The sequence below is a fragment of the Engystomops pustulosus genome, chromosome 5 (assembly GCF_040894005.1).
Source record: "Engystomops pustulosus chromosome 5, aEngPut4.maternal, whole genome shotgun sequence".
In the NCBI taxonomy this organism is placed as follows: Eukaryota; Metazoa; Chordata; class Amphibia; order Anura; family Leptodactylidae; genus Engystomops; species Engystomops pustulosus.
In genome coordinates, this window is record NC_092415.1 from 212,446,021 (window position 1) to 212,590,199 (window position 144,179).

General features: G+C 47.3%; 1 protein-coding gene across 1 annotated transcript; it reads right to left on the reverse strand.

The window, feature by feature from the left end:
* Positions 1 to 9,039: 9,039 nt before the first annotated feature.
* WNT3A (Wnt family member 3A) lies at positions 9,040 to 116,965 on the reverse strand. Its single transcript, XM_072154571.1, has 4 exons — positions 116,174 to 116,965; positions 15,488 to 15,729; positions 11,680 to 11,945; positions 9,040 to 11,356 (listed from the first exon to the last, which is right to left on the reverse strand). Exons 1-4 carry the CDS (start codon positions 116,242 to 116,244, stop codon positions 10,877 to 10,879), a joined length of 1,059 nt encoding a protein of 352 aa, XP_072010672.1. The 5' UTR covers positions 116,245 to 116,965; the 3' UTR covers positions 9,040 to 10,876.
* Between the last annotated feature and the right edge of the window lie 27,214 nt (positions 116,966 to 144,179).

The following is a 144,179-nucleotide window of genomic DNA, read 5'->3' on the forward strand; positions in this document are numbered from 1 at the left end:
AGATCCTTAGCGAGTAATTCAGTGATATTGAATATATTGGTTAGTTCCCATGTCCCTGCCCCTCACATGTATCTCCGGTGCAAAGATAGAAAAATAAAATCTGGCCGTGGCCGATTGGTTGGGCCCTGGCTCCTCCGCATGTTACTTATACATTCTATAGGGGCTGCGTATAGACCTGTGGTGTCAGGACCTCCCAGCTCCTCCGCATGTTACTCATACTTTCTATAGGGGCTGCGTATAGACCTGTGGTGTCAGGACCTCCCTGCTCCTCCGCATGTTACTTATACTTTCTATAGGGGCTGCGTATAGACCTGTGGTGCCACCACGTCCCGGCTCGTCCACATGTTACTTATTCTTTCTATAGGGGCTGCGTATAGATCTGTGGTGTCACCACCTCCTGGCTCCTCCACAAGATACTTATTCTTTCTATAGGAGCTGCGTATAGACCTGTGGTGCCACCACCTCCCGGCTCCTCCACATGTTACTTATTCTTTCTATAGGAGCTGCGTATAGACCTGTGGTGTCACCACCTCCCGGCTCCTCCGCATGTTACTTATTCTTTCTATAGGGGCTGCGTATAGACCTATGGTGTCACCACCTCCTGGCTCCTCCACATGTTACTTATACTTTCTATAGGGGCTGCGTATAGACCTATGGTGTCACCACCTCCTGGCTCCTCTGCATGTTACTTATACTTTCTATAGGGGCTGTGTATAGACCTGCGGTGTCACCACCTTCTGGCTCCTCTGCATGTTATTTATACTTTCTATAGGGGCTGTGTATAGACCTGTGGTGTCAGGACATCCTGGCTCCTCCGCATGTGACTTATACTTTCTATAGGGGCTGCGTATAGACCTGTGGTGTCAGGACCTCCCGGCTACTCCGCATGTTACTTATACTTTCTATAGGGGCTGCGTATAGACCTGTGGTGTCACCACCTCCTGGCTCCTCTGCATGTTATTTATACTTTCTATAGGGGCTGCGTATAGACCTGTGGTGTCAGGACCTCCCGACTCTTCCACATGTTACTTATACTTTCTATAGGGGCTGAGTATAGACCTGTGGTGTCAGGACCTCCCGGCTCCTCTGCATGTTATTTATACTTTCTATAGGGGCTGTGTATAGACCTGTGGTGTCAGGACCTCCTGGCTCCTCTGCATGTTACTTATACTTTCTATAGGGGCTGTGTATAGACCTGTGGTGTCACCACGTCCCGGCTCGTCCACATGTTACTTATTCTTTCTATAGGGGCTGCGTATAGATCTGTGGTGTCACCACCTCCTGGCTCCTCCACAAGATACTTATTCTTTCTATAGGAGCTGCGTATAGACCTGTGGTGCCACCACCTCCCGGCTCCTCCACATGTTACTTATTCTTTCTATAGGAGCTGCGTATAGACCTGTGGTGTCACCACCTCCCGGCTCCTCCGCATGTTACTTATTCTTTCTATAGGGGCTGCGTATAGACCTATGGTGTCACCACCTCCTGGCTCCTCCACATGTTACTTATACTTTCTATAGGGGCTGCGTATAGACCTATGGTGTCACCACCTCCTGGCTCCTCCGCATGTTACTTATTCTTTATATAGGGGCTGCGTATAAACCTATGGTGTCACCACCTCCTGGCTCCTCCGCATGTTACTTATTCTTTCTATAGGGGCTGCGTATAGACCTGTGGTGTCACCAACTCCCGGCTCCTCCGCATGTTACTTATACTTTCTACAAGGGCTGCGTATAGACCTGTGGTGTCACCACCATCTGGCTCCTCCGCATGTTGCTTATTCTTTCTATAGGGGCTGCATATAGACCTGTGGTGTCAGGACCTCCTGGCTCCTCTGCATGTTACTTATACTTTCTATAGGGGCTGCGTATAGACCTATGGTGTCACCACCTCCCGGCTCCTCCGCATGTTACTTATTCTTTCTATAGGGGCTGCGTTTAGACCTATGGTGTCACCACCTCCCGGCTCCTCTGCATGCTATTTATACTTTCTATAGGGGCTGCGTATAGACCTATGGTGTCACCACCTCCCGGCTCCTTTGCATGTTACTTATTCTTTCTATAGGGGCTGTGTATAGACCTGTGGTGTCAGGACCTCCTGGCTCCTCCGCATGTTACTTATACTTTCTATAGGGGCTGCTTATAGACCTATGGTGTCAGGACCTTCCGGCTCCTCCACATGTTACTTATACTTTCTATAGGGGCTGCGTATAGACCTGTGGTGTCAGGACCTCCCGGCTCCTCTGCATGTTACTTATACTTTCTATAGGGGCTCAGTCCATTCAAGATTAACATTCTTTTTTTATGGCCAAAAATTCTGTTGGACAAACACTGTGCCGAGTCTGTTTGGGGGGAGGGGATGAAAGTGGGGGACACTGATGACACCTCTAGATATTTCTGAGGGAACATTATGAAGTCTTTTCTCTACTCGTCTTTCTTGCAACTCCAGGTACGTATAGACTTTCAAGGTTTCCCGTTCATTACAGGGAGGAATTAAAAGAAGGAAGAAGTCATGTACACATTTATTATAGTGTCTGCGCCAGTTTTCTGGTACTATATACTGATAGAAGGTCTTTGTATTTTGTACATGATATAAAGTGTCTGCACCAGTTTTGTGGGGCGGCTGTGCCCGACATGTGCACCTAAAGGGGCTGTTACTGTTAGTGAGAGTTTGCGCCACAATCCTGCAGCAGGAACAAAGCCAGATTCACACTAGTTCTGATAAGTGTGGCCCAAGGTGTTTGCCATGTCCTGTCATAACCCATAAGATGGTTCTAAATCTTTCCATAATTTATGTTGTAGACGGTCGGTTCCATCAGAGACGACGACTTTCAGGATGTGATCCCGCTCGTGGCCTCTGCGCGATTATTACAGAGGAAACATTGTGATAAATATTGGCTCGTTAGATGAATGGTCATCCACGTGATAACGAGAGGTTTGAGTACACAGAACAGAGAGAGCTTCCAAGCAATGGCCACGTCTCATGGTGGCTTCACAACAAGCTGCTGGTGTAGTCTGGAGATCTCCGGTAACATCAGCAATGCCTGGAGCTCCCCTATTATCGCAGCCGAGCCGGCCTGTCATGTGGAGAGAGCTTCCAAGCAATGGCCACGTCTCATGGTGGCTTCACAACAAGCTGCTGGTGTAGTCTGGAGATCTCCGGTAACATCAGCAATGCCTGGAGCTCCTTTATTATCGCAGCCGAGCCGGCCTGTCATGTGGAGGGAGCTTCCAAGCAATGGCCACGTCTCATGGAGGCTTCACAACAAGCTGCTGAGTCTGGAGATCTCCGGTAACATCAGCAATGCCTGGAGCTCCCCTATTATCGCAGCCGAGCCGGCCTGTCATGTGGAGGGAGCTTCCAAGCAATGGCCACGTCTCATGGTGGCTTCACAACAAGCTGGTGGTGTAGTCTGGAGATCTCCGGTAACATCAGCAATGCCTGGAGCTCCCCTATTATCGCAGCCGAGCCGGCCTGTCATGTGGAGGGAGCTTCCAAGCAATGGCCACGTCTCATGGTGGCTTCACAACAAGCTGGTGGTGTAGTCTGGAGATCTCCGGTAACATCAGCAATGCCTGGAGCTCCCCTATTATCGCAGCCGAGCCGGCCTGTCATGTGGAGGGAGCTTCCAAGCAATGGCCACGTCTCATGGTGGCTTCACAACAAGCTGGTGGTGTAGTCTGGAGATCTCCGGTAACATCAGCAATGCCTGGAGCTCCCCTATTATCGCAGCCGAGCCGGCCTGTCATGTGGAGGGAGCTTCCAAGCAATGACCACATCTCATGGAGGCTTCACAACAAGCTGCTGGTGTAGTTTTGAGATCTCGGTAACATCAGCAATGCCTGGAGCTCCCCTATTATCGCAGCTGAGCCGGCCTGTCATGTGGAGGGAGCTTCCAAGCGATGGCCACGTCTCATGGTGGCTTCACAACAAGCTGCTGGTGTAGTCTGGAGATCTCCTGTAACATCAGCAATGTCTGGAGCTCCCCTATTATAGCAGCCGAGCCGGCCTGTCATGTGGAGGGAGCTTCCAAGCAATGACCACGTCTCATGGTGGCTTCACAACAAGCTGCTGGTGTAGTCTGGAGATCTCGGTAACATCAGCAATGTCTTGAGCTCCCCTATTATCGCAGCCGAGCCGGCCTGTCATGTGGAGGGAGCCAGGTGCCGGCCCACATGTTCCACACAGGATAATCTTCCTCTCATCTGAGCCATAAGGAGTTTCCTTGAAGCCGCTCTCCTTCTTCATCTCCAGTGTCTACAGGTAGATCTAACAAATGAAAAGTGAGTGAAGATCTAGGATGTGCACACCTGGACGATGGGCGGGCAGGTGTTTATTCCTGAGGCTTCTCTCATGTGTCTGTGATGTTCTTCAGTTTCCTATCGTTGGGTGGCGTGAGGTCAGCACCACATGTAGTTGTTGTCTCTCGTTCTGTTGTAGACTCCTGGGCCGACCACTCGCTCGAGATTTGGTAGGGGCTAATTGTTTATTGGGGGATTATTTCTTTAACACTTTTATGAGGATTGTATCGGACTGGAGCCATCACATTGAATATCTTATATACATACACTCACCGGCCACTTTATTAGGTACACCTGTCCAACTGCTCGTTAACACTTAATTTCTATTCAGCCAATCACATGGCGGCAGCTCAGTGCATTTAGGAATGTAGACATGGTCAAGACAATCTCCTGCAGTTCTCCCGAGCATCAGTATGGGGAAGAAAGGTGATTTGTGGCCTTTGAACGTGGTATGGTTGTTGGTGCCAGAAGGGCTGGTCTGAGTATTTCAGAAACTGCTGATCTACTGGGATTTTCACGCACAACCATCTCTAGGGTTTACAGAGAATGGTCCGAAAAAGAAAAAACATCCAGTGAGCAGCAGTTCTGTGGGCGGAAATGCCTTGTTGATGTCAGAGGTCAGAGGAGAATGGGCAGACTGGTTCGAGCTGATAGAAAGGCAACAGTGACTCAAATCGCCACCCGTTACAACCAAGGTAGGCAGAAGAGCATCTCTGAACGCACAGTACGTCGAACATTGAGGCAGATGGGCTACAGCAGCAGAAGACCACACCGGGTGCCACTCCTTTCAGCTAAGAACAGGAAACTGAGGCTACAATTTGCACAAGCTCATCGAAATTGGACAGTAGAAGATTGGAAAAACGTTGCCTGGTCTGATGAGTCTCGATTTCTGCTGCGACATTCGGATGGTAGGGTCAGAATTTGGCGTCAACAACATGAAAGCATGGATCCATCCTGCCTTGTATCAACGGTTCAGGCTGGTGGTGGTGGTGTCATGGTGTGGGGAATATTTTCTTGGCACTCTTTGGGCCCCTTGGTACCAACGCCACAGCCTACCTGAGTATTGTTGCTGCCCATGTCCATCCCTTTATGAGCACAATGTCCCCTGTAACATCTGATGGCTACTTTCAGCAGGATAATGCGCCATGTCATAAAGCTGGAATCATCTCAGACTGGTTTCTTGAACATGACAATGAGGTCACTGGACACAAATGGCTCCACAGTCACCAGATCTCAATCCAATACAGCATCTTTGGGATGTGGTGGAACGGGAGATTCGCATCATGGATGTGCAGCCGACAAATCTGCGGCAACTGTGTGATGCCATCATGTCAATATGGAGCAAAATCTCTGAGGAGCTTCCAGCACCTTGTTGTATCTATGCCACGAAGAATTGAGGCAGTTCTGAAGGCAAAAGGGGGTCCAACCCGTTACTAGCATGGTGGACCTAATACAGTGGCCGGTGAGTGTATATTGTTCTGAAGGGATTTTTTGCAGACAGATGTTTTCAACTAATATACAGTCCTGGCCATAAGATATGAGAATGATACAAATGTTAATTGTTACAAAGTCTCCGGCATCAGGTGTTATAATGGTAATTTGCATATTCTCCAGAATGTTATAAAGAGGGATCAGCTTATCAGCAATTCATTGCAAAGTCAATATTTGCCTAGAAAATTAACTTTTTCCCCCAAAACACATTTCCCCTTCATTGCAGGCGCCTTAGGCGGAGCAGCGGCCATGGTGTCAGTGATGTCTCCAGTAACACAGGTGCGGGGGCTGATGAGGACAGGGCTGGGGACAATGTGTCATGTGTAAGTAACAATCACCACTGGGCAGTATAATAGGAGCAGGTAACATGGTGTCAGTGATGTCTCCAGTAACACAGGTGCAGGGGCTGATGGGGACAGGGCTGGGGACAATGTGTCATGTGTAAGTAACAATCACCACTGGGCAGTATAATAGGAGCAGGTAACATGGTGTCAGTGATGTCCCCAGTAACACAGGTGCGGGGGCTGATGGGGACAGGGCTGGGGACAATGTTTCATGTGTAAGTAACAATCACCACTGGGCAGTATAATAGGAGCAGGTAACATGGTGTCAGTGATGTCCCCAGTAACACAGGTGCGGGGGCTGATGGGGACAGGGCTGGGGACAATGTGTCATGTGTAAGTAACAATCACCACTGGGCAGTATAATAGGAGCAGGTAACATGGTGTCAGTGATGTCTCCAGTAACACAGGTGCGGGGGCTGATGGGGACAGGGCTGGGGACAATGTGTCATGTGTAAGTAACAATCACCACTGGGCAGTATAATAGGAGCAGGTAACATGGTGTCAGTGATGTCCCCAGTAACACAGGTGCGGGGGCTGATGGGGACAGGGCTGGGGACAATGTGTCATGTGTAAGTAACAATCACCACTGGGCAGTATAATAGGAGCAGGTAACATGGTGTCAGTGATGTCTCCAGTAACACAGGTGCGGGGGCTGATGGGGACAGGGCTGGGGGCAATGTGTCATGTGTAAGTAACAATCACCACTGGGCAGTATAATAGGAGCAGGTAACATGGTGTCAGTGATGTCTCCAGTAACACAGGTGCGGGGGCTGATGGGGACAGGGCTGGGGACAATGTGTCATGTGTAAGTAACAATCACCACTGGGCAGTATAATAGGAGCAGGTAACATGGTGTCAGTGATGTCCCCAGTAACACAGGTGCGGGGGCTGATGGGGACAGGGCTGGGGACAATGTGTCATGTGTAAGTAACAATCACCACTGGGCAGTATAATAGGAGCAGGTAACATGGTGTCAGTGATGTCTCCAGTAACACAGGTGCGGGGGCTGATGGGGACAGGGCTGGGGGACTATCTGTCAGGATTAAGTAACAATCACACCCCTGGACACTTTACAAGGAGGCTGGTGCTTGGCATCATTGTTTCTCTTCTGTTACCCATGGTTATCTCTAAAGAAACACGTGCAGTCATCATTGCACTGCAGAAAACTGGCCGAACAGGGAAGAGTATCGCAGCCAGAAAGATGTCACCTCAGTCACCAATCTAACGCATCATCAAGGAATCCAAGGAGAGAGGCTCCGTTGTTACCAAAAAGGCTCCAGGAGCCCAAGAAGGACCAGCAAGCGCCAGGAGCGTCTCTTACAAGTGTCTCAGCTTGGGGATGGGGCTCCCAGCATCGCAGAGCTTGCTCAGGAATGGCAGCAGCAGGTGTGAGGCATCTGCACGCACTGTGACACTGCGGAGACTCCTGGAGCAAGGCCTGGTGTCCAGGAGGGCAGCACAGAAGCCGCTTCTCTCCAGAAACCATCAGGGACAGACGGATATTCTGCAGGAGGTGCAGGGAGTGGACGCTGAGGACTGGGGGACAGACGGATATTCTGCAGGAGGTGCAGGGAGTGGACGCTGAGGACTGGGGGACAGACGGATATTCTGCAGGAGGTGCAGGGAGTGGACGCTGAGGACTGGGGGACAGACGGATATCCTGCAGGAGGTGCAGGGAGTGGACGCTGAGGACTGGGGGACAGACGGATATTCTGCAGGAGGTGCAGGGAGTGGACGCTGAGGACTGGGGGACAGACGGATATTCTGCAGGAGGTGCAGGGAGTAGACGCTGAGGACTGGAGGAAAGGCATTGTCTCTGATGAATCCCCTTTCCGATTGTTGGGAGGAGACAAGGTGAGCGATGCCCCCAGTCCTGTCTCCTGCACCTGTAAAGCTCCTGCAGCCATTCATGTGTGGGGGGCGGCTTTCAGAAGGTAATTGAGGTCCTGAAGAAGAAGGGAAAACACTGCAGATACTGACTCGCTGCAGTAACTCCTCCTACCTGACAATAAAAGCTTCAGCTCCCCATAGTATGATTGCACTTGTATCTCTGTATGTGATAAACATCTGACAGACCAGAGGGACACATCATGTGACAATAGAAGATTTGTGTCATTCTCAAAACTTATGGCCAGGACTGTACAGACAATGTCAACCTTATTTCCAAGACTTGACACTAGGTGTGCACTTGGACCATAATCAACTTTGAGACACTGGGAATTATTTATCACTGGTTTTTCCGCGCTTTTTTAGCGTAATAAGTCTTAAGTGGTCAAATTTCTACATTTAAGTGAAGTGAAATCCAACAGAAATGTGTTGCACACCCTGGGGCTTATTTACTAAGGGTCCGCGGATCAGACTTTCGTCTGAATTTGGAAATTTTTGGGTTTTGGGGAAAATTTTGGGATTGTGTCACATGTGATTGGATTTTGGTGCAATCACACCCAATAGTGTCGCAAGACATGCACTTACATGCACCGGGAAGAAGAAGGTGAACCCCGGGGACCTGAGCGGGGAAGCGACACATGCAGAATATCGGGCGCACAAACGCGCCAGGGACTGGTAGGTAAATGTGCCCCCTGTACACTACACTGGACACTGCACATAGTATTCTTAGTAAATTGCCCTTTTTTTGCGAGTTTTCACTGCTAAAATGTCTTAAAAAAAACAAAGAACTACTGCTAGTGCAACACTTTTCTAGGGGTCGTCTGTGAGTCAGGTGTCCTTAAGTAGGGGACCGCCTATTTGGGTATCACAGAGAGCACCCTGAGGACGCGTCCATGATAGTCTCAGACACCCTACGACAGTGCCATGTCATTGCCTCAGTTATCATCCCTCCCAATCTTTTGTATTAAAGGAGACACGTGGCCGACAGCGCGGGAGGTTTGTTATTTTTTCAAATGAATACACATTTAATTATTAATATAGTTAACAGATCTAACAATGTACAGGTAACACAATGGTAATAAAGGTAACGCCACGACTATTGTGCAGGAATAAGACTTTGAGGTCACAACAACAGTAGCAACAGGCGGCAACAACACTGTCCCGACAAAGTCATCTCTGAAAATATATACTCTCACTAATATATACATTTATTCATCAAATAAATAGTCATAAAAAATACAAAAAAAAAGTCATGACCTAATTTGTACACAGCTTTGGATCATACATGACACATGCATCGTGGAGGGCCACAGCTTTACATCGAAAGGTTGGAAGAAGAAGAAGATGATAACAACGAGACTCAAGTTCCGTTCTTAAAGTTCTTGGACCCGAGTGTCGGAATTATAACTATCTCATTGTTTCTCAATCTAATATCAAGAACAACTTTCTGTTGCTGGTCAGGATCTCAGGTGGCCTCATCTCCAAGTCCCTGTCATCCAGACCTCGAAGAGCCAACTACACGCCTCCTGCCCAAGTCTCCTCCCAATGAGTATAACTGCAACAACAAATTACCAGAAGATGAATCGGTACAAAAACTTCACATCTTATTTTTTTTTTCTTAAAAAAATGATCATCTAACAATTTCTTTCATAGAAAGAAAACCCTTATATTTGTATAGTTATAATAAGGTGGATAGCAGCATTGTAAGGGAAGAAGAAACCATCTCGATGAGTGTGGTCCGCATTTTGACCAGAAGTTCCCCTCTCAATCTCTCAGGTTCTGGTAGTATCACCCAGTATTTTATTCCTTGTCCGGATGTTGAAGTGGAAAACCACGGGCCAAAAGCTCAAAAAAAAAATTGAAATCATGAGGCTATGAATTTATGAGCTGAACCAGAGTGACGGCAGAAGAAGCTCCATCCTGGGTGCTGGATGTGGAGCACACGTGTTCAAAAGGAGTAGACAGTCTTCTATAGCCGAGGTTTATAAGTGCAGAGTTTACTATAGTGTGAAAATCCTGGTTATTGGTGGGAATTGATGTCTAGAACTGGCAGTAAGAGGACTCTCCGCGGGTCACTTAGTAATGACTAATGGGTCGCTGGTGCTCGTTGCTACAGTTTGGATGAGATATCACAGAGACTCTTTTCAAGGCTGTTCCTCTGCAATAACCATCCAAGTATTTCAACACCTCATTATGCATTTTGATCATTTCCATTGTGAGTAAATACTGCACGGACGCCCTCCAGGAATGGCTACACTCACGGCACGTGGTGTTACAGGATTAGGTCTTGCTCGATGTACTCAACAATTTGGAAATTCTCTCTGCACTTACCCGACTGTCTGCAACCCATGTCTCCACTCTACAGATCTGTCTGCCCTTGGGAAACTCACCGGTGACTTGTACGTAGCTTAGACAAGACTTGGGGGAATCATCTAACTATACTCTATCTACATCTAGAGGTTGTGACATGAAGTTACATTACAGAGGATGGGCAGTGATTTTTTTGCTACAATTGCATTAGGAATGTTAAATACACGGACTCCATTCTAATCCATCAGAGCTGAACCTTCACTAACTACCGGTCTTCAGTAGATACTGACACAATACAAAATCGAGGTTCTGCTTCATGGTAACGGGTTAGAATCTTTGTTTTGATTGATACTATAAGTTTCAAGGTAATTTCCACATAAGTGAGAAGCTACTCTCCTGGGCATCTTGATACGTCCAAGAAGATGTAGGACACTAGTTAAACACTTAATGGTCCCTGCCATATTGGATGGTCTCACTGAGCCATGCCTGGACACCACAGTCTGTAGTTTATGGTTTGGAAGAGTCTGATCAAGGAATTCTTGCTTATTTGCATGTGTGGACATCATAGACCCTTATACATTCCTGACAGCTGACGTAACAACACCAGTGGAAGATGCAATGACACTTCTCTTTCCTTTTCTCAGTCCTTGTGTTGTGTCCTCGTCCACAGCATAAGAGATCGCACCCATCGATCCCATGAGAGGTGACATTACATATCCGGTCTCTAGTTCCAAATGATCCAGTTTCAGGGTTGGGCTCACAAAAATTTGGAGAGCTCTCATAATAAATGAGATCCCTCTCTGTCGGTGGCTTGAAGAAAGTATATTTTGGTCGGAGGGTCTCAACCCAACCACGGGATTCACGATGCTTCTCCACCACCATCTCCGAAGCGCTGTCGTACTTGTCCTTGAGATAATCTCCAATCATTCTGAAGTCTGGCTGTGACCACCAACAAGTCTTCACCTCACAGCTCCCGGACAGTCCATGACACTTACATTTAAGGTGTCTGTGGTCCATGATGGACTGTAGGAAAAAGAAAGATCATTATTCAGTGACTCTAGGACTGGTAAATGATTGTTAGCTCATATCATTTTGGATAGAATGGATTGGGATATCATTGGTGGTTTGTAGCAAACCGTGTACATAATACCTGCTATTTCTCAATGCGCCTGTAGGCCATCAGGAACTAGGCGAGGATTAAGTGCATGTAACTTCAGGGATACATATATTGTATTTAGGTATCAAGGAAACTACAAGCATGGATGATACTACATAATTATCTGAATGGATGTGGAGCCACCGTGTATCTGTGAGACTGTTAATGAAACATTTTGGAGTTTTCTTACCGTTCTTCCTGCCTCATTGTTATGTCTGTTCATCGCTGAACGCGCATCTAGCCGGCCCTCTCGACCATCTGCAAATTCTCGGGATACCATGTTTCCGAAGTCCATGTCCTCACTGCAGCCGCCCCATTTCCAGCCTTCACCCGGAGGACCCTTGTGATGGTTGTCACATCCGCAGATTGTTGCCGTTCCCTCGGCACAGGCTCTGGTTACAGCGAACGCTACACCAGCTGAGGCGATGGCATGGACAAAGGCAGACTCTCTGGTCGCTAGAAAAGAAACAGGGGAATTAAGATTCTCAATCTGTTCATAAAGAAATCATCGTATACATGACAAAAGTACATGATAGGCAGAAGCTCAGGGGGATCCAGGGGAAATGTACAAGGCAATAAATACAGTTTGTGAAACAGAAAGCAAGTTTGTCATTGAGTGTCTAAATATCAGAATATCTGCGTGTCCGAGTATTTGCGAGCCCGAGTATCTGCGAGCCCGAGTATCTGCGAACATATATGTTCTGAGTATCTATAGGTCTGTGAGTATCTCTAGGTCTGTGAGTATCTATGTTCTGAGTATCTATAGGTCTGTAAGTGCCTCTCTTCTCGCCTTGGCACAGGATCCTTCCTCCCCAGAGCTTGGAGCCTACATATACTCAGTACATGTTATAGTTACACTATGTCCGTAGTTACTATGACACTTATAGTCCTATTTACTAACAATAGAGCGAGTGCTGGAAATACCGTTACCCTGAGCTCAACCCCGGAAGTTCCCGAATCATTTCTGTGAGTAGTGAATGTGCCAGGTTTTTCTCTATAGTAAAGTTATCAGGCCAAGTGTTATCTGCTGCCAGGTCTTCACTAGAGCAGAAATGTCTCCTGAGAACAGGCCTCAGCGCGCTGGGGACAGGGGGGCCGCACATCTCTCTGCTCCCCGTTATTACAGAGTGTGAGGAACTTTATGGCTGACACCCATGATAACGTGTCCCTGCCGAGAGGTACACAGAGGCCGCTCCTTTCTACACATTGCTGGGGGGGGGGGCCTTAGACACATCTGGTGGCCACTGTCCAGCTGAAGCCTGGCCTTGGTGTAACGTAGCGAGTGTAACCAACCCAAGTGTCCTCAGGCCTTATATATGTATAAAAAGTGCATTCATCCATTACAAGACAAGTCTCCTGGTGAGCCATGAGGTCCAACTATCCTTCCCCAAGTGTCCAAGGACCCTCCACCCAGTTATTTCTCCCAAACACACAGGAAAGCCCTGCAAGACCCTTCCATGCAAGGGTCCACTGCAGAACCTAGGTCCTGACAGGTGAACAAGTTCTGAAGAACTGTAGGTCAATCCTCATGAAGAAGAGACCCCACATCAAAGACTCCATGATATCAAGAGTCCTCCCATAAGTCTGGTGAGACAAAGGCAAAATAAGTGATTGTTCATGAGAAGGAGCTCCATTCAGAAGCTTTCTATGGAGTCTGGGATTATTTACTTGACACCAAGTCTCAAGCAGGGAACACCGTATCATGGGCTGCATCACATACAGATCTTCCATAGTTGCTGAGCTATAACATCCCGCTGATGGATCAACTATGGAACAAGAAGTAGATTCACAGGAACAGAAGGATCTCACTCATGGACATTCACCCTGTATGGACCGACACATTAGATCTCCTCGAGATTTCTACAAATCCCAAAATGTACAATGGAAGAAAAGAGTGGCGGAGGCAGAAGACGAGGGTGAAAAGGTCTCACATTCCACTCAGTGATCAATAGGAGATCTGCCCGTGACAAGTATTGGAAGAGAAGTGTCAGGACAATGGGATTGCACCAGGCCCACCTGAGGGCTGAATGGGAGGTTGTGTTTGAGAGGTCTGATCACATGTGACAATTCTCCTTAACCCTGGCCGGCCGGTATGGCACATGGTCCTTATTACCTGCTGGGAGCATGAATCCCCCTTTGTGTTGGCACTTGTCACGCTGCATTAAGTGGACAATGGCCCCAGATATTTTATATGAAATTCACCCTCAGCAGTGATTAGCAAGGACCAACTAAGTCATAGCAACCTACAACTATGCATTGGAAGGGCCTTGCTGTCGGCCAAAAGGGAAATCCCTATTGAAATGCTTTAATAAAACAATCTAAAGGGCGTGTGAATTGTGGGCAAGCGTTCTCAGTTTCTTCTCTTTGGCTTAATCTCATGGTCTCGGAGATATTGTGCTCGCAGCATATCCCAGCGGGGAGTGGACCAGGGTCTCCCGTCAATGTCTTCTACTCAATCTTTTTTCATAAAATGCTGGTGCCATCACCTCCCGCAAGAGAAAAGAAACAAGTATTTATCAAAGGAAGAGCCCCCCGAACACATCCTAAACCGGAGCCATTCCTCTGTGGCAGGTCATAACCTGGATCCTGGGGTCATCTTCTCAGATCCTGGTGAACCTCACAATCGGTCACCTTCAGGCAATGAACTCCGGAAAGAAAAGCCAAAGCTTGGAGCTTCTCAATGACTGGTTAAGTAACAGCACAAGGTCCTTGTCACCGCGGTGGATTCATTGGCCGTGTCATGTACTCATCACTTCCATTATTTCCTTATACACAGATAACTATATTGGATTATGTAGTTTTACCACACACTATGGAATAATTAAATAATTTCATTAAAGGACAACTCCATCTGCAAGCCATCAGTACTGTGTCACCTCATGGCAATCAGGCTCTTTAACAAGGGGGCAACACTACTAACATCATTGCTCAGCAACATTTAACACAGCTGAAAGGTAGCGGTAGTCACAGCCCCACCCCCTGCCTGTATATCCTGTGTGAGAGGTAGTCACAGCCCCGCATCCCTGCCTGTATATCCTGTGTGAGAGGTAGTCACAGCCCCGCCCCCTGCCTGTATATCCCGTGTGAGAGGTAGTCACAGCCCCGCCCCCTGCCTGTATATCCCGTGTGAGAGGGAGTCACAGCCCCGCCCCCTGCCTGTATATCCCGTGTGAGAGGGAGTCACAGCCCCGCCCCCTGCCTGTATATCCTGTGTGAGAGGTAGTCACAGCCTGTGTATCATATGAGAGATAGTAACATTGTTCATGTATAAGTATTTCTGGAACCTAAGTGGAGAATCTGGATAATTTTTCTCTAAATCGGTTCAGTGAGGGTCACACAGCAATGGACATAATTCTTCTACTTCTTCATGAATCATAGATGTAAAGACCTTGAGAAAACTTTTATAGTGAGAACATTTAAATATCTCTAAAAGTGCAGGAGGTTTTATTAATGTAGGAGGTTGAAGGCTGGGATGTGACCTTGTAGGTGACCCCGCCGGTAGGACATGTCCAGTGCCTGCAGGTTCTCCAGGATCCTTCCTATTGTCCGCACACGGATTATTTCCACCCATGATGAATGAATCCAACAACTGTACATCTAATAAATATAGATACTAAGCCAAAACCCCCAGACAATGCCTCATGGTGGCAATCCTGGAGAGCACCTCCACCCACCGAGATACCTCAGTGACTACTCACAAGATCAGTGAGATGATATCCATTCTCCCCGGGACAACTAATCATACAAGCACCAAAACGACTCAAAATTGAGGTAAATATGGAGGTAGCAGGTGGCTCACCCACCACCCGCGCCCGACCCTCGATCTGCCGGCACTAACAGTGAGCGGAGGCAGCTGTGCTCTGCCACCTCCCTTACCATCACACCGACATTGACTACGCGAACAAAGACGACACTAGAGTAATGGGTATGAGGCAGCACCTGCATCAGGTGGGTCGCCCATGGCATCACACATGGAGACACTTTCACTTTACCTTTACCTTTATCTAAAACCGGCCCAAATATCGCCAAGTTGCCGTTGACCGTTGTACAATTCCATCTCCTGCCCCGGAACTGGTGCTGACACTCCTGGATGCCAATCTTAACTCCTTCCGCCACGTTGGGCATTATCTCTATATAATTCCGGCAGAAGCGCATCTGTTTGGGCAGCAGGCCAGGAATGGAGCCACACGGGATGGGCTGCGTCCCAAGAGAAGAGTATTGCTGACTGATCGCCAAGGACCTGAAACATAGAAACACATGCGTTAGTGATGGGCCGTGTCCCGTGACTTATTTCTGTTACTTCACCTTCACCTGCTGTTTGCCTTTGACTTTGTATAATTGTTGCCTGACCTATGACCTGATTATTGACTTTCCTTGGTTTACACCTGACCCCCTCTGCACCTGAGTCCATCACATACATAAGGACTAATTCAAGAAGTAGCGACCTGGTGGTCACCCTGAAGTAAACCCACCTTCCTGTACAGGGCTGAAGGGTTAAAACCAGAAGATGATGCCCTACTAGGTGGAAACAACATCTACCATGCCTCGTAACACATAAATAATGGAATGTAACCATCATATATAACAAGCCTCATGTACATTCTGCCTATTGTACTCTCGGAACATTGCTGCCACATCTATGACTGGTGAACCATGACGCGGTCATGTCTGAAGACCACTAATAACTTGCACCATCTCAGGATATTATAGTAGACAGTGTGAAGAACCCCAAAGTTACATGGGCACAAGTAATATGGAGGGGCCATTGTTCTTAGGATAGATGTGGTGACAATAGGGAATCACTATGTCCAGAGACCCCAGAAGGTTAGCAGGCTTGCGACATGGTAGTGGTCCCCAATTTTAACTCTTCATCACCTTGATTCCAGATTACCCAAAGTGTGTTGGGGTTTTAGTCTCCGACAGACCCCCTTGTGAGCCTCTTCAGTAGTAGAGGGCTTTGTATGTCTGTGGGAAGCTGAGGAGCCTTGACCTCTGTCTGCATTGTTACGTAAGTAGGCCATGATGGCAGGAGGCTGGTGATGTAGTGTGGGTGGTGGAGTACACACACCCCGATGACACAACGTGCAGTCTCCACATACTGTACATTATTTATGTGATAGGACGTGACCCAGAGCTTCTAAGGCCACCACTAATGACCACCCCTACAATATCCTCTACACCCCTATAATATCCTACAAAGATCAAGAACCCCCCACAATTGCATGAGAGCCTGGCAGAAAGGGGGAATCACACATTACATGCCCTCCATAATAGTGTCCATGAGATGCTCCTCAGAGAAATGTGCCCTCCATAAGAGTGTCCTTAAGATGCTTCTCAGAGAAGCATGCCCTCCATAATAGTGTCCATGAGATGCTCCTCAGAGAAGCATGCCCTCCATAATAGTGTACATGAGATGCTCCTCGGAGAAGCATGCCCTCCATAATAGTGTCCATGAGATGCTCCTCAGAGAAGCATGCCCTCCATAATAGTGTCCATGAGATGCTCCTCAGAGAAGCATGCCCTCCATAAAAGTGTCCATGAGATGCTCCTTAGAGAAGCATGCCCTCCATAATAGTGTCCATGAGATGCTCCTCAGAGAAGCATGCCCTCCATAATAGTGTCCATGAGATGCTCCACAGAGAAGCATGCCCTCCATAATAGTGTCAATGAGATGCTCCTCAGAGAAGCATGCCCTCCATAATAGTGTCCATGAGATGCTCCTCAGAGAAGCATGCCCTCCACAATAGTGTCCATGAGATGCTCCTCAGAGAAGCATGCCCTCCATAATAGTGTCCATGAGATGCTCCTCAGAGAAGCATGCCCTCCATAATAGTGTCCATGAGATGCTCCTCAGAGAAGCGTGCCCTCCATAAGAGTGTCCATAAGATGCTCCTCGGAGAAGCATGCCCTCCAAAATAGTGTCCATGAGATGCTCCTCAGAGAAGCATGCCCTCCATAATAATGTCCATGAGATGCTCCTCGGAGAAGCATGCCCCCCATAATAGTGTCCATGAAATGCTCCTCGGAGAAGCATGCCCTCCATAATAGTGTCCATGAGATGCTCCTCAGAGAAGCATGCCCTCCATAATAGTGTACATGAGATGCTCCTCGGAGAAGCATGCCCTCCATAATAGTGTCCATGAGATGCTCCTCAGAGAAGCATGCCCTCCATAATAGTGTCCATGAGATGCTCCTCAGAGAAGCATGCCCTCCATAATAGTGTCCATGAGATGATCCACAGAGAAGCATGCCCTCCATAATAGTGTCCATGAGATGCTCCTCAGAGAAGCGTGCCCTCCATAAGAGTGTCCATAAGATGCTCCTCGGAGAAGCATGCCCTCCAAAATAGTGTCCATGAGATGCTCCTCAGAGAAGGATGCCCTCCATAATAGTGTCCATGAGATGCTCCTCAGAGAAGCATACCCTCCATAATAGTGTCCATGAGATGCTCCTCAGAGAAGCATGCCCTCCATAATAGTGTCCATGAGATACTCCTCAGAGAAGCATGCCCTCCATAATAGTGTCCATGAGATGCTCCTCAGAGAAGCATGCCCTCCATAAGAGTGTCCATGAGATGCTCCTCAGAGAAGCATGCTCTCCATAATAGTGTCCATGAGATGCTCCTCAGAGAAGCGTGCCCTCCATAATAGTGTCCATGAGATGCTCCTCAAAGAAGCATGCCCCCCATAATAGTGTCCATGAGATGCTCCTCGGAGAAGCATGCCCTCCATAATAGTGTCCATGAGATGCTCCTCAGAGATGCATGCCCTCCATAATAGTGTCCATGAGATGCTCCTCAGAGAAGCGTGCCCCTCATAATAGTGTCCATGAGATGCTCCTCAGAGAAGCATGCCCTCCATAATAGTGTCCATGAGATGCTCCTCAGAGAAGCATGCCCTCCATAAGAGTGTCCATGAGATGCTCCTCAGAGAAGCATGCCCTCCATAATAGTGTCCATGAGATGCTCCTCAGAGAAGCATGCCCTCCATAATAGTGTCCATGAGATGCTCCTCAGAGAAGCATGCCCTCCATAATAGTGTCCATGAGATGCTCCTCAGAGAAGCATGTCCTCTATAATAGTGTCCATGAGATGCTCCTCAGAGAAGCATGCCCTCCATAAGAGTGTCCATGAGATGCTCCTCAGAGAAGCATGCCCTCCATAATAGTGTCCATGAGATGCTCCTCAGAGAAGCATGTCCTCCATAAGAGTGTCCATGAGATGCTCCTCAGAGAAGCATGCCCTCCATAATAGTGTCCATGAGATGCTCCTCAGAGAAGCATGTCCTCCATAATAGTGTCCATGAGATGCTCCTCAGAGAAGCATGTCCTCCATAATAGTGTCCATGAGATGCTTCTCAGAGAAGCATGCCCTCCATAAGAGTGTCCATGAGATGCTCCTCAGAGAAGCATGCCCTGCTCCGGCTATTATGGAAGGTCTCAAATGTAAATTCCCTCTAAATACCCTTAAAAGGCTCTGAAAAATCCAGCATCCCCCTCGTATCCTCATTATTACGTTACATCCGTCCAGGAAGATAGACACATCTACACGTTGAGAAGATGACAGTCACTAGTAGCAATGCTGTATATGTGGCCGGGGCCTACAGGGGGATCTGGTGGTTTGTCATCTCTACATGGAGGAGATACGTGAAGTATCTTGTGAATTCATTTTGCATGATCACTCGCCTCATCCTCGGAGCTGACTCACCCTCATTATACAACACGGTGATCTCACACCGCAGAGTCTCAGGAAGAGAACAAATTGATTTAATTTTACAGGCCGCGGCTTGCTGCAATAATTGGAGAAATTTCCACTTCTCCAGACCGGTCTGACACGACCTGAGCTCTTGCTTCCAGCTGTTTGCAGCCTGGTCCCTCCCTCTACAGTATCTCTCCAGACTTATTACACAGTGAGAAGATCCAAGGCTTACAGAAACTTTGCAGGACCCTCAGGTCTGGTGACCCCCTAGATGGGAGGATATCCATCATACTGAGCTGGGCCATCACATACTGGGATGTCATTGCACAGTTCTGCATTGTCTGAGCCTGAGGAGCTGACAAATGTCCCGCCCACAAAGCACGCTTGGGCTAATTTGCATATGTATGAAAATATAATTAACTTGTCAATGTCTGCTCCCATTACTGCCCCCACAGATCACAAAGTTTTATCACTTATTGTTACAGTTGCCATAATGAGCTAAATTGTTCTGAAATGATGATGTCTGGACCCTGGAAGAGGATCCCACAGATGTTACAGATGACGTATGTGGATTATTAGTCCCCCGATGCAGAACCTGATGGAAGCTGCTGGAGCGACACTTCTCCAAATGATTCTCCGAGTCCTGGATTGTGTTTTATTTGTTTTAATAAAGTCAGGACAGAACATTTGCCGTCTGAATTGAAAAAGATTACAGGACATGTCCGAAACGCATCGTCTGTGGGGTTTTTGATGGATTTTATTTGTATATCACAAGCATTTTGTAACTTCACACGGCAGAACGTTGAGAATCATGCGGAGAAGCGCCTGTCCAGCTGTTCCATTGTTTGCCGTAGAGTCCATACATTTTGTAGGTGCAGAAATGACCAGAAACCTAGAGGTTGACACAGTAGATGGTTTCCAGCCTACAACCCTGGGTCCGCTCTGTAGGGGAGACCTTGTATGTATATGGTGCAAGTGCTGATCCAGTCCTAATCACTACTGGTACAATGTTTGGACACCCACACATGATCCATTACCTCCTGGCTGCTCACAATTCTGCCTCCTCCGACATCTCCAAGATCCTAATTGGAGTCTTAGACCTTACAGCTCTGTAATGTCTTCACCAAGTTCTCACCTTAAAGAATGGAGCTAGCAACTCATCACTTCTACCCTGGAGACCCTCATAGACCCCAGGGATAGCACTGCTGCTGCTGCTGATGATTACTATAGACCATGGAGCCCTGAGCTGGCTTCTCCTCTCCTGTAGACTGACTGTCTTCTAACGCAACGACAACAAGAGATCCACCAGATCATGGATGGAGCAGATGATCTACACGATGGTCACATACTGGCCCTCAGCACCTTGTTTCCACTTGTTAGATGTTTTATGCTTGACAGAAAAGTGGTTAGACAAGTTCTGCCCTTCCTCCGTCTACTGTATAGTCAGGGTCATCTGCTGCCCGGTACATCCCACACACATAAACACCCAACACAATGTGACCTTCCTGGAGGTCGTATCTTCCCACACGTAGGCCGGAGTGGTTGATAATCAGTGTCCATCACCCAGCACATATCCCAGGTATCACCCTCAGAAGTCTGAACAATACCCCGACCTCTCCATTGTAACATTTACCCTCTCCGTAGCTTCCCTTACAGGGGTCACCCAGGACTCCTGCCTCGCTCTGTGTTGTGTAACTTTGACCTGATCAGTTTACCTTTCTTTAAGTGCCCACAACCACTAATGAGCCCCGACACGAGCAGAGGACAATGCTGCTCAGTAAGGAGAACCGCATCCCCCCTGCTCATTGCCGAGTCAGATTTCTCAGTGAGAATTCATTCATCAGATGGATGGGATCAGATAGACGGCGGTGGGTCACACCTGTAATCACAGGTCACTGGTCTCATCATCTTCACCATTCTGACCCCTATGAGTAGTGACCTACGAGAATAGTTGTATGATTTCATAAAAATCTACAGTACCAGAGGCGTAAATAGAAATATCGAGGCCACACAGCAAACTCTTACCTGCACCCATTGTTAATTTATATAAATATATGAATGGTCCATACAAAAAAAATATGGTGGAAAGTTGTTTCAGATTAAATCAAATGATAAGACGAGGGGGCACTGTCTCAGTCTGGAGAAAACAAGGTTTAATCACCAGAGGCGACACAGGCTTTTTTACTATGAGAACTGTCAATCTGTGGAATAGCCGAGCTCACGCGCAGGTCACAGCAGGGACAGCAGAGAGCTCAGGCGCTGATCACAGCAGGGACAGCAGAGAGCTCAGGCGCTGGTCACAGTAGAGACAGGAGAGAGCTCAGGTGCGGGTCACAGCAGGGAGAGAAGAGAGCTCACGCGCAGGTCACAGCAGTGACAGCAGAGAGCTTCAAGAAGGGTCTTTTTACACCTAAATAACATTGATGGTTGTTATGTAGAATTGTTTCCCATAAATCCCTTCCTCATCCAATCCCTGCCCTTCCTTGGTTGAACTTGATGGTTTTTTCAACCGCATAAACTATGATACTATGCGTCAGGCGTCTTCTAGCCTCTTCTCAGTTGTTCTGCGTCTCACCAATGTTCTGTGTGATCCAAATGCCTCAAACTTATAATTGTCCGCCCATAACACTTTTTTCCAATCGTCTTCTGTCCAATGTCAGTTCTTTTGCCCATATTAATCTTTTCCTTTTATTAGCCAGTCTCAGTGATGCCCTCTCCCTGAAGGCCGCATCCTGGAGTCACCTACTCACTGTAGAGGGTGCCACTAGTGGTTGGTGGGCGCTATGTGATGAAGGACCTGTGAGGTGTCGGATTCTCCCCCTAGAGACTAATGTACTTGTCTTGTTGCTTAGTTGTACAGCGGGGCCTCCCACTTCTCTTTCTACTCTGGTTAGAGGCTGTTTGTGCTCTCCTCTGAAGGGAGTAGTACACACTGTTGTAGGAAATCTTTAGTTTCTTGGCGATTTGTTGCATGGAATGGCCTTCATTTCTAAGAACAAGAATAGACTGTCGAGTTTCACATGAAAGTTTTTTCTTCTGGCCATTGTTAGAGTTTCATAGAATATACAAATGTGATGATCAAGATTCTCAACCTTCTCAGGAAGGTGAGTTTTATAGCTTCTCTAATCAGCCAAACTGTTTTCAGCTGTGCTAGAAAACTGGAACAAGGGTTTTCTAAACATCCATTTGTCTTCTTACACAGTTGGCAAACACAATGTACCATTAAACCCCTGGGGTGGTGGTTGTTGGGGCATATAGACACATATATGTAGATAGTTCATTAAAAAACAGACGTTTGCAGCTAGAATAGTCATTTACTACATTAACAATGTATAGAGGGGATTTATCATTCATTTAATATTAACTTCACTGAAAGAAAATTAGCTTTTTTTTCAAAAATAAGGAGAGGCGTCAACATTACTGGGGGGAGGCAGAGGGCACATTACTGGGGGGAGCAGAGGGCACATTACTGGGGGGGGCAGATGGCACATTACTGGGGGGGCAGAGGGCACATTACTGGGGGGAGCATAGTGCACATTACTGGGGGGCAGAGTGCACACTACTGGGGGGCAGAGTGCACACTACTGGGGGGCAGAGTGCACATTACTGGGGGGAGGCAGAGGGCACATTACTGGGGGGAGCAGAGGGCACATTACTGGGGGGGGGGCAGATGGCACATTACTGGGGGGGCAGAGGGCACATTAATGGTGGGGGGGTAGAGGGCATATTACTTGGGGGGGCAGAGTGCACATTACTGGGGGAGCAGAGGGCACATTACTGGGGGGAGCATAGTGCACATTACTGGGGGGCAGAGTGCACACTACTGGGGGGCAGAGTGCACATTACTGGGGGAGCAGAGGGCACATTATTGGGGGGCAGAGGGCAAATTAATGAGTAAAAGAGAACTTTTTTGGCTTACCTCTTGGCTGAAATGAGTTAAAGAGTGAAAAAGATATCTGTATATTCAGTTACTTTATATTTTTCTACATTGAAACTGCAATTATTCATCAAAACTGACTTTTTCTTCCTCTATATCTAGAATTTTTTGGTAGTTCCACCACTGGATACCAGAGTCATTTAAGATTTTTAAAATGAAAATATTTTAATGCTTTAATATTAAGTTAATTCATATTGGAGTTTATGAGATGAACAGAGCAGATAAACCTCACTGTGGCCCCAGCACGGTGCACCCTGTGCCACACCTGCGTCGCCCCCAACGTCACCCCCTATGCCACCCCCTACGTCACCCACTACGGCACCCCTATGTCACCCACTACGGCACCCCCTACGCCACCCCCTACGCCACCCCCTATGTCACGCGAAACTCATTCCAAATTGGTCTGGGGCTAAATGATGTAGTGGCTCCTGTCATGGGCAGTTACATCCTCCATGACCCTATAGAACGTGGACGCTTCTGTATATGGAGGTTATGTCATGTATTATGTGTTCTGTTCAGGAAACTGAGATCTTTTTTGTACATTTTTTAATAACAACTTTACAGTTTCCATAAATCAAGTTAATGAGGAATTCTGTACATTTTTCATATATTTATCAGTGAGAGGACACATTGGGAGGGGACGGTGCAATGGCTGACGACCAGGACGACTGTAAATTATGAGAAATGTCTGAAGAGAGAAGATTCATTAGATGCAGTAATCAGACGCATTCCTACTGCTCACTATATCCCTGTGTCCCCGGGCGACGCTCCTACATTGTACCTACGGGGAGTCGGATCCTCCACCACACTGAGACTTCATTTACCTTCCATTCCCCCGAAAGGGCTACAGCAGAAATACAAGATGCAAGGGGAGACACTGTATGAAAAATGCTTAATCTAGAGGAGGCTGGAACCAAAAACACCGGCCACAAGAAGATGAGGGAATCAAAAACACCGGCCACAAAAAGATGAGGGAACCAAAAACCCCGGCCACAAGAAGATGAGGGAACCAAAAACACCGGCCACAAGAAGATGAGGGAACCAAAAACACCGGCCACAAGAAGATGAGGGAACCAAAAACACCGGCCACAAGAAGATGGGGGAATCAAAAACACCGGCAACAAGAAGATGAAAGAACCAAAAACACCGTCCTCAAGAAGATGAGGGAACCAAAAAACACGACTACAAGAAGATGAGGGAACCAAAAAACACCGACTACAAGAAGATGAGGGAACCAAAAACACTGGCCACAAGAAGATGAGGGAACCTAAAACACAGGCCACAAGAAGATGAGGGAACCAAAAAACACCGGCCACAAGAAGATGAGGGAACCAAAAAACACCGGCCACAAGAAGATGAGGGAACCAAAAACACCGGCCACAAGAAGATGAGGGAATCAAAAACACCGGCCACAAGAAGATGAGGGAACCAAAAAACACCGGCCACAAGAAGATGAGGGAACCAAAAAACACCGGCCACAAGAAGATGAGGGAACCAAAAAACACCGGCCACAAGAAGATGAGGGAACCAAAAACACAGGCCACAAGAAGATGAGGGAACCTAAAACACAGGCCACAAGAAGATGAGGGAACCAAAAAACACCGGCCACAAGAAGATGAGGGAACCTAAAACACAGGCCACAAGAAGATGAGGGAACCAAAAAACACCGGCCACAAGAAGATGAGGGAACCAAAAAACACCGGCCACAAGAAGATGAGGGAACCAAAAACACCGGCCACAAGAAGATGAGGGAACCAAAAAACACCGGCCACAAGAAGATGAGGGAACCAAAAAACACCGGCCACAAGAAGATGAGGGAACCAAAAAACACCGGCCACAAGAAGATGAGGGAACCAAAAACACCGGCCACAAGAAGATGAGGGAACCAAAAACACCGGCCACAAGAAGATGAGGGAACCAAAAAACACTGGCCACAAGAAGATGAGGGAACCAAAAAACACCGGCCACAAGAAGATGAGGGAACCAAAAACACTGGCCACAAGAAGATGAGGGAACCAAAAACACCGGCCACAAGAAGATGAGGGAATCAAAAACACCGGCCACAAGAAGATGAGGGAACCAAAAAACACTGACTACAAGAAGATGAGGGAACCAAAAAACACTGGCCACAAGAAGATAAGGGAACCAAAAAACACCGGCCACAAGAAGATGAGGGAACCAAAAAACACCGGCCACAAGAAGATGAGGGAACCAAAAAACACCAGCCACAAGAAGATGAGGGAACCAAAAAACACCGGCCACAAGAAGATGAGGGAACCAAAAACACCGACTGCAAGAAGATGAGGGAATCAAAAACACCGACTACAAGAAGATAAGGGAACCTAAAACACCAGCCACAAGAAGAAGACGAGGGAACCAAAAACACCGGCCACAAGAAGATGAGGGAACCAAAAAACACCGGCCACAAGAAGATGAGGGAACCAAAAAACACCGGCCACAAGAAGATGAGGGAACCAAAAACACCGGCCACAAGAAGATGAGGGAATCAAAAACACCGGCCACAAGAAGATGAGGGAACCAAAAACACCGGCCACAAGAAGATGAGGGAACCAAAAAACACCGGCCACAAGAAGATGAGGGAACCAAAAAACACCGGCCACAAGAAGATGAGGGAACCAAAAAACACCAGCCACAAGAAGATGAGGGAACCAAAAACACAGGCCACAAGAAGATGAGGGAACCTAAAACACAGGCCACAAGAAGATGAGGGAACCAAAAAACACCGGCCACAAGAAGATGAGGGAACCAAAAACACCGGCCACAAGAAGATGAGGGAACCAAAAACACCGGCCACAAGAAGATGAGGGAACCAAAAAACACCGGCCACAAGAAGATGAGGGAACCAAAAACACCGGCCACAAGAAGATGAGGGAACCAAAAAACACCGGCCACAAGAAGATGAGGGAACCAAAAAACACCGGCCACAAGAAGATGAGGGAACCAAAAAACACCGGCCACAAGAAGATGAGGGAACCAAAAAACACCGGCCACAAGAAGATGAAGGAACCAAAAACACCGGCCACAAGAAGATGAGGGAACCAAAAAACACTGGCCACAAGAAGATGAGGGAACCAAAAAACACCGGCCACAAGAAGATGAGGGAACCAAAAACACTGGCCACAAGAAGATGAGGGAACCAAAAACACCGGCCACAAGAAGATGAGGGAACCAAAAAACACTGACTACAAGAAGATGAGGGAACCAAAAAACACTGGCCACAAGAAGATGAGGGAACCAAAAAACACCGGCCACAAGAAGATGAGGGAACCAAAAAACACCGGCCACAAGAAGATGAGGGAACCAAAAAACACCAGCCACAAGAAGATGAGGGAACCAAAAAACACCGGCCACAAGAAGATGAGGGAACCAAAAACACCGACTACAAGAAGATGAGGGAATCAAAAACACCGACTACAAGAAGATAAGGGAACCTAAAACACCAGCCACAAGAAGAAGACGAGGGAACCAAAAACACCGGCCACAAGAAGATGAGGGAACCAAAAAACACCGGCCACAAGAAGATGAGGGAATCAAAAACACCAACTACAAGAAGATGAGGGAATCAAAAACTCTGACTACAAGAAGATGAGGGAACCAAAAAACACCGACCACAAGAAGATGAGGGAACCAAAAACACCGACCACAAGAAGATGAGGGAACCAAAAACATCGTTCATGAGAGGAGGAGGGAATTAAAATACAGTAGTTCCGCATTACGTAATATAGTCACCATGACATTAATTTGATATTCCGATTCAACCAATGAATTTTTTTTAATAAACAGTTTTTATGGCAATATTTCAAAAAAAAAATGCACTTCAGAACCCCCTACCCCTGGCCTTTACCTCAGCATTATCAGTGCTGGCATTAAAGAGGGTCCGAGAAGAGGAGCACCAGGGCCGCGCACCTCCAGAAGCTTGTCCTGGCAGACCCTATGTTTGTACATTTCTATAGGGAAGAGTCAGTAACTTTTTCCATCGGGATATCGGGGGAGGGCGATCAACCGTCCATCCAATAGAGAGCCTTACTGCCAGCTAAAAAACGCCCCAAGAAAACGTCCTATATACCTTTGCTTCTATCCCCTGGTTCCCTGGTGTAACAATCCATTGTTGTATGACTGGTCTATTCTCAGAGTTCCACTTTTTTAAATCGTTAAGTCTCGTCTTAAAGGGGTTTTCCCTTAAAGACAAGTTTCTTATATGTCCTCAGGATAACAAAATAACACATTATTATATCCAGCAGTCCACCTGTCTATCAGTCCTGCTGTATACACTTCGGTTGTCCATGGTTTCCGACCCTGGTTCCTTTGACTTTAGGGTCGGCAGCCACGTTACCTGACGCTGTGTATTGGAGCTCTTTCTGTTCTCTGCTCCCTGCTGCGGACTCTCCCCCCTGGGAGCTCACACTGATACCCAGACACTTCCTGCCAGCAAACAGCAGCAGCGAGAGCAGATCTACAAGCTACAGGGAGATGAGGGTGGGAGGCAGAGCAGAAATGTAGCAGAGCTGGAGAGTGTCATTGTGTGTTATATCCAGTTCATGGATCTCATCATCTCTGCTCTGTCTCATCTCTTCCTATGTGTCAGATACTAGTGAATTTTCATAAGAATATATAACCCTGTACCCTGATAATCTAAGCACATTGTCAGCACCCAGCAGCTCACAGAACAAAGGAATCATGAAGTGTCTGCTCAGAAACTGCCCACTCACACTCTGGAATCTTAATCCGACCATCACTGAGTGATAGGAGCTAAAACAGCAATAACACTGAGTAACATTGTAACTAAGGGGTTAAATGATCTTTATTGTGTAACATTCCTCGGGGACTCAGAGACCCACTCTAAGCAATGGGGACAACTGGTCGATGTTTCCATCCTAAGCAAAACAAGGAGATGAAAACAAGACAATGCAAACAGAAAAAATAGTCACCAGAACTGTGTCAGAACCAAAAGAAAAATGTTGCACAAGATCATAAGGCATAAGGATAGTCTGAACTGGAGCAAAGGCGCTAAATAGCAGAATAACAGGATAACCAGGGCCGAATTAGAACTAAGTCTATAGCAGGAAAAGAACCTGGGGCAGGCAGACCTCTTATTTATTGTCAGTCCCAAGAAATGAATGGACCAGAACTGTAAAATCCAGACAAGCGAGAATGGGCTGGGAACAATGTGAGTGGAGGGAGAATCTGCCAATAAGAGCAGGATTACGATTGATGGATGGACTGACGGGTGTGGTGCAAAAATCAAGTCATGTCAGAGAAAGGAATACACCAGCGTTCACACAAACAAAACTGTATGAACAGTCATATCAGCACATCCTCCACCAGGACAGAGGAGGAGATAGGCCTAGATGTTACAGTACTACCCCTTTTATGAGGGTCCACTGGACCTTCAGTAGTTCCACCAGGTTTGGAAGGAGGCGTGAAGCATGAAGGTCCTTGCCAGAGACCCATGTCCGCTCCACTGGGCCAAACGACTTCTATCGAGCCAGTGACTGGATCCAGAATCTTTTCCACCTCAAACTCAATTCACCCTTTACCATAAGTGGAGGGGCAGAAAAAGAATTTCAAAAAAAGTTGTGAATACAGAGTGTACGGGGCAACTGTAATCTTGATAGACAACCCCACCTGCTGCCCAAAACATACCCAGGAGCAGGAGAAGGGTTTCATTTGCCTTACGCCATTGTCTGTCTTGGGCTTCAGCCGGATTTGAAAGAGCCCGGGCCCAGACTGTGCACAGTCATTGATAAGTCGTTTCGGCAGAGGGAGTAAGAGACTCGAGGTCCCTGCTGGATGAGAATTATGATGAAGAATGTTGAGACCTTCGTTGAGGAGTTTACTCCTCCTTACTCTTATTCAAAGCAAATTTGGGAGTGGGAGAAAAAGTTTCCATTTCTCTTGACAAAACACCTTAGAATCATTTTGTGGATGCCATGAAAGTAAAGGATGTGATTGGCAGTTTAGCACTAGGGGCTCTTAGAAAATCTATTAGGCATCACCCACACAAACACTGGACCCTGAGACAAAACCATTCCCAGCCGTAACTCCGAAGGGTCAACCTCCACTAAATACGGACGATTCTGAGCAGAATACATCAGTACTGGAGCAGGGCTTTAAGACTGTTATGGTGTTCCCGGTTCACAATAGCCCTGACTTTGAGTAGATCCATACAAAAATATTCAGGGTGATAATGTAAACTAGGACATAATTTTTGGAAAATCAAACACTTGAAAAGTTTAGCAGACACTACATTTTGGCCTAATCTTAAAAGTACATTTCTGACATGTTCTATATGAACCGAATCTAGAGAAAATATAAGGATATCATCCACGTAAACTGCGACGTACAGACCCAGAAGATCACAAAAATGACATTGACCAACTGCTGGAAGACTACAGGTTCAATACACAATGTACAGGGTACCACCAGGTATTGAAGTCTCCGTCTGAAGTATTAAATGCAGATCGTAGGCCCAGTTGATATCAAGCTTAGAGAACCAATGGTCACTCACTACCAGTGTTCAGTGGATTAACTCTAAATTATTGAATGAGGGAACACAAGGCATTATGGGATTTATGGGCAGATTATATTAGACTCAGCTTTAGGGAAAGTACAGGAAGAGCTTAGTCTCCACCCGCTTCACCTTTGGTGAGAAAGATTTTTGTCAAACACATCCAGAACTGAAAATGCCAGAACTTGCCAGGCAAGCAGCACATTGTGGGCATCAATCTGTTTGTTTTTAAAGGTCTAACCACATATGAGAATTTGGTAAAATCATAACTTTACGGTAACAACACCATGAACAAAAAAATAATTTGTAAGAGGAAAAATCCAATGTAAAAAAATATGCAAAGTAATATTAAAAGAAACACAGTCAACTTTATTTATTACAAATTTAAAAATACAATAATTTGTATTTCCAAAAATGAATTCCTGATAGGAAGAAAATAACTAACCAGACGGAGTGCCTTTTAAGCAGTCACAAGTAAGACACCAGTTATCTCGATACACAAATGCCCCTTAGGTTACACAATCGCCCAGTTTGGAGAAACTTCCTCTTAAATAGGAACACATAAAAGTAAAATGGCTACTTACACAATAGTTAGGCCCCCTGCCTGGCGTCCACCCCGACACACGTTTCAATGCACGGATCTTTTTCAAGAGGTCAAGAGACTGACCGGTGTGGTGCAAATTCAATCAAGACTGTCAGAGAAAGGAATACACTAGTGTTCACACAAACCAATAAACAGCATGAACAGACTGACGGCAGCGCATCCCCTGCTCCAGCTTACGGGTAGCGGATGACATGGGCAACGATGTAACAGTAAGTAAAGATAGACTGGAATCAAAAATACTGGCCACAAGATAAGGTGGGACAAGTATTGTGACTATTGGCTACTCTGAGAGCAGGTGCTGTGACTACTGGCTACAGGGGACGAGGGATGTGACTAGTGCAAACTTGGGGTAGACACTGTGACTGTTGGTCATTTGGGGCAGGCATTGTAACTGTTGGCTACTATGGGCTGGTACTGTGACTGTTGACTATTTTGGGGCAGGTGCTGTGTCTGATGGCTACTGTGGGGGCAACCACTATGGCGATTGGCTACCGGTGATATGACTATTGGATGCTTTGTGGCAGGCTCTGCGACTATTTGCTATTGCGGGGCTGGCTCTGTGACTATTTGCTATTGTGGGGCTACTTGGCTACTGTGTGGGGGCACTATGACTATATGACTACTTTGGGTGCAAAATTACTATATTGACTACTGTGGGGACATTGCTAAAATACTGGCTACAGAATGTGTACACTGTAATTATATTGGCTACTGTTTATACTATATTGGCTACTGTTAGGTCATAATAGTGATCTCTAGGGGAACAATATAACCATAGTTTGTGATAAGAAGGTGGAGGACTGATGTTGAAGTAAGAAACCTAAGATTTTTGTGTTGCTAAATTTTTAGAGAAGACATGTGGTTGAAAAGAAGCTGACATGGTGGTCGGGTAGAAGAAGAAAATAAAAGAGAACTCCTTTGATCAAAAATATCACCTGTGAGTTGCAGGATTTACAGTATATTCTGGTATTAACCATGATCTTTCAATTATAAATTCAATACTCAATATAAACACCCTGAGCTTGGTTCTGTTTTAATGTACTTTGCTGGGTTCTGGTGCTGTATTCATGTACTGAGCTGGGATTCTGGTGTTGTATTTTTTACAGTAATGTCAGTTCTATTGCTTTATGTACTGAGCTTGGTTCTGGTGCTGTAGATAACTAACTTGTTGTTGCTGCTATTTTACTGTATGTACAGGGCTTGGTTCTGGTACTATATTTATGTATAGAACTTTCTTCTGTGGCTGTATTTATGTTTTGATTCAGGCTCTGGTGCTGTATTTATGTACTGAGCTTGGATCAGGTGCTATAAATATGTACAAACTTGGTTTTGGTGCTTTACTGTTTGTACGGGGCTTGGTTCTAGTGCCAATGGTTCTAGTCTCCATGACAGCCTCAGGTCTTTGTAAGATATACTGCAGTAGGATCAATCAAACAACCTAAGCACCCTAAGGGGTCTGACAACGAGTAAAAACTAACTAAATAAAAATGTTTAAAAAATTAAAATATTCAAATAACCCCCATTCCCTAGAACTGATCTAAAAATAAATTATAAACCCTGTCAGTCACTTTTCTGCCTTCTGCAATGTATAAAAAATGCAATAAAAAGCCCGGACCGTCCTCAAAATGGTAGCAGTGAAAACGTCATCCCATCTTACAAAAATGGCACCACCCACAGCTCCGTGCACCCAAGTATGAAAAAGTTATTAGTGCCAGAAAACTGCAAAATGGATTTTGTTTTGTACAGGAGGCTTTAATTTTAGTAAATGTATGAAAACATTTTAAAACCTGCATAAATTCTGTGTCCCCATGATCGCACCGACCCATAGAATAAAAGAGACCTGTCATTTGTGGTGCACAGTGAAAGCCATAAACACCAAGCCCACAAGAATACGGCGCAAATGTGTTGCAATGAAGTGCAGTGTGTTCTGCAGAAAACAAGCCCCCGCACAGCTCTTTAAGGTGGGGAGTCAAAAATGGAAATGCAAACTAGAAGTTTGTACATCTCCATGGCTTAAACTCCAAGACAATTACTACTGGCAGGATCTCCCCGAGGCCATCTGACGCGGATTTGGGACAGGCTCGATTAAAAAAAACGGAACCCACTCCCCCCAAACCCCTGGTTTGAAATTCTTAGTTTACCACTGGTTTCTGTTGCTCCAACTAAGTTGATCCCAAAACGCCTTGAGGTGTACAGAACACACCACAACAGTGACAGACAGAACTTGTTATCTGTTTCCCCGAGCTCCAGAGGACTAGACAAGGATTCAGTAGATTTGTAGTGGAACCAGAATCGGGAATGTTCTGACCCACAATAGACCTGTCCTCAAAAGACACCAATGCAAAATCCGTGTTCACCTACATAGCCCTTCCCGGAGCAGCAGTGACAGCCCTTCTCTCAGTACTTCACACTGCAGTCTGGTAGTAGTAGTCACAGCATTACAGTATAGATGTGATCCGGAGAGCCGATACTACAACCCACCACTGGTTATACCTGCTTGCCTCTCATATTTTAGACAGTACGGGACAACTAGAAGGCAGTTACTCCCTAAGTGCCCAAAGTGCAAAACATGGACACAAGTATGAAACCATACAAACAGATAAGAGGACAGATCCACAAAAGAGCAGCGCAGTACAAAATCACTAGACAGGAGAGAGGTAAGAAAAACAAGCTGAAGTCAAGAATACATGGAGCTAATAAGAAACTTCTTTAACAGCAGTAAATGTAGGTGAGGCAGGACATTTATGTGATCTCAAATCTCTCTGGTCCCAATAGTGATTGGACTCAGAGATTCAGCAGCACAGAGAGCAATGTGAGAAGTGTGAAGATGTGACCACCCCCGATGATCGGGCTAGGCTTCAGGAGAGAAACCCATGTTCACACTACAGAATATATGCAAGACACAGAGATAAAATCAGCGCCTCCTCAGTCACACACCGCAGACCACCGATGCCACTGATGACAATGACACTGACAGAGATGTACCCCACCCTCTGGACTCTCATTAGATCCACCAATAGGAGGAGACCCACTTTAGCTCCATTTTCTTGAACGTTGCAAGAATTTTCTCCACTCAAAATTCCAAGTCACCCTGAATACGCGCTGGCGGTTTAGAAATAGGCGACACGGGAAGAACTTATTTCTTTAACATTGCGAATAAGACTTTAGGCTTATTATTATGGGCTTTACCATATACAAGATTCGGGGCCAAGGCTGTGCACAGTCATTGATAAGTCACTTAGACAGAAAGATTTGTACATTCAAGTTCCCTACGGGATGAAAATTTTAGATTACAACCATAATTACAGAAGAGACATAACACCTTAAAAACTGCCTGTCCATTGGTCCATAAAGCGATACTCATACCATGAAACAAATCAGCCCCCACCCTGACCCCTGAGGTGTCAACCTCCATAATTAAGAGGTTGAGTCAATTCAGGTTGATTCATAAAGCTTTTCTTTATGTATACGTAGGTTAGTTCAGCTTCTGGGGTCCACTCGGTGAAATCAGCACCTTCCTAGTCAGATCTGTCAACGACTTGGCCAGAACAGATATTTAATACACATGACATACAAACCCAAGGTGGTATGGGACAACTGGAAGGCTGTCCCTCAGTACAAAACACAAACAGAAGGAGCAAACAATACAAACAAATAAGAGCAGCACAGTACAAAATCACTAGACAGGAGAGAGGTAAGAAAAGCAAGCCCAAGTCAAGAAGTCAGATACAGATGACAAGGAAGTGTAGACTTCTTTACCTAACAATGAATGAATGTTAGGCGGGACACGTGTGATCTCAAAGCCTCGGGCTAAGTAGAGATTGGGTCACAGCTCAGAGATTCAGACAACACAGAGAGCAGGTGAGGAGGATGGAGCTGTCAATCATCACGGTAAAATAATCCTGGACCAAGGCTCCGCAGCAGAAAATCAATCCAAAGAGAAAGCAAAGTCCCTGTTCACACTACAGAATACAAGCAAGTACAGTCAGTGCCCGGACCAAGATGACTGGGACACACATGTTAAAGGGGAATTGCACTTTTTGTAGTGCAAAGATACAATGATAGATCTGGGCCATTATTAGTTGTTTTCTTATTTTGGAGAATTGGCTAAATGGGACGTCATTCAGACATTTTCGGGAATGTGCATCATTATACTGTAGATATTCATTGCTATCTACTGATATTATGATATCCCCTGCTTTCCATGTGTTATTCCGAGATCTAGGAAGACCATCTGATCTTAGCCGCGAGCTGTCGGCAGCAAGTGTTTACATTGAGTGAATAGACGACGAAGTGGCTCCATCAACAAATTGGTGTAACTTGGGGTCATTAGAGACCCCATGGCGGTGCCAGGTATCTGGTGATATATATTATATCTGGAAATATCCTGTAGTGATAGACCCCCCCATAGTATTATACATCATCCTGTAGTGATAGACCCCCCCCATAGTATTATACATCATCCTGTAGTGATAGACCCCCCCATAGTATTATACATCATCCTGTAGTGATAGACCCCCCCCATAGTATTATACATCATCCTGTAGTGATAGACCCCCCCCAATAATATTATACATCATCCTGTAGTGATAGACCCCCCCCCATAGTATTATACATCATCCTGTAGTGATAGACCCCCATAGTATTATACATCATCCTGTAGTGATAGCCCCCCCCCATAGTATTATACATCATCCTGTAGTGATAGACCCCCCCCATAGTATTATACATCATCTTGTAGTGATAGACCCTCCCATTGTATTACACATCATCCTGTAGTGATAGACCCCCCCATAGTATTATACATCATCCTGTAGTGATAGAACCCCCCCATTGTATTATACATCATCCTGTAGTGATAGACCCCCCCATAGTATTATACATCATCCTGTAGTGATAGACCCCCCCATAGTATTATACATCATCCTATAGTGATAGACCCCCCATAGTATTATACATCATCCTGTAGTGATAGACCCCCCCCCATAGTATTATAAATCATCCTGTAGTGATAGACCCCCCCCCCCATAGTATTATACATCATCCTGTAGTGATAGACCCCCCCATAGTATTATACATCATCCTGTAGTGATAGACCCCCCATAGTATTATACATCATCCTGTAGTAGTAGACCCCCCACCATAGTATTATACAACATCCTGTAGTGATAGACCCCCCCCCCCCAGTAATATTCCTCTTTCTTGTCCTAATTTTGCCTCTTTTCAGCTGCTCTTATCTCTCTTGTACATTGCAGACGTGTCTGAGCAGAGACGCTGAGAAATTTCACTTGCCGCCTGGGGCAACGTATTCGCTTCTACGAACCATCAGGAGGTCTCTATGCAAGAATCCAGAGTCTCCGACCTCCAGATATTTATATGAGGGAGAACACGATGTGCAAAATATTTACTATTATTGGTGTGTACTAATACTATACCGATATACTGCAGAGCTGCACTCACTATTCTGCTGGTGGTGCCGTCACTGTACATACATGACATTACTTATCCTGTACTGATCCTGAGTTACATCCTCTAGATCTTTTATTTTATATAAAAATGAAAAACATGCAGCAGTCCCGGCCACCCAGGCCTCTGAATGCTCCATAGGCCCACTCCGCATAGGAGAGACCGGCCAACCCGAGCCAATGGATGGAAGCGCCCACCCGGTTGTACACCTCTGTGTTATAGGGGCACTGAAGCAGGAAGTGGTCCATGCTCTCCAACAGACCACCGCACTCCTCCCGGGGACAACCCCTTTCCTCAGAGCTCCTACACTTCAGATTGTCCCTCACACACAGCTTTCCATGGAAGCAGCGCCAAGCCAAGTCCCAAAACTTCAAGGGGATCCTGATAGAATTCAAAAGACCTAAACCCACCCCAAGATCCCGATTTGGGAAATCCCCGAGGGCGAGAGGCTTCTGGAAACGGGTAAACAGAACCCTCTTGTCAAGGATTTGCCTCGACATGGTCCCGATCTCCTACATTCCCAGACCCCACCGGCGAATCACCTTCAGAACCGGGGTAGCGTAAGCTGGAAGATGCCCATGCGGTGTGCGAAGATCCTTCACTTGCCCTCCTGTCTCCCATTCCTGGAAGAAAGGCCGAAACCATCCCCTACAGGAGTATACCCACGGAGGAGCCCATCCCCTGCAGGAGTATACCCACAGAGGAGCCCTCTCTTTCCAGAGGTTTGCTACATTGATCTTGAGAAAGGTATTCACTAGGAACACCACAGGGTTGACCATACACAACCCTCCTTGTCTCCTCGTGCGGTAAGTAACCTCCCTCTTGATAAGGTTCAGCCTATTCCCCCATAACAGCTGGAAGAACAGACTGTAGACCCGAATCCAGAGGGGTTCTGGTAACATGCACACACTGCCCATATATATCAGCAGTGGGAGCAGGTAAGTTTTAAATCAGGTTCACCCTTTCCCTGAGGGTCAAAGACCAACCCTTCCACTGGTCTTCCACTGGCGATCTTAAGCCTGCCGTCCCAGTTTTGCATGGGGTAATCCCCCTGGCCAAATTCGATGCTGGGAGTCTTGGGGCCCTTGAAGAGTGTCCGGGAGATCAAAGCCTGGATCCCCCTCTCCCAACAGAGACTCTCACACTTATCCCGATTGATCTTGGACCCAGAAGCCTCTGAGTAGCGGTCCACCTCTGACATCACCCATTGTGCCTCCCCTCACGAGGACACAAAAACAGTGACATTATCAGCGTATGCTACCACCCTTAGAGTGGCTTCTGGTGCTGCCCGATCCATCCCGACTCCCACCAACTGCCCACGATCAACCCTCCTAAGGAATGGGTCAATCGCGAACACGTATAAAAGTGAGCTCAGAGGACAACCCGGGCGCACACCAGACCCGACCTCAAAAGAGCGGCCAATCCAACCGTTCACAAGCGGGAAACTCTCTGCCCCTGCATACAAAACTTTTAGCGAATTGACAAACCCACCCGGCAGGCCATACTGCAGAAGGACAGACCAGAGGTACTCGTGGTTAACCCGATGAAACGCTTTTGCCTGATCCAAGGACAGCAAGTACCCCTTCCAGTTACCAGCCCTGCCCTGCTCCACTGCCTCCCGGACACAAAGCACAGCACTAAATGTACTGTGGCCTGGAACAGAGCAGTGCTGGGTCCCCGAAAGGAGCCGGGGTGCAAACTGCACCAGCCGATTAAACAGCACCTTTGCCAAAACCTTTCTGTCCGCATTGAGAAGTGCTATGGGATGCCAGTTCTCAATACGAGATCGGTCCTTACCCTTTGACAGAATGATCAGGGCAGACCTCCTCATTGACTTCGGCAGAGCACCCGAGGAAAGACACTCATTGAATATCTCAGTCAAGAGGGGAACCAAGGCGTCCTTAAAGGTCTTATAAAACTTAGATGTTAAGCCATCCGGACCTGGCAATTTCTTGAGGGCGAGCCCTTAAATCGCCAGGCTGACTTCCTCTTCCCTGATCACTTCGGTCAAACCATCAAGAGAGGGGTCTACTCCTGGCTTAGGGACAGTTTCAGCCAGGAAAGCCGACATCACATCCCGATCTAGATCCTTCCTGCCCAAGAGGTGTGAGTAGAGGGATCTGACGACCTCTAAAATCCCTGATCTGGACCTTTTCTGGGATCCCGTACGATCAACCAGTCCTGTGACAACTTTACCACTCACTGACATCTTGCAGCTTCTGTAAGGGTCGGGCGAGCGGTATTTCCCGTAATCCCTCTCAAAAATCAAAGATGCGTGTCTATCGTACTGGCACCTCTTCAGCAAGGATTTCACTCTGGAGATGTCCTCACGACTACCTCCAGTCGAGACAAGATGCTCGAGTTTCCTCCTCAGGCCCTGATACAGGCGGTACCTGTCCAGGCTCCTGAGGCCCGAGAGCTGGCGGAAGAATCTCGACACCCTTTTCTTGAGCATCTCCCACCACTCTGACTTACTGCTACAAAGGCCCAGCAATGGTACCTGGCTCTGAAGAAAGTCCTCAAAGGGTTGTCTTATCTCTGCTTCTTCTAGGAAAGACAAATTGAGCTTCCAGTAGCCTCCTCCCATCCGGGGGGTCTCTGCAACATTTAGAGAAAACAAAATTAGACAGTGGTCGGAGAACTCCACCTCAACAACAGAAACTGGTGAAGAAATGGCTTCCTCCTTTAAATAAAACCTGTCTATTCTAGACCTACAGCTACCCCTATAATAGGTGAACCCCGCGTGGCCTGGGGTGTGTCGGATGTGGACATCCACCAGGCGAGCCTCACTAGTTATGCTATTAAGAGCAACACTATCATAAGAAAGCTTGTCTCTGGAACCTCTCCTATCTTGGGGCCTCAGCAAACAAACTGAAGGTTTTCCTTGTTTTAGCAATCCTCCCGGAGTAGAGTGTAAGCCTTCCACGAAGCAACGAATTGAACATCAAAAACAAATCCAGCACTTCTCACGGTTGATGCAGGTAAAATCAGTACTTCTTTATTTTAAAGCTTTAAATCCACGTCACAGCAATATAGGAACAGAATTGAAGTCCCCTCCAAAGACCACCTGCCGGCTTGTAAAAAGGTAGGGCTTGATCCCCATAAAGAGACACTTCCTGTCTCACTTGGACTGGGGACCATAGATGTTAATAAGACGAAGTTCTTGTCCCTTCATGAGGACATCCAGGATCAGGCACCTCCCCATTTCTAACTAAATAACGCATCGGCATTCTAACGGTGCGGTAAAAAGGACCGCCACTCTGCTATACGCCTCTGCCGCAAGAGACCAATAGGAAGGCCCGTGTCTCCATTCCCTCTTAGCTTTAAACACGGCCGCCAAATCTGGCAGCCTGGTCTCCTGCAAAAATAAAATGTCGGCTTCAACATGGCCGAGAAAATCAAAGGCCGCAAATCTAGCCGCATCAGACTTAATGCTGGCGACATTAATGGACGCCAGCGTCAACGGAGTGGGTGCCGCCATGAGTGATTGAGTTAGACGGCTTTTTTCTTAATACTTCCCTTCCCCGACTGTCCTCTGAAGATGATCCGCTTTCTTTTTTCCCCCATCAGATTTAGGGAAACTTCTCTTCAAAGAAACTGAGGTGTCCAGATTATTATTGGCCCCCAAGGACCCATCCGGACCACCCTCTCTTTCAACCTTGTCTCCCACTCTGAGGACCCAGCATCCCCAGAGGATAGAGACACCCCCTGCAGGCTGCTCCGCCACCTCCAGAACCCCACCCTCAGCCTCTCTTCCCGAGGAGGCGATCTCATCGAGGGTGAGGAACTGGTTGGAAAGCTCAACCAGAGGGGAGGAAGTTTTCCCTTCCTTAGGTACCTTAGATAGGCCACGTTCTTTCTCTGCTTGCGCTTATTTTCTAGCCAAATCCTGTTATCCTCATCCATACTCTCATAATGGGAGGACGTGGAGGACATGGCACCTTTCTCGCGCTCCATCCTCCTGACCTCCTCATCCAACTCATCATCCCTCAGGGCCTCAGTAGCAAGACCAGCCTCTGAGGAAGGACCAAGGGTCACACCAGCAACCTGAGGCTTCCCCAGTTCTCTCCCTTTTTGTCTGGCTTAAAGCTGTCTCAACTGAGAAGGTGACTTATTCTTGCTTTTCTTCACAGGCCCCTCAGCTCCTCCACCTCTGCTAGTACCTTCCCCAGCAGAAGCAACCTCATAGCTCTCCTCCACCTGGGTCACAACCGCATTGGCAAAGGAGCGAGGACAACGGCTGAAAGGGTGACCGAGCTCACCACACAGGTTACACCTAATGTCCTTACAGGATGCAGCGAGATGACCTAGCCCACCACACAAAGCGCACTTCTGCACTTGGCAGCTGGAGCTAAAGTGTGTTGGGTCACCGAACCGGTGACAGACCTTAGGCTTAGGCTGGTAGGCTCTGCGCCATGATGGAACGTGGCTTTGCAATCTTCCCGCACCCTGGCACCGAGTCCACTGCAGGATTCGGGCTGGGTAACGGGGCTTACACGAGAGGCTGACACTGCTTCCCGCCCAGAGGGGGCAGGGAGGGGGACATACACCAAGCTTACATCCTGAGACACCTTGATCTTCTTGGCTCTCCTCTTCTTCTTCCTCTTTTGGTCATCATCAGGCAACTCATCGCCATAGGAAAAGTTCTGGAGGTGAACTGGGGACTCGAGTTGTCGGATCTGAGCCATTAGCGCCCCTCCCTGGCCGCTGCCATCACTTTCCTCCAGGTTGGCAGAGCCGCAGCCTGATGGTAATGGCGCTTGCTCTGCAGGCAGCCTGTCGTGCGAGGCCTGCTGGTGTTGGTGCAGGCCACCAGACGGACACGGCTGGTCTTCCTCATCCTCCTCATCATCGCCATCATCCACCTGGATCTGAAGCCCCTTCACCTTTCTCAGCTTCTCCTGGCGCATTTCCTCAAATCTTGCGTCGTTCTCCAGCTTTTCTCGGAACGGACCGCTGTTTTCACGTATAAGCTGTCGTTTTTCCTGCAGAGCGGTGACCTCGGCTTTAAGTCTGTTGATGGTGGTCAGAAGATCCGACTTCTTCTTTGTAGCCACCCCTGCTAAGTCTCCCGTATCTCCTCCTGGAGCCTCCTCATCGCCTTGCCAGCTTCCTCGTACTCGCGGAGGTGCTCTTTAGATCTCCCCATGTTTTTTCCACACCTGAGCACCCAGCTTTCCCGCACAGACACTCAGCTTTCCAGGAGGAGCACTCAGGATGATGTCACTTGCCTTGATCTTCTGTGAACTGGAGACCTTGCGGCTTCCCTGGGTCTTGGGGGTGGCAGCCGAGGTCACATTGATGCATCCTTCTTCTCCGGGCAGATCTTCTCATGCCTTCAGTTTTGGCTGTTATCTGGCTTTTCCTGCCCCCCGCTGGCCTGGTCCGGGAGACAGGAGCCTGGGACTTTCCTGCCTCAGACATCCCTGGGGAGGAGAGAGCAGGCCTGGGTGGATTGGTCTTCCTCCAGGTGGTGCAGGAGCTCAGCCACAGACAACCACACCCTCAGCAGTTCACAGCAGAAAAAGATGCAGTCACTATTTTGCTGCTGGTGCAGTCACTTTGTACATACATAACATTACTTAGGGTGCATTCACACTCGGTATGCCACCCGTGCGGGCATAATAATAATATTAAATGAAAGGACCTCTCCTGGCCCAGTCACAGACTCAGTATGAGAACAAAGAAAACCTGCACCCTGTCCCACCACCGATAAAAAAAAAAAATAACTAACTAAACAATACACAGAAGAAATAGACATAACAGAAATAACATGAACTATAACTAAATCCCCATCACCCCCCACCCAGACACTGGTCTAACGCTCATAGTTCACATTAAGTATCGCAGACCAGTGCCCAGGATCATAGTGTCCAAATCCTGTCCACCCCGCTCCCAACCGAACACATCTATATACACATGAACTATAACTACATATAACTTATACACACTGTACACAAGATACAAACATATATTAAAACTGTAAAGTACAAAAACCTTTTCCTAACTGCAAAAATAAGCAATTCTCTCGTTGACTATAATCAGCCATCTGCAGGGGTTTAGCAGAGGATTTGCCTTGCTCTCTGGTAACCAAGGAAATCCGTATAGAACAACTAGAGATGACAGGAGGCTTGTTGAGAGGAGCTCTAGGACCTGTAGTGATGTCACAAGCATAAGTGATGGGTCGTTTCCAAAGGAACTGGCTCTAAGAGCCGGCTCTTTCACATGAACGATGGGAGTTGGCTCCCCTTACTTCACCCGCCCGAATCAGTTCACCATGCTCCCTTTACTCTAATAAAATTGGGTTAACCCCTTAGGCCACCGCAACATTGGGGAACATCATGGTGTGCTTCTGTTTAGGCCACCGTTCCCGAGGGTCATGTGTATCGCACAGGCTCTGTTTGTGACCGCCGAGCCTCCGCACGATCCCAGTTGTTTAACACTTTAGGTGCCAAAGTTAAACATGAACACAGCACCTAAAGCGCCTCTCCGCCCGGCGATCAGACATGCCGAGTATGGGGGTGCCAATCATCCCCGTGCTAACCCTGGAGTCCGATGAAGGAACCCAGGGCTGTCTTTTCAATACATATCCTTAGAATTTACATATCCCAGGATTAAAGTTTTCTAAAAGATAGCCGGGACGTGAGGATTAGCCCATAAAAGGGCTATCCCCACGTCCCATTCATCCACCTACCACCTGATCTACCTTTATAGGTAGATTAATGGTGGTGGTAGGTGCCCTTTAACTTGTCGTCTTGTCCATTAGAGCCACATCCCTCAATATCTCAGATATTTCTGCAATTAATTGCTAAAGGCTCCAAAAACACAGCAAAAAGAATTGGAGACAGAGGTTAAAACCTTGTCTAGAGCCTCTTAAGGTCTCACAGCTCTCTGTCCGTTCCTGCCCAATTCTAATTCTTACATATGGGTCTGAATACAATAACTGAAGGCTTCTAATAAATCTCTCCCTACATCCCACCTTCCGAAATACTTCCCAGAGGAGGACCCCCACCCCTGTCCGAGGCCTTGGCGGCTTCTATGGACAGGATGGAGCGGCTCTCCCCCAGCTGCACGATCGCACATCCCCTTCTCAGATTGTTCCATGCAGGACTACCCGGTATATACCCGGCCTGGTCTGGGGGAAGCAGTTCCCTAATCTGATGGCCAAGACCTTCGTATACAGATTTCTATCAGTACCCGAAAGCGATATTGGAGGGTTTTTGCTTCTACCTCTCGTCTATCTTTACTTTTTTACAATATGAGAGTGATGATGGCTTCTCTCCTAGAACTCGGCAGCATTGCTTCTTTAAGGGAAATATTCAATACTTCTAGAAAGACTGGGAGTAGCACCTCCCCCCATCTTCTGTATATGTGAAAAGGGAACCCGTCAGCCCCCGGTGCTGTGTCCCCTGAAATAGAGGCCACGGCGTCTTGTGATTCCTCCACTGAAATAGGTTTATCTAAATTATCTCTTAGTTCCCCCTTTAAATCCACCGCTTCAGATATTCCCTAATCTTCATCTAATTCATGGATCTATTCACGGAAAATAAGTTTGAAAAGAATTTGACAAATTCCTTTTTAGTATCAGATCCATTCCCTGTTCTTATGGAGTTTATACCGATATTTGGATCTTGACTTTTTATCATTATCTTAAGGGTTTTCCCGGATTTTCCTCCTTCATGAAATCTGTTCCACCCTGAGAAGAAGGCAACGTGTTATATAAAAAGAGATGAGACTTTATATCTGCTTTATTCTCACTATTGTCTTTATAGAAATGTGACCTCCACTTATTTCTATTGTTTTAAGCTCTTCCTCTTCTTTACGTCTCGGTTTCCTCCACCATTGGATCTTATTGTATCAGTGACCACGTATAGATGCTTTCTTCGTCGTCTCTTCTGTAATTTTCTTATCATCATCCAATAACCAGTGTGCAATCATCTGAAGGGGATAGTAATGGCCTCCCGATCTCGTGTGTAATGGTGTCAGATAGTATTTGGTTCATGTTCCATACTACTGATTCTCTCGAGGCCGGTTACATAACGCAAGACTTTCCTTTTGGTGTATCAGTAAAGCACGAGACGGCCAAACGTCTACTAAGCCAATGTCATGACAGATTATTTTAGCGGTGTCTCCCCTCTTACCTTCCCCTATATGGCCCATATTCATCCACCTGTCATTCTAAGACTTTCAGATGTATTTTCTGATGGACCAGTAAGCCTCCTCCTCTGGATAACGAGGAATGGGAGGAGAGATATTGCAGCCTCCCCAATTCTTCCCCAATCGTCCAACTGAATCCTGCGTCACATCTGCTTCTGTCAGCGCGATAACGGCCGGGAGATGCATCTGTGTACAGTCATTGGGTCTCCTGAACCCCTAATATTCCTTATCACAAATTTTGTACTCATAATTTAAGGGAAAAAACAAAAATAAACAAAAAAAAACCCCTAATCCCCGTCTGACCGAGTCCTTATCCCCCCCAACCATCCAAGTGACCCCCAAGACATTTTGTGTAGGTCTCTAGGCTCAGACCCCCTTGCTCCATTTCCCAGCCTCCAGCCCCTTGCAGGCTCCATCTAATCATTCCATAACCACTTCCCAGCTATTATATATATATTATGTATCCGGACAACCAAGTCCGCTTCCCTCAGTGCTTTGGATTCCATGTTGGAGCCATTTTTCAATAAATTCTGTCGGATTTTTCCCTTCTGCACCTTCAGGGAGACGGATTATACGAGATCTATCCTCCGAATCACTGGTTTTGTTTTGTAGGATCTTTTCTAGTGACCTCCGTGTCTCACCATCTTTCCTCTTATCCTGGATCTTCCTGAGATCACCTGTAATCAGCGGGATCTCTGCGCCGGCTCCATCACTGCTGTATGACACATAGCGGAGGTACGTCTCCTCCGCCTCCAGACTCCACCATCACTGATGTATTACACTGTATAATAGCGGAGGTCTCACTATCCGGTCACCGTACGTCTCCTCCGCCTCCAGACTCCTCCATCACTGATGTATGACACATAGCGGAGGTCTCACTATCCGGTCACCGTACGTCTCCTCCGCCTCCAGACTCCTCCATCACTGATGTATTACACTGTATAATAGCGGAGGTCTCACTATCCGGTCACCGTACGTCTCCTCCGCCTCCAGACTCCACCATCACTGATGTATTACACTGTATAATAGCGGAGGTCTCACTATCCGGTCACCGTACGTCTCCTCCGCCTCCGGACTCCTCCATCACTCATATATGACACATAGCGGAGGTCTCACTATCCGGTCACCGTACGTCTCCTCCGCCTCCAGACTCCACCATCACTGATATATGACACATAGCGGAGGTCTTTCTATCCGGTCACCGTATGTCTCCTCCGCCTCCGGACTCCTCCATCACTGATATATGACACATAGCAGAGGTCTCACTATCCGGTCACCGTACGTCTCCTCCGCCTCCGGACTCCTCCATCACTGATGTATGACACATAGAGGAGGTCTCACTATCCGGTCACCGTACGTCTCCTCCTCCTCCGGACTCCTCCATCACTGATGTATGACACATAGCGGAGGTCTCACTATCCGGTCACCGTACATCTCCTCCGCCTCCGGAATCCTCCATCACTGATGTATGACACATAGCAGAGGTCTCACTATCCGGTCACCGTACGTCTCCTCTGCCTCCGGACTCCTCCATCACTGATGTATGGCACATAGCGGAGGTCTCACTATCCGGTCACCGTACGTCTCCTCCGCCTCCAGACTCCTCCATCACTGATGTATGACACATAGCAGAGGTCTCACTATCCGGTCACCGTACGTCTCCTCTGCCTCCGGACTCCTCCATCACTGATGTATGACACATAGCGGAGGTCTCACTATCCGGTCACCGTACGTCTCCTCCGCCTCCAGACTCCTCCATCGCTGATGTATGGCACATAGCGGAGGCCTCACTATCCGGTCACCGTACGTCTCCTCCTCCTCCAGACTCCACCATCGCTGATGTATGACACATAGCGGAGGTCTCACTATCCGGTCACCGTACGTCTCCTCCACCTCCGGACTCCTCCATCACTGATGTATGACACATAGCGGAGGTCTCACTATCCGGTCACCGTACGTCTCCTCCGCCTCCAGACTCCACCATCACTGATGTATGACACATAACGGAGGTCTCACTACCCGGTCACCGTACGTCTCCTCCACCTCCGGACTCCTCCATCACTGATGTATGACACATAGCGGAGGTCTCACTACACGGTCACCGCACGTCTACTCCGCCTCCGGACTCCTCCATCACTGATGTATGACACATAGCGGAGGTTTCACTATCCGGTCACCGTACGTCTCCTCCACCTCTGGACTCCTCCATCACTGATGTCTGACACATAGCGGAGGTCTCACTATCCGGTCACCGTACGTCTCCTCCGCCTCCAGACTCCTCCATCACTGATGTATGACACATAGCGGAGGTCTCACTATCCGGTCACCGTACGTCTCCTCCGCCTCCAGACTCCACCATCGCTGATGTATGACACATAGCGGAGGTCTCACTATCCGGTCACCGTACGTCTCCTCCGCCTCCAGACTCCTCCATCACTGATGTATGACACATAGCGGAGGTCTCACTATCCGGTCACCGTACGTCTCCTCCGCCTCCAGACTCCACCATCGCTGATGTATGACACATAGCGAAGGTCTCACTATCCGGTCACCGTACGTCTCCTCCACCTCCGGACTCCTCCATCGCTGATGTATGGCACATAGCGGAGGCCTCACTATCCGGTCACCGTACGTCTCCTCCTCCAGACTCCACCATCGCTGATGTATGACACATAGCGGAGGTCTCACTATCCAGTCACCGTACGTCTCCTCCGCCTCCGGACTCCTCCATCACTGATGTATGACACATAGCGGAGGTCTCACTATCCGGTCACCGTACGTCTCCTCCGCCTCCGGACTCCTCCATCACTGATGTATGACACATAGCGGAGGTCTTACTATCCGGTCACCGTACGTCACCTCCGCCTCCGGACTCCTCCATCACTGATGTATGACACATAACGGAGGTCTCACTATCCGGTCACCGCACGTCTCCTCCGCCTCCGGACTCCTCCATCACTGATGTATGACACATAGCGGAGGTCTCACTATCCGGTCACCGTACGTCTCCTCCGCCTCCGGACTCCTCCATCACTGATGTATGACACATAGCGGAGGTCTCACTATCCGGTCACCGTACGTCTCCTCCGCTTCCAGACTCCTCCATCACTGATGTATGACACATAGCGGAGGTCTCACTATCCGGTCACCGTACGTCTCCTCCCCCTCCGGACTCCTCCATCACTGATGTATGACACATAGCGGAGGTCTCACTATCCGGTCACCGTACGTCTACTCCGCCTCCGGACTCCTCCATCACTGATGTATGACACTTAGCGGAGGTCTCACTATCCGGTCACCGTACGTCTCCTCCCCCTCCGGACTCCTCCATCACTGATGTATGACACATAGCGGAGGTCTCACTATCCGGTCACCGTACGTCTCCTCCGCCTCGGGACTCCTCCATCACTGATGTATGACACATAGCGGAGGTCTCACTATCCGGTCACCGTACGTCTCCTCCTCCTCCAGACTCCACCATCACTGATGTATGACACATAGAGGAGGTCTCACTATCCGGTCACCGTACGTCTCCTCTGCCTCCGGACTCCTCCATCACTGATGTATGACACATAGCGGAGGTCTCACTATCCGGTCACCGTACGTCTCCTCCGCCTCCGGACTCCTCCATCACTGATGTATGACACATAGAGGAGGTCTCACTATCCGGTCACCGTACGTCTCCTCCTCCTCCGGACTCCTCCATCACTGATGTATGACACATAGCGGAGGTCTCACTATCCGGTCACCGTACATCTCCTTCGCCTCCGGAATCCTCCATCACTGATGTATGACACATAGCAGAGGTCTCACTATCCGGTCACCGTACGTCTCCTCTGCCTCCGGACTCCTCCATCACTGATGTATGACACATAGCGGAGGTCTCACTATCCGGTCACCGTACGTCTCCTCCTCCTCCAGACTCCACCATCGCTGATGTATGACACATAGCGGAGGTTTCACTATCCGGTCACCGTACGTCTCCTCCTCCTCCAGACTCCACCATCGCTGATGTATGACACATAGCGGAGGTCTCACTATCCGGTCACCGTATGTCTCCTCCGCCTCCGGACTCCTCCATCACTGATGTATGACACATAGCGGAGGTCTCACTATCCGGTCACCGTACGTCTCCTCTGCCTCCGGACTCCTCCATTACTGATGTATGACACATAGCGGAGGTCTCACTATCCGGTCACCGTACGTCTCCTCCACCTCCGGACTCCTCCATCACTGATGTATGGCACATAGCGGAGGTCTCACTATCCGGTCACCGTACGTCTCCTCCCCCTCCGGACTCCTCCATCACTGATGTATGACACATAGCGGAGGTCTCACTATCCGGTCACCGTACGTCTCCTCCCCCTCCGGACTCCTCCATCACTGATGTTTGACACATAGCGGAGGTCTCACTATCCAGTCACCGTACGTCTCCTTTGCCTCCGGACTCCTCCATCACTGATGTATGACACATAGCGGAGGTCTCACTGTCCGGTCACCGTACGTCTCCTCCGCCTCCGAACTCCTCCATCACTGATGTATGACACATAGCGGAGGTCTCACTATCCGGTCACCGTACGTCTCCCCCACCTCCGGACTCCTCCATCACTGATGTATGACACATAGCGGAGGTCTCACTATCCGGTCACCGTACGTCTCCTCCGCCTCCGGACTCCTCCATCGCTGATCCTGCAGTGTTACATGTAACATTTCCTTTTCCTTTACTTTCTACTTTTTGAGTGACTTTAGTTCTTGTTTGCCAGATTTTATATTTTCTTATTCATTACTTTCTCTATAGGTGATGACGCGCCGTGTGATCTGCGTTTATCACTTTTGGCGCCGTTATCAATGTTACACTAAACCTCAGAGAGAGACCGATTATCACAATTATCACAATTATCACAGGACTGCTCCTCTCACTGGTCGTGATAACACACTGCCACACATCAGTAATACATGCATCAGTACATCATACATCAGTGCATCATACATTAGTGCATCACACATCAGTATATCACACATCAGTACATCACACATCATACATCATACATCAGTACATCATACATCAGTACATTATACATCATACATCAGTACATCATACATCAGTAATACATGCATCATACATCAGTGCATCATACATCAGTACATAAAACATCAGTACATCACACATCATACATCAGTAATACATGCATCATACATCAGTGCATCATACATCAGTGCATCATACATCAGTACATCATACATCAGTACATCATACATCAGTGCATCATACATCAGTGCATCATACATCAGTATATCATACATCATACATCAGTACATCATACATAAGTACATCATACATCAGTAGATCATACAGCAGTTTACCATACATCAGTGCATCATACATCACTGCATCACACATCAGTGCATCCTACATCATACATCATAAATCAGTACATCATACATAAGTACATCATACATCAGTAGATCATACAGCAGTGCATCATACATCATACACAATACATCAGTACATCATACATCAGTACATCATACATCAGTGCATCATACATCAGCACATCATATATCAGTGCATGATACATCACTACATCATACATCATACACAATACATCAGTACATCATACATCAGTGCATCATGCATCAGACATCAGTGCATCATACATCAGCACATCCTATATCAGTGCATCATACATCACTACATCATACATCATACACAATACATCAGTACATCATACATCAGTGCATCATACATCAGTACATCATACAACATGCATTATACATCAGTACATCATACATCAGTGCATCATACATCATACATCAGTGCATCTTACATCAGTGCATCCTACATCAGTACATCATACATCAGTACATCATACAGAAGTACATCATACATCAGTAGATCACACAGCAGTAAATCATACATCATACATCAGTACATCAGTGCATCACACATCAGTACATCATACATCAGCACATCATACATCAGTACATCATACATCAGTACATCATACATCAGCACATCATACATCAGCACATCATACATCATACATCAGTGCATCATACATCAGTACATCATACATCAGCACATCATATATCATACATCAGTGCATCATACATCAGTGCATCCTACATCAGTACATCATATATCAGTGCATCATACATCAGTACATCATACATCAGCACATCATACATCAGTACATCATACATCATACATCAGTGCATCATACATCAGTACATCATACATCAGCACATCATATATCATACATCAGTGCATCATACATCAGTGCATCCTACATCAGTACATCATATATCAGTGCATCATACATCAGTATATCATACATCAGTACATCATACATCAGTAGATCATACAGCAGTATATCATACATCATACATCAGTACATCATACATCAGTACATCATACATCAGTACATCATACATCAGTAGATCATACAGCAGTACATCATACATCATACATCAGTACATCATACATCAGCATATCATACATCAGCACATCATACATCAGTACATCATACATCAGCACATCATACATCAGTACATCATACATCAGCACATCATATATCATACATCATACATCAGTGTATCATATATCACTACATCAGTGCATCATACATCAGTGCATCATACATCAGTGCATCATACATCATACATCAGTACATCATACATCAGTACATCAGTGCATCATACATCATACATCAGTACATCATACATCAGTGCATCCTACATCAGTACATCATACATCATACATCAGTACATCATACATAAGTACATCATACATCAGTGCATCCTACATCAGTACATCATACATCAGTACATCATACATAAGTACATCATACATCAGTTGATCATACAGCAGTATATCATACATCATACATCAGTACATCATACATCAGTACATCATACATCAATACATCATACATCAGTACATCATACATCAGCACATCATACATCAGTACATCATACATCATACATCAGTGCATCATACATCAGCACATCATACATCATACATCAGTACATCATACATCAGTGCATTATATATCAGCACATCATATATCATACATCATACATCAGTGCATCATACATCACTACATCATACATCAGTGCATCATACATCAGTAGATCATACAGCAGTATATCATACATCATACATCAGCACATCATACATCAGTACATCATACATCAGTACCTCATACATCAGCACATCATACATCAGTACATCATACATAAGTACATCATACATCAGTAGATCATACAGCAGTATATCATACAGCAGTATATCATACATCAGTACATCATACATCAGCACATCAGTACATCATACATCAGCACATCATACATCAGCACATCAGTACATCATACATCAGTGCATCATACATCAGTGCATCATACATCATACATCAGTACATCATAGATCAGAACATCATACATCACTACATCATACATCACTACATCATACATCAGTGCATCATACATCAGCACATCATACATCAATACATCATACATCAGTGCATCATACATCAGTACATCATACATCACTACATTATACATCAGTGCATCATACATCAGCACATCATACATCATACATCAGTACATCAGCACATCATACATCAGTGCATCATACATCAGTGCATCATATATCAGTGCATCATACATCAGTACATCATACATCAGTACATCATACATCAGTGCATCATACATCAGCACATCATATATCAGTACATCATACATCATACATCAGTGCATCATACATCACTACATTATACATCAGTGCATCATACATCAGCACATCATACATCATACATCAGTACATCATACATCAGTGCATCATACATCAGTGCATCCTACATCAGTACATCATACATCATACATCAGTACATCAGTACATCATACATCAGTACATCATACATCAGTACATCAAACATCGTACATCATACATCAGTACATAATACATCAGTACATCATACATCAGTACATCTTACATCAGTACATCATACATCAGTACATCACTACATCATACATCAGTACATCATACATCAGTACATCATACATCAGTACATCATACATCAGCACATCATACATCAGTACATCATACATCAGTACATCAGTACATCATACATCAGTGCATCATACATTACTAGATCATACATCAGTGCATCATACATCAGTGCATCATACATCAGTTCATCATACATCAGTACATTATACATCAGTACATCTTACATCAGTACATCATACATCATACATCATACATCAGTACATCAGTACATCATACATCAGTACATCATACATCAGTACATCAAACATCGTACATCATACATCAGTACATCATACATCAGTACATCATACATCAGTACATCTTACATCAGTACATCATACATCAGTACATCACTACATCATACATCAGTACATCAGTACATCATACATCAGTACATCATACATCAGCACATCATACATCAGTACATCATACATCAGTACATCAGTACATCATACATCAGTGCATCATACATCTTTAGATCTTATATCAGTGCATCATACATCAGTGCATCATACATCAGTGCATCATACATCAGTACATCATACATCAGTACATCATACATCAGTACATCTTACATCAGTACATCATACATCAGTACATCACTACATTATACATCAGTACATCAAACATCAGTGCATCATACATCAGTGCATCATACATCAGTGCATCACACATCAGTACATCACACATCAGTACATCACACATCATACATCAGTACATCAGTGCATCATACATCAGTACATCAGTGCATCATACATCAGTGCATCATACATCAGTACATCATACATCAGTATATCATACATCATACATCAGCTTATCATACATCAGCTTATCATACATCAGTACATCATACATCAGTACATCATACATCAGCACATTATATATCATACATCAGTACATCATACATCAGTACATCATAAATCGTACATCATAAATCGTACATCATACATCAGTACATCATACACAATACATCAGTACATCAGTACATCATACATCAGTACATCATACATCAGTACATCGTACATCAGTTCATCGTACATCATACATCAGTACATCATACATCAGTACATCATACATCAGTGCATCATACACAATACATCAGTACATCATACATCAGTACATCATACATCAGTACATCATACATCAGTGCATCATACACAATACATAAGTACATCATACATCAGTAAATCATACATCAGTACATCATACATCAGTGCATCATACACAATACATCAGTACATCATACATCAGTAAATCATACATCAGTACATCATACATCAAGCATTATACATCAGTACATCATACATCATACATCAGTGCATCATACATCAGTACATCATACATCAGTGCATCATACATCAGTATATCATACATCAGTGCATCATACATCATATATCAGTACATCATACATCAGTACATCATACATCAGTGCATCATACATCAGTATATCATACATCAGTGCATCATACATCAGTGCATCATACATCATATATCAGTATATCATACATCAGTACATCACACATCAGTACATCATACATCAGTACATCATACATCAGTAATACATGCATCATACATCAGTTCATCATACATCAGTACATCACACATCAGTACATCATACATCAGTACATCATACATCATACATCGTACATCATACATCAGTACATCATACATCGTACATCAGTACATCATACATCAGTACATCATACATCAGTACATCAGTGCATCATACATCGTACATCATACATCGTACATCATACATCAGTACATCATACATCGTACATCATACATCAGTACATCATATATCACTACATCATACATCATGCATTATACATCAGTACATCAGTGCATCATACATCATACATCAGTACATCATACATCAGTACATCATACATCATACATCATGCATTATACATCAGTACATCAGTACATCATACATCAGTGCATCATACATCATACATCAGTGCATCATACATCAGTACATCACACATCATATATCAGTACATCATACATCAGTAATACATGCATCATACATCAGTACATCATACATCAGTAATACATGCATCATACATCAGTTCATCATACATCAGTACATCACACATCATACATCAGTACATCATACATCAGTGCATCATACATCGTACATCATACATCGTACATAATACATCAGTACATCGTACATCAGTACATCATACATCAGTACATCATCCATCAGTACATCAGTGCATCATACATCAGTACATCATACATCATACATCAGTGCATCATAAATCAGTACATCATACATCACTACATCATACATCAGTACATCATACATCAGTGCATCATACATCAGTGCATCATACATCGTACATCATACATCGTACATCATACATCGTACATAATACATCAGTACATCATACATCGTACATCAGTACATCATACATCAGTACATCATCCATCAGTACATCAGTGCATCAGACATCAGTACATCATACATCAGTACATCATACATCACTACATCATACATCAAGCATTATACATCAGTACATCAGTGCATCATACATCATACATCAGTACATCATACATCAGTACATCATACATCAGTACATCATACATCACTACATCATACATCAGTACATCATACATCAGTACATCATACATCAGTACATCATACATCACTACATCATACATCATGCATTATACATCAGTACATCATACATCAGTACATCATACATCAGTGCATCATACATCATACATCAGTGCATCATACTACAGTGCATCATACATCAGTACATCACACATCATATATCAGTACATCATACATCAGTACATCATACATCAGTAATACATGCATCATACATCTGTACATCATACATCAGTAATACATGCATCATACATCAGTTCATCATACATCAGTACATCACACATCATACATCAGTACATCATACATCAGTGCATCATACATCATACATCAGTACATCATACATCAGCACATCATACATCATACATCATGCATTATACATCAGTACATCATACATCAGTACATCATACATCAGTGCATCATACATCATACATCAGTGCATCATACTACAGTGCATCATACATCAATACATCATACATCAGTAATACATGCATCATACATCAGTACATCATACATCAGTAATACATGCATCATACATCAGTTCATCATACATCAGTACATCATACATCAGTACATCATACATCAGTGCATCATACATCGTACATCATACATCGTACATAATACATCAGTACATCATACGTCGTACATCAGTACATCATACATCAGTACATCATCCATCAGTACATCAGTGCATCATACATCAGTACATCATACATCATACATCAGTGCATCATAAATCAGTACATCATACATCACTACATCATACATCAGTACATCATACATCAGTGCATCATACATCAGTGCATCATACATCGTACATCATACATCGTACATAATACATCAGTACATCATACATCGTACATCAGTACATCATACATCAGTACATCATACATCAGTACATCATACATCAGTACATCATACATCGTACATAATACATCAGTACATCATACATCGTACATCAGTACATCATACATCGTACATCATCCATCAGTACATCAGTGCATCATACATCAGTACATCATACATCAGTACATCATACATCAGTACATCATATATCACTACATCATACATCATGCATTATACATCAGTACATCAGTGCATCATACATCAGTACATCATACATCAGTGCATCATAAATCAGTACATCATACATCACTACATCATACATCAGTACATCATACATCAGTACATCATACATCACTACATCATACATCACTACATCATACATCATGCATTATACATCAGTACATCATACATCAGTGCATCATACTACAATGCATCATACATCAGTACATCACACATCATATATCAGTACATCATACATCAGTACATCATACATCAGTAATACATGCATCATACATCTGTACATCATACATCAGTAATACATGCATCATACATCAGTTCATCATACATCAGTACATCACACATCATACATCAGTACATCATACATCAGTGCATCATACATCGTACATCATACATCGTACATAATACATCAGTACATCATACATCGTACATCATACATCGTACATCATACATCAGTACATCATACATCAGTGCATCAGTACATCAGTACATCATACATCAGTACATCAGTACATCATACATCAGTACATCGTACATCATACATCAGTACATCAGTACATCATACATCAGTACATCAGTGCATCATACACCAGTACATCATACATCAGTGCATCATAAATCAGTACATCATACATCACTACATCATACATCAGTGCATCATACATCGTACATCATACATCGTACATCATACATCAGTACATCATACATCAGTGCATCATACATCAGCACATCATATATCATACATAAGTACATCATACATCAGTACATCATACATCAGTACATCATACATCAGTACATCATACATCAGTGCATCATACATCAGTACATCATACATCATACATCAGCACATCATATATCATACATAAGTACATCATACATCAGTACATCATACATCAGTACATCATACATCAGTACATCATACATCAGTGCATCATACATCAGTACATCATACATCACTACATCATACATCAGTACATCATACATCACTACATCATACATCACTACATCATACATCATACATTAGTACATCATACATCAGTGCATCATAAATCAGTACATCATACATCACTACATCATACATCAGTGCATCATACATCGTACATCATACATCAGTACATCATACATCAGTACATCATATATTATACATCAGTACATCATGCATCGGTGCATCATACATCAGTGCATCATACATCAGTGCATCATACATCATACATCACACATCAGTATATCATATATCAGTACATCATACATCAGTGCATCATACATCACTACATCAGCACATCATACATCAGTACATCAGTGCATCATACATCATACATCAGTACATCATACATCAGTGCATCATACATCAGTACATCATACATCAGCACATTATATATCATACATCAGTACATCATACATCATACATCAGTACATCATACATCAGTACATCATACATCGTACATCATAAATCGTACATCATACATCAGTACATCATACATCAGTATATCATATATCAGTACATCATACATCAGTGCATCATACACAATACATAAGTACATCATACATCACTACATCATACATCAGTACATCATACATCGTACATCATAAATCGTACATCATACATCAGTACATCATACATCAGTATATCATATATCAGTACATCATACATCAGTGCATCATACACAATACATCAGTACATCATACATCAGTACATCATACATCACTACATCATACATCATGCATTATACATCAGTACATCATACATCAGTACATCATACATCAGTGCATCATACATCATACATCAGTGCATCATACTACAGTGCATCATACATCAGTACATCACACATCATATATCAGTACATCATACATCAGTACATCATACATCAGTAATACATGCATCATACATCTGTACATCATACATCAGTAATACATGCATCATACATCCGTTCATCATACATCAGTACATCACACATCATACATCAGTACATCATACATCAGTGCATCATACATCATACATCAGTACATCATACATCAGCACATCATACATCATACATCATGCATTATACATCAGTACATCATACATCAGTACATCATACATCAGTGCATCATACATCATACATCAGTGCATCATACTACAGTGCATCATACATCAATACATCATACATCAGTAATACATGCATCATACATCAGTACATCATACATCAGTAATACATGCATCATACATCAGTTCATCATACATCAGTACATCATACATCAGTACATCATACATCAGTGCATCATACATCGTACATCATACATCGTACATAATACATCAGTACATCATACGTCGTACATCAGTACATCATACATCAGTACATCATCCATCAGTACATCAGTGCATCATACATCAGTACATCATACATCATACATCAGTGCATCATAAATCAGTACATCATACATCACTACATCATACATCAGTACATCATACATCAGTGCATCATACATCAGTGCATCATACATCGTACATCATACATCGTACATAATACATCAGTACATCATACATCGTACATCAGTACATCATACATCAGTACATCATACATCAGTACATCATACATCAGTACATCATACATCGTACATAATACATCAGTACATCATACATCGTACATCAGTACATCATACATCAGTACATCATCCATCAGTACATCAGTGCATCATACATCAGTACATCATACATCAGTACATCATACATCAGTACATCATATATCACTACATCATACATCATGCATTATACATCAGTACATCAGTGCATCATACATCAGTACATCATACATCAGTGCATCATAAATCAGTACATCATACATCACTACATCATACATCAGTACATCATACATCACTACATCATACATCACTACATCATACATCATGCATTATACATCAGTACATCATACATCAGTGCATCATACTACAATGCATCATACATCAGTACATCACACATCATATATCAGTACATCATACATCAGTACATCATACATCAGTAATACATGCATCATACATCTGTACATCATACATCAGTAATACATGCATCATACATCAGTTCATCATACATCAGTACATCACACATCATACATCAGTACATCATACATCAGTGCATCATACATCGTACATCATACATCGTACATAATACATCAGTACATCATACATCGTACATCATACATCGTACATCATACATCAGTACATCATACATCAGTGCATCAGTACATCAGTACATCATACATCAGTACATCAGTACATCATACATCAGTACATCGTACATCATACATCAGTACATCAGTACATCATACATCAGTACATCAGTGCATCATACACCAGTACATCATACATCAGTGCATCATAAATCAGTACATCATACATCACTACATCATACATCAGTGCATCATACATCGTACATCATACATCGTACATCATACATCAGTGCATCATACATCAGTACATCATACATCATACATCAGCACATCATATATCATACATAAGTACATCATACATCAGTACATCATACATCAGTACATCATACATCAGTGCATCATACATCAGTGCATCATACATCATACATCAGCACATCATATATCATACATAAGTACATCATACATCAGTACATCATACATCAGTACATCATACATCAGTACATCATACATCAGTACATCATACATCATACATCAGCACATCATATATCATACATAAGTGCATCATACATCAGTACATCATACATCAGTATATCATACATCAGTACATCATACATCAGTACATCATACATCAGTGCATCATAAATCAGTACATCATACATCACTACATCATACATCAGTACATCATACATCACTACATCATACATCACTACATCATACATCATACATTAGTACATCATACATCAGTGCATCATAAATCAGTACATCATACATCACTACATCATACATCAGTGCATCATACATCGTACATCATACATCAGTACATCATACATCAGTACATCATATATTATACATCAGTACATCATGCATCGGTGCATCATACATCAGTGCATCATACATCAGTGCATCATACATCATACATCACACATCAGTATATCATATATCAGTACATCATACATCAGTGCATCATACATCACTACATCAGCACATCATACATCAGTACATCAGTGCATCATACATCAGTACATCATACATCAGCACATTATATATCATACATCAGTACATCATACATCATACATCAGCACATCATACATCATATATAAGTACATTATACATAAGTACATCATACATCAGTACATCATACATCGTACATCATAAATCGTACATCATACATCAGTACATCATACATCAGCACATCATACATCAGTACATCACACATCAGTGCATCATACATCAGTACATCAGACATCAGTGCATCCTACATCAGTACATCATACATCAGTACATCATACATCAGTACATCATACATCATACATCAGTACATCATACATCAGTACATCATACATCAGTACATCAGTACATCATACATCAGTACATCAGTGCATCATACATCAGTACATCATACATCAGTGCATCCTACATCAGTACATCATACATCAGTACATCATACATCAGTGCATCATACATCAGTGCATCATACATCATACATCATACATCAGTGCATCATACATCAGTACATCATACATCAGTGCATCATACATCTGTGCATCATACATCAGTACATCATACATCATACATCAGTGCATCATACATCAGTACATCATACATCAGTACATCATACATCAGTGCATCCTACATCAGTACATCATACATCAGTACATCATACATCAGTGCATCATACATCAGTGCATCATACATCAGTACATCAGACATCAGTACGGCAGTGCATTAATATGAGGGCCAAAACATTTTTTAATGAAAATTTTTTAAATAAAATTGATATGTAATTAATGTCCTGTAAATGGCCCCAAATGGTGTAAAACTCTCAAACACAATAAAACGGGAGATTAATCACACAAACAGCACATATCGGGTATCACAAAAAAACAAAATCATTACTGAACTCGTATGGTGAACGCCTTAAAAAATATTTAAAAATAGCAAAAACAGAAAAAACATAGCGAAAATTAGGATTTTTGCGCATCCAACCAAACGAAAAACACCATTAAATGTCATCAAAAAGTCCCATTTTCCCTGCAGTATAATAATAAAAAGTGCAAAGTGCAGTAAAAAATAAGCCCTAAAACAGCTCAATCCACAAAATCACAAAATCAAGGGTTTTCTCTTTCCAAATGAGTTTTTATTTTGTAGAACAAGTCAAACATAAAAAAACTCTTTAAATGGGATCTCACCGGAACCGCACCGACCCATAGAACATAAGTTACAAGTTATCTCCGCTATTTGGTGTATAAAACACAAAATAATAATAATAATCAGGTCAATAATCAGCCTGACAAGGTACAGGCAGCACATGCACAGTACAAGCAGCTGGAGGCTACAGGCAGCACATGCACAGTACAAGCAGCTGGAGGCTACAGGCAGCACATGCACAGTACAAGCAGCTGGAGGCTACAGGCAGCACATGCACAGTACAAGCAGCTGGAGGCTACAGGCAGCACATGCACAGTACAAGCAGCTGGACGCTACAGGCATCACATGCACAGTACAAGCAGCTGGAGGCTACAGACAGCACATGCACAGTACAAGCAGCTGGAGGCTACAGGCAGCACATGCACAGTACAAGCAGCTGGAGGCTACAGGCAGCACGTGCACAGTACAAGCAGCTGGAGGCTACAGGCAGCACATGCACAGTACAAGCAGCTGGAAGCTACAGGCAGCACATGCACAGTACAAGCAGCTGGACGCTACAGGCAGCACGTGCACAGTACAAGCAGCTGGAGGCTACAGGCAGCACATGCACAGTACAAGCAGCTGGAGGCTACAGACAGCACATGCACAGTACAAGCAGCTGGACGCTACAGGCATCACATGCACAGTACAAGCAGCTGGAGGCTACAGGCAGCACATGCACAGTACAAGCAGCTGGAGGCTACAGGCAGCACATGCACAGTACAAGCAGCTGGAAGCTACAGGCAGCACATGCACAGTACAAGCAGCTGGACGCTACAGACAGCACGTGCACAGTACAAGCAGCTGGAGGCTACAGGCAGCACATGCACAGTAGAAGCAGCTGGAGGCTACAGGCAGCACATGCACAGTACAAGCAGCTGGAGGCTACAGACAGCACATGCACAGTACAAGCAGCTGGAGGCTACAGGCAGCCCATGCACAGCACAAGCAGCTGGAGGCTACAGGCAGCACATGCACAGTACAAGCAGCTGGAGGCTACAGACAGCACATGCACAGTACAAGCAGCTGGAGGCTACAGGCAGCACATGCAAAGTACAAGCACCTGGAGGCTACAGGCAGCACATGCACAGTACAAGCAGCTGGAGGCTACAGGCAGCACATGCACAGTACAAGCAGCTGGAGGCTACAGGCAGCACATGCACAGTACAAGCAGCTGGAGGCTACAGGCAGCACGTGCACAGTACAAGCAGCTGGAGGCTACAGGCAGCACATGCACAGGACAAGCAGCTGGAGGCTACAGGCAGCACATGCACAGTACAAGGAGCTGGACGCTACAGGCAGCACATGCACAGTGCAAGCAGCTGGACGCTACAGGCAGCACGTGCACAGTACAAGCAGCTGGAGGCTACAGGCAGCACATGCACAGTACAAGCAGCTGGAGGCTACAGGCAGCACATGCACAGTACAAGCAGCTGGAAGCTACAGGCAGCACATGCACAGTACAAGCAGCTGGACGCTACAGGCAGCACGTGCACAGTACAAGCAGCTGGAGGCTACAGGCAGCACGTGCACAGTACAAGCAGCTGGAAGCTACAGGCAGCACATGCACAGTACAAGCAGCTGGAGGCTACAGGCAGCACATGCACAGTACAAGCAGCTGGAGGCTACAGGCAGCGCATGCACAGTACAAGCAGCTGGACGCTACAGGCAGCACATGCACAGTAAAAGCAGCTGGAGGCTACAGGTAGCACGTGCACAGTACAAGTAGCTGGAGGCTACAGGCAGCACGTGCACAGTACAAGCAGCTGGAGGCTATAGGCAGCACGTGCACAGTACAAGCAGCTGGAGGCTACAGGCAGCACATGCACAGTACAAGCAGCTGGAAGCTACAGGCAGCACAGTATAAGCAGCTGGAGGCTACAGACAGCACATGCACAGTACAAGCAGCTGGACGCTACAGGCAGCACATGCACAGTACAAGCAGCTGGAGGCTACAGGCAGCACATGCACAGTACATGCAGCTGGAGGCTACAGACAGCACATGCACAGCACAAGCAGCTGGAGGCTACAGGCAGCACATGCACAGCACAAGCAGCTGGACGCTACAGGCAGCACATGCACAGTACAAGCAGCTGGACGCTACAGGCAGCACATGCACAGTACAAGCAGCTGGAGGCTACAGGCAGCACGTGCACAGTACAAGCAGCTGGAGGCTACAGACAGCACGTGCACAGTACAAGCAGCTGGACGCTACAGGCAGCACATGCACAGTACAAGCAGCTGGAGGCTACAGGCAGCACATGCACAGTACAAGCAGCTGGAGGCTACAGGCAGCACATGCACAGTACAAGCAGCTGGAGGCTACAGGCAGCACATGCACAGCACAAGCAGCTTGACGCTACAGGCAGCACATGCACAGTACAAGCAGCTGGACGCTACAGGCAGCACATGCACAGTACAAGCAGCTGGAGGCTACAGGCAGCACGTGCACAGTACAAGCAGCTGGAGGCTACAGGCAGCACATGCACAGGACAAGCAGCTGGAGGCTACAGGCAGCACATGCACAGTACAAGGAGCTGGAGGCTACAGGCAGCCCATGCACAGCACAAGCAGCTGGAGGCTACAGGCAGCACATGCACAGTACAAGCAGCTGGAGGCTACAGACAGCACATGCACAGTACAAGCAGCTGGAGGCTACAGGCAGCACATGCAAAGTACAAGCACCTGGAGGCTACAGGCAGCACATGCACAGTACAAGCAGCTGGAGGCTACAGGCAGCACATGCACAGTACAAGCAGCTGGAGGCTACAGGCAGCACATGCACAGTACAAGCAGCTGGAGGCTACAGGCAGCACGTGCACAGTACAAGCAGCTGGAGGCTACAGGCAGCACATGCACAGGACAAGCAGCTGGAGGCTACAGGCAGCACATGCACAGTACAAGGAGCTGGACGCTACAGGCAGCACATGCACAGTGCAAGCAGCTGGACGCTACAGGCAGCACGTGCACAGTACAAGCAGCTGGAGGCTACAGGCAGCACATGCACAGTACAAGCAGCTGGAGGCTACAGGCAGCACATGCACAGTACAAGCAGCTGGAAGCTACAGGCAGCACATGCACAGTACAAGCAGCTGGACGCTACAGGCAGCACGTGCACAGTACAAGCAGCTGGAGGCTACAGGCAGCACGTGCACAGTACAAGCAGCTGGAAGCTACAGGCAGCACATGCACAGTACAAGCAGCTGGAGGCTACAGGCAGCACATGCACAGTACAAGCAGCTGGAGGCTACAGGCAGCGCATGCACAGTACAAGCAGCTGGACGCTACAGGCAGCACATGCACAGTAAAAGCAGCTGGAGGCTACAGGTAGCACGTGCACAGTACAAGTAGCTGGAGGCTACAGGCAGCACGTGCACAGTACAAGCAGCTGGAGGCTATAGGCAGCACGTGCACAGTACAAGCAGCTGGAGGCTACAGGCAGCACATGCACAGTACAAGCAGCTGGAAGCTACAGGCAGCACAGTATAAGCAGCTGGAGGCTACAGACAGCACATGCACAGTACAAGCAGCTGGACGCTACAGGCAGCACATGCACAGTACAAGCAGCTGGAGGCTACAGGCAGCACATGCACAGTACATGCAGCTGGAGGCTACAGACAGCACATGCACAGCACAAGCAGCTGGAGGCTACAGGCAGCACATGCACAGCACAAGCAGCTGGACGCTACAGGCAGCACATGCACAGTACAAGCAGCTGGACGCTACAGGCAGCACATGCACAGTACAAGCAGCTGGAGGCTACAGGCAGCACGTGCACAGTACAAGCAGCTGGAGGCTACAGACAGCACGTGCACAGTACAAGCAGCTGGACGCTACAGGCAGCACATGCACAGTACAAGCAGCTGGAGGCTACAGGCAGCACATGCACAGTACAAGCAGCTGGAGGCTACAGGCAGCACATGCACAGTACAAGCAGCTGGAGGCTACAGGCAGCACATGCACAGCACAAGCAGCTTGACGCTACAGGCAGCACATGCACAGTACAAGCAGCTGGACGCTACAGGCAGCACATGCACAGTACAAGCAGCTGGAGGCTACAGGCAGCACGTGCACAGTACAAGCAGCTGGAGGCTACAGGCAGCACATGCACAGGACAAGCAGCTGGAGGCTACAGGCAGCACATGCACAGTACAAGGAGCTGGACGTTACAGGCAGCACATGCACAGTACAAGCAGCTGGACGCTACAGGCAGCACATGCACAGTACAGGCAGCTGGACGCTACAGGCAGCACGTGCACAGTACAAGCAGCTGGAGGCTACAGGCAGCACATGCACAGTACAAGCAGCTGGAGGCAACAGGCAGGACCAACAGTGTGAAATGACTGGATTAAAAATGGCCCTATGTTTTATAGTGTGTGTGACATCACATAAGCTGCCGGTCGCTGATTGGCTTACAGGTCTGCAGATGTCATTGGGGGTGTTCCTTTCTCTTTCCCAGAGATCTCTGCCCCATGTAACACATTGTTCTCTCGCCCATTTAGCCAAAAAAAGGGGGAAAAAACCTTTATTCCCACAAATCACTGTAAACTTCGGATTTGTGACGAATCAAATTTTCCCTGAAATTAGGACCAAATTCCACTTCGTTCGAATCGATTCGCTCATCTGTAATAGTCATGCATTAAGCATATCAGTAACAAATCCAAACCACATAAAGCCCAACACCAGGAGGGGAGAGCAAAGACTAAGGGACACTAAAGAGAATCCCCTCCAGATGCCCAGCCTCTCATACTCCAGAGAGCGCACCTTCACCAGGGGGGAGAGGACAGACTAAGGGACTCTAAGGAGAGAGGTCCTCCCCGTGCCCAGCCTCTCATACTCAAGAGAGCACACCTTCACCAGGAGGGAGAGGATAGACTAAGGGACACTAAGGGGCACTAAGGAGAGAGGCCCTCCCCGTGCCCAGCCTCTCATACTCCAGAGAGCGCACCTTCACCAGAAGGGAGAGGATAGACTAAGGGGCACTAAGGAGAGAGGCCCTCCCCGTGCCCAGCCTCTCATACTCCAGAGAGCGCAAATTCACCAGGGGGAGAGGACAGACTATGGGACACTAAGGAGAGAGGCCCTCCCCGTGCCCAGCCTCTCATACTCCAGAGAGCGCACCTTCACCAGGAGGGAGAGGATAGACTAAGGGACACTAAGGGGCACTAAGGAGAGAGGCCCTCCCCGTGCCCAGCCTCTCATACTCCAGAGAGCGCACCTTCACCAGGGGGAGAGGACAGACTAAGGGACACTAAGGAGAGAGGCCCTCCCCGTGCCCAGCCTCTCATACTCAAGAGAGCTCACCTTCACCAGGGGGAGAGGACAGACTAAGCGACACTAAGGAGAGAGGCCCTCCCCGTGCCCAGCCTCCCATACCCAAGAGAGCGCACCTTCACCAGGGGGAGAGGACAGACTAAGGGACACTAAGGAGAGAGGCCCTCCCCGTGCCCAGTCTCTCATACTCCAGAGAGCGCACCTTCACCAGGGGGGAGAGGACAGACTAAGGGACACTAAGGAGAGAGGTCCTCCCCGTGCCCAGCCCTTCATACTCCAGAGAGCGCACCTTCACCAGGAGGGAGAGGACAGACTAAGGGACACTAAGGAGAGAGGTCCTCCCCATGCCCAGCCTTTCATACTCAAGACAGCGCACCTTCACCAGGGGGAGAGGACAGACTAAGGGACACTAAGGAGAGAGGCCCTCCCCGTGCCCAGCCTCTCATACTCCAGAGAGCGCACCTTCAACAGGAGGGAGAGGAAAGACTAAGGGGCACTAAGGAGAGATCCTCCCCGTGCCCAGCCTCTCATACTCCAGAGAGCGCACCTTCACCAGGAGGGGAGAGGACAGACTAAGGGACACTAAGGAGAGAGGTCCTCCCCGTGCCCAGCCTCTCATACTCCTGAGAGCGCACCTTCACCAGGAGGGGAGAGGACAGACTAAGGGGCACTAAGGAGAGAGGTCCTCCCCGTGCCCAGCCTCTCATACTCCAGAGAGCACACCTTCACCAGGAGGGAGAGGACAGACTAAGGGACACTAAGGAGAGAGGCCCTCCCCGTGCCCAGCCTCTCATACTCCAGAGAGCGCACCTTCACCAGGAGGGGACAGGACAGACTAAGGGACACTAAGGAGAGAGGTTCTCCCCGTGCCCAGACTCTCATACTCCAGAGAGCGCACCTTCACCAGGAGGGGAGAGGACAGACTAAGGGACACTAAGGAGAGAGGTCCTCCCCGCGCCCAGCCTCTCATACTCCAGAGAGCGCACCTTCACCAGGAGGGGACAGGACAGACTAAGGGACACTAAGGAGAGAGGTCCTCCCCGAGCCCAGACTCTCATACTCCAGAGAGCGCACCTTCACCAGGAGGGGACAGAACAGACTAAGGGACACTAAGGAGAGAGGTCCTCCCCATGCCCAGCCTCTCATACTCCAGAGAGTGCACCTTCAAAAGGAGGGGACAGGACAGACTAAGAAACACTAAGGAGAGAGGTCATCCCCGTGCCCAGCCTCTCATACTGCAGAGAGCGCACCTTCACCAGGAGGGGACAGGACAGACTAAGGGACACTAAGGAGAGAGGCCCTCCTCGTGCCCAGCCCCTCATACTCCAGAGAGCGCTCCTTTACCAGGGTGGAGAGGACAGACTAAGGCACACTAATGAGAGAGGTCCTCCCCGTGCCCAGACTCTCATACTCCAGAGAGCGCACCTTCCCCAGGAGGGGAGAGGACAGACTAAGGGACACTAAGGAGAGAGGTCCTCCCTGTTCCCAGCCTCTCATACTCCAGAGAGTGCACCTTCACCAGGAGGGGAGAGGACAGACTAAGGGGACACTAAGGAGAGAGGTCCTCCCTGTGCCAAGCCTCTCATACTCCAGAGAGCGTTCCTTCACCAGGAGGGGAGAGGACAGACTGAGGGACACTAAGGAGAGAGGTCCTCCCCGGGCCCAGCCTCTCATACTCCAGAGAGCGCACCTTCACCAGGGGGGGAGAGGACAGACTAAGGGACACTAAGGAGAGAGGTCCTTCTCGTGCCCAGCTTCTCATACTCCAGAGAGCGCACCTTCACCAGGGGGGGAGAGGACAGACTAAGGGACACTAAGGAGAGAGGTCCTCCCCATGCCCAGCCTCTCATACTCCAGAGAGTGCACCTTCAAAAGGAGGGGACAGGACAGACTAAGAAACACTAAGGAGAGAGGTCATCCCCGTGCCCAGCCTCTCATACTGCAGAGAGCGCACCTTCACCAGGAGGGGACAGGACAGACTAAGGGACACTAAGGAGAGAGGCCCTCCTCGTGCCCAGCCCCTCATACTCCAGAGAGCGCTCCTTTACCAGGGTGGAGAGGACAGACTAAGGCACACTAATGAGAGAGGTCCTCCCCGTGCCCAGACTCTCATACTCCAGAGAGCGCACCTTCCCCAGGAAGGAGAGGACAGACTAAGGGACACTAAGGAGAGAGGTCCTCCCTGTTCCCAGCCTCTCATACTCCAGAGAGTGCACCTTCACCAGGAGGGGAGAGGACAGACTAAGGGGACACTAAGGAGAGAGGTCCTCCCTGTGCCAAGCCTCTCATACTCCAGAGAGCGTTCCTTCACCAGGAGGGGAGAGGACAGACTGAGGGACACTAAGGAGAGAGGTCCTCCCCGGGCCCAGCCTCTCATACTCCAGAGAGCGCACCTTCACCAGGGGGGGAGAGGACAGACTAAGGGACACTAAGGAGAGAGGTCCTTCTCGTGCCCAGCTTCTCATACTCCAGAGAGCGCACCTTCACCAGGGGGGGAGAGGACAGACTAAGGGACACTAAGGAGAGAGGTCCTTCTCGTGCCCAGCTTCTCATACTCCAGAGAGCGCACCTTCACCAGGAGGGGAGAGGACAGACTAAGGGACACTAAGGAGAGAGGCCCTCCCCGTGCCCAGCCTCTCATATTCCAGAGAGTGCACCTTCACCAGGGGGAGAGGACAGACTAAGGGACACTAAGCAGAGAGGTCCTCCCCGTGCCCAGCCTCTCATACTCCAGAGAGTGCACCTTCACCAGGGGGAGAGGACATACTAAGGGGCACTAAGGAGAGAGGCCCTCCCCGTGCCTAGCCTCTCATACTCCAGAGAGCGCACCTTCAGCAGGAGGGAGAGGACAGACTAAGGGACACTAAGGAGAGAGGTCCTCCCCGTGCCCAGCCTCTCATACTCCAGAGAGTGCACCTTCACCAGGGGGGAGAGGACAAACTAAGGGGCACTAAGGAGAGAGGTCCTCCCCGTGCCCAGCCTCTCATACTCCAGAGAGCGCACCTTCACCAGGAGGGAGAGGACAGACCAAGGGACACTAAGGAGAGAGCTCCTCCCCGTGCCCAGCCTCTCATACTCCAGAGAGCGCACCTTCACCAGGGGGGAGAGGACAGACTAAGGGACACTAAGGAGAGAGGTCCTCCCCGTGCCCAGCCTCTCATACTCCAGAGAGCGCACCTTCACCAGGGGGGAGAGGACAAACTAAGGGGCACTAAAGAGAGAGGTCCTCCCCGTGCCCACCCTCTCAGGTAAGTTTTAATCAGGTTTCCCTGAGGACCATGGTGGATCTTCATACAGGCAGTATGGACTGGTGCCCGGGCCTTTTTCTTCCTTGGGGCACTGTACATATATGAATATCTACCATTAGTCTTAAAAAATCTATACTCACCTTCTGGTTGACACAGAAGGTGACGTCATAGTGTGTGGATATTTTATTAAAGATGGTCATCTGCAGTGGAAATTGTATTAAATGATCATCTGCTGTGCACATTTCATGAAAAGGGGCATCTGCTGTGGACATTTTATTAAAGGGGCATCTGCTGTGGACATTTCAGTAAAGTGGGGCTCTGCTGAGGACATAACATTTAAGGTGGGCTCTGCTGTGGACATTTTATTAAAGGGCCCAACAGCGTTAGACATTTCATTAAAGAAGGGGAGGTCATCTGCCGTAGACATTTTATTAAAGGGGGCATCTTCTGTGCACATTTTATTAAAGAGGGGCATCATCTGTGAACATTTCATTAAAGTGGAGCTCTGCTGAGAACATAACATTAAAGGGGGGACTCAGCGGTGACATTTCTGTAAAGGGGAGCTCTGCTGTGGACATTTCATTAGAGGGGAGCTCTGCAGTGGACATTTCATTAGAGGGGAGCTCTGCTGTGGACATTTCATTAGAGGGCGGCTCTGCTGTGGACATTTCATTAGAGGGGAGCTCTGCTGTGGACATTTCATTAGAGGGCGGCTCTGCTGTGGACATTTCATTAGAGGGGAGCTCTGCAGTGGACATTTCATTAGAGGGGGGCTCTGCTGTGGATATTTCATTAGAGGGGAGCTCTGCAGTGGACATTTCATTAGAGGGGAGCTCTGCAGTGGACATTTCATTAGAGGGGAGCTCTGCAGTGGACATTTCATTAGAGGGGAGCTCTGCTGTGGATATTTCATTAGAGGGGAGCTCTGCTGTGGACATTTCATTAGAGGGGAGCTCTGCTGTGGACATTTCATTAGAGGGCGGCTCTGCTGTGGACATTTCATTAGAGGGGAGCTCTGCTGTGAACATTTCATTAGAGGGGAGCTCTGCTGTGGACATTTCATTAGAGGGGAGCTCTGCTGTGGACATTTCATTAGAGGGGGGCTCTGCTGTGGACATTTCATTAGAGGGGAGCTCTGCTGTGGACATTTCATTAGAGGGGAGCTCTGCTGTGGACATTTCATTAGAGGGGAGCTCTGCTGTGGACATTTCATTAGAGGGGGGCTCTGCTGTGGACATTTCATTAGAGGGGAGCTCTGCTGTGGACATTTCATTAGAGGGGAGCTCTGCTGTGGACATTTCATTAGAGGGAGGGCTCTGCTGTGGACATTTCATTAGAGGGGGGCTCTGCTGTGGACATTTCATTAAAAGGGGCTCTGCTTTGGACACTAAATTTAAAGGGGGCTCTGCTGTGGACATAACATTAAAGGGGAGCTCTGCTGTGGACATTTCATTAGAGGGGAGCTCTGCTGTGGACATTTCATGGAAGGGAGCTCTGCTATGGACATTAAATTTAAAGGGGGCTCTGTTGTGGGCATTTCATTAATAAGGTGCGGCTGCTGCTGGACATTTTATTAGAGTAGCGGCTGCATTCCTACCCCTCCCCCCCCTTGGGCTTATATTGAAGTCAATAACTTTTGCCATTTTATTTGTGGTCAGATTAGGAGGTATATGTGAGTATTTACAGTATGAGTACAGTACGGATGGTAGTGGGGGGGGGGGGGGAGGGTTTCCTGCAGTTAGGGAATGTGATCGGCTTTCCTAGATACATGGGATATAGAGTAGTACAAGGCAAGCGGATGAAGCAGCACAACAAAAAAGGTAAAGTGAAAAATGTTTTTATTCCACCAAGGATGCGACGTTTCGTCTTTTATATAAAGACATTCTCAAGCATGGGATATAGAGTATACATAGGATATAGTGGATATAGAGTATACATAGGATATAGTGGATATAGAGTATACATAGGATATAGTGGATATAGAGTATACATAGGATATAGTGGATATAGAGTATACATAGGATATAGTGGATATAGAGTATACATAGGATATAGTGGATATAGAGTATACATAGGATATAGTGGATATCGAGTATACATAGGATATAGTGGATATAGAGTATACATAGGATATAGTGGATATAGAGTATACATAGGATATAGTGGATATAGAGTATACATAGGATATAGTGGATATAGAGTATACATAGGATATAGTGGATATAGAGGATATAGAGTAGTATTTCCGGGAACATGTTGGTTTGAATCCTGGGGGGCCCTACTCGTGTGAACAGCCCAGGGCCCATGGGACACTTAATCCACCACTGCCTGATTCTCAATGACCAACCCTTCCACTGGTCCACTTTCTGAGCGGCGATCTTAAGCCGCCGTCCCAGTTTTGCATGGGGTAATCCCCCTGGCCAAATTCGATGCTGAGAGTCTTGGGGCCCTTGAAGAGTGTCCGGGAGATCAAAGCCCGGACCTCCCTCTCCCAGCCAGAGACTCTCACACTTATCCCGGTTGATCTTGGACCCAGAAGCCTCCGAGTAGCGGTCAACCTCTGACATCACCCATTGCGCTTCCCCTCCTGAGGACACGAAAACAGTGACATCATCGGCGTACGCTACCACTCTAAGAGTGGCTTCCGGTGCTGCCCGATCCATCCCGACTCCCACCAACGGCCCACGATCAACCCTCCTAAAGAATGGGTCAATCGCGAACACGTACAGTAGTGGGCTCAGAGGACAACCCTGGCGAACACCAGACCCGACCTCAAAAGAGCGGCCAATCCAACCGTTCACAAGCGGGAAACTCTCTGCCCCTGCATACAAAACTTTCAGCCAATTGACAAACTCCCCAGGCAGGCCATACCTCAGAAGGACAGACCAGAGGTACTCGTGGTTAACCCGATCAAACGCTTTTGCCTGGTCCAAGGACAGCAAGTACCCCTTCCAGTTACCAGCCCTGCCCTGCTCCACTGCCTCCCGGACACAAAGCACAGCACTAAATGTACTGCGGCCTGGAACAGAGCAGTGCTGGGTCCCCGAAAGGAGCCGGGGTGCAAACTTCTTCCTGCATTATACTCCAGAGCTGCTGATGATTACGGCCATTTGATTACCAGAACCTGGCGACTACTTCCACCCTTTATCACCTATGGGAGTAGTAGTGTTATACTTTTAGTTTCTCACATAGTTGATGGAGAATGTTTGAGCTCTCGGTCCCTACATTAGATGATTCTATGGAGTCTGCTGTAAACACACATCTGGCAATGAAACGGCGCGAGCTCTGAGGAGACACTGAACAAGCAGGATGTTTCATGCTCTGGATCCTCAGTGGTGGATGTTGCCCCAATGTCTAAAGATAAAAAACGCACACGTAATGTAAACGCAATGTTGACAGCCAAGTAATTAGGCAAATCTCCTTTTCTCAGCTGTTGTGATATGTTTGAAAACACATACATTAAGGCACATGAAACTCAACATGTGAACACTGTCTTAGATGTGAGGTAATATGATAACCACCATATACAGGAGCCGTTGTCTTCTGTGGCAATAAGCAACCAATCACAGCTCAGATTGTATTTTGCCACAGGTCATTAATATGAGCTCTGAGCTTTGATTGGTTACTATAGGCGATGTGTATAATACAGCTTATGTGTGAGGTAAGATATATAGGAGGTATAGAGACAGTCAGGGACAGAGAGACACACAGGGAGTGACAGAGAGACAGACAGGGAGAGGGAGTGATAGAGAGGCAGACAGGGAGAGTGAGCGACAGAGAGACAGGCAGGGAGTGACAGAGACAGACAGGGAGAGGGAGTGACAGAGAGACACACAGGGAGAGTGAGTGACAGAGAGACAGACAGGGAGAGTGAGCGACAGAGAGACAGACAGGGAGAGTGCGTGACAGAGAGACAGGCAGGGAGTGACAGAGAGACAGACAGGGAGAGTGCGTGACAGAGAGACAGGCAGGGAGAGTGCGTGACAGAGAGACAGACAGGGAGTGACAGAGAGACAGACAGGGAGAGTGCGTGACAGAGAGACAGGCAGGGAGAGTGCGTGACAGAGAGACAGGCAGGGTGAGTGAGTGACACAGAGACAGGCAGGGAGAGTGAGTGAGTGACAGAGAGACAGGCAGGGAGAGTGAGTGAGTGACAGAGAGACTGACAGGGAGAGTGCATGACAGAGAGACAGGCAGGGAGAGGGAGTGACAGAGAGGCAGATAAGGAGAGTGAGCGACAGTGAGACAGACAGGGAGAGTGAGTGACAGAGAGACAGACAGGGAGAGTGCGTGACAGAGAGACAGGCAGGGAGAGTGCGTGACAGAGATACAGGCAGGGAGAGTGAGTGAGTGACAGAGAGACAGGGAGGGAGAGTGCATGAGTGATAGAGAGACAGGCAGGGAGAGTGCATGAGTGACAGAGAGACTGACAGGGAGAGTGCGTGACAGAGAGACAGGCAGGGAGTGACAGAGAGACAGACAGGGAGAGGGAGTGACAGAGAGGCAGACAGGGAGAGTGAGTGACAGAGAGACAGACAGGGAGAGTGAGCGACAGAGAGACAGATAGGGAGAGTGAGCGACAGAGAGACAGACAGGGAGAGTGCGTGACAGAGAGACAGGCAGGGAGAGTGCGTGACAGAGAGACAGGCAGGGAGAGTGAGTGAGTGACAGAGAGACAGGCAGGGAGAGTGCATGAGCGACAGAGAGACAGGCAGGGAGAGTGCATGAGTGACAGAGAGACTGACAGGGAGAGTGCGTGACAGAGAGACAGGCAGGGAGTGACAGAGAGGCAGACAGGGAGAGTGAGCGACAGAGAGACAGACAGGGAGAGTGAGCGACAGAGAGACAGACAGGGAGAGTGAGCGACAGAGAGACAGATAGGGAGAGTGAGCAACAGAGAGACAGACAGGGAGAGTGAGCGACAGAGAGACTGACAGGGAGAGTGAGTGACAGAGAGACTGACAGGGAGAGTGCATGAGTGACAGATAGGGAGGGACACTGGGGACATCTCTCATTGGGGTGTATTCACACACTGCTCGCTGTTTCACTGACTGATGGTTTATTCCGTTGTACAATCTGCTATAGGGTCGAATCTGCCTAATCTGCACAGGTCACTGTACAGCGGCGGGACAGGACCCCGGGAGTAGTGCCGGTACCTAGAGCATCCGTATACTGAGCCGCATGGCCTGGTGAGATGAGTATTACATCCTGAGGAGATGCAGCAGCACAGAGTATTTCAGCGGAGGAGGGCGATGGTGTCTACGCCCTCTGCCCTCGGTGTCACTTCCTCTCTAGGAACTTCCCTGTCAGTGTTTCCATTTGTTGCTCTTCTACAAGTTTTTACCTGCAGCTACAAAACTGGAAACACAACTACAAGGGTTAAACTAGGGCAAGACCCAGGACTCTCAGCAGCCTCAGCAACAACACAGACAGAGCCAAGGTCAGCAGGACTACAACTCTCAGCATGGTCCCTGTACCTGTATTCTCATAGTAACAGATGGCTTAATTCTTAGGGAGCCTCACTGGAGCAGCTCTGACCCAGCACAGATTCAAAACTCAACTAGGTACTGCCCTTAGCACTGACCCATCACTCGACCAGGTACTGACCCCAAAATTGACCAAACAATATACCAAGTACAGACCTCAGTACTGACCCATTACTCAACCAAGTACTGACCCATTACTCATCCAGGTACTGACCCCAACATTGACCCAACAATATATCAGGTACTAACCGAACAGTAAACCAGGTACTGACCCCAGCACTGACCCAACACTCAACCAGTTTCTGATCCCAGCACTAAACTGGGTTCTGACCCACATTTTACCCCATACTCAAACAGGTACTGACCAAAGCATTGATCCGGGTATTGTCCAGGATACTCAACAAGCAGGTGAACCCAGCACTGACCCGGGTACTGACCTCATCATTGACCAAACACTACACCAGTACTGACCCAAGCAGTAACCCATCACTCAACCAGGTACTGACCCCAGCAGTAATCCAGGTAGTGACCCATCACTGAGCCCACACTCAACCAGGTACTGACCCAGCACTGACCCATCACTCAACCAGGTACTGAACCCAGCATTGACCCAACAATATACCAGGTACTGACCACAGTACTTACCCATCACTCAACCAGGTACTGACCCAACACTAAACCAGGTACTGATCAACACTCAACCAGGTTCTGACCCTAGCATTGAAACAGCACTGATCCAACAATATACAAGGTACTAACCTCAGTGTTTACCCATCACTTAACCAGGTACTGACCCAACAGCACCGATCAATAACACCACTAGGTACTGACCCAAGCACTGACCATCACTCAACCAAGTACTGACCGCAGCACTGACCCATCACACAGCCAGGTACTGACCCATCATTCAATCAGATACTGACCCTACCATTGAACCAACACGCAACCAGGTATTGACCCAGCACTGACCCAATACTCAACCAGGCACTGACCCAACACCGATCCATCACACCACCAGGTACTGACCCCAATACTGAGCAATCCCTCAGCTGACCCTAGCATTGAACCAAAACTCAACCATTTACTGACCCAGCACTAACCCAACACTCAACCAGGTACTGACCCAGCAGTGACCCATCACTCCACCAGGTACTGAGCCCAGCACTAACCCATCAATCAACCAGATACTGACCCAAGTACTGACCCATCACTGACCCAATAATATACAAGGTACTGACCTCAGTATTTACCCATCACTTAACCAGAACGGACCCAACAATAAACCAGATACTAACCTTAGCACTGACCCAACACTGAACCAGGTACTGACCCAGCACCTATCCATCCACCACCAGGTACTGACCCAGCACTTAGCAATCCCTCAACCAGACACTGACCCCATCACTGACCCTTCACTGAACCAGGCACTGACCCATCACTGACCCAATAATATACAAGGTACTGACCTCAGTATTTACCCATCACTTAACCAGAACGGACCCAACAATAAACAAGATACTGACCTTAGCACGGACCCAACACTGAACCCGGTACTGACCCAGCACCTATCCATCCACCACCAGGTACTGACCCAGCACTTAGCAATCCCTCAACCAGACACTGACCCAATCACTGACCCTTCACTGAACCAGGTACTGACCCAGCACTGACCCAACACTCAAGCAGGTACTGACCCAGCACTGACCCATCACTCCATCAGGTACTGACCCAGCACTGACGCAAAACTTCAACTGGAAATGACCTCAGCACTGACCCTTCACTCATCCAGTTACTGGTCCCAGCATTGACTCAACAATATACCAGGTTCTGACCTCAGTACTGACCCATAATTCAACCAGGTACTGACTCAAGCACTGACCCAACACTCAACCAGGTTCCGACTCATCACTGACCCAACAATATGCGAGGTACTGACCTATCGCTTAACAAGATACTGACCCAACACTAAACCAGGTACTGACCCCAGCACTTAACTGGCTACTGACCAAGCATTTAACCCACAATCAACCAGGTACTGACCCCAGCATTGATCCAACAATATACCAGGTACTGATCACAGTACTTACCCATCTCTCAACCAGGTACTGACCCAACACTAAACCGTGTACTGACCCCAGCACTGACCCATCACTCAACCAATTACTGACCCCTGCACTTATCAAACACACAACCAGCTACTGATCCTAGTACTGACCCATCACTCAACCTGGTACTGACCCAACACTAAACCGTGTACTGACCCCAGCACTGACCCATCACTCAACCAATAACTGACCCCAGCACTTATCAAACACACAACCAGCTACTGATCCTAGTACTGACCCATCACTCAACCTGGTACTGACCCAACACTAAACCAAGTACTGACTTCGGCACTGACCCCTCAGTATGTGCAGTCATTTTTTCATCATTGTGTATGACCCCAGCGTAGGTACCTTAGGTTATCTGAGGACATCACCGCAACCCTAGGAGCCACCGGGCCCCCGTACACAATCCGGACCCCCAGCTATCATGTGTCACCCACATGGCCCAGGTGATCATAGGGACAATGGGACAGGATGTAACTGCTGAGTGTCCCCACAATGACCAGGACTGACACCTCAGATACAGATGTAACAAGTAAGTCCCAACTCCAGGACAAGGGGGAAACCACAGAGACCACCGAGACCACAACCCAATGACCGGAAACCAATTACCCAAAACTCATCCGTTGTGCAGGCGGCACCTGCAAAGCCCCCAGGGGTCTCTGGGCAAAACCTTTTTTGTGTCCCTTCATATTTTTGGGAATGTTTTTGTTCTCATAGAAGCAGATGACACTGACACCATATGTACCTAAAGGTCACTAAACAGTAACAACAAACTGAGCCTCCAGAACATATGGAATAGAACCATAGCGGTACCATGATGCTCCAAATAATACCGCCACATTGTGCCCAGGTACATGATAATACTCTACAGTGCCTACACAATGTGCTGTGCTCAGGAACTGATACCATAGAGTGCTGCCATGCTGTGCTCAGGAACTGATACCACACAGTGCTGCCATGCTGTGCTCAGGAACTGATACCATACAGTGCTGCCATGCTGTGCTCAGGAACTGATACCATACAGTGCTGCCATGCTGTGCTCAGGAACTGATACCACACAGTGCTGCCATGCTGTGCTCAGGAACTGATACCATACAGTGCTGCCATGCTGTGCTCAGGAACTGATACCATACAGTGCTGCCATGCTGTGCTCAGGAACTGATACCATAGAGTGCTGCCATGCTGTGCTCAGGAACTGATACCACACAGTGCTGCCATGCTGTGCTCAGGAACTGATACCATACAGTGCTGCCATGCTGTGCTCAGGAACTGATACCATACAGTGCTGCCATGCTGTGCTCAGGAACTGATATCATACAGTGCTGCCATGCTGTGCTCAGGAACTGATACCATACAGTGCTGCCATGCTGTGCTCAGGAACTGATACCATACAGTGCCGCTGTGCTGTGCTCAGGAACTGATACCACACAGTGCTGCCATACTGTCCTCAGGAACTGATACCACACAATGCTGCCATGCTGTGCTCAGGAACTGATACCATACAGTGCCACTATGCTGTGCTCAGGAACTGATACTATACAGTGCTGCCATGCTGTGCTCAGGAACTGATACCATACAGTGCTGCTATGCTGTGCTCAGGAACTGATATCATACAGTGCCGCTATACTGTGCTCAGGAACTGATACCACACAGTGCTGCCATGCTGTGCTCAGGAACTGATACCATACAATGATGCCATGCTGTGCTCAGGAACTGATACCATACAGTGCCACTATGCTGTGCTCAGGAACTGATACCATACAGTGCTGCCATGCTGTGCTCAGGAACTGATACCATACAGTGCTGCCATGCTGTGCTCAGGAACTGATACCATACAGTGCTGCCATGCTGTGCTCAGGAACTGATATCATACAGTGCTGCCATGCTGTCCTCAGGAACTGATACCATACAGTGCCGCTGTGGTGTGCTCAGGAACTGATACCACACAGTGCTGCCATACTGTCCTCAGGAACTGATACCATACAGTGCTGCCATGCTGTGCTCAGGAACTGATACTATACAGTGCTGCTATGCTGTGCTCAGAAACTGATACCACACAATGCTGCCATGCTGTGCTCAGGAACTGATACCATACAGTGCCACTATGCTGTGCTCAGGAACTGATACTATACAGTGCTGCCATGCTGTGCTCAGGAACTGATACCATACAGTGCTGCTATGCTGTGCTCAGGAACTGATATCATACAGTGCCGCTATACTGTGCTCAGGAACTGATACCACACAGTGCTGCCATGCTGTGCTCAGGAACTGATACCATACAATGATGCCATGCTGTGCTCAGGAACTGATACCATACAGTGCTGCCATGCTGTGCTCAGGAACTGATACTATACTGTGCTGCTGTGCTCAGGAACTGATACCATACAGTGATGCCATGCTGTGCTCAGGAACTGATACTATACTGTGCTGCTGTGCTCAGGAACTGATACCATACATTGATGACATGCTGTGCTCAGGAACTGATACCATACATTGATGCCATGCTGTGCTCAGGAACTGATACTATGCAGTGATGCCATGCTGTGCTCAGGAACTGATACTATACCGGGCTGCTGTGCTCAGGAACTGATACCATACATTGATGCCATGCTGTGCTCAGGAAATGATTTCATACATTGATGCCATGCTGTGCTCAGGAACTGATACTATACAGTGATGCCATGCTGTGCTCAGGAGCTGATACTATACCGTGCTGCTGTGCTCAGGAACTGATACCATACATTGATGCCATGCTGTGCTCAGGAACTGATACTATGCAGTGATGCCATGCTGTGCTCAGGAACTGATACTATGCAGTGATGCCATGCTGTGCTCAGGAACTGATACTATGCAGTGATGCCATGCTGTGCTCAGGAACTGATACCATACAGTGCTACTATGCTGTGCTCAGGAACTGATATCATACAGTGCCGCTATACTGTGCTCAGGAAATGATAATATACAGTACTGCTATGCTGTGCTCAGGAACTGATACCATACAGTGATGCCATGCTGTGCTCAGGAACTGATACCATACAGTGCTGCCATGCTGTGCTCAGGAACTGATACCACACATGCTGCTATGCTGTGCTCAGGAACTGATACCATACAGTGCTGCCATGCTGTGCTCAGGAACTGATATCATACAGTGCTGCCATGCTGAGCTCAGGAACTGATATCATACAGTGCTGCCATGCTGTGCTCAGGAACTGATACCATACAGTGCTGCCATGCTGTGCTCAGGAACTGATACCATACAGTGCTGCCATGCTGTGCTCAGGAACTGATACCATACAGTGCTGCCATGCTGTGCTCAGGAACTGATACCATACAGTGCTGCCATGCTGTGCTCAGGAACTGATACCATACAGTGCTGCCATGCTGTGCTCAGGAACTGATACCATACAATGCTGCCGTGCTGTGCTCAGGAACTGATACCATACAGTGCAGCTTTACTGTACTCAGGAACTGATACCATACAGTGCTGCCATGCTGTGCTCAGGAACTGATACCATACAGTGCTGCCATGCTGTGCTCAGGAACTGATACCATACAGTGCAGCTATACTGTACTCAGGAACTGATACCATACAGTGATGCCATGCTGTGCTCAGGAACTGATACCATACAGTGCAGCTTTACTGTACTCAGGAACTGATACCATACAGTGCTGCCATGCTGTGCTCAGGAACTGATACCATACAGTGCTGCCATGCTGTGCTCAGGAACTGATATCATACAGTGCTGCCATGCTGTGCTCAGGAACTGATACCATACAGTGCTGCCATGCTGTGCTCAGGAACTGATACCATACAATGCTGCCGTGCTGTACTCAGGAACTGATACCATACAGTGATGCCATGCTGTGCTCAGGAACTGATACCATACAGTGCAGCTTTACTGTACTCAGGAACTGATACCATACAGTGATGCCATGCTGTGCTCAGGAACTGATACCATACAGTGCTGCCATGCTGTGCTCAGGAACTGATATCATACAGTGCTGCCATGCTGTGCTCAGGAACTGATATCATACAGTGCTGCCATGCTGTGCTCAGGAACTGATACCATACAGTGCTGCCATGCTATGCTCAGGAACTGATACCATACAGTGATGCCATGCTGTGCTCAGGAACTGATACCATACAGTGCCGCTATACTGTACTCAGGAACTGATACCATACAGTAATGCCATGCTGTGCTCAGGAACTGATACCATACAATGCTGCCGTGCTGTGCTCAGGAACTGATACCATACAGTGTCTCTATGCTGTGCTCAGGAACTGATACTATACAGTGCCGCTATGCTGTGCTTAGGAACTGATACCATACAGTGATGCCATGCTGTGCTCAGGAACTGATACCACACAGTGCTGCCATGCTGTGCTCAGGAACTGATACCACACAGTGCTGCCATGCTGTGCTCAGGAACTGATACCACACAATGCTGCCATGCTGTGCTCAGGAACTGATACCATACAGTGCTGCCATGCTGTGCTCAGGAACTGATACCATACAGTGCTGCTATGCTGTGCTCAGGAACTGATACCATACAGTGCTGCCATGCTGTGCTCAGGAACTGATACTATACAGTGCTGCCATGCTGTGCTCAGGAACTGATACCATACAGTGATGCCATGCTATGCTCAGGAACTGATACCATACAATGATGCCATGCTGTGCTCAGGAACTGATACCACACAGTGCTACTATGCTGTGCTCAGGAACTGATACCATACAGTGATGCCATGCTTTGCTCAGGAACTGATACCACACAGTGATGCCATGCTGTGCTCAGGAACTGATACCACACAGTGCTGCCCTACTGTGCTCAGGAACTGATATCATACAATGCTGCTGTGCTGTGCTCAGGAACTGATACCACACAGTGCTGCCATGCTGTGCTCAGGAACTGATACCACACAATGCTGCCATGCTGTGCTCAGGAACTGATACCATACAGTGCTGCCATGCTGTGCTCAGGAAATGATACCATACAGTGCTGCCATGCTGTGCTCAGGAACTGATACCATACAGTGATGCCATGCTGTGCTCAGGAACTGATACCATACAGTGCTGCCATGCTGTGCTCAGGAACTGATATCATACAGTGATGCCATGCTGTGCTCAGGAACTGATACCACACAGTGCTGCCATGCTGTGCTCAGGAACTGATACCATACAGTGATGCCATGCTGTGCTCAGGAACTGATATCATACAGTGATGCCATGCTGTGCTCAGGAACTGATACCACACAGTGCTACTATGCTGTGCTCAGGAACTGATACCATACAGTGCTGCCATGCTATGCTCAGGAACTGATATCACACAGTGCTGCCATGCTATGCTCAGGAACTGATACCATACAGTGATGCCATGCTGTGCTCAGGAACTGATACCACACAGTGCAGCAGTGCTGTGCTCAGGAACTGATACCATACAGTGATGCCATGCTGTGCTCAGGAACTGATACCATACAGTGCTGCCATGCTGTGCTCAGGAACTGATACCATACAGTGCTGCCGTGCTGTGCTCAGGAACTGATACCACACAGTGCTGACATGCTGTGCTCAGGAACTGATACCACACAGTGCTGCCATGCTGTGCTCAGGAACTGATACCATCCAATGCTGCCATGCTGTGCTCAGGAACTGATACCATACAGTGCTGCCATGCTGTGCTCAGGAACTGATACCACACAATGCTGCCATGCTGTGCTCAGGAACTGATACCACACAATGCTGCCATGCTGTGCTCAGGAACTGATACCACACAGTGCTTTTTTTGTGTCCCTTCATATTTTTGGGAATGTTTTTGTTCTCATAGAAGCAGATGACACTGACACCATATGTACCTAAAGGTCACTAAACAGTAACAACAAACTGAGCCTCCAGAACATATGGAATAGAACCATAGCGGTACCATGATGCTCCAAATAATACCGCCACATTGTGCCCAGGTACATGATAATACTCTACAGTGCCTACACAATGTGCTGTGCTCAGGAACTGATACCATACAGTGCCACTATGCTGTGCTCAGGAACTGATACCATACAGTGCCACTATGCTGTGCTCAGGAACTGATACCATACAGTGCCACTATGCTGTGCTCAGGAACTGATACCATACAGTGCTGCCATGCTGTACTCAGGAACTGATACCATACAGTGCTGCCATGCTGTGCTCAGGAACTGATACCATACAGTGCCACTATGCTGTGCTCAGGAACTGATACCATACATACAGTGCATACAGTGCTGCCATGCTGTGCTCAGGAACTGATACCATACAGTGCTGCCATGCTGTGCTCAGGAAATGATATCACATAGAGTTGTTATGCTGTGGAACTGATGCCCCCATTCCCTCTGAATGCTCAGTGGTATTTGCCCCCTTACCCGCTGTTTGAGGCTCAGCTTCGGGGTATTTTCCCCTTTCCCCCTGGATGAGGCTCAGCTCATGGGTATTTGCCCCTCCCCCCCTGTTTGAGGCTCAGCTCCGGGGAATTTGCCCCTTTCCCCCTGTTTGAGGCTCAGCTCAGGGGTATTTGCCCCTTTCCCCCTGTTTGAGGCTCAGCTCAGGGGTATTTGCCCCCTTTCCCCCTGTTTGAGGCTCAGCTCAGGGGTATTTGCCCCTTTCCCCCAGGTTGAGGCTCAGCTCAGGGGTATTTGCCCCCTTTTCCCCTGTTTGAGGCTCAGCTCGGGGGTATTTGCCCCCTTTCCCCCATGGTTGAGGCTCAGCTCAAGGGTATTTGCCCCTTTCCCCCAGGTTGAGGCTCAGCTCAGGGGTATTTGCCCCCTCTCCCCCTGGTTGAGGCTCAGCTCTGGGGTATTTGCCCCTTTCCCCCTTGATGAGGCTCAGCTCAGGGGTATTTGCCCCCTTCCCCCCTGTTTGAGGCTCAGCTCCAGGGTATTTGCCCCTTTCCCCCAGGTTGATGCTCAGCTCAGGGGTATTTGCCCCCTTTTCCCCTGGTTGAGGCTCAGGGGTATTTGCCCACTTTCCCCCTGTTTGAGGCTCAGCTCTGGGGTATTTGCCCCCTTTCCCCCTGTTTGAGGCTAAGCTCTGGGGTATTTGTCCCCTTTCCCCCTGTTTGAGGCTCAGCTCAGGGGTATTTGCCCCCTTTTCCCCTGGTTGAGGCTCAGCTCAGGGGTATTTGCCCCCTTTTTCCCTGGTTGAGGCTCAGCTCAGGGGTATTTGCCCCCTTTTCCCCTGGTTGAGGCTCAGCTCAGGGGTATTTGCCCCCTTTTCCCCTGGTTGAGGCTCAGCTCCAGGGTATTTGCCCCCTTTCCCCCAGGTTGAGGCTCAGCTCAGGGGTATTTGCCCCCTTTCTCCCTGTTTGGGGCTCAGCTCAGGGGTATTTGCCCCCTCTCCCCCTGTTTGAGGCTCATCTCAGGGGTATTTGCCCCCTCTCCCCCTGTTTGAGGCTCAGCTCAGGGGTATTTACCCCCTTTTCCCCTGGTTGAGGCTCAGCTCAGGGATATTTGCCCCCTTTTCCCCTGGTTGAGGCTCATCTCAGGGGTATTTGCCCCCTTTCCCCCAGGTTGAGGCTCAGCTCAGGGGTATTTGCCCCTTTCCCCCTGGTTGAGGCTTAGCTCAGGGGTATTTGCCCCCTTTTCCCCTGGTTGAGGCTCAGCTCAGGGGTATTTGCCCCCTTTCCCCCTGTTTGAGGCTCAGCTCAGGGGTATTTGCCCCCTTTTCCCCAGTTTGAGGCTCAGCTCAGGGGTATTTGCCCCCTTTTCCCCTGGTTGAGGCTCAGCTCAGGGGTATTGCCCCATTTCCCCCAGGTTGAGGCTCAGCTCAGGGGTATTTGCCCCCTTCCCCCCTGTTTGAGGCTCAGCTCAGGGGTATTTGCCCCCTTTTCCCCTGGTTGAGGCTCAGCTCAGGGGTATTTGCCCCCTTTTCCCCTGTTTGAGGCTCAGCTCAGGGGTATTTGCCCCCTTTTCCCTAGTTTGAGGCTCAGCTCAGGGGTATTTGCCCCCTTTTCCCCTGGTTGAGGCTCAGCTCAGGGGTATTTGCCCCCTTTTCCCCTGTTTGAGGCTCAGCTCAGGGGTATTTGCCCCCTTTTCCCCAGTTTGAGGCTCAGCTCAGGGGTATTTGCCCCTTTTCCCCTGGTTGAGGCTCAGCTCAGAGGTAATTCCCCCCCTGAGTGGGGATCATTTCCGAGTTTTCTGCCCTCTCCCCATGTTGCTCCTGTTCTTTGCGTCCCGTTGGATGGACTGGTGGTGTGGGGTCGGGTTGTGTCCTCTTTAGGTCTTCCTGGGGGACGCCATCTGGTTCCTGATCATTAGACTCCACTTTCCCTTTCATTTCTGACCTGCGATAAACTGATGGAATGAGCCGCTTCCATGATCCGATCTCCCGGGGGTCGTCTGAGAATCCGATCCCACTAATTACCGCACACGATGAACCAGGAGGGATAATCGGAGTCCTGGGAGGATTCCAGCCAACGGGAAGTGATCGCCTATAGGAGGGTGTGACCCAAATGCATAATGTGCCCCGGCACCACGTCTGATGCAGCTAAAAATACTGACAGATGCACAACCATGAAACCAACTGTGCCCCAACGCCCCCTGGACAGGGGGGAGGGGGCCAAACCTGTGAAGAATGGACCAATGACATTGTGAGACACAGTGGCCCACATTTATCAGAACCAGTGCAGTGTGTACTATGTGCAGGGTGTACTATGTGCAGTGTATACTATGTGCAGTGTGTGTACTATGTGCAGTGTGTGTACTATGTGCAGGGAGTGTACTATGTGCAGTGTGTACTATGTGCAGTGTATACTATGTGCAGTGTGTGTACTATGTGCAGTGTGTGTACTATGTGCAGGGAGTGTACTATGTGCAGTGTGTACTATGTGCAGGGGGTGTACTATGTGCAGTGTGTACTATGTGCAGGGGGTGTATACTATGTGCAGGGGGTGTGTACTATGTGCAGTGTGTACTATGTGCAGGGGGTGTACTATGTGCAGGGGGTGTGTACTATGTGCAGGGGGTGTACTATGTGCAGGGGGTGTGTACTATGTGCAGGGTGTGTACTATGTGCAGTGTGTACTATGTGCAGTGTGTGTACTATGTGCAGTGTGTACTATGTGCAGGGGGTGTACTATGTGCAGGGGGTGTGTACTATGTGCAGGGGGGGTGTACTATGTGCAGTGTATACTATGTGCAGTGTATACTATGTGCAGTGTGTGTACTATTTGCAGTGTGTACTATGTGCAGGGGGTGTACTATGTGCAGGGGGTGTGTACTATGTGCAGGGGGGGTGTACTATGTGCAGGGTGTGTACTATGTGCAGTGTGTACTATGTGCAGTGTATACTATGTGCAGTGTGTGTACTGTGTGCAGTGTGTACTATGTGCAGGGGGGTGTACTATGTACAGTGTGTACTATGTACAGTGTCCTGTGTACTATGTGCAGTGTGTACTATGTGTACTATGTGCAGTGTCCTGTGTACTTTGTGCAGTGTGTACTATGTGCAGTGTATACTATGTGCAGTGTGTGTACTATGTGCAGTGTGTGTACTATGTGCAGGGAGTGTACTTTGTGCAGTGTGTACTATGTGCAGTGTATACTATGTGCAGTGTGTGTACTATGTGCAGTGTGTGTACTATGTGCAGGGAGTGTACTATGTGCAGTGTGTACTATGTGCAGGGGGTGTACTATGTGCAGTGTGTACTATGTGCAGGGGGTGTATACTATGTGCAGGGGGTGTGTACTATGTGCAGTGTGTACTATGTGCAGGGGGTGTACTATGTGCAGGGGGTGTGTACTATGTGCAGGGGGTGTACTATGTGCAGGGGGTGTGTACTATGTGCAGGGGGTGTGTACTATGTGCAGGGTGTGTACTATGTGCAGTGTGTACTATGTGCAGTGTGTGTACTATGTGCAGTGTGTACTATGTGCAGGGGGTGTACTATGTGCAGGGGGTGTGTACTATGTGCAGGGGGGGTGTACTATGTGCAGTGTATACTATGTGCAGTGTATACTATGTGCAGTGTGTGTACTATTTGCAGTGTGTACTATGTGCAGGGGGTGTACTATGTGCAGGGGGTGTGTACTATGTGCAGGGGGGGTGTACTATGTGCAGGGTGTGTACTATGTGCAGTGTGTACTATGTGCAGTGTATACTATGTGCAGTGTGTGTACTGTGTGCAGTGTGTACTATGTGCAGGGGGGTGTACTATGTACAGTGTGTACTATGTACAGTGTCCTGTGTACTATGTGCAGTGTGTACTATGTGTACTATGTGCAGTGTCCTGTGTACTTTGTGCAGTGTGTACTATGTGCAGTGTATACTATGTGCAGTGTGTGTACTATGTGCAGTGTATACTAAGTGCAGTGTCCTGTGTACTATGTGCAGGGGGTGTACTATGTGCAGGGTGTACTATGTGCAGGGGGTGTACTATGTGCAGTGTGTACTATGTGCAGGGGGTGTATACTATGTGCAGGGGGTGTGTACTATGTGCAGTGTGTACTATGTGCAGGGGGTGTACTATGTGCAGGGGGTGTGTACTATGTGCAGGGGGTGTACTATGTGCAGGGGGTGTGTACTATGTGCAGGGTGTGTACTATGTGCAGTGTGTACTATGTGCAGTGTGTGTACTATGTGCAGTGTGTACTATGTGCAGGGGGTGTACTATGTGCAGGGGGTGTGTACTATGTGCAGGGGGGGTGTACTATGTGCAGTGTATACTATGTGCAGTGTATACTATGTGCAGTGTGTGTACTATTTGCAGTGTGTACTATGTGCAGGGGGTGTACTATGTGCAGGGGGTGTGTACTATGTGCAGGGGGGGGTGTACTATGTGCAGGGTGTGTACTATGTGCAGTGTGTACTATGTGCAGTGTATACTATGTGCAGTGTGTGTACTGTGTGCAGTGTGTACTATGTGCAGGGGGGTGTACTATGTACAGTGTGTACTATGTACAGTGTCCTGTGTACTATGTGCAGTGTGTACTATGTGTACTATGTGCAGTGTCCTGTGTACTTTGTGCAGTGTGTACTATGTGCAGTGTATACTATGTGCAGTGTGTGTACTATGTGCAGTGTATACTAAGTGCAGTGTCCTGTGTACTATGTGCAGGGGGTGTACTATGTGCAGGGTGTACTATGTGCATTGTGTACTATGTACTAAGTGCACTATGTACTATGTGCACTATGTGCAGTGTGTACTATGTGTAATGTGTACTATGTGCAGTGTCCTGTGTACTATGTGCAGGGTCCTGTGTACTATGTGCAGTGTGTACTATGTGCAGGGGGTGTACTATGTGCAGGGGGTGTGTACTATGTGCAGGGGGGGTGTACTATGTGCAGGGTGTGTACTATGTGCAGTGTGTACTATGTGCAGTGTATACTATGTGCAGTGTGTGTACTGTGTGCAGTGTGTACTATGTGCAGGGGGGTGTACTATGTACAGTGTGTACTATGTACAGTGTCCTGTGTACTATGTGCAGTGTGTACTATGTGCAGTGTCCTGTGTACTTTGTGCAGTGTGTACTATGTGCAGTGTATACTATGTGCAGTGTGTGTACTATGTGCAGTGTATACTAAGTGCAGTGTCCTGTGTACTATGTGCAGGGGGTGTACTATGTGCAGGGTGTACTATGTGCATTGTGTACTATGTACTAAGTGCACTATGTACTATGTGCACTATGTGCAGTGTGTACTATGTGTAATGTGTACTATGTGCAGTGTCCTGTGTACTATGTGCAGGGTCCTGTGTACTATGTGCAGTGTGTACTATGTGCAGGGGGTGTGTACTATGTGCAGTGTGTACTATGTGCAGGGTCCTGTGTACTATGTGCAGGGTCGTGTGTATTATATGTAGTGTCCTGTGTACTATGTGCAGGGTCCTGTGTACTATGTATAGTGTCCTTTGTACTATGTGCAGTGTCCTGTGTACTATGTGCAGTGTGTACTATGTGCAGTGTGTACTATGTGCAGTGTCCTGTGTACTAAGTGCAGTGTGTACTATGTGCAGTGTGTATTATGTGCAGTGTACTGTGTACTATGTGCAGTGTCCTGTGTACTATGTGCAGTGTGTACTATGTGCAGTGTGTATTATGTGCAGTGTACTGTGTACTATGTGCAGGGTCCTGTGTACTATGTGCAGTGTCCTGTGTACTATGTGCAGGGTCCTGTGTACTAAGTGCAGTGTGTACTATGTGCAGTGTGTATTATGTGCAGTGTACTGTGTACTATGTGCAGTGTCCTGTGTACTATGTGCAGTGTGTACTATGTGCAGTGTACTGTGTACTATGTGCAGTGTCCTGTGTACTATGTGCAGTGTCCTGTGTACTATGTGCAGTGTGTACTATGTGCAGTGTGTATTATGTGCAGTGTACTGTGTACTATGTGCAGGGTCCTGTGTACTATGTGCAGTGTCCTGTGTACTATGTGCAGGGTCCTGTGTACTAAGTATAGTGTTCTTTGTACCATGTGCAGGGTCGTGTGTTGTATATGCAGTGTCCTGTGTACTATGTGCAGTGTGTACTATGTGCAGGGTCGTGTGTAGTATATGCAGTGTCCTGTGTACTATGTGCAGTGTGTACTATGTGCAGGGGGTGTACTATGTGCAGTGTCCTGTGTACTATGTGCAGTGTCCTGTGTACTATGTGCAGGGTCGTGTGTACTATGTATAGTGTCCTTTGTACTATGTGCAGGGTCGTGTGTAGTATATGCAGTGTCCTGTGTACTATGTGCAGTGTCCTGTGTACTATGTGCAGGGGGTGTACTATGTGAAGTGTCCTGTGTACTATGTGCAGTGTGTACTATGTGCAGTGTCTTGTGTAGTGTGCAGGGTGCACCAGATTCAGGATTTCTGGTGCTGGTTCTTCATGAATCTGCCACCCCCTGCACTGCCCCGACAGAGTGCACCACTATTTTTGGTGCACCTTTACCATGGGGCAGGCGACACGTTTCTGTCAGACTTTGCATGATGAACGTGTTGCATGGTCCATATTACATGTACAAACAGTTTACACTGAAAAGAACCTGCAAAGTCAGACAAAAAACTGGCGCTGCGGCTTTAATAAATGTGTGGACCTACATCAGAACCAAGAGGAAAGGGTCCATCACAAGAGGATGGATGGAAGAGCTAAAAATGATTGGTACTAATAATCCTGCAGAATCTCCTCTGTCACTGCAGACCAGACACAATATGAAAGTGTCAATGCGGCTACAAGACGGGTCCATCCAAAAAGATCCAGCACTCAACGACAAATATAACATAATGCCGCTGCAGAACCTCGGATCAGAACTGTCCACTCTGTGGAACAACCTGCAGATCCTTGACTTAGCAACTGACGACCCAGACCAAAAAGAAAATAACGTGAAGATGCAAGAAGAGGTCTGTATAAGTGACGACACATGTAAGGACCTTCCACCACCTCCACCATCTCAAGCTCTTCACATTCTGTAATGGTCACCACCTCCACCATATCTAGCTCTTCACATCCTGTAATGGTCACCACCTCCACCATCTCTAGCTCTTCACATCCTGTAATGGTCACCATCTCCACCATCTCTAGCTCTTCACATCCGGTAATGGTCACCACCTCCATCATCTCTAGCTCTTCACATCCTGTAATGGTCACCACCTCCACCATCTCTAGCTCTTCACATCCAGTGATGGTCACCACCTCCACCATCTCATGTTCTTCACATCCTATAATGGTCACCACCTCCATCATCTCTAGCTCTTCACATCCTGTAATGGTCACCATCTCCACCATCTCTAGCTCTTCACATCCTGTAATGGTCACCACCTCCACCATCTCTAGCTCTTCACATCTGGTAATGGTCACCACCTCCACCATCTCTAGCTCTTCACGTCCTGTAATGGTCCCCACCTCCACCATCTCTAGCTCTTCACATCCTGTAATGGTCACCAGTTCCACCATCTCATCCTCTTCATATCCTGTATTGGTCACCACCTCCACCATCTCTAGCTCTTCACATCCTGTAATGGTCACCACCTCCACCATCTCATGTTCTTCACATCCTATAATGGTCACCAACTCCACCATCTCATGCTCTTCACATCCTGTAATGGTCCCCACCTCAATCATCTCTAGCTCTTCACATCCTGTAATGGTCCCCACCTCCACCATATCTAGCTCTTCACATCCTGTAATGGTCACCACCTCCACCATCTCTAGCTCTTCACATCCTGTAATGGTCACCATCTCCACCATCTCTAGCTCTTCACATCCTGTAATGGTCCCCACCTCCACCATCTCATGCTCTTCACATTCTGTAATGGTCACCACCTCCACCATCTCATGTTCTTCACATCCTATAATGGTCACCACCTCCATCATCTCTAGCTCTTCACATCCTGTAATGGTCCCCACCTCCACCATATCTAGCTCTTCACATCCTGTAATGGTCACCACCTCCACCATCTCTAGCTCTTCACATCCTGTAATGGTCACCATCTCCACCATCTCTAGCTCTTCACATCCTGTAATGGTCCCCACCTCCACCATCTCATGCTCTTCACATTCTGTAATGGTCACCACCTCCACCATCTCATGTTCTTCACATCCTATAATGGTCACCACCTCCATCATCTCTAGCTCTTCACATCCTGTAATGGTCACCACCTCCACCATCTCTAACTCTTCACATCCTGAAATGGTCAGCACCTCCACCATCTCATGCTCTTCACATCCTGTAATGGTCACCAGTTCCACCATCTCATCCTCTTCACATCCTGTAATGGTCAGCACCTCCAGCATCTCTAGCTCTTCACATCCGGTAATGGTCACCACCTCCACCATCTCTAGCTCTTTACATCCTGTAATGGTCACCACCTCCACCATCTCTAGCTCCTTACATCCTGTAATGGTCACCACCTCCACCATCTCTAGCTCTTTACATCCTGTAATGGTCACCACCTCCACCATCTCTAGCTCCTTACATCCTGTAATGGTCACCACCTCCACCATCTCTAGCTCTTTACATCCTGTAATGGTCACCACCTCCACCATCTCTAGCTCCTTACATCCTGTAATGGTCACCACCTCCACCATATCTAGCTCTTCACATCCTGTAATGGTCCCCACCTCCACCATCTCTAGCTCTTCACATCCGGTAATGGTCACCACCTCCACTCATTCTTGCCCATTTGGTATGTATTGTATAGCAACCTATAGGCTGATTCGGCATTCTACAGTCATATGGGTTGTGCCATGATGTCTCCTGCAGGTTAGGACACAAAGACGTCACAGAGAAGCCTGAAGATATATCTGACGAGCAGAAAACCCAAGTAAAAGTCCCAAAAAACAGACAGAGAAATCCGGACTTATGACATATGTGCCCCATTGTGTGTTATATCGAGTTTGTGGATCTCATCATCTCTGATCTGTCTCATCTCTTTCTATGTGTCAGATACTAGTTGGTGTTCAGAAGGTAAATGAAAGTGTATATAACCCTGGACCCTGATAATCTAAGCACATTGTCAGCTCACAGCATCGCACAGAGGAATCATGAATTTTGCAAAAAATTGCAAAAGTAAGGGGTTAAAGGTGATATTTATTGTGTAAACATCACTAGGGGATTACAATTTGATAACTTTCTTTCATGAAAAAAATTCCTTTAAGGCTGAGTGGACCTGAACTGCTTTGTTCAGGTCTAGGAGGAGCAGACCCAAACCTGGAATTCAGACAGAAGTTGGTGATGCCCCCTAATGTCCGCAGTAAAGACATTCAAAGGACTAAAAGAAGGAGTTAAATAAGGTAAGTTGTTACCCCGTGTGACCGGGTTCTCCCGGCATCTGCGCCTTGACATAGGTCAGAAATTGTGCATTGACTTTTTGCTGGTTCCCCTTAATATTTTGAATTTGTCCCCATGATACAAAATTCAGTCCCTGATGTTGGAGCCACAAAGGTCCCAGTATAGGGAGAAACAAAACCAAACTGTCTACATCTCACGTCTTCTTCACCGTTCTCCCAGAACCTGGGAAAACCCACAATGATGACATTGAGCTGATGGTCACGTCACTGGGAGAACATCCACACGGAGAAGAAACTGGAAGATACACAAAAACCTTGGAGAATGTTTATACAGCGCGCACCTTGGAGACGCGGCAGCGCTTGTCATTCAGCCTCCAGAGATAAAGGCATTAACCAAAATAACAAGCGGATTAAATGTTCTTTATCTGGAGCTTCCCGTGTTTTCACAGATCAGCCCACTTCTAAGGAGCTGAGGAAGCGCCAGCAGGTGATGGACACGTCTGGAGAGCGCGGCTTCTGTTCCCTGAAAAGAGTCAAACAGATTCCTGCAACGTACAAGACGCGTCCACCTCCCGGATTCTGGGAAGGACCATCAGTCCTCACACATAGTAAAAACTTCCATTGACGACCAGTGTTTCCCAATTGAGGGAGGGGCTCAGTTCTCTGAGGCTTTAGTATGGCCAAGGATTGATGGAACGGGTCTCACCGCTCACCTGCAAAAGGTCAAGGCTTGCAGTTTTTTCCTTACTGCTACATGAGGCGCTTGGTCCCTTAGTGACATCGCAAAAAGTTGCTATCAGTCCCAAACTAATTTCTACGCCTGGTCAGGGGCAGCCGTAGATTTGGGCAAACATTTTCAACTTTTTTGTGACTTTTTAGAAAAGTCGCAACTTCCCGTCTGGATTCAGGTGATAACTTAGGAAACACTGCGGACAAATAGACAATGGCAAACTATGGAAGAAGACTGCAACCGAGCACAAGAACCATGAAAAGTCTCAAAAATGAAAGAACAAGGCAAGACAAACGTCTGATGCCCCAATGACAGTCTCAGCTCTGCTATGTCATCAATCAAACACACAGTCAGCTCTGCTATAAAGACCTTGTCTTATCGGTAGCTTGTAGAGTAAGTCTCTGCACACTGCTGCTTGCCAGCAGGAAGTGCCTGTGTCTGAACTGGTCTTATAATGCAGGGGAGGGGCAGGAGGCAGAGAGTGCTGCAACGTGCAGACAAGAGAAGCTATTCATGAGAAGAACCCAAACATAATCGATCGTACGGTCGTATCCAGGGGCAACCAAAATTGTGTACACCAGGACTGATAGAGACAGGTTGGAATTTGTGTCTGTGAAATGCTGGATTTGTGTTAATAACACTGAATTAGAGAATGTGTTATTTCGTTACCCTGAGTTTATTTAAGAATCTTGTCTTCGTGGGAGGAAAACCCCTTTAATTGGCACCTGTTCTGCCTTTATGTTACTCCACATTTGTAGTCCCTGCCTAGTACTGTGCCGGTTCTTTTGCCCCTCTCCAGTCTTAGCCTTGGGGCCATGGCCTGGCATTCCCTGTCCTAGCTATGGGTGGTGTCCTGCAGCGTATCCCAGGATGGGGTGTAATGACGAAAGCCAGGGGATCATTCGGATCAGAGTGTAACAGTTTTGGTGACACGATGGATTCCACACCCACCAGCGGATGAATGAACATTGACCGATTTGCGGTCACCGATGACCCTACACCAATAAACCCACTAATAGTCAGCAGGATCCCTCAGTCAGAAACTAGAAATGGAGAATATCCATTCTCACTCCGCGGTCATCATATGGTCACACAGAGGTCTTCGATGGGACAAGATGTGCCAGTCTACCCAAGTCAGCATGTAATTCCATATTTTCCATGATGGCATTTTTATGTTTCAGTCTTAGACCTTCCATTTTGTAGACATTAGTGATCTAGCAAAGTAAGTCCTGGACATTATGCTGTGGTGGCCACCAGGAATGGAGAAGACGTGACCTTCCAATCATGGACAGGACCCAGACTCTGCATGCTCCTGGATGATGCCTGACATTACTGTCTATGGTTTCTGACATCTTGTGGGAACCTTCAATGCAGCCGCTCTTCAGACATTAACCGCTCGTAGCCTGAGGCCGGGACAAGCCGTGATCTGAATCTCTCTGAACAGAGGGGCTTCTGAAGGTCCGGTGGTGAAATCCAGGCCTTACAGCTGTCAGTGCACACAGATGACAGGGGCTTATTCCCTCAATTGGCGGATTATGTATTTGTGTGAGAACACATTACACAAAGCTGCACTTTAAGGTGAGATTTGGCAAAGCCGCCCGGAAGCCCCCGTGTAGAGCGCAGGTGAAGCCATCGTATGAAATGAATGAATTTCCAGTTATTATTCCAGATTTACTGAAGGGGTTTTCAAAAGTCTCTTTGATCTTGGAACATTTTACTCCAATTTTCTGCACTGGGTTAATCTGCCGAAGATTTATTTTCAGCCTTAAAAATTGTCTGGTGATTGTTTTTAGGCATCAGGTATGTGATGAGATCATGGAGGTGGACACCAGGAGCACCAAGACAATTCCCACTGATCTTCCCACTTCAGAACTTAGTGATCTAAGCCATTGTGTAGAAGAAAACTTTTGCAGCCTCGAAATATGATCCCTCCTCTGCACAGATTGGTCCTCCTGACACCTCTGCCCTGGTCCGTTCTCCTGACACCTGTGCCCTGGTCGGTTCTTCTGACACCTCTGCCCTGGTCGGTTCTTCTGACACCTGTGCCCTGGTCAGTTCTTCTGACACTTTGGCCCTGGTCAGTTCTCCTGACACCTCTGCCCTGGTCAGTTCTGGTTACACCTCTGCCCTGGTCGGTTCTCCTGACACCTGTGCCCTGGTCGGTTCTCCTGACACCTCAGCCCTGGTCCGTTCTCCTGACACCTCTGCCCTGGTCGGTTCTTCTGACACCTGTGCCCTGGTCAGTTTTCCTGACACTTTGGCCCTGGTCAGTTCTCCTGACACCTCTGCCCTGGTCAGTTCTGGTTACACCTCTGCCCTGGTCGGTTCTCCTGACACCTGTGCCCTGGTCGGTTAACCGGACACCTGTGCCCTGGTCGGTTCTCCCGACACCTGTGCCCTGGTCGTTCTCCTGACACCTGTGCCCTGGTCGTTCTCCTGACACCTGTGCCCTGGTCGGTTCTCCTGACACCTGTGCCCTGGGCGTTTCTCCCGACACCTGTGCCCTGGTCGGTTCTCCCGACACCTCTGCCCTGGTCGGTTCTCCTGACAGCTGTGCCCTGGTCGGTTAACCGGACACCTGTGCCCTGGTCGGTTCTCCTGACATCTGTGCCCTGGTCGGTTCTCCTGACACCTCTGCCCTGGTCCGTTCTCCTGACACCTGTGCCCTGGTCGGTTCTCCTGACACTTTGGCCCTGGTCAGTTCTGATTACACCTCTGCCCTGGTCAGTTCTGGTTACACCTCTGCCCTGGTCGGTTCTCCTGACACCTGTGCCCTGGTCGGTTAACCGGACACCTGTGCCCTGGTCGGTTCTCCTGACATCTGTGCCCTGGTCGGTTCTCCTGACACCTGTGCCCTGGTCGGTTCTCCTGACACCCGTGCCCTGGTCGTTCTCCTGACACCTGTGCCCTGGTCGGTTCTCCTGACATCTGTGCCCTGGTCGGTTCTCCTGACACCTGTGCCCTGGTCGGTTCTCCTGACACCTGTGCCCTGGTCGGTTCTCCTGACACCTGTGCCCTGGTCGGTTCTCCTGACACCTGTGCCCTGGTCGGTTCTCCTGACACCTGTGCCCTGGTCGGTTCTACTGACACCTCTGCCCTGGTTGGTTCTCCTGACACCTCTGCCCTGGTCGGTTCTACTGACACCTGTGCCCTGGTCGGTTCTCCTGACACCTGTGCCCTGGTTGGTTCTCCTGACACCTGTGCCCTGGTCGGTTCTGCTGACACCTGTGCCCTGGTCGGTTCTCCTGACAACTCTGCCCTGGTCGGTTATCCGGACACCTCTGCCCTGGGCGTTTCTACTGACACCTGTGCCCTGGTCGGTTCTCCTGACACCTCTGCCCTGGTCGGTTATCCGGACACCTCTGCCCTGGGCGTTTCTCCTGACACCTCTGCTCTGGTCGGTTCTACTGACACCTGTGCCCTGGTCGGTTCTCCTGACACCTGTGCCCTGGTCGGTTCTACTGACACCTCTGCCCTGGTCGGTTCTCCTGACACCTGTGCCCTGGTCGGTTCTCCTGACACCTGTGCCCCGGTCGGTTCTCCTGACACCCCTGCTCTGGTCGGTTCTCCTGACACCTGTGCCCTGGTCGGTTCTCCTGACATCTGTGCCCTGGTCGGTTCTCCTGACACCTGTGCCCTGGTCGGTTCTCCTGACACCTGTGCCCTGGTCGTTCTCCTGTCACCTGTGCCCTGGTCGGTTCTCCTGACACCTGTGCCCTGGGCGTTTCTACTGACACCTCTGCTCTGGTCGGTTCTACTGACACCTGTGCCCTGGTCGGTTCTCCTGACACCTCTGCCCTAGTCGGTTCTCCTGACACCTGTGCCCTGGACAGTTCTCCTGACACCTGTGCTCTGGTCGGTTATCCCGACACCTGTGCCCTCGTCGTTCTCCTGACACCTGTGCCCTGGTCGGTTCTCCTGACATCTGTGCCCTGGTCGGTTTTCCTGAAACCTCTGCCCTGGTCGGTTCTCCTGACACCTCTGCCCTGGTCGGTTCTCCTGACACCTCTGCCCTGGTCGGTTCTCCTGACACCTCTGCCCTGGTCGGTTTTCCTGAAACCTCTGCCCTGGTCGGTTCTCCTGACACCTCTGCCCTGGTCGGTTCTCCTGACACCTGTGCCCTGGTTGGTTTTCCTGACACCTCTGCCCTGGTCGGTTCTCCTGACACCTGTGCCCTGGTTGGTTCTCCTGACACCTCTGCCCTGGTCGGTTCTCCTGACACTTATCTCCTGGTCGGTTCTCCTGACACCTCTGCCCTGGTCGGTTCTCCTGACACCTGTGCCCTGGTCGGTTCTCCTGACACCTGTGCCCTGGTCGGTTCTCCTGACACCTCTGCTCTGGTCGGTTCTCCTGACACCTCTGCTCTGGTGGGTTCTCCTGACACTTCTCTCCTGGTGGGTTCTCCTGACACCTGTGCCCTGGTCGTTCTCCTGACACCTCTGCTCTGGTGGGTTCTCCTGACACCTCTCTCCTGGTCGGTTCTTCTGACACCTCTTCTCTGGTCGGTTCTCCTGCCCCCTCTGCCCTGGTCAATTCTCCTGACACCTCTGCCCTGGTCGGTTCTCCTGACACCTGTGCCCCGGGCGGTTCTCCTGACACTTCTCTCCTGGTGGGTTCTCCTGACACCTCTGCTCTGGTCGTTCTCCTGACACCTCTGCTCTGGTCGGTTCTCCTGACACCTCTCTCCTGGTCGGTTCTTCTGACACCTCTTCTCTGGTCGGTTCTCCTGCCCCCTCTGCCCTGGTCAATTCTCCTGACACCTCTGCCCTGGTCGGTTCTCCTGACACCTCTGCCCTGGTCGGTTCTCCTGACACCTCTGCCCCGGGCGGTTCTCCTGACACTTCTCTCCTGGTGGGTTCTCCTGACACCTCTGCTCTGGTCGCTTTTTCTGACACGTCTCCTCACACATCTATATTAGTTGTTTCCACTGATGTCTCTTTAGTGGTCCGTCCTCTTGGGACGTCCATGTTGGTGAGTTCTCCTGCTCTCTCTGTGGTCCTCCTCCTATCCTATAAATTATTGGTAATTACAGTATATTCAGTCTCCAGGTGAGAATAAGACATTCAGGGCAGCTCCATGTCTCTTGCCCCCATTGATGTCTGGTTATCCCTGTGAATCGTGGGGAGTTATTGTCCTCTGGAAGGACACATTCTGCTGTTTGTTCCTTCTTTTGGAGCTGTATTTGCATATTTGCATGTCTTGATATTTGCATATAAGAAAGTGCAGTTCATTAAACCTACTAATTATGCTTTAAGCCTCAGTGGTGCCCTGCTGAGAGGAGACGGGATGCTGCGGCTCCTCCGCCCGGCCGGGGTATCTGGGGACCGGGGGAAGAGACTCAGAATAATATTCCTCTCCGCCTCGTCTCGTCTTTGTACAAGCTCAAAAGCCGAGCCGCACTTTATAATGTGACAAGGTGTGAGCTCGTCTCTGGAGATGGAGGCGGCCAGAAAGCAGGATGTCACACAGCAAGTGATGCAGTAATCATGTAGCAGTGCCCAACGGGTCTTCGTCTAAGGTTAAAGGATCTCTGGAGATTCTATGACCAGAAATAGTTAATATTTGACTCCACAGGAGAGATGTTAGGAACCCATGTGATGAAGGATTACGTGTGTATGTGTGTATGTATTGTGTGTGTATGTGTATTGTAGGTGTATGGGCGTATGCATTGTGTGTGTGTGGGTGCATGCATTATGTGTTCGTGTATATGTATTGTGTTTGTGTGGGTGCATGAATGTGTGTCTACGGAGCGATACCGGTACTTTTCCTGTTGGAGCCAGTCACAAAAAGTTGGCGACTAAACCTTTCCCATGTGTGTATGGGTGCATGTATTGTTTATGTATGTGTTTTGTGTATGTGTGCATGTACTGTATGTTTATTGGTGTGTATGTGTTCATGTATTGTGTGTATGTTTGTGTATTATGTGTGTATGTATTGTGTGTGCATGTATTGTGTGTATGTATGTGTGTGTATGTGTGTGTATGTGTGCATGTATTGTGTGTATGTATTGTGTGTATGTTTGTGTATTATGTGTGTATGTATTGTGTGTGCATGTATTGTGTGTATGTATTGTGTGTATGTTTGTGTATTATGTGTGTATGTATTGTGTGTGCATGTATTGTGTGTATGTATGTGTGTGTATGTGTGTGTATGTGTGCATGTATTATGTGTATGTATTGTGTGTATGTTTGTGTATTATGTGTGTATGTATTGTGTGTGCATGTATTGTGTGTATGTATGTGTGTGTATGTGTGTGTATGTGTGCATGTATTATGTGTATGTATTGTGTGTATGTTTGTGGATTATGTGTGTATGTATTGTGTGTGCATGTATTGTGTGTATGTATTGTGTGTATGTTTGTGTATTATGTGTGTATGTGTGCATGTATTGTGTGTGCATGTATTGTGTGTGTGTGTTGTGTGTATGTTTGTGTATTATGTGGGGGGCACAGGACTTTTTTCTCTTGCTCGGGTTCCCATCCTTGTTCCATCCTTTGTAGTCAGACTGCTGGACATGACTGGAGATGCTATTTGCCCATGGACAGGGCAGTTCCTGCCTTTGGGACAGTTCTGGAGGGGTCTCTGCACTTTAATGGTCGTCTCATCCTGTCATTTATGGAGCCATGAGAGGATGGTGGGCAGAGCCGCCCATTAGGCTGTAAAGCTCTATATTTCCCATTCTCCTGGATATTGCTGGTCAGTTTCCCACACTCCTTGGAAGCCTCGTCCCCTCTGGTGCTTCCTGAGATCTCCGTTTATTGCTCGAGAACTTCCTCTACGATCTGCGCTCTATAACGGCCGGAAGACACCTGGTTCACTGATTTATTAGCTGGATGGGACACATCCACAGAAATGTTATCAGAAGGTTCCACACAAGCCACAAAACAGTAAGACTAAGCCACCGGTGGCCAAGAATCCCAACATCTCCCATATCTGAGGTTCGTAGAGGAGCTGGTGACGTCTGCGTTACATCTCAAACACGTAGAACGAGAAGCAAAACCATCAGGGACCTAAAAGATTGGACTTGGTGTTAGTATGAAGGAGCTGGAGGATGGAAAGCTGAAGGAGAAGACAAAGGTGTAGAAGATGGAAAGATCTGGACGACGTCCTCACATGTGATCGCGGGACTGTCCAGTCTAAGCCATTGGAGGGGGAGGAAATCGTTTTGAATATTCAGGAGACATCAAAAAATACACAAGGTCTCCTGAAGATAATCTAAAAAGATTGTAGATCATTAGTGAAGTCAAATGTTTTCCAGAAAGAAGAAGGGAACAGAAGAAGGTGACGGCAGCAACGGAGGAGGAGGATGGACCCAACTATGAGAAGACCCAAAACCCGACCAGACCGAAGGAAGAACAACACGAGGGTCAGGAGAGGAGACACAGGAGACACAGGAGACACAGGAGAGGAGACACAGGAGACACAGGAGACACAGGAGAGGAGACACAGGAGACACAGGAGAGGAGACACAGGAGACACAGGAGAGGAGACACAGGAGACACAGGAGAGGAGACACAGGAGAGGAGACACAGGAGACACAGGAGAGGAGACACAGGAGACACAGGAGAGGAGACACAGGAGACACAGGAGAGGAGACACAGGAGAGGAGACACAGGAGACGCAGGAGAGGAGACACAGGAGAGGAGACACAGGAGACGCAGGAGAGGAGACACAGGAGAGGAGACACAGGAGACACAGGAGACACAGGAGAGGAGACACAGGAGAGGAGACACAGGAGAGGAGACACAGGAGAGGAGACACAGGAGACACAGGAGAGGAGACACAGGAGAGGAGACACAGGAGACACAGGAGAGGAGACACAGGAGACACAGGAGAGGAGACACAGGAGACACAGGAGAGGAGACACAGGAGACACAGGAGAGGAGACACATGAGACACAGGAGAGGAGACACAGGAGAGGAGACACAGGAGACACAGGAGAGGAGACACAGGAGAGGAGACACAGGAGACACAGGAGAGGAGACACAGGAGACACAGGAGAGGAGACACAGGAGACACAGGAGAGGAGACACAGGAGAGGAGACACAGGAGAGGAGACACAGGAGAGGAGACACAGGAGAGGAGACACAGGAGACACAGGAGACACAGGAGACACAGGAGAGGAGACACAGGAGAGGAGACACAGGAGACACCACGAAGACCAGAAATGGTCATTGTCTATATGAAGACCGGACAGGAACCTCCATCTCCATGAGAATATCAAGACGTGTGGTGGGCTCATGTTCTTCACACAGATGAGAGAGGACATCATCTCCAGCACACATGAAGAGCGATATATGTCTCCTATGTATCTATCTATCTCCTATCTATCTCCTATCTATCTATCTCCTATCTATCTATCTATCTATCTATCTATCTCCTATCTATCTCCTATCTATCTATCTCCTATCTATCCATCTCCTATCTATGTATCTATCTATCTATCTATCTATCTATCTATCTATCCATCTCCTATCTATCTATCCATCTCCTATCTATGTATCTATCTATCTATCTATCTATCTATCTATCTATCTATCTATCTATCTCCTATCTATCTATCCATCTCCTATCTATCCATCTCCTATCTATCTATCTATCTATCTATCTTCTATCTATCTCTCTATCTATCTCCTATCTATCTATCTATCTATCTATCTCTCTATCTATCTATTTATCTATCTATCTCCAATCTATCTATCTATCTATGTATCTCCTATCTATCTATCTATCTATCTATCTATCTATCTATCTATCTATCTATCTATCTATCTCTCTATCTATCTCCTATCTATGTATCTATCTATCTATCTATCCATCTTCTATCTATCTATCTATCCATCTTCTATCTATCTATCTATCTATCTATCCATCTCCTATCTATCTCCTATCTATCTATCTATCTATCTCTCTATCTCCTATCTATCTATTTATCTATCTATCTCCAATCTATCTATCTATCTATCTATCTATCTCCTATCTATCTATCTATGTATCTCCTATCTATCTATCTATCTATCTATCTATCTATCTATCTATCTATCTATCTCCTATCTATCTATCTCCTATCTATCTATCTCCTATCTATCTATCTATATATCTCCTATCTATCTATCTCCTATCTATCTATCTCCTATCTATCTACCTCTTATCTATCTATCTATCTATCTCCTATCTATCTCCTATCTATCTATCTATCTATCTATCTCCTATCTATCTATCTATCTATCTATCTATCTATCTATCTATCTATTCACATTAACCCCTCCCCTGCCCCTCCCCCCTGTCTGATCACATCTGTCACTCAGCAGGTGGGAGGTCCCCAGTTATTTCAGTCTCCATATAAGGGCAATGACCTCATTGGGAAACCGCCAAATACCATGGCAACAGCCAATCACTATGTTATGCTGAGGTTGACCCCTCCCCCTGTACTCGGAGGGGGGGGGAGGATCAGGCAGCGTATCGCCCTCTATCCGCACACAGTGAAGCCCCACAAGTTCTCCCTATAATGTGATAGAGGAGCCGCACCAGGGACAGGACGTCTCCATATACAAAGCTGGAACATTATTATCATTATAACATTGTATCCGTTATTGGATTTTTATATAAAATCCCCCCAAAGATCTATCCGTCTGTAGAATGTTCCTAATTGGTAAATGATTGGATGTCGTCGGGTGGAGAAGATTTATAGAATCTTTTCTCACTGAGACTTTTTTTTACAAAAAGTCGTAAACCTATAAAAAAAGTCTCAGAAACAAACGACAGAGAAGGATCTCATCTATATACACAAATATTAGACATTCCATAAATATGGCGCAAAAAAACAACACAAAATAGAACAATGTAAGATAACTCCGCCCCAATGTATCCGGTACTTCCCCCGCACGTCCCTTGTCCTGTGGCCATTCACTTGTGAGTCTCCAGCAGAGAAGGAGCTAAATGATCTGTTTCTAGAAGGATGGACACAACGGATTCGGGTTATGGATCCTCCTCCATAAAAAGTATAATGACCTCAGCAAAATCACAGAGAAACATTGGCTAAACACAAGAAAACCTCCAATAATGAGGGCCACGTCCTGTAACAAGTAGAACAGACTGGGGAAAGATCCGGAACAAACCCCAAGATAAAGTCATTAAAGCCCAGAAAATTCATGGATTAAACTTTTAGATCTAAAAGTTTTAATATCTAGAAACTTGTCTCCCAGAATCCGATCCAGAAAGACGAAACACAAGAAAACGCCCAAACTGTAAATAATTCTCACAAATTATCTCATCTCCCTGCACTACGTGGCTGCACCTCCCTGCACTATGTGGCTGCACCTCCCTGCACTACGTGGCTGCACCTCCCTGCACTACGTGGCTGCATCTCCCTGCACTACGTGGCTGCACCTCCCTGCACTACGTGGCTGCACCTCCCTGCACTACGTGGCTGCACCTCCCTGCACTACGTGGCTGCACCTCCCTGCACTATGTGGCTGCATCTCCCTGCACTATGTGGCTGCACCTTCCTGCACTACGTGGCGGCATATCCCTGCACTATGTGGCTGCATCTCCCTGCACTATGTGGCTGCACCTCCCTGCACTACGTGGCGGCATCTCCCTGCACTATGTGGCTGCATCTCCCTGCACTATGTGGCTGCACCTCCCTGCACTATGTGGCTGCATCTCCCTGCGCTACGTGGCTGCATCTCCCTGCGCTATGTGGCCGCACCTCCCGGCACTATGTGGCGGCATCTCCCTGCGCTATGTGGCTGCATCTCCCTGCACTATGTGGTGGCATCTCCCTGCACTACGTGGCGGCATCTCCCTGCACTATGTGGCTGCATCTCCCTGCACTACGTGGCGGCATCTCCCTGCACTACGTGGCGGCATCTCCATGCACTATGTGGCTGCACCTCCCTGCACTATGTGGTGGCATCTCCCTGCACTACATGGCGGCATCTCCCTGCACTACGTGGCGGCATCTCCCTGCACTCTGTGGCTGCTCCTCCCTGCACTATGTGGCTGCATCTCCCTGCACTACATGGCGGCATCTCCCTGCACTACGTGGCGGCATCTCCCTGCACTACGTGGCTGCATCTCCCTGCACTATGTGGCTGCATCTCCCTGCACTACGTGGCGGCATCTCCCTGCACTACGTGGCGGCATCTCCCTGCACTATGTGGCTGCACCTCCCTGCACTATGTGGTGGCATCTCCCTGCACTACATGGCGGCATCTCCCTGCACTACGTGGCGGCATCTCCCTGCACTACGTGGCTGCATCTCCCTGCACTACATGGCGGCATCTCCCTGCACTACGTGGCGGCATCTCCCTGCACTACGTGGCTGCATCTCCCTGCACTACGTGGCTGCACCTCCCTGCACTATGTGGCTGCATCTCCTGCACTATGTGGCTGCATCTCCCTGCACTACGTAGCTGCACCTCCCTGCACTACGTGGCCGCATCTCCCTGCACTACGTGGCTGCACCTCCCTGCACTACGTGACGGCACCTCCTGCACTATGTGGCTGCACCTCCCTGCACTATGTGGCTGCACCTCCCTGCACTACGTGGTGGCATCTCCCTGCACTACGTGGTGGCATCTCCCTGCACTACGTGGCTGCACCTCCCTGCACTATGTGGCTGCATCTCCTGCACTATGTGGCTGCATCTCCCTGCACTACGTGGCGGCATCTCCCTGCACTACGTGGCTGCACCTCCCTGCACTATGTGGTTGCACCTCCCTGCACTATGTGGCTGCACCTCCCTGCACTACGTGGCTGCACCTCCCTGCACTATGTGGCGGCACCTCTCTGCACTATGTGGCCACATCTCCCTGCACTACGTGGCTGCACCTCCCTGCATTACGTGGCGGCACCTCCCTGCACTACGTGGCTGCACCTCCCTGCATTACGTGGCGGCACCTCCCTGCACTACGTGGCGGCACCTCCCTGCACTATGTGGCGGCATCTCCCTGCATTACACTATATGGTGACATCTCCCTGCACTATATGGCGGCATTTCCTTTTTTTTTAGTGGGGGGGGGTCGTCTATCTGCAAAAAATTTTTTTCAATATTTCAGTTGCAGAAAAGACCGGGGGTAATTTCTCTTTGCACGTGTCTGAATTTGTCCATTTGCTTCTCCGCCAAAGGGGTAACAATAGATTAAAGCACCATTAACCCTTTCAGTGCACAGACGCCGGCGATTCAAAGACAACTATTTAACAGAAATTGCTGCGACCCCCGTCCTGGCCTCAGAGCCCTGCAGCACATTCCTCCGGGATGAAAGGGGTTAATATTTTATGTGTTTGACCGTGGGCAAAGTTATGACGGATTTGGAAAATCCACAGAGAAAAAATAATGTTAACATGAAAAATAAAGGTTCAAATAATATAAAAAAAATAAAATAAAATAATAATAATATAAAATTAATAATATAATAATAGTTATAATAATTATAATAATGTGCGGCCTCTGCGCCCCCCCCCCTCTCCGGCGCAGGGGGCGGAGCCGCTCATTTACATGACACCAATAAAAGACTTTCCCTGTAATTTCTACAGTCAATTATTTGTACAATTCTCCAAACATTTGAGAAGGAATTTTAATGTGAATCTAGAAATATTTCACATGAAATTCTCTCCGAATTTTGTAAGTTTTTAAAAAAATTAATTCTTCCTCCACATCTTCTGAGAACCTCCACAATTCTCTCCCTTTCTCTCCGGATTATTATATAAAGAACCGGAATCGAAACACTCGACAGATTTTCACCGAATTACAAATAATAAAACTTTAACAAGAACTTTTTAGTTTTTTTACTCAGAATCTTTAAAAAATCCCATTTATAATCTACAACGGTTAAAAAACTTATTAAAACTAATTCAAAGAAAATCGAAAAAATTGTAAAACCTTCCGGGAGAAGCTCGTTTTTTGCTTGTAATTGAAGCGATTTGGAGAAAACCATCAGTTGTGAATTTAGTGATAAAACATTTGATCTAATAAATAAAAATGTAGAGTGCAGTTTTTTCTCTCTGCCCTGTGGGTGCGGGGACGGAGGTGACAGGGAATATTTATGGGGAGGAATGTCTCCAGGAATGCGCCGATGCTTTGTAATTATAAGCTGGATAATAATAAGTGGGAATTAAACATTGCTCATTATGGATTACGGGCCAGGTGTTCCTCCTGCCTGTCTTATCAAGAGCACATTTGCATTTTATTACCTTCTAATTGAAATGGATTCTCCCTCGCAGACATACCTGAGATGCCTGAACCTCACCCAATGGTGACACCAGCTCCACCACCACCACCAGGTCCATCTACAGCTCAGAGTTATGTGTATGACATGGGATGCGGCTGAACATCTGGTAGAACCAACCCAAGGACCCGAATGGTCAGTGTCTGTAGTAGGACATGAGCTCGAGCACTGGCTGAGGGGGGTCTGTCCATAACCTCTCATAGAGCCAGGTGGAGGACCCGAATGGTCAGTGTCTGTAGTAGGACATGAGCTCGAGCACTGGCTGAGGGGGGTCTGTCCATAACCTCTCATAGATACGGGTGAAGGACCCGAATGGTCAGTGTCTGTAGTAGGACATGAGCTCGAGCTCTGGATGAGGGGCGTCTGTCCATAACCTCTCATAGAGCCAGGTGGAGGACCCGAATGGTCAGTGTCTGTAGTAGGACATGAGCTCGAGCACTGGATGAGGGGGGTCTGTCCATAACCTCTCATAGAGACAGAAGAAGGACCCGAATGGTCAGTGTCTGTAGTAGGACATGAGCTCGAGCACTGGCTGAGGGGGGTCTGTCCATAACCTCTCATAGAGCCAGGTGGAGGACCCGAATGGTCAGTGTCTGTAGTAGGACATGAGCTCGAGCACTGGCTGAGGGGGGTCTGTCCATAACCTCTCATAGAGACAGAAGAAGGACCCGAATGGTCAGTGCCTGTAGTAGGACATGAGCTCGAGCACTGGCTGAGGAGGGTCTGTCCATAACCTCTCATAGATCCGGTTGGAGGACCCGAATGGTCAGTGTCTGTAGTAGGACATGAGCTCGAGCACTGGCTGAGGAGGGTCTGTCCATAACCTCTCATAGATCCGGTTGGAGGACCCGAATGGTCAGTGTCTGTAGTAGGACATGAGCTCGAGCTCTGGCTGAGGGGGGGGTCTGTCCATAACCTCTCATAGAGCCAGAAGAAGGAACCGAATGGTCAGTGTCTGTAGTAGGACATGAGCTCGAGCACTGGCTGAGGGGGTTCTGTCCATAAACTCTCATAGAACCAACCGAAGGACCCGAATGGTCAATGTCTGTAGTAGGACATGAGCTCAAGATCTGGCTGAGGGGGGGTCTGTCCATAACCTCTCATAGAGCCAGGTGGAGGACCCGAATGGTCAGTGTCTGTAGTAGGAAATGAGCTCGAGCAGTGGATGAGGGGGGTCTGTCCATAACCTCTCATAGAGACAGAAGAAGGACCCGAATGGTCAGTGTCTGTAGTAGGACATGAGCTCAAACTCTGGATGAGGGTGGTCTCTTCATAACCTCTTATAGAGCCAGAAGAAGGACCAGAATGGTCAGTGTCTGTAGTAGGACATGAGCTCGAGCTCTGGCTGAGGGGGGTCTGTCCATAACCTCTCATAGAGACAGAAGAAGGACCCGAATGGTCAGTGTCTGTAGTAGGACATGAGCTCGAGCACAGGATGAGGGGGGTCTGTCCATAACCTCTCATAGAGACAGAAGAAGGACCCGAATGGTCAGTGTCTGTAGTAGGACATGAGCTCGAGCACTGGCTGAGGGGGTCTGTCCATAACCTCTCATAGAGCCAGGTGGAGGACCCGAATGGTCAGTGTCTGTAGTAGGACATGAGCTCGAGCTCTGGCTGAGGGGGGTCTGTCCATAACCTCTCATAGAGACAGAAGAAGGACCCAAATGGTCAGTGTCTGTAGTAGGACATGAGCTCGAGCTCTGGATGAGGGGGGTCTGTTCATAACCTCTTATAGAGCCAGTAGAAGGACCCGAACAGTCAGTGCCTGTAGTAGGACATGAGCTCGAGCACTGGATGAGGGGGGTCTGTCCATAACCTCTCATAGAGACAGAAGAAGGACCCGAATGGTCAGTGTCTGTAGTAGGACATGAGCTCGAGCACTGGCTGAGGGGGGTCTGTCCATAACCTCTCATAGAGCCAGGTGGAGGACCCGAATGGTCAGTGTCTGTAGTAGGACATGAGCTTGAGCTCTGGATGAGGGGGGTCTGTCCATAACCTCTCATAGAGACAGGTGGAGGACCCGAATGGTCAGTGTCTGTAGTAGGACATGAGCTCGAGCACTGGCTGAGGGGGGTCTGTCCATAACCTCTCATAGAGACAGAAGAAGGACCCGAATGGTCATTGTCTGTAGTAGGACATGAGCTCGAGCACTGGATGAGGGGGGTCCGTCCATAACCTCTCATAGAGACAGAAGAAGGACCCAAGTGGTCAGTGTCTGTAGTAGGACATGAGCTCGAGCTCTGGATGAGGGGGGTCTGTTCATAACCTCTTATAGAGCCAGGTGGAGGACCCGAATGGTCAGTGTCTGTAGTAGGACATGAGCTCGAGCTCTGGATGAGGGGGGTCTGTCCATAACCTCTCATAGAGACAGAAGAAGGACCCGAATGGTCAGTGTCTGTAGTAGGACATGAGCTCGGGCACAGGATGAGGGGGGTCTGTCCATAACCTCTCATAGAGACAGAAGAAGGATCCGAATGGTCAGTGCCTTTAGTAGGACATGAGCTCGAGCACTGGCTGAGGGGGGTCTGTCCATAACCTCTCATAGAGCCAGGTGGAGGACCCGAATGGTCAGTGTCTGTAGTAGGACATGAGCTCGAGCACTGGCTTAGGGGGGTCTGTCCATAACCTCTCATAGAGCCAGGTGGAGGACCCGAATGGTCAGTGTCTGTAGTAGGACATGAGCTCGAGCTCTGGCTGAGGGGGGTCTGTCCATAACCTCTCATAGAGACAGAAGAAGGACCCGAATGGTCAGTGTCTGTAGTAGGACATGAGCTCGAGCTCTGGCTGAGGGGGGTCTGTCCATAACCTCTCATAGAGACAGAAGAAGGACCGAATGGTCAGTGTCTGTAGTAGGACATGAGCTCGAGCACTGGCTGAGGGGGGTCTGTCCATAACCTCTCATAGAGCCAGGTGGAGGACCCGAATGGTCAGTGTCTGTAGTAGGACATGAGCTCGAGCACTGGCTGAGGGGGGTCTGTCCATAACCTCTCATAGAGCCAGGTGGAGGACCCGAATGGTCAGTGTCTGTAGTAGGAAATGAGCTCGAGCAGTGGATGAGGGGGGTCTGTCCATAACCTCTCATAGAGACAGAAGAAGGACCCGAATGGTCAGTGTCTGTAGTAGGACATGAGCTCAAACTCTGGATGAGGGTGGTCTCTTCATAACCTCTTATAGAGCCAGAAGAAGGACCAGAATGGTCAGTGTCTGTAGTAGGACATGAGCTCGAGCTCTGGCTGAGGGGGGTCTGTCCATAACCTCTCATAGAGACAGAAGAAGGACCCGAATGGTCAGTGTCTGTAGTAGGACATGAGCTCGAGCACAGGATGAGGGGGGTCTGTCCATAACCTCTCATAGAGACAGAAGAAGGACCCGAATGGTCAGTGTCTGTAGTAGGACATGAGCTCGAGCACTGGCTGAGGGGGTCTGTCCATAACCTCTCATAGAGCCAGGTGGAGGACCCGAATGGTCAGTGTCTGTAGTAGGACATGAGCTCGAGCTCTGGCTGAGGGGGGTCTGTCCATAACCTCTCATAGAGACAGAAGAAGGACCCAAATGGTCAGTGTCTGTAGTAGGACATGAGCTCGAGCTCTGGATGAGGGGGGTCTGTTCATAACCTCTTATAGAGCCAGTAGAAGGACCCGAACAGTCAGTGCCTGTAGTAGGACATGAGCTCGAGCACTGGATGAGGGGGGTCTGTCCATAACCTCTCATAGAGACAGAAGAAGGACCCGAATGGTCAGTGTCTGTAGTAGGACATGAGCTCGAGCACTGGCTGAGGGGGGTCTGTCCATAACCTCTCATAGAGCCAGGTGGAGGACCCGAATGGTCAGTGTCTGTAGTAGGACATGAGCTTGAGCTCTGGATGAGGGGGGTCTGTCCATAACCTCTCATAGAGACAGGTGGAGGACCCGAATGGTCAGTGTCTGTAGTAGGACATGAGCTCGAGCACTGGCTGAGGGGGGTCTGTCCATAACCTCTCATAGAGACAGAAGAAGGACCCGAATGGTCATTGTCTGTAGTAGGACATGAGCTCGAGCACTGGATGAGGGGGGTCCGTCCATAACCTCTCATAGAGACAGAAGAAGGACCCAAGTGGTCAGTGTCTGTAGTAGGACATGAGCTCGAGCTCTGGATGAGGGGGGTCTGTTCATAACCTCTTATAGAGCCAGGTGGAGGACCCGAATGGTCAGTGTCTGTAGTAGGACATGAGCTCGAGCTCTGGATGAGGGGGGTCTGTCCATAACCTCTCATAGAGACAGAAGAAGGACCCGAATGGTCAGTGTCTGTAGTAGGACATGAGCTCGGGCACAGGATGAGGGGGGTCTGTCCATAACCTCTCATAGAGACAGAAGAAGGATCCGAATGGTCAGTGCCTTTAGTAGGACATGAGCTCGAGCACTGGCTGAGGGGGGTCTGTCCATAACCTCTCATAGAGCCAGGTGGAGGACCCGAATGGTCAGTGTCTGTAGTAGGACATGAGCTCGAGCACTGGCTTAGGGGGGTCTGTCCATAACCTCTCATAGAGCCAGGTGGAGGACCCGAATGGTCAGTGTCTGTAGTAGGACATGAGCTCGAGCTCTGGCTGAGGGGGGTCTGTCCATAACCTCTCATAGAGACAGAAGAAGGACCCGAATGGTCAGTGTCTGTAGTAGGACATGAGCTCGAGCTCTGGCTGAGGGGGGTCTGTCCATAACCTCTCATAGAGACAGAAGAAGGACCGAATGGTCAGTGTCTGTAGTAGGACATGAGCTCGAGCACTGGCTGAGGGGGGTCTGTCCATAACCTCTCATAGAGCCAGGTGGAGGACCCGAATGGTCAGTGTCTGTAGTAGGACATGAGCTCGAGCACTGGCTGAGGGGGGTCTGTCCATAACCTCTCATAGAGCCAGGTGGAGGACCCGAATGGTCAGTGTCTGTAGTAGGACATGAGCTCGAGCTCTGGCTGAGGGGGGTCTGTCCATAACCTCTCATAGAGACAGAAGAAGGACCGAATGGTCAGTGTCTGTAGTAGGACATGAGCTCGAGCACTGGCTGAGGGGGGTCTGTCCATAACCTCTCATAGAGCCAGGTGGAGGACCCGAATGGTCAGTGTCTGTAGTAGGACATGAGCTCGAGCACTGGCTTAGGGGGGGTCTGTCCATAACCTCTCATAGAGCCAGGTGGAGGACCCGAATGGTCAGTGTCTGTAGTAGGACATGAGCTCGAGCTCTGGCTGAGGGGGGTCTGTCCATAACCTCTCATAGAGACAGAAGAAGGACCCGAATGGTCAGTGTCTGTAGTAGGACATGAGCTCGAGCTCTGGCTGAGGGGGGTCTGTCCATAACCTCTCATAGAGACAGAAGAAGGACCCGAATGGTCAATGTCTGTAGTAGGACATGAGCTCGAGCTCTGGCTGAGGGGGGTCTGTCCATAACCTCTCATAGAGACAGAAGAAGGACCGAATGGTCAGTGTCTGTAGTAGGACATGAGCTCGAGCACTGGCTTAGGGGGGTCTGTCCATAACCTCTCATAGAGCCAGGTGGAGGACCCGAATGGTCAGTGTCTGTAGTAGGACATGAGCTCGAGCACTAGCTTAGGGGGGGTCTGTCCATAACCTCTCATAGAGCCAGGTGGAGGACCCGAATGGTCAGTGTCTGTAGTAGGACATGAGCTCGAGCTCTGGCTGAGGGGGGTCTGTCCATAACCTCTCATAGAGACAGAAGAAGGACCCGAATGGTCAGTGTCTGTAGTAGGACATGAGCTCGAGCTCTGGCTGAGGGGGGTCTGTCCATAACCTCTCATAGAGACAGAAGAAGGACCGAATGGTCAGTGTCTGTAGTAGGACATGAGCTCGAGCACTGGCTGAGGGGGGTCTGTCCATAAACTCTCATAGAGCCAGGTGGAGGACCCGAATGGTCAGTGTCTGTAGTAGGACATGAGCTCGAGCTCTGGCTGAAGGGGGTCTGTCCATAACCTCTCATAGATCCAGGTGGAGGACCCTACTTATAGTCTAGCTAGGGCTTATCATTATATATTGTTGAGACATATGAAGGGCCCTGTAGCTCGGGGTTAGTCATATGTCATGATGTCTTGTGTGGGGCAGATCTCTCCGTCTTGTAGAGTTGGGTGAAGGACCTTACGGCTCGGGGTTAGTCATATGACATGATGTCTTGTATGGGGCAGATCTCTCCGTCTTGTAGAGTTGGGTTAGGGACCTTACGGCTTGGGGTCATTCATATAACATGATGTCTTGTGTGGGGCAGATCTCTCCGTCTTGTAGAGTCGGGTGAAGGACCTTACAGCTCGGGAATAGCCATATGACATGAGATGGGTTTCTGGCTGATGTGGAGCTGATCTTTCAATCTCTTAGAGTCGGGTGAAGGACCCTGTAGCTCGGGGTTAGTCATATAACTTGAGGTCTTGTGTGGGGCTGATCTTTCCATCTTGTAGAGTTGGGTGAAGGACCTTACAGCTCGGGGATAGTCGTATAACATGATGTCCGCTATGGGGCTGATCTTTCCATCTTGCAGATTCGGGTGAAGGACCCTACAGCTCGGGGTTATTCGTAATGCCTGTGCCGGGGCTGATCATTTCTGGCCATAATTGATAGAACACTCGAGTGCACGTTCTCCAAACATTGACCCCAGTGCAGGGAGCACTGGGTGGTGAGCGCGAGGGGGGTAATTAGTGGAGTATTAGACTTGTTAATTGTAACACAATCTGGATGTTGCTGCTGCGGTGTAAGTCTCCGTCTTGGATCTCCCGCTCTGCAGGCACTTGCCTTGTCAGGCCCCATTAGGTGAATGGTGAGTGTATAATTATAGATGAGGCTTGTGGAGCAGGGAAGATCTTCTGTACAAACATCTCATCACATACCAGTAACCTGCGCCGCTTCCCACAGGTAAATACCTGGTTAGACATATTTCCCTGAAGCTCCTCAGGCAAAGAAAGAGGAGAGGGAGCACCTGCACTTAGTGCTGAGGGGAGGGGTGAGGGGACCCCAAAACACATCACCCTGGGGTTCATGCCTCCAGATGCAGCACGGAGCCCCCCACCTCCCTTGTGGGGACCCTATGTAGCCTCAGCTCTGCCCATTCCTGCAAATAGCAGGGTCACAGCAGGAAACATGGAGAGTGCGCACCCTAAAGGGGTCATTATCTCCATACACAACTATTATACTGCTCCATGCACAAGTGATAACAGATCATCATCAGATAAGAGGTGAACCCCAACACACAACTGTCACAGCTAAAAGTCTCAGAAAACAAAGCAAATACAAATTCACATCCGAGACGTCCAGCAAATCCTGGAGCAGGAGATGAGCCCCACAGCAAATCCAGACACAAACATCAGCAACAGAAAGGATACAAATATATAAAGAAATAACAATCCCATCAATGGCAACAACAATAACAATAATAACAATAATAATAATAACAATAATATTAATAATAATAATAACAATAATAATAATAATAATAATAATAATAATAATAATAATAATAATAATAACAATAATAACAATAACAATAATAACAATAATAATAATAACAATAATAATAATAATAATAATAACAAATCCCATCAATGGCAACAACAACAATCATAACAATAATAATAAAAAAGATACATAATTATTCTAATAACAACAGGAATAATATAAAAAGTAACATATTAATAAATGATTGCAGCCTGTAATGTAATAATGTTATTATAATAATGAGCAGCTCCGTCTATTGGAAACCCGTCCTGTAATTATATAATTATCAGCTGCCTCTACATATACACAGACACTATATATACACTGCCATACATACACAGAGTATATATATATACGGAGTGCTGCTGCCTTCCTTGAATATATTATATATATATATACTGTCCTGCACATACACACGGGGTATATATATACTGTCCTGCACATACACAGAGCATATATATACTGTCCTGCACATACACAGAGTATATATATACTGTCCTGCACATACACACGGGGTATATATATACTGTCCTCCACATACACACGGGGTATATATATACTGTCCTGCACATACACATGGGGTATATATATACTGTTCTGCACATACACACGGGGTATATATATACTGTCCTGCACATACACATGGGGTATATATATACTGTCCTGCACATACACATGGGGTATATATATACTGTCCTGCACATACACATGGGGTATATATATACTGTCCTGCACATACACATGGGGTATATATATACTGTCCTGCACATACACATGGGGTATATATATACTGTTCTGCACATACACATGGGGTATATATATACTGTCCTGCACATACACATGGGGTATATATATACTGTCCTGCACATACACATGGGGTATATATATACTGTCCTGCACATACACATGGGGTATATATATACTGTCCTCCACATACACACGGGGTATATATATACTGTTCTGCACATACACATGGGGTATATATATACTGTTCTGCACATACACATGGGGTATATATATACTGTCCTGCACATACACATGGGGTATATATATACTGTCCTGCACATACACATGGGGTATATATATACTGTCCTGCACATACACATGGGGTATATATATACTGTCCTCCACATACACACGGGGTATATATATACTGTTCTGCACATACACATGGGGTATATATATACTGTTCTGCACATACACATGGGGTATATATATACTGTCCTGCACATACACATGGGGTATATATATACTGTCCTGCACATACACATGGGGTATATATATACTGTCCTGCACATACACACGGGGTATATATATACTGTCCTGCACATACACATGGGGTATATATATACTGTCCTGCACATACACATGGGGTATATATATACTGTCCTGCACATACACATGGGGTATATATATACTGTTCTGCACATACACATGGGGTATATATATACTGTCCTGCACATACACATGGGGTATATATATATACTGTCCTGCACATACACATGGGGTATATATATACTGTCCTCCACATACACATGGGGTATATATATACTGTCCTGCACATACACATGGGGTATATATATACTGTTCTGCACATACACATGGGGTATATATATACTGTCCTGCACATACACATGGGGTATATATATACTGTCCTGCACATACACATGGGGTATATATATATACTGTCCTGCACGTATATAGGCTCAGCTCTAGCTTCAGGCTGTTTAGTCTCGTCTTTCCTGCTTTTATGTTTTTCCCTCACAGCAAAATAGAAAAAAAAAAGTTTTTAAGTTTTTTCCTCTTATTTTCCTGACTGCAAAAGAGCAAATCCCCAGAGCACGTATCATTATCATCCCAGGGAGAGGGGTCTGCACCCCACATACCCCCCGAGGCTGCTGCCCCTCCGCCACCTGTCACACAATCAGGGCCACTTACCACCAGTTTGGGTAGGAGGACAGGACCTCGCGGAGTCCACACAGGAAAAGCAAATATCCAAGTGAGAACATTGTCCAAGAGAAACTCTTCTAAATGGAGAATAAAATAAGATCCAGGGAAGCAGCAGGTAGGTGGGCAGGAGCCGAATCCTCTCCTGTACTGAGAGCTGCAGGTAAGTGGAGCCCGAATCCCCTCCTAAAGTAGTTGCAGGTGATCAGAAGCCCGACTACACTCCTGTAGTATGTGCGGGAACGTGTGTAGGAGCCCGACTACCTTCATGTAGTTGCATGTGGGCGAGAGCTGTGGTGGGTGCTGCAGGTGGGTGGGCAGCAGCTCAGCTTTCCCCCTCTACTGGGTGCTGCAGGTAGGTGGGCAGCCGATCAGATTTCTTCCTGTACTGAGTGCTGCAGGTAGGTGGGCAGCCGATCAGATTTCCTCCTGTACTGGGTGCTGCAGGTAGGTGGGCAGCCGATCAGATTTCCTCCTGTACCGAGTGCTGCAGGTAGGTGGGCAGCCGATCAGATTTCCTCCTGTGCTGGGTGCTGCAGGTAGGTGGGCAGCCGATCAGATTTCCTCCTGTACTGAGTGCTGCAGGTAGGTGGGCAGCCGATCAGATTTCCTCCTGTACTGGGTGCTGCAGGTAGGTGGGCAGCCGATCAGATTTCCTCCTGTACTGGGTGCTGCAGGTAGGTGGGCAGCTGCTCAGATTTTGTCTTGTACTGGAGGTTGGCAGGAACCCGACAATCCTCTGGGTATGAGCCTGTCCTGGGTGCAGGAGGGTAGGTGCTTGTCTCTTCTCTTCTAGTGATAAGGCAGGTCCTCCTCTAGGTGCAGCAGCCGGGCAGGAATCTGGCTCCACCTTGTCCTGGGTGCAGATGCAGTTGGGTGAGAGCCCTTCTCTCCTCCTGTCCTGGGTGCAGATGCAGTTGGGTGAGAGCCCTGCTCTCCTCCTGTCCTGGGTGCAGATGCAGTTGGGTGAGAGCCCTTCTCTCCTCCTGTCCTGGGTGCAGATGCAGTTGGGTGAGAGCCCTGCTCTCCTCCTGTCCTGGGTGCAGATGCAGTTGGGTGAGAGCCCTGCTCTTCTCCTGTCCTGGGTGCAGATGCAGTTGGGTGAGAGCCCTGCTCTTCTCCTGTCCTGGGTGCAGATGCAGTTGGGTGAGGGTCCTGCTCTCCTCCTGTTCTGGGTGCAGATGCAGTTGGGTGAGAGCCCTTCTCTCCTCCTGTCCTGGGTGCAGATGCAGTTGGGTGAGAGCCCTTCTCTCCTCCTGTCCTGGGTGCAGATGCAGTTGGGTGAGAGCCCTTCTCTCCTCCTGTCCTGGGTGCAGATGCAGTTGGGTGAGGGTCCTGCTCTCCTCCTGTCCTGGGTGCAGATGCAGTTGGGTGAGAGCCCTTCTCTCCTCCTGTCCTGGGTGCAGATGCAGTTGGGTGAGAGCCCTGCTCTCCTCCTGTCCTGGGTGCAGATGCAGTTGGGTGAGAGCCCTTCTCTCCTCCTGTCCTGGGTGCAGATGCAGTTGGGTGAGAGCCCTTCTCTCCTCCTGTCCTGGGTGCAGATGCAGTTGGGTGAGAGCCCTTCTCTCCTCCTGTCCTGGGTGCAGATGCAGTTGGGTGAGGGTCCTGCTCTTCTCCTGTCCTGGGTGCAGATGCAGTTGGGTGAGAGCCCTTCTCTCCTCCTGTCCTGGGTGCAGATGCAGTTGGGTGAGAGCCCTGCTCTCCTCCTGTCCTGGGTGCAGATGCAGTTGGGTGAGAGCCCTGCTCTCCTCCTGTCCTGGGTGCAGATGCAGTTGGGTGAGGGTCCTGCTCTCCTCCTGTCCTGGGTGCAGATGCAGTTGGGTGAGGGCCCTGCTCTTCTCCTGTCCTGGGTGCAGATGCAGTTGGGTGAGGGCCCTGCTCTCCTCCTGTCCTGGGTGCAGATGCAGTTGGGTGAGAGCCCTGCTCTCCTCCTGTTCTGGGTGCAGATGCAGTTGGGTGAGAGCCCTGCTCTCCTCCTGTCCTGGGTGCAGATGCAGTTGGGTGAGGGTCCTGCTCTCCTCCTGTCCTGGGTGCAGATGCAGTTGGGTGAGGGCCCTGCTCTCCTCCTGTTCTGGGTGCTACATGTGGTTAGGTTCCTGTACAGGACAGGAGGCTCATGCCTGGTCCTCTCTCTAGTGCTGCAGGAGAGCTGGAGGAAACCCAATCTCTGGTTCTCCTCATGTACTGGGCAAGGGGCAGGATCCAGAGTTCTCCCTTATATCAGGTGCTGAAGTTGGACACAATTCAGGGCTCCCATATACATTAGGTGGCCACAAGTCAGGGGCTTTTCTTCTATTCTGGGCAGATGGGGAGTAACCAGGGCTCCTTCAATTTTAGGAGCTGCAGGTGGGCAGAGATGTTTTTTTCTCCTGTCCTGGGTAGGTGGGCAGTATCTCCTTATCTCAGGTGGCTACAGGTTCCCCTGCTTCAGGCAGCTGGGAAGGATCCAAGGTTCTCTCTAATCTGTGGGACATAGATTCCAGGGGTCTCCCATATCTCAGGGGGCCAAGATCCCGGGTTTTCTCTTATATCAGAAGGTGAGGATCCTGGGTTCTCTCATCTACGGTGGGTAGGTTCCTGGGTTCTCCCTCACCTCGGATCATGGATTCTCCCTTATCTTAGGAGGGCAGGTTCCTGGGTTCTCCCTTATCTTGGATCCAGGGTTCTCCCTTATCTCGGATCCAGGGTTCTCCCTTATCTCGGATCCAGGGCTCTCCCTTATCTCGGATCCAGGGTTCTGCCTTATCTGGGATCCAGGGCTCTCCCTTATCTGGGATCCAGGGTTCTGCCTTATCTGGGATCCAGGGCTCTCCCTTATCTGGGATCGAGGGTTCTCCCTTATCTCGGATCCAGGGCTCTCCCTTATCTGGGATCCAGGGCTCTCCCTTATCTGGGATCGATGGTTCTCCCTTATCTCGGATCCAGGGCTCTCCCTTATCTGGGATCCAGGGTTCTCCCTTATCTCGGATCCAGGGCTCTCCCTTATCTGGGATCCAGGGTTCTCCCTTATCTGGGATCCAGGGCTCTCCCTTATCTGGGATCCAGGGCTCTCCCTTATCTGGGATCCAGGGCTCTCCCTTATCTGGGATCCAGGGCTCTCCCTTATCTGGGATCCAGGGCTCTCCCTTATCTGGGATCCAGGGCTCTCCCTTATCTGGGATCCAGGGCTCTCCCTTATCTGGGATCCAGGGCTCTCCCTTATCTGGGATCCAGGGCTCTCCCTTATCTGGGATCCAGAGTTCTCCCTTATCTGGGATCCAGGGTTCTCCCTTATCTGGGATCCAGGGTTCTCCCTTATCTGGGATCCAGGGCTCTCCCTTATCTGGGATTCAGGGCTCTCCCTTATCTGGGATCCAGAGTTCTCCCTTATCTGGGATTCAGGGCTCTCCCTTATCTGGGATCCAGGGCTCTCCCTTATCTGGGATCCAGGGCTCTCCCTTATCTGGGATCCAGGGCTCTCCCTTATCTGGGATCCAGGGCTCTCCCTTATCTGGGATCCAGGGCTCTCCCTTATCTGGGATCCAGGGCTCTCCCTTATCTGGGATCCAGGGCTCTCCCTTATCTGGGATCCAGGGCTCTCCCTTATCTGGGATCCAGGGCTCTCCCTTATCTGGGATCCAGGGCTCTCCCTTATCTGGGATCCAGGGTTCTCCCTTATCTGGGATCCAGGGCTCTCCCTTATCTGGGATCCAGGGTTCTCCCTTATCTGGGATCCAGGGCTCTCCCTTATCTGGGATCCAGGGTTCTCCCTTATCTGGGATCCAGGGTTCTCCCTTATCTGGGATCCAGGGCTCTCCCTTATCTGGGATTCAGGGCTCTCCCTTATCTGGGATCCAGGGCTCTCCCTTATCTGGGATCCAGGGTTCTCCCTTATCTGGGATCCAGGGCTCTCCCTTATCTGGGATCCAGGGCTCTCCCTTATCTGGGATCCAGGGCTCTCCCTTATCTGGGATCCAGGGCTCTCCCTTATCTGGGATCCAGGGCTATCCCTTATCTGGGATCCAGGGCTCTCCCTTATCTGGGATCCAGGGTTCTCCCTTATCTGGGATCCAGGGCTCTCCCTTATCTGGGATCCAGGGCTCTCCCTTATCTGGGATCCAGGGCTCTCCCTTATCTGGGATCCAGGGCTCTCCCTTATCTGGGATCCAGGGCTCTCCCTTATCTGGGATCCAGGGCTCTCCCTTATCTGGGATCCAGGGTTCTCCCTTATCTGGGATCCAGGGCTCTCCCTTATCTGGGATCCAGGGCTCTCCCTTATCTGGGATCCAGGGCTCTCCCTTATCTGGGATCCAGGGCTCTCCCTTATCTGGGATCCAGGGTTCTCCCTTATCTGGGATCCAGGGCTCTCCCTTATCTGGGATCCAGGGCTCTCCCTTATCTGGGATCCAGGGCTCTCCCTTATCTGGGATCCAGGGCTCTCCCTTATCTGGGATCCAGGGCTCTCCCTTATCTGGGATCCAGGGCTCTCCCTTATCTGGGATCCAGGGCTCTCCCTTATCTGGGATCCAGGGCTCTCCCTTATCTGGGATCCAGGGCTCTCCCTTATCTGGGATCCAGGGCTCTCCCTTATCTGGGATCCAGGGCTCTCCCTTATCTGGGATCCAGGGCTCTCCCTTATCTGGGATCCAGGGCTCTCCCTTATCTGGGATCCAGGGCTCTCCCTTATCTGGGATCCAGGGCTCTCCCTTATCTGGGATCCAGGGCTCTCCCTTATCTGGGATCCAGGGCTCTCCCTTATCTCGGATCCAGGGCTCTCCCTTATCTGGGATCCAGGGTTCTGCCTTATCTCGGATCACGGGCTCTCCCTTATCTCGGATCCAGGGCTCTCCCTTATCTGGGATCCAGGGCTCTCCCTTATCTCGGATCCAGGGTTCTCCCTTATCTCGGATCCAGGGCTCTCCCTTATCTCGGATCCCGGGCTCTCCCTTATCTCAGATCCAGGGCTCTCCCTTATCTCGGATCCCGGGCTCTCCCTTATCTCGGATCCCAGGCTCTCCCTTATCTCGGATCCAGGGCTCTCCCTTATCTCGGATCCAGGGCTCTCCCTTATCTCAGGTGGGCAGCAGCCTGGCTCTCCTCCTAGCTGCTTGAGGCTGCGAGGAGCTGACACTCTAGAGAACTCACCACAAGCAAATATTAACTAGAGAAGCCTTTGGAGCGCAGTGTTCGTGTGAGGGAGCCAATCAGCAGCTCTTGCCCGGGGGATAGTGATGACACGGCGGCTGCTCTGTCACTCAGGAGGAATGAGCTAATTGCCAGGAGATGCGGCTTTAATAGTCATTAGAGGTTGTTGTCCCACAAGCCCCGGCACTGCTGCCCCATACAAGGGCAAGGGGTAGACAAGGGGACCCCTGGGGTTCATGTAGCTATAACAACCTCAGGGAGGGTGGGAAAGAAAGAACCCGACGCCGCACTCACTCCCAGGACCTGCTGCTGCTCACACTCATTGTTCTGTTCAATTGTTAATCCTGCAGAAGGATCAAGTAGGAAATAGAATCATACACTCACCATGACATATAACCCCTATATAGTGCAGTATGTACAGTATCATACACTCACCATGACATATAACCCCTATATAGTGCAGTATGTACAGTATCATACACTCACCGTGACATATAACCCCTATATAGTGCAGTATGTACAGTATCATACACTCACCATGACATATAACCCCTATATAGTGCAGTATGTACAGTATCATACACTCACCGTGACATATAACCCCTATATAGTGCAGTATGTACAGTATCATACACTCACCATGACATATAACCCCTATATAGTACAGTATGTACAGTATCATACACTCACCATGACATATAACCCCTATATAGTGCAGTATGTACAGTATTATACACTCACCGTGACATATAACTCCTATATAGTGCAGTATGTACAGTATCATACAATCACCGTGACATATAACCCCTATATAGTGCAGTATGTACAGTATCATACACTCACCGTGACATATAACCCCTATATAGTGCCGTATGTACAGTATCATACACTCACCGTGACATGTAACCCCTATATAGTGCAGTATATACAGTATCATACACTCGTGACATATAACCCCTATATAGTACACTATGTACAGTATCATACACTCACTGTGACATATAACCCCTATATAGTGCAGTATATACAGTATCATACACTCACCGTGACATATAACCCCTATATAGTACACTATGTACAGTATCATACACTCACCGTGACATATAACCCCTATATAGTGCAGTATGTACAGTATAATACACTCACCGTGACATCTAACTCCTATATAGTACAGTATGTACTGTATCATACACTCACCGTGACATATAACCCCTATATAGTGCAGTATGTACAGTATCATACACTCACTGTGACATATAACCCCTATATAGTGCAGTATGTACAGTATAATACACTCACCGTGACATATAACCCCTATATAGTGCAGTATATACAGTATCATACACTCACCGTGACATATAACCCGTATATAGTGCAGTATGTACAGTATCATACACTCACCGTGACAAATAACCCCTATATAGTGCAGTATGTACAGTATCATACACTCACCGTGACATCTAAATCCTATATAGTGCAGTATGTACAGTATCATACACTCACCGTGACATATAACCCCTATATAGTGCAGTTTATACAGTATCATACACTCACCGTGACATATAAACCCTATATAGTGCAGTATGTACAGTATCATACACTCACCGTGACATATAACCCCTATATAGTGCAGTATGTACAGTATCATACACTCACCGTGACATCTAAATCCTATATAGTGCAGTATGTACAGTATCATACACTCACCGTGACATATAACCCCTATATAGTGCAGTTTATACAGTATCATACACTCACCGTGACATATAACCCCTATATAGTGCAGTATGTACAGTATCATACACTCACCGTGACATATAACCCCTATATAGTGCAGTATGTACAGTATCATACACTCACCGTGACATATAACCCCTATATAGTGCAGTATGTACAGTATCATACACTCACCGTGACATCTAAATCCTATATAGTGCAGTATGTACAGTATCATACACTCACCGTGACATATAACCCCTATATAGTGCAGTTTATACAGTATCATACACTCACCGTGACATATAACCCCTATATAGTGCAGTTTATACAGTATCATACAATCACCGTGACATATAACCCCTATATAGTGCAGTTTATACAGTATCATACAATCACCGTGACATATAACTCCTATATAGTGCAGTATGTACAGTATCATACACTCACTGTGACATATAACTCCTATATAGTGCAGTATGTATAGTATTATACACTCACCGTGACATATAACCCCTATATAGTGCAGTTTATACAGTATCATACAATCACCGTGACATATAACTCCTATATAGTGCAGTAAATACAGTATCATACACTCACCGTGACATATAACCCCTATATAGTGCAGTATGTACAGTATCATACACTCACCGTGACATATAACCCCTATATAGTGCAGTATGTACAGTATCATACACTCACCATGACATCTAAATCCTATATAGTGCAGTATGTACAGTATCATACACTCACCGTGACATATAACCCCTATATAGTGCAGTTTATACAGTATCATACACTCACCGTGACATATAACCCCTATATAGTGCAGTATGTACAGTATCATACACTCACTGTGACATATAACTCCTATATAGTGCAGTATGTACAGTATCGTACATTCACCATGACATCTAACTCCTATATAGTGCAGTATGTACAGTATCATACACTCACCGTGACATTAACTCCTATATAGTGCAGTATGTACAGTATCATACACTCACTGTGACATATAACTCCTATATAGTGCCATATGTACAGTATCATACACTCACCGATACATCTAACTCATGTATAGTGCATTATGTACAGTATCATACACTCACTGTGACATATAACTCCTATATAGTGCAGTATGTACAGTATCATACACTCACCGAGACATATAACCCCTATATAGTGCAGTATGTACAGTATCATACACTCACCGATACATCTAACCCATGTATAGTGCATTATGTACAGTATCATACACTCACCGTGACATATAACTCCTATACAGTGCAGTATATACAGTATCATACATTCACTGTGATATCTAACTCTTATATAGTGCCGTATGTACAGTATCATACACTCACCGTGACATATAACCCCTATATAGTGCAGTATGTACAGTATCATACACTCACTGTGACATATAACTCCTATATAGTGCAGTATGTACAGTATCATACACTCACTGTGACATATAACCCCTATATAGTGCAGTATGTACAGTATCTTACACTCACCGTGACATATAACCCCTATATAGTGCAGTATATACAGTATCATACATTCACCGATACATCTAACTCATATATAGTGCAGTATGTACAGTATCATACATTCACCGTGACAAATAACCCCTATGTAGTGCAGTATGTACAGCATCATACACTCACCGTGACATATAACCCCTATATAGTGCAGTATGTACAGTATCATACACTCAATGTGACATCTAACTCCTATATAGTACAGTATGTACAGTATCATACACTCATCGTGACATCTAACTCCTATATAGTGCAGTAAATACAGTATCATACACTCACCGTGACATATAACTCCTATATAGTGCAGTATGTACAGTATCATACACTCACTGTGACATATAACTCCTACATAGTGCAGTATATACAGTATCATACACTCACCGTGACATATAACTCCTATATAGTGCAGTATGTACAGGATCATACATTCACCGTGACATGTAACTCCAATATAGTGCAGTATGTACAGTATTGTACATTCACCATGACATCTAACTCCTATATAGTGCAGTATGTACAGTATCATACACTCACCGTGACATATAACCCCTATATAGTGCAGTATGTACAGGATCATACACTCACTGTGACATATAACCCCTATATAGTGCAGTATTTACAGTATCATACACTCAATGTGACATATAACTCCTATATAGTACAGTATGTACAGTATCATACACTCACCGTGACATATAACTCCTATATAGTGCAGTAAATACAGTATCATACACTCACTGTGACACATAACCCCTATATAGTGCAGTATATACAGTATCATACACTCACTGTGACATATAACTCCTACATAGTGCAGTATATACAGTATCATACACTCACCGTGACATATAACTCCTATATAGTGCAGTATGTACAGGATCATACATTCACCGTGACATGTAACTCCTATATAGTACAGTATGTACAGTATGATACACTCACCGTGACATCTAACCCCTATATAGTGCAGTATGTACAGTATCATACACTCACTGTGACATATAACTCATATATAGTGCAGTATGTACAGTATCATACACTCACCGTGACACGTAACCCCTATATAGTGCAGTATGTACAGTATCATACACTCACTGTGACATATAACCCCTATATAGTGCAGGAAATACAGTATCATACACTCACTGTGACATATAACTCTTATATAGTGCCGTATGTACAGTATCATTCACTCACCGTGACATATAACCCCTATATAGTGCAGTATGTACAGTATCATACACTCACTGTGACATATAACTCATATATAGTGCAGTATGTACAGTATCATACACTCACTGTGACATATAACTCTTATATAGTGCAGTTTATACAGTATCATACACTCACCATGACATATAACCCCTATATAGTGCAGTATGTACAGTATCATACACTCACTGTGACATATAACTCATATATAGTGCAGTATGTACAGTATCATACATTCACCGTGACATATAACCCCTATATAGTGCAGTATGTACAGGATCATACACTCACCGTGACATCTAACTCCTATATAGTGCAGTATGTACAGTATTATACACTCACCGTGACATCTAACTCCTACTTAGTGCAGTATGTACAGCATCATACACTCACCGTGACATATAACCCCTATATAGTGCAGTATGTACAGTATCATACACTCAATGTGACATCTAACTCCTATATAGTACAGTATGTACAGTATCATACACTCATCGTGACATCTAACTCCTATATAGTACAGTATGTACAGTATCATACACTCATCGTGACATCTAACTCCTATATAGTGCAGTAAATACAGTATCATACACTCACCGTGACATCTAACTCCTATATAGTGCAGTATGTACAGTATTATACACTCACCGTGACATCTAACTCCTACGTAGTGCAGTATGTACAGCATCATACACTCACCGTGACATATAACCCCTATATAGTGCAGTATGTACAGTATCATACACTCAATGTGACATCTAACTCCTATATAGTACAGTATGTACAGTATCATACACTCATCGTGACATCTAACTCCTATATAGTACAGTATGTACAGTATCATACACTCACCGTGACATATAACCCCTATATAGTGCAGTATGTACAGGATCATACACTCACTGTGACATATAACCCCTATATAGTGCAGTATTTACAGTATCATACACTCAATGTGACATATAACTCCTATATAGTACAGTATGTACAGTATCATACACTCACCGTGACATATAACTCCTATATAGTGCAGTAAATACAGTATCATACACTCACTGTGACACATAACCCCTATATAGTGCAGTATATACAGTATCATACACTCACTGTGACATATAACTCCTACATAGTGCAGTATATACAGTATCATACACTCACCGTGACATATAACTCCTATATAGTGCAGTATGTACAGGATCATACATTCACCGTGACATGTAACTCCTATATAGTACAGTATGTACAGTATGATACACTCACCGTGACATCTAACCCCTATATAGTGCAGTATGTACAGTATCATACACTCACTGTGACATATAACTCATATATAGTGCAGTATGTACAGTATCATACACTCACCGTGACACGTAACCCCTATATAGTGCAGTATGTACAGTATCATACACTCACTGTGACATATAACCCCTATATAGTGCAGGAAATACAGTATCATACACTCACTGTGACATATAACTCTTATATAGTGCCGTATGTACAGTATCATTCACTCACCGTGACATATAACCCCTATATAGTGCAGTATGTACAGTATCATACACTCACTGTGACATATAACTCATATATAGTGCAGTATGTACAGTATCATACACTCACTGTGACATATAACTCTTATATAGTGCAGTTTATACAGTATCATACACTCACCATGACATATAACCCCTATATAGTGCAGTATGTACAGTATCATACACTCACTGTGACATATAACTCATATATAGTGCAGTATGTACAGTATCATACATTCACCGTGACATATAACCCCTATATAGTGCAGTATGTACAGGATCATACACTCACCGTGACATCTAACTCCTATATAGTGCAGTATGTACAGTATTATACACTCACCGTGACATCTAACTCCTACGTAGTGCAGTATGTACAGCATCATACACTCACCGTGACATATAACCCCTATATAGTGCAGTATGTACAGTATCATACACTCAATGTGACATCTAACTCCTATATAGTACAGTATGTACAGTATCATACACTTATCGTGACATCTAACTCCTATATAGTACAGTATGTACAGTATCATACACTCATCGTGACATCTAACTCCTATATAGTACAGTATGTACAGTATCATACACTCATCGTGACATCTAACTCCTATATAGTGCAGTAAATACAGTATCATACACACACCGTGACATATAACCCCTATATAGTGCAGTATGTACAGTATCATACACTCACCGTGACATCTAACTCCTACGTAGTGCAGTATGTACAGCATCATACACTCACCGTGACATATAACCCCTATATAGTGCAGTATGTACAGTATCATACACTCAATGTGACATCTAACTCCTATATAGTACAGTATGTACAGTATCATACACTCATCGTGACATCTAACTCCTATATAGTACAGTATGTACAGTATCATACACTCATCGTGACATCTAACTCCTATATAGTGCAGTAAATACAGTATCATACACTCACCGTGACATATAACCCCTATATAGTGCAGTATGTACAGTATCATACACTCACCGTGACATATAACCCCTATATAGTGCAGTATGTACAGTATCATACACTCACTGTGACATATAACCCCTATATAGTGCAGTATGTACAGTATCATACACTCACCGTGACATATAACCCCTATATAGTGCAGTATGTACAGTATCATACACTCACCGTGACATATAACCCCTATATAGTGCAGTATGTACAGTATCATACACTCACTGTGACATCTAACCCTTATACAGTGCAGTATGTACAGTATCATACATTCACCGTGACATGTAACTCCTATATAGTGCAGTATGTACAGTATTGTACATTCACCATGACATCTAACTCCTATATAGTACAGTATGTACAGTATCATACACTCACCGTGACATATAACCCCTATATAGTGCAGTATGTACAGTATCATACACTCACCGTGACATATAACCCCTATATAGTGCAGGAAATACAGTATCATACACTCACTGTGACATATAACTCTTATATAGTGCCGTATGTACAGTATCATTCACTCACCGTGACATATAACCCCTATATAGTGCAGTATGTACAGTATCATACACTCACCGTGACATATAACTCCTATATAGTACAGTATGTACAGTATCATACACTCACCGTGACATATAACCCCTATATAGTGCAGTATGTACAGTATCATACACTCACCGTGACATATAACCCCTATATAGTGCAGGAAATACAGTATCATACACTCACTGTGACATATAACTCTTATATAGTGCCGTATGTACAGTATCATTCACTCACCGTGACATATAACCCCTATATAGTGCAGTATGCACAGTATCATACACTCACCGTGACATATAACTCCTATATAGTACAGTATGTACAGTATCATACACTCACCGTGACATATAACCCCTATATAGTGCAGTATGTACAGTATCATACACTCACCGTGACATATAACCCCTATATAGTGCAGGAAATACAGTATCATACACTCACTGTGACATATAACTCTTATATAGTGCCGTATGTACAGTATCATACACTCACCGTGACATATAACTCCTATATAGTGCAGTATGTACAGTATCATACACTCACCGATACATCTAAACCCTATTTAGTGCAGTATGTACAGTATCATACATTCACCGTGACATATAACCCCTATATAGTGCAATATACACAGTATCATACACTCAATGTGACATATAACTCCTATATAGTACAGTAAATACAGTATCACACACTCACCGTGACATATAACTCCTATGTAGTGCCGTAAATACAGTATCATACACTCACCGTGACATCTAACCCCTATATAGTGCAGTATGTACAGTATCATTAACTCACCGTGACATATAACTTCTATATACTGCAGTATGTACAGTATCAATAACTCACCGTGACATCTAACCCTTATACAGTGCAGTATGTACAGTATCATGCACTCACCTTGACATATAACTCCTATATAGTACAGTATGTACAGTATCATACACTCACCGTGACATCTAACCCCTATACAGTGCAGTAAATACAGTATCATACACTCACCGTGACATATAACTCCTATATAGTGCAGTAAATACAGTATCATACACTCACCGTGACATATAACTCCTATATAGTGCAGTAAATACAGTATCATACACTCACCGTGACATATAACCCCTATATAGTGCAGTATGTACAGTATCATACACTCACCGTGACATATAACCCCTATATAGTGCAGGAAATACAGTATCATACACTCACTGTGACATATAACTCTTATATAGTGCCGTATGTACAGTATCATACACTCACCGTGACATATAACTCCTATATAGTGCAGTATGTACAGTATCATACACTCACCGATACATCTAAACCCTATTTAGTGCAGTATGTACAGTATCATACATTCACCGTGACATATAACCCCTATATAGTGCAATATACACAGTATCATACACTCAATGTGACATATAACTCCTATATAGTACAGTAAATACAGTATCACACACTCACCGTGACATATAACTCCTATGTAGTGCCGTAAATACAGTATCATACACTCACCGTGACATCTAACCCCTATATAGTGCAGTATGTACAGTATCATTAACTCACCGTGACATATAACTTCTATATACTGCAGTATGTACAGTATCAATAACTCACCGTGACATCTAACCCTTATACAGTGCAGTATGTACAGTATCATGCACTCACCTTGACATATAACTCCTATATAGTACAGTATGTACAGTATCATACACTCACCGTGACATCTAACCCCTATACAGTGCAGTAAATACAGTATCATACACTCACCGTGACATATAACTCCTATATAGTGCAGTAAATACAGTATCATACACTCACCGTGACATATAACTCCTATATAGTGCAGTAAATACAGTATCATACACTCACCGTGACATATAACTTCTATATACTGCAGTAGGTACAGTATCATACACTCACCGTGACATCTAACCCCTATATAGTGCAGTATGTACAGTATCATGCACTCACAGTGACATATAACTCCTACATAGTACAGTATGTACAGTATCATACACTCATCGTGACATCTAACCCCTATACAGTGCAGTATGTACAGTATCATACACTCACCGTGACATATAACCCCTATATAGTGCAGTATGTACAGTATCATACACTCACCGTGACATCTAACTCCTATATAGTGCAGTATGTACAGTATCATACACTCACTGTGACATATTACTCCAATATAGTGCAAAATATATACAGTATCATACACTCACCGTGACATATAACCCCTATATAGGGCAGTATGTACAGTATCATACATTCACCGTGACAGATAACCCCTATATAGTGCAATATATACAGTATCATACACTCACCGTGACATATAACCCCTATATAGTGCAGTATGTACAGTATCATACATTCACCGTGACAGATAACCCCTATATAGTGCAATATTTACAGTATCATACACTCACCGTGACATCTAACTCATATATAGTGCAGTATGTACAGTATCATACATTCACCGTGACAAATAACCCCTATATAGTGCAGTATGTACAGCATCATACACTCACCGTGACATATAACCCCTATATAGTGCAGTATGTACAGTATCACACACTCAATGTGACATCTAACTCCTATATAGTACAGTATGTACAGTATCATACACTCATCGTGACATCTAACTCCTATATAGTGCAGTAAATACAGTATCATACACTCACCGTGACATATAATCCCTATATAGTGCAGTATGTACAGTATCATACACTCACCGTGACATATAACTCCTATATAGTGCAGTATGTACAGTATCATACAATCACTGTGACATATAATTCCTACATAGTGCAGTATATACAGTAGCATACACTCACCGTGACATATAACTCCTATATAGTGCAGTATGTACAGTATTGTACATTCACCATGACATCTAACTCCTATATAGTACAGTATGTACAGTATCATACATTCACCGTGACAGATAACCCCTATATAGTGCAATATATACAGTATCATACACTCACCGTGACATCTAACTCATATATAGTGCAGTATGTACAGTATCATACATTCACCGTGACAAATAACCCCTATATAGTGCAGTATGTACAGCATCATACACTCACCGTGACATATAACCCCTATATAGTGCAGTATGTACAGTATCATACACTCAATGTGACATCTAACTCCTATATAGTACAGTATGTACAGTATCATACACTCATCGTGACATCTAACTCCTATATAGTGCAGTAAATACAGTATCATACACTCACTGTGACATATAACTCCTATATAGTGCAGTATGTACAGTATCATACACTCACTGTGACATATAACTCCTACATAGTGCAGTATATACAGTATCATACACTCACCGTGACATATAACTCCTATATAGTGCAGTATATACAGTATCATACAATCACCGTGACATGTAACTCCTATATAGTGCAGTATGTACAGTATCATACACTCACCGTGACATCTAACCCCTATATAGTGCAGTATGTACAGTATCATACACTCACCGTGACATATAACTTCTATATACTGCAGTATGTACAGTATCATACACTCACCGTTACATCTAACCCCTATATAGTGCAGTATGTACAGTATCATACATTCACTGTGACATATAACTCCTATATAGTGCAGTATGTACAGTATCATACACTCACCGTGACATATAACCCCTATATAGTGCAGTATGTACAGTATCATACATTCACTGTGACATATAACTTCTATATACTGCAGTATGTACAGTATCATACACTCACCGTGACATATAACCCCTATATAGTGCAGTATGTACAGTATTATACACTCACCGTGACATCTAACTCCTATATAGTGCAGTATGTACAGTATCATACACTCACTGTGACATATTACTCCAATATAGTGCAATATATACAGTATCATACACTCACCGTGACATATAACCCCTATATAGTGCAGTATGTACAGTATCATACATTCACCGTGACAGATAACCCCTATATAGTGCAATATATACAGTATCATACACTCACCGTGACATATAACCCCTATATAGTGCAGTATGTACAGTATCATACATTCACCGTGACAGATAACCCCTATATAGTGCAATATATACAGTATCATACACTCACCGTGACATATAACCCCTATATAGTGCAGTATGTACAGTATCATACATTCACCGTGACATATAACCCCTATATAGTGCAGTATGTACAGTATCATACATTCACCGTGACATATAACCCCTATATAGTGCAGTATGTACAGGATCATACACTCACCGTGACATCTAACTCCTATATAGTGCAGTATGTACAGTATTATACACTCACCGTGACATATAACTCCTACGTAGTGCAGTATGTACAGTATCATACATTCACCGTGACATATAACCCCTATATAGTGCAGTATGTACAGGATCATACACTCACCGTGACATCTAACTCCTATATAGTGCAGTATGTACAGTATCATACACTCACCGTGACAGATAACCCCTATATAGTGCAATATATACAGTATCATACACTCACCGTGACATATAACCCCTATATAGTGCAGTATGTACAGTATCATACATTCACCGTGACATATAACCCCTATATAGTGCAGTATGTACAGTATCATACATTCACCGTGACATATAACCCCTATATAGTGCAGTATGTACAGGATCATACACTCACCGTGACATCTAACTCCTATATAGTGCAGTATGTACAGTATTATACACTCACCGTGACATATAACTCCTACGTAGTGCAGTATGTACAGTATCATACATTCACCGTGACATATAACCCCTATATAGTGCAGTATGTACAGGATCATACACTCACCGTGACATCTAACTCCTATATAGTGCAGTATGTACAGTATCATACACTCACTGTGACATATAACTCCTATATATTGCAGTATGTACAGTATCCTACACTCTCTGTGACATATAACCCCTATATATTGCAGTATGTACAGTATCATACACTCACTGTGACATATAACCCCTATATATTGCAGTATGTACAGTATCATACACTCACTGTGACATATAGCTCCTATATAGTGCAGTATGTACAGTATCATACATTCACCGTGACAGATAACCCCTATATAGTGCAATATATACAGTATCATACACTCACCGTGACATATAACCCCTATATGGTGCAGTATGTACAGTATCTTACACTCACCGTGACATATAACTCCTATATATTGCAGTATGTACAGTATCATACACTCACTGTGACATATAACTCCTATATAGTGCAGTATGTACAGTATCATACACTCACTGTGACATATAACTCCTATATAGTGCAGTATGTACAGTATCATACACTCACCGTGACATCTAACTCCTATATAGTGCAGTATGTACAGTATCATACACTCACCGTGACATATGTACAGAGAGGAGGTTCTACCATCACCATAGACAGGAGACATCCTCTACACCTAGAGGAGAGGAGGTTCTACCATCCCCATAGACAGGGGGCATCCTCTACACCTAGAGGAGAGGAGGTTCTTCCATCACCATAGACAGGGGTCATCCTCTACACCTAGAGGAGAGGAGGTTCTACCATCACCATAGACAGGGGACATCATCTTCACCTAGAGGAGAGGAGGTTCTACCATCACCATAGACAGGAGACATCCTCTACACCTAGAGGAGAGGAGGTTCTACCATCACCATAGACAGGGGACATCCTCTACACCTAGGGGAGAAGAGGTTCTACCATCACCATAGACAGGGGGCATCCTCTACACCTAGAGGAGAGGAGGTTCTACCATCACCATAGATAGGGAGCATCATCTATGCCGAGAGGAGAGGAGGATCTACCATCACCATAGACAGGGGACAGCCTCTACATCTAGAGGAGAGGAGGTTCTACCATCACCATAGAAAGGGTGCATCCTCCACACCTAGAGGAGAGGAGGTTCTATCATCACCATAGACAGGGGGCATCCTCTACACCTAGAGGAGAGGAGGTTCTACCATCACCATAAACAGGGGACATCCTCTACACCTAGAGGAGAGGAGGTTCTACCATCTCCATAGACAGGAGGCATCCTATACACCTAGAGGAGAGGAGGTTCTACCATCACCATAGACGGGGGGCATCCCCTACACCTAGAGGAGAGGAGGTTCTACCATCACCATAGACAGGGGGCATCCTCTACACCATGAGGAGAGGAGGTTCTACCATCACCTTAGACAGGGGGCATCCTCTACACCTAGAGGAGAGGAGGTTCTACCATCACCATAGACAGGGGACATCCTCTACACCTAGAGGAGAGGAGGTTCTACCATCACCATAGACAGAGGCATCCTCTACACCTAGAGGAGAGGAGGTTCTACCATCACCATACACAGGGGTCATCCTCTACACCTAGAGGAGAGGAGGTTCTACCATCACCATAGACAGGGGGCATCCTCTACACCTAGAGGAGAGGAGGTTCTACCATCACCATAGACAGGGGGCATCATCTATGCCGAGAGGAGAGGAGGATCTACCATCACCATAGACAGGGGACAGCCTCTACATCTAGAGGAGAGGAGGTTCTACCATCACCATAGAAAGGGTGCATCCTCCACACCTAGAGGAGAGGAGGTTCTATCATCACCATAGACAGGGGGCATCCTCTACACCTAGAGGAGAGGAGGTTCTACCATCACCATAGACAGGGGGCATCCTCTACACCTAGAGTAGAGGAGATTCTACCATCACCATAGACAGGAGGCATCCCCTACATCTAGAGGAGAGGAGGTTCTACCATCACCATAGTCAGGGGGCATCCTCTACACCTAGAGGAGAGGAGGTTCTACCATCACCATAGACAGGAGGCAACCTCTACACCGAGAGGAGAGGAGGTTCTACCATCACCATAGACAGGGGACATCCTCTACACCTAGAGGAGAGGAGGTTCTACCATCACCAAAGACAGGGGGCATCCTCTACACCTAGAGGAGAGGAGGTTCTACCATCACCATAGACAGGAGGCATCCTCTACACCTAGAGGAGAGGAGGTTCTATAATCACAATTAGACAGGGGGCATCCTCTACACCTAGAGGAGAGAAGGTTCTAATATCACCATAGACAGGGAGCATCCTCTACACCTAGAGGAGAGGAGGTTCTACCATCACCATAGACAAGGGGCATCCTCTACACCTAGAGGAGAGGAGGTTCTACCATCACCATAGACAGGGGGCATCCTCTACACCTAGAGGAGAGGAGGTTCTACCATCACCATAGACAGGGGGCATCCTCTACACCTAGAGGAGAGGAGGTTCTACCATCACCATAGACAGGGGGCATCCTCTACACCTGGAGGAGAGGAGGTTCTACCATCACCATAGACAGGGGGCATCCTCTACACCTAGAGGAGAGGAGGTTCTACCATCACCATAGACAGGGGGCATCCTCTACACCTAGAGGAATAGGAGGTTCTACCATCACCATAGACAGGAGGCATCCTCTACACCTAGAGAAGAGGAGGTTCTACCATCACCTTAGACAGGGGGCATCCTCTACACCTAGAGGAGAGGAGGTTCTACCATCACCATAGACAGGGGACATCCTCTACACCTAGAGGAGAGGAGGTTCTACCATCACCATAGACAGAGGCATCCTCTACACCTAGAGGAGAGGAGGTTCTACCATCACCATACACAGGGGTCATCCTCTACACCTAGAGGAGAGGAGGTTCTACCATCACCATAGACAGGGGACATCCTCTACACCTAGGGGAGAAGAGGTTCTATAATCACCATAGACAGGGGGCATCCTCTACACCTAGAGGAGAGGAGGTTCTACCATCACCAAAGACAGGGGGCATCCTCTACACCTAGAGGAGAGGAGGTTCTACCATCACCATAGACAGGAGGCATCCTCTACACCTAGAGGAGAGGAGGTTCTACCATCACCATAGACAGGGGGCATCCTCTACACCTAGAGAAGAGGAGGTTCTACCATCACCTTAGACAGGGGGCATCCTCTACACCTAGAGGAGAGGAGGTTCTACCATCACCATAGACAGGGGACATCCTCTACACCTAGAGGAGAGGAGGTTCTACCATCACCATAGACAGAGGCATCCTCTACACCTAGAGGAGAGGAGGTTCTACCATCACCATACACAGGGGTCATCCTCTACACCTAGAGGAGAGGAGGTTCTACCATCACCATAGACAGGGGACATCCTCTACACCGAGAGGAGAGGAGGTTCTATAATCACCATAGACAGGGGGCATCCTCTACACCTAGAGGAGAGGAGGTTCTACCATCACCAAAGACAGGGGGCATCCTCTACACCTAGAGGAGAGGAGGTTCTACCATCACCATAGACAGGAGGCATCCTCTACACCTAGAGGAGAGGAGGTTCTATAATCACAATTAGACAGGGGGCATCCTCTACACCTAGAGGAGAGAAGGTTCTAATATCACCATAGACAGGGAGCATCCTCTACACCTAGAGGAGAGGAGGTTCTACCATCACCATAGACAAGGGGCATCCTCTACACCTAGAGGAGAGGAGGTTCTACCATCACCATAGACAGGGGGCATCCTCTACACCTAGAGGAGAGGAGGTTCTACCATCACCATAGACAGGGGGCATCCTCTACACCTAGAGGAGAGGAGGTTCTACCATCACCATAGACAGGGGGCATCCTCTACACCTGGAGGAGAGGAGGTTCTACCATCACCATAGACAGGGGGCATCCTCTACACCTAGAGGAGAGGAGGTTCTACCATCACCATAGACAGGGGGCATCCTCTACACCTAGAGGAATAGGAGGTTCTACCATCACCATAGACAGGAGGCATCCTCTACACCTAGAGAAGAGGAGGTTCTACCATCACCTTAGACAGGGGGCATCCTCTACACCTAGAGGAGAGGAGGTTCTACCATCACCATAGACAGGGGACATCCTCTACACCTAGAGGAGAGGAGGTTCTACCATCACCATAGACAGAGGCATCCTCTACACCTAGAGGAGAGGAGGTTCTACCATCACCATACACAGGGGTCATCCTCTACACCTAGAGGAGAGGAGGTTCTACCATCACCATAGACAGGGGACATCCTCTACACCTAGGGGAGAAGAGGTTCTACCATCACCATAGACAGGGGGCATCCTCTACACCTAGAGGAGAGGAGGTTCTACCTTCACCATAGATAGGGGGCATCATCTATGCCGAGAGGAGAGGAGGATCTACCATCACCATAGACAGGGGACAGCCTCTACATCTAGAGGAGAGGAGGTTCTACCATCACCATAGAAAGGGTGCATCCTCCACACCTAGAGGAGAGGAGGTTCTATCATCACCATAGACAGGGGGCATCCTCTACACCTAGAGGAGAGGAGGTTCTACCATCACCATAGACAGGGGGCATCCTCTACACCTAGAGTAGAGGAGATTCTACCATCACCATAGACAGGAGGCATCCCCTACATCTAGAGGAGAGGAGGTTCTACCATCACCATAGTCAGAGGGCATCCTCTACACCTAGAGGAGAGGAGGTTCTACCATCACCATAGACAGGAGGCAACCTCTACACCGAGAGGAGAGGAGGTTCTACCATCACCATAGACAGGGGACATCCTCTACACCGAGAGGAGAGGAGGTTCTATAATCACCATAGACAGGGGGCATCCTCTACACCTAGAGGAGAGGAGGTTCTACCATCACCAAAGACAGGGGGCATCCTCTACACCTAGAGGAGAGGAGGTTCTACCATCACCATAGACAGGAGGCATCCTCTACACCTAGAGGAGAGGAGGTTCTATAATCACAATTAGACAGGGGGCATCCTCTACACCTAGAGGAGAGAAGGTTCTACTATCACCATAGACAGGGAGCATCCTCTACACCTAGAGGAGAGGAGGTTCTACCATCACCATAGACAAGGGGCATCCTCTACACCATGAGGAGAGGAGGTTCTACCATCACCTTAGACAGGGGGCATCCTCTACACCTAGAGGAGAGGAGGTTCTACCATCACCATAGACAGGGGACATCCTCTACACCTAGAGGAGAGGAGGTTCTACCATCACCATAGACAGAGGCATCCTCTACACCTAGAGGAGAGGAGGTTCTACCATCACCATAGACAGGGGGCATCCTCTACACCTAGAGGAGAGGAGGTTCTACCATCACCATAGACAGGGGGCATCCTCTACACCTGGAGGAGAGGAGGTTCTACCATCACCATAGACAGGGGGCATCCTCTACACCTAGAGGAGAGGAGGTTCTACCATCACCATAGACAGGGGGCATCCTCTACACCTAGAGGAATAGGAGGTTCTACCATCACCATAGACAAGGGGCATCCTCTACACCTAGAGGAGAGGAGGTTCTACCATCACCTTAGACAGGGGGCATCCTCTACACCTAGAGGAGAGGAGGTTCTACCATCACCATAGAGAGGGGACATCCTCTACACCTAGAGGAGAGGAGGTTCTACCATCACCATAGACAGGGGGCATCCTCTAAACCTAGAGGAGAGGAGGTTCTACCATCACCATAGACAGGGGACATCCTCTACACCTAGAGGAGAAGAGGTTCTACCATCACCATAGACAGGGGACATCATCTTCACCTAGAGGAGAGGAGGATTTACCATCACCATAGACAGGGGACATCATCTACAGCTAGAGAAGAGGAGGATTTACCATCACCATAGACAGGGGACATCCTCTACACCTACAGGAGAGGAGGTTCTACCATCACCATAGACAGGGGACATCATCTTCACCTAGAGGAGAGGAGGATTTACCATCACCATAGACAGGGCACATCCTCTACACCTAGAGGAGAGGAGGTTCTACCATCACCATAGACAGGGGACATCCTATACACCTAGAGGAGAGGAGGTTCTACCATCACCATAGACAGGGGGCATCACCTACAGCTAGAGGAGAGGAGGTTCTACCATCACCATAGACAGGGGACATCCTCTACACCTAGAGGAGAGGAGGATTTACCATCACAATAGACAGGGGGCATCCTCTACACCTAGAGGAGAGGAGGTTCTACCATCACCATAGAGAGGGGACATCCTCTACACCTAGAGGAGAGGAGGTTCTACCATCACCATAGACAGGGGGCATCCTCTAAACCTAGAGGAGAGGAGGTTCTACCATCACCATAGACAGGGGACATCCTCTACACCTAGAGGAGAAGAGGTTCTACCATCACCATAGACAGGGGACATCATCTTCACCTAGAGGAGAGGAGGATTTACCATCACCATAGACAGGGGACATCATCTACAGCTAGAGAAGAGGAGGATTTACCATCACCATAGACAGGGGACATCCTCTACACCTACAGGAGAGGAGGTTCTACCATCACCATAGACAGGGGACATCATCTTCACCTAGAGGAGAGGAGGTTCTACCATCTCCATAGACAGGAGGCATCCTATACACCTAGAGGAGAGGAGGTTCTACCATCACCATAGACGGGGGGCATCCCCTACACCTAGAGGAGAGGAGGTTCTACCATCACCATAGACAGGGGACATCCTCTACATCTAGAGGAGAGGAGGATTTACCATCACCATAGACAGGGGACATCCTCTACACCTAGAGGAGAGAAGGTTCTACCATCACCATAGACAGGGGGCATCCTCTACACCTAGAGGAGAGAAGGTTCTACCATCACCATAGACAGGGGGCATCCTCTACACCTAGAGGAGAGGAGGTTCTACCATCACCATAGACAGGGGGCATCCTCTACACCTAGAGGAGAGGATGTTCTACCATCACCATAGACAGGGGGCATCCTCTACACCTAGAGGAGAGGAGGTTCTACCATCACCATAGACAGGGGCAGCCTCTACACCTAGAGGAGAGGCAGTTCTACCATCACCATAGACAGGGCACATCCTCTACACCTAGAGGAGAGAAGGTTCTACCATCACCATAGACAGGAGGCATCCTGTACACCTAAATGGAGAGGAGGTTCTACCATCACCATAGACAGGGGACATCCTCTACACCTAGAGGAGAGGAGTTTCTACCATCATCATAAATAGTGGGCATCCTCTACACCTAGAGGAGAGAAGGTTCTACCATCACCCTAGACAGGGGGCATCCTCTACAGCTAGAGAAGAGGAGGTTCTACCATCGGCATAAACAGGGAGCATCCTCTACACCTAGAGGATAGGAGGTTCTATCATCACCATAGACAGGAGGCATCCTCTACACCTAAAGGAGAGGAGGATCTACCATCACCATAGACAGGGGCATCCTCTACGCCTAGAGGAAAGGAGGTGCTACCATCACCATAGACAGGAGGCATCCTCTACACCTAGAGGAGAGAAGGTTGTACCATCACCATAGACAGGGGGCATCCTCTACACCTAGAGGAGAGGAGGTGCTACGATCACCATAGACAGGGACATCCTCTACACCTCGGGGAGAAGACGTTCTACCATCACTATAGAAAGGGGTCATCCTCTACACATAGAGGAGAGGAGGTTCTACCATCACCATAGACAGGGGAATCCTCTACACCTAGAGGAGAGGAGGTTCCACCATCACCATAGACAGGGGGCATCCTCTAAACCTAGAGGAGATGAGTTTCTACCATCACCATAGACAGGGGGCATCCTCTACACCTAGAGGTAAGGAGGTTCTACCATCACCATAGAAAGGGAGCATCCTCTACACCTAGAGGAGAGGAGGTTCTACAATCACCATAGACAGAGGGCATCCTCTACACCTAGAGGAGAGGAGGTTCTATCATCACCAAAGACAGGGAGCATCCTCTACACCTAGAGGAGAGGAGGTTCTACCATCACCATAGACAGGGGGCATCCTCTACATCAAGAGGAGAGGCGGTTCTACCCTCCCCAGCGACTGGCGGCATTCTCTGCACCAACAGTTGAGTTTTTTCCATAACCATAGACAGGGGGCATCCTCTACACCTAGAGAAGAGGAGGTTGTACCATCACCATAGACAGGGGGCATCCTCTGTGCCTAGAGGACAGGAGGTTCTACCATCACCATAGACAGGGAGCATCCTCTACAGCAAGAGGAGAGGAGGTGCTACCTTCACCGTAGATACAGGGCATCCTCTACACCTAGAGGAGAGGAGGTTCTACTATCACCATAGACAGGAGGCATCCTCTACACCTAGAGGAGAGGAGGTTGTACCATCACCATAGACAGAAGACATCCTCTGCGCTTAGAGGAGAGGAGGTTCTACCGTCACCATAGACAGGGGGCATCCGCTACTCCTAGAGGAGAGGAGGTTCTACCATCACCATAGACAGGGGACATCCTCTACACCTTGAGGAGAGGAGGTTCTACCATCACCATAAACACGGGGCATCATCTACACCTAGTGGAGAGGAGGTTCTACCATCACCATAGACAGGGGGCATCCTCTACACCTAGAGGAGAGGAGGATCTACCATTAACATAGACACGGGGCATCCTCTACACCTACAGGAGAGGAGGTTCTACCATCACCATAGACAAGGGACATTCTCTACACCGAGAGGAGAGGAGGTTCTACCATCACCATACACAGGGTGCATCTTCTACACCTCGAGGAGAGGAGGTTCTACCATCGGCATAAACAAGGGGCATCCTCTACACCTAGAGGAGAGGAGGTTCGACCATCGCCATAGACAGGGGACATCCTCTACACCTAGAGGAGAGGAGGTTCTACCATCATCATAGACAAGTGGCACCCTCTACACCAAGAGGAGAGGAGTTTCTGCCATCACCATACACAGGGGGCATCCTCTACACCTAGAGGAGAGGAGGCTCTACCATCACCATAGACAGAGGGCATCCTCTACACCTAGAGGAGAGGAGGTTCTATCATTACCATAGACAGGGGGCATTCTCTACACCTAGAGGAGAGAAGGTACTACCATCACCAAAGACAGGAGGCATCTTCTACATCTAGAGGAAAGGAGGCTCTACCATCACCATAGGCAGGGGGCATCCTCTACACCAAGAGGAGAGGAGGTACTACCATCAAAATTAACAGGAGCATCCTCTACACCAAGAGGAGGTACTACCATCACCATAGACAGGGACACCCTCTACACCTAGAGGAGAGGAGGTTCTACCATCACCATAGACAGGGGGCAACCTCTACACCTAGAGGAAAGGAGTTTCTACCATCACCATACACAGGGGGCACCCTCTACACCTAGAGGAGAGGAGGTTCAACCATCACCATAGACAAAGGGCATCCTCTACACCTAGAGGAGAGGCGGTTCTACCCTCCCCAGCGACCGGGGGGATCCTCTACACCAAGAGTTGAGTTTTTTACATAACCATAGACAGGGGGCATCCTCTACACCCAGAGTAGATGAGGTTCTACCATCACCATAGACAGTGACATCCTCTAGACCTAGAGGAGAGAAGGTTCTACCATCATCATAGGCAGAAGGCATCCTCTACACCTAGAGGAGAGGAGGTTCTACTATCACCATAGACAGGAGGCATCCTCTACACCTAGAGGAGAGGAGGTGCTACCATCACCATAGACAGGGGTCATCCTCTACACCTAGAGGAGAGAAGGTTATACCATTAACATAGACACGGGGCATCCTCTACACCTACAGGAGAGGAGGTTCTACCATCACCATAGACAAGGGACATTCTCTACACCGAGAGGAGAGGAGGTTCTACCATCACCATACACAGGGTGCATCTTCTACACCTCGAGGAGAGGAGGTTCTACCATCACCATAGATATGGGGCATCCTCTACACCTAGAGGAGAGGAGGTTCCACTGTCACCATAGACAGGGGGCATCCTCTACACCTAGAGGAAAGGAGGTTCTGCCATCACCATAGACAGGGGCATCCTCTACACCTAGAGGAGAGGAGGTTCTACCATCGGCATAAACAAGGGGCATCCTCTACACCTAGAGGAGAGGAGGTTCGACCATCGCCATAGACAGGGGACATCCTCTACACCTAGAGGAGAGGAGGTTCTACCATCACCATACACAGGGGCATCCTCTACACCTAGAGGAGAGGAGGCTCTACCATCACCATAGACAGAGGGCATCCTCTACACCTAGAGGAGAGGAGGTTCTATCATTACCATAGACAGGGGACATTCTCTACACCTAGAGGAGAGAAGGTACTACCATCACCAAAGACAGGAGGCATCTTCTACATCTAGAGGAAAGGAGGTTCTACCATCACCATAGGCAGGGGCATCCTCTACACCAAGAGGAGAGGAGGTACTACCATCAAAATAAACAGGAGCATCCTCTACACCAAGAGGAGGTACTACCATCACCATAGACAGGGACACCCTCTACACCTAGAGGAGAGGAGGTTCTACCATCACCAT

Coding starts and splice junctions, on each gene's coding strand:
- WNT3A (XM_072154571.1), bottom strand. CDS start 116,244: ATGTTCTCACTTGGATATTTGCTTTTCCTGTGTGGACTCCGCGAGGTC. Junction 11,946..15,487: donor TGGGCCGGTTTTAGATAAAG/GTAAAGGTAAAG, acceptor TTTCTTTTCTAG/CGACCAGAGAGTCTGCCTTT. Junction 11,357..11,679: donor ACAATGAGGCAGGAAGAACG/GTAAGAAAACTC, acceptor TTTTTCCTACAG/TCCATCATGGACCACAGACA.